General features: G+C 38.5%; 2 protein-coding genes and 3 non-coding genes across 9 annotated transcripts; 3 read left to right on the top strand and 2 right to left on the bottom strand.

Annotated features, from left to right (window-relative positions):
* Nucleotides 1-6,073: 6,073 nt before the first annotated feature.
* TRAPPC11 (trafficking protein particle complex subunit 11) lies at nucleotides 6,074-46,834 on the bottom strand. Of its 3 annotated transcripts, none has more exons than XM_045552440.1 (30): nucleotides 46,715-46,834; nucleotides 43,962-44,186; nucleotides 41,892-42,061; nucleotides 40,817-40,887; nucleotides 39,871-39,985; nucleotides 35,849-35,948; nucleotides 35,415-35,488; nucleotides 33,714-33,810; nucleotides 31,602-31,735; nucleotides 30,820-30,967; nucleotides 28,803-28,896; nucleotides 28,005-28,084; nucleotides 27,829-27,907; nucleotides 27,693-27,747; nucleotides 27,291-27,436; nucleotides 26,676-26,737; nucleotides 26,404-26,536; nucleotides 25,744-25,874; nucleotides 25,484-25,639; nucleotides 23,869-24,056; nucleotides 23,594-23,742; nucleotides 23,294-23,415; nucleotides 22,261-22,380; nucleotides 20,305-20,370; nucleotides 20,041-20,197; nucleotides 15,547-15,658; nucleotides 13,076-13,167; nucleotides 11,564-11,697; nucleotides 9,762-9,929; nucleotides 6,074-7,065 (listed from the first exon to the last, which is right to left on the bottom strand). In XM_045552440.1, the coding sequence occupies exons 2-30, from the start codon at nucleotides 44,163-44,165 to the stop codon at nucleotides 7,021-7,023; spliced, it is 3,402 nt and encodes a 1,133-aa protein (XP_045408396.1). In that variant the 5' UTR covers nucleotides 44,166-44,186; nucleotides 46,715-46,834; the 3' UTR covers nucleotides 6,074-7,020. The 3 variants fall into 3 exon arrangements, with proteins under 3 accessions (XP_045408396.1, XP_045408397.1, XP_045408398.1); XM_045552441.1 differs by lacking the exon at nucleotides 46,715-46,834 and adding an exon at nucleotides 46,487-46,699; XM_045552442.1 differs by lacking the exons at nucleotides 6,074-7,065; nucleotides 9,762-9,929; nucleotides 11,564-11,697; nucleotides 13,076-13,167 and having other exon boundaries at nucleotides 15,550-15,647.
* LOC123639020 lies at nucleotides 12,139-12,245 on the bottom strand. Its single transcript, XR_006735591.1, has one exon. It is a non-coding gene; the product is annotated as a U6 spliceosomal RNA (small nuclear RNA).
* Nucleotides 46,835-47,081: 247 nt separating the features above from the next.
* RWDD4 (RWD domain containing 4) lies at nucleotides 47,082-63,010 on the top strand. 3 transcript variants are annotated; one of them, XM_045552443.1, is made up of 8 exons: nucleotides 47,082-47,334; nucleotides 50,115-50,195; nucleotides 54,365-54,474; nucleotides 54,560-54,707; nucleotides 56,061-56,178; nucleotides 58,366-58,415; nucleotides 58,550-58,552; nucleotides 61,187-63,010. In XM_045552443.1, the coding sequence occupies exons 1-8, from the start codon at nucleotides 47,311-47,313 to the stop codon at nucleotides 61,217-61,219; spliced, it is 567 nt and encodes a 188-aa protein (XP_045408399.1). In that variant the 5' UTR covers nucleotides 47,082-47,310; the 3' UTR covers nucleotides 61,220-63,010. The 3 variants fall into 3 exon arrangements, with proteins under 3 accessions (XP_045408399.1, XP_045408401.1, XP_045408402.1); XM_045552445.1 differs by lacking the exon at nucleotides 58,550-58,552; XM_045552446.1 differs by lacking the exon at nucleotides 47,082-47,334 and having other exon boundaries at nucleotides 50,114-50,195; nucleotides 54,369-54,474.
* Nucleotides 50,838-50,960, top strand: LOC123639075. The gene has a single exon (XR_006735641.1). It is a non-coding gene; the product is annotated as a small nucleolar RNA SNORA77 (small nucleolar RNA).
* Nucleotides 63,011-89,939: 26,929 nt separating the features above from the next.
* On the top strand, nucleotides 89,940-90,039 carry LOC123639091. The gene has a single exon (XR_006735653.1). It is a non-coding gene; the product is annotated as a small nucleolar RNA U13 (small nucleolar RNA).
* Nucleotides 90,040-118,651: the final 28,612 nt, after the last annotated feature.

The raw sequence follows: 118,651 nt of genomic DNA on the forward strand, positions 1-118,651 counted from the left end.
CTAATTAAAAAAGAAAAAGAATCACCAGCCTGAGTAAGAGTGAGCCCCCGTCTCTACAAAAAATAGAAAAATTAGCCGGGCTTGGTGGTGGCGCCTATAGTCCCAGCTACTCAGGAGGCTGAGGCAGAAGGATTGCTTGAGAACAGGAGTTCGAGGTTGCTGTGAGCTATGATGACGCCACTGCACTCTACCAGGGCAACAGAGAGAGATTCTGTCTCCCTAAAAAAAAGAATCAGCTATGTGATTTTAAAAGCTTCATGGACCTCCTACCATCCTATGTTTAAGCAATTCAGTAGTTCATCTTGATCAGAGAATTTCTTATTGTTGCTGTTAAATTTGGCATTTGGAATTCAGTCCTTTGTTGAGACAATGCTTGTTGAATCAAATTATCCCATCCACTGAAGAATGACAGGTTCATAACTTTGGAAAGGAGAGCTTTATTTCTTCTCATAGGGTGCTGTGGCCTGCAGGGTGGCCGTGCCCACAGGCTGGGAAGCAGGGCCTCCAGCCAGAAGCCTGAAACTCCCGCTTGGAAGGAAAGGTAATGGGGACAGGAGTTTATGCAGAGGGGGTGGCTAAATACACACACTTAACAACCTACAGGAGGAGTCATGAATATCTGTGAAAGGAGAAACATGGGCATGAGAAATTGAGCTTCCTGCCACTCCCTGGGATCCATGTTCAGAAAATGGCAGGTCAGCATGAGCCAAGGGTGGAGTTTTCTGCCCTCTGACATTAAAAGGTGAAGCGGGGGACACGAAAACCCTCACCGTGGATGGGTCAGAACCTCTCCATGGCCAGCGGCTCTTATCAGGAAGGGACGCTGGTCAGTGTTGTGCCCAAGCTGCGAAGGGAACCAGCTTGGCTGCTTGTTTCACCCTTGGGGAAGGAAGCCCCGTCATGGCTGGGAACTCAGCTTTAAGGTCCCTGGGCTCCGTTCAGTCAGTTGGGGGACTTAGGATTTTATTTTTATTTCTCACCCCCTAGACCAAATGTTTTCCAAACCACAGTTCCTCAATCTGATGAGCTTTACCAGAAAGAAGACAGTCTTCATCCCCCAATCCTAGAATTGCTCTCCAGCAGCAGTGATGGTCACAGGGGCCAGCATGCTTTCAGTTTTATCCCCCATCCTCCCAATTCTCTCATCACCGAATATGAACTCCTGGGGTGGAAAAAGGAACACCAGCGTCACTCACAGCGGGCAAGTCTGTGTTCAAGCGCTGGCCCTGCAGGGGCCGATGCCAGCAAACCCTTTCATCACCTGGAAAGCTCTCCTTGACCTGTTTATTTTACAAACCTTTATGTGGGCTCCAAAAGCCAGTTCACACGACATTATCTGTTCACGGATGATGGAAATGCATTCCAATACAACAAAAACACAGAATAATTTTATCACGAACACGAAACAAAAACAACTCCAATGTCACTCCTTGAGGAGGCTCAACCTCCCTGCAGCTTCCTCCTCACTCTGTGAAGTTAATCACCTTCCCAGGGGTTCCTTTCTACCTTGTATCTTTTATTATTTTTTTTAACTATGGATAATTTCAGACTTATCCAAAAGGAGAGTGAATAGTATAAGCCCCCAGTCGCGCTTCCCCCATATTTAACAATTATCAACATTTTTCAAATCTTGTGCCATCTAGGTATTTTTTGTTTTCTGGAGTATTTTAAAGTGGATCTCAGACACCCCATCAGTTCACCACTCTTGTACCCACTTCTCTTGCATGTTACATTGTATTGCAGTTTGTTTACAGGGCAGTTCCTCCTAGGGGACCATTGTTCTTCAGGAATAGGGACTCCTTTATGGCTGTAGCAACCAGCACAGAACGTGGCCCACAGTAAGCCCAAGATAAACACTTGGAGTTCAATGTGTAGTTCGGGGCAACACAGTTTACTGTCACATACTTAAGGGAAGGTCTTAATTCATAGAATGCCTAGTGCCTCGGGCATACACATTTAGCAGAAGACTCTTTTATTCAGGACTAAGCACTGCGGCAGGAGAATGGTGGCTGTGTAGTGTCCTGGTTAAGCAGGCAGGCTCTGCAGGCAGTGCCTTGATTTGAATCCCAGCTCTTCTACCACTTGTGGTGTCACTGGGTGTGGCAGCTTGTGCTTTCCAAAGATGGATGCAAAATAGCTCCTGTCCCACACCTTCTAGGATGAGGCCACTTCCCCATCAAGAGGTGGAGTTTATAGTTTCTGTTCCCTCACCTTAAATCTGGGTGGGTTTGTGACCGTAGAGGAAGTGATGTTATGTGAAATTCCAGATAAGGTCAAAAAAGGCAGTGCAGCTTCCACCTTGCTAGTTCCATCCTCACTGGAGCGCTGTGCTGCCAGGTAAGCAGTTCGATGCCCTGAGATGGCCGTGCTGTGAGGAAGCCCAGTGACCACATGCAAAGGTCCTGAGACTAAATGACAAGTGGCGCCTTGGCTACAACTGCGTGACACCGAGCCAGAACTGTTCAACCACGCTGTTCCCAAATTCCTGCTCTGCTGAAACCAAAAAAGATAATGATTGTTGTTTTAAGCCGTTAAGCACTGGGATGATCTGCTTTGCAGCAGTTGATAACCTGAACATGGGGCAAGTTATTTAACCTCTCTGTGCCTCAGTTTCCACATCTTTAAAATGGAAATAATAAGAGTACCTATACCACACTGGGCTTTAATGAGTATCAAATGAGATAAAAATATTCCCATCTGGCACATCTTAGCACTCAATAAATGTTAGCAATTGTCATTTGGAAAAGGTACATAGTTTTGAAATCCCCACCAACCTAACAAAGATAACATTCCTAAGTTTCCATTTGTCATGCATGCTGATACATTTTAGACTAGGATGTGTTATATAAATGGAAAATCAACTTCAAAGTTGCCATGAGTTTTGCATTCTTCAATGGGGAGAAAACAGAATTTTAAAAAATCGCCTGGGGTATAATTTGCATGATGTATGTACCACCCTGAAATGCAGGACTACTTGGCAGTTTTGACTTTGGTTCTACTTCCCCTCTGATAAAACATGCTTCAGAAAGCAGAAACAATAAGGCCTTGGGATCACTTTCTCTTGTTCTCAGGCATAAGTAAATTGAGTGGAAGGGAATGTTTCTCATAAATCTGATCTCTGAGGAGAACCTGAACATAATTAAACTATGAGTTCCTTTTCTTTTTCATGAAAATGGGACTTTGTACTCATTTGGTGAATTTCATGGTGCTCTTCAGTAAGACACATCTGAGAGGGCATTATTTGCTAACATAAAGGGTGATATGGTTTTGGGGCTCACCAAAGGATGGCATGAATATCAGAAATGTTTCCAAACAAACCCCTAAGTGAAGAGTATCTAAGAATATTGGGAATAAAATAAAGTAGGAATTTGTTCTCTTATATGTCTTAATGCACAGGGCCAGTGGTTTTTACTTGGCATTCATTCATAATGCTTTAGCTGGAGAAGATCTGAATTCACATGGCATGAAAAAAGAGGGGACAAGATAAAGCACACATTTCTATTTGGTATCGTATATTCATTCAACAATCTCTGCAAAACTAGTCACTACTAAATAATACAAATTATTAAATAATTACATTAAATAATACAACCCATCTCAAAGTAACTTTTAAACTAGGAGTTGGGACACTCTCGGTGCCTTTTCTGGATTTTAAGGCCAAGAGGGGGAGCTTCAGAAAGGTATTTGCTGGGACTGCCCGGACCCTCCCCATTAAAAGGAGATGCGTTTTTTCCTTAAAAGCACTCGCTCTCTCATCACAATGCCAACGTGGAAATTGGAACTCAGAATTCTTAAGTTATAATTAGGGAGTATCGACTGGAAGACTTTATATTCTGAATGAAGCCACGGAAGAAATGACTGCATTAAAACAGAAATAAAGAATCTTTCCCTCAAATAACATGAAAGACATTTTAAAAAATTCAACGTAGGAGTCATGCTCCATAAACCCCGTGATTCTCAGAAGGATTCAAGGATAAGGAACCCTAGACCTTATGAAGAAAACCGAGCTGACATGATCAAAGTTGCAACTTGAGCTCTAAGAATCACAAAAACACAAAATTAAGTCAATTAAGAATATTTTTCCCCTGCTGTCTTGGTCCATTTTGCATTGCTGTAAAGAAAGGCTGGGTAATTCATAGAGAAAGGTTCATTTGGCTCATGGACTGGCTCTTGGTTCTGAAGACTGTACAGGAAGCATGGTGCCAGCAGCTGCTTCTACTGAGGGCCTCAGGAAGCTTTCGTTCCTGGAGGAAGGAAAGGGGGAGAGCTAGCGTGTCACATGGTGAGAGAGGGAGTCAGAGACAGAGAGACAAGGGGAGAGGTAGAGGGAGGGGAAAAAGGAAAGGAGGAGGGGGGGAGAGAGAGACAGAGAGAGACAGAGAGGAGGGGGTGCCAGGCTCTTTTCAAAAGAATGGCACCAAGCTATTCATGAGGGATCCACCCCCACACCCCAAACACTTCCTACCAGGCCTTACCTCCAACATTGGGAATCAAATTTCAATGTGAGATTTGGAGGGGACAAATCCAAACTATATCACCTCCCAAAGACATTATCATCCTCATCTTCCTCTTGGTAACACTTGGGTTATCAATACACTGGTGCTTACCTTCATGTACCAGAGTCAAACTTTTATACACACCTTCCCACAATTTATAATGCTTGTTTAAAAATTTCATATCCCTGAATAGAGTGAATACATGCAGACAGCAATGCTGAGAGCTAAATGGTAAACAGTACCAAGACAGAAGGCAGATGTTCTCATGAGAGACAGATAGCCGTGGTTGATGGCACAGAGGTGTGGGGAGAAAGACTGTGAAGTCCTTCTTTATACTTATAACCTTAGTGAATCAACAGCTCCTACACACACAAAAAACAAACAAACAAACAACAACAAAAAAAAACAGCTCCTACGACACTATGAGTTTTGATTTTTGAACCCAGGGTAGATTATGATTCCATGTATTTCTGAATTAAATTTTTGAGTTTCAAAATAGGAAAACAGAATATATTCATAGAAGAGTTTACGATACGTTAGAATCCCTGGTTGGAAAAGGATTACTCTATTGCCAACTCTAAGAAAGACCGAGAAAAAACATAGACCTGTTTGTTTGCTTATCTTTACAGTAGCACGCACAATTACAAATCACACTGACATTAATGCTAATAATTTTAAAGTGTATGTCAGTGACCCATTTGTCCATGCACATACTTCACGTCTGACAACGGCAGTACTAACACACGAGATCTTCCTCATGGAGGCACGGCATCAAACCACCTTAGAATTCAAAGGAACATTAAAGGTCTTTGTCCAATAGTTTTCAAACTGCAGGTCATATCTCATTAGTGGGTCATGAAATCAATTTAGCAGGTTTCAGCCAGTGATTTTTTTTAACAAAATAGAGTAGGATACAAAATATAAGAGTATATACAATGTACGATTTCATGACACTTTTGTTTAGTCTTATATATTTGCATATATACATACATGTATGTACACATGCATATACTCATATATGTAGTGCATTACATAAATATCAGCAAATTCTGATAACATGGACCTAACCAACAGATAAGTGAGCATCTTCTCCAGCCTTCCCACAAAAAGTAGTAATACAGATGACACTGGTTGAGCACTAACTTTGGGTCAGGCACTGTTCCCAGCTGTTTTCATATATGACTCTGTTTCATCCTTATACCAGGCTGATGAGATAGGTGCTACTACCACTTACACCTTATATATGAGAAAACTGAGATACACAGCAGGGAAGTAACTTGAAGAGTCACCTCGCCAGAAGCAGCAGGGGTAGGACCGGATCCTAGACAGACTCCAGAGTCAGGCTCCATGGCCTCCACCTGAAAAGCCATGTTGTAACAGGGGACTCACATCCTCCCCAGACAGCCTACTCACTGTCCAAGTCTCACGGAAGTTTAGCAGAGCCAGCTCTAGAACAAAGATATCCAAATTTCCAATCCTTTGCTCTCCACTACATGCAACAGTGTTCTCAGTAAAAGCTGTTGCATGAAGTGGAAATCAAACAAGTTCACAATAAATAAAAGATATATACACGCAAATTTGAAAGAGAACATGTTTATTTACATCACTATTTTCTTTTTACAATGCCTCCACTTTTTAAATAATAAAATTTTCCAGGAAATCAGGTAGTTTTAAATTATTACGATATTTTAACAAAGAAAATTTTCATCCTATGATTTTTATTTACATGGATTTTCAAGAGTTTTAAATAGTCCTTTTAAAACTGCACAACATAACCAAAAGCTCTTTTTCAGACCTTGCATCTTTTCTGAAAACTTTTAGTTTAGGAAATCATGCTTATAATCAGAACCTGGCAGCTCAGATCCTTTCAGATGAAGATCTTATTAACACCTCCAAAAATATGAAGTTGGTCATAAATGATCCACATTTTAGCTGCAAGCTGAACCTTTCTGACACTTTTGATAGTAGGCAAAGATATTTTTGACACCTTAATTAAACTGCTTTGATTAAAACTTTCTGGAAGTTTTCCATATCAGTAATACAACTGCTCACGTTGTGTGTATACTCTGAGCACACACTGAATTTATGAGGATGGATTTATCTCCAGTTCAGCCAACTATGAAAGAGATTCAGGGAATTCACAACTTTACTGGCACAGATATTGGTGTATTTTCCTCTCTTTGTCCGGTCATATTTGAGATCCTTAATTTTCCTCTGATATTGTACACATAAATCACTTTTAATAGAATTTACTATTTATAAAATGACTTCCATCGAATAATAACAATGGTCTGATACCTTTTATGTCACAATGACAGATTTCAAATATTTATTAGAGAAACTATAAGAGAGTATAGATTTTCCTAATATTTTAAGTATGAGTTCCTCTGAAGTTGGTATAATATACATTAAAAAATAGAAAAGATTAACTTTTTACCATGATCCAAGCTACAGTTCACAATGAAACACCTACATGGCTCTTCCCAACTTCTCTGTAAGAACAGCCAAGGGCTGGCCTTGAACATCACGCAGCAGCAATAGAGGTATCATCCATGAGTCGGCCCTGTGGCTTTAAAGTGGGAAAACAAAATTTTTTTTACAAGGTAATAATTACAACAAAAGTTCAGTTAATTGAAAGGATTTTGGAATTCTCGAAACTGTTCTACAAAACCAGAATAAACAAGTATAAACATCAAAGCAAAAATGGTTATTATCCTTCTGTTATCCCACCTTCTTTCTTCACTAGCACCTGGGGACAGCCACAGCACAGCCTGGGCTGTGACACCTGACACCATCCCTCTGACACCATCAGCTGACCTTGCACCTCCACCTACTGAATCCACTTCAGTCTACACTTCTCTTAACCTCACGTACCAGCAGCCACTGGCAATCTGTCACTGATGGCACCTCGTTTATCATTCTTGCTTAACTGATCAAATTTTATGCGCTCTCGCTTGTGCAGGGCCATCCTATATCTCAAACTTAAGTCCACCACAAACCTGAGCTGACAGACCAGCTCATTTGGGGGATTCAAGGTTTCCCAATCTCCTGTTTGAGAAAAGGTGATTCACATTGAACTCCAGAGTATCTAACAATGCACAACAGAAGGATAGAAGCAGCAGATAAAAACAAAAATTGCCATTTCTCTAAGGTCACTGATTGAAAAAATTTAAAACATCACATCAGAAAAGTCAAGGCTATGAATGAATAAAAGGTGTCTATAAAACTGTTTTTAGTTGTAAAGTTTGTGACAGGTTATTAACATCCCAGAGAGTTATCTGGTAGATAAAAGAATAAAACTCTTGCAAATAATTTTATTTTATTACACAGATGTATAATAGCAGACCTTTGTGGGGGAAGCATGAGAAGGGTGGTGAAAATGCAATCAAATAGTGTTACAACTTCACAGTCAAAAGCCATGCTGGGCTTTCTTCCTGGAGGCAGTGGAGGCACCGCTCCTGCTCAGCTTTGCTGCTGCTGTGGCTGTAGTGCGGAGATGGGGTGTGTGTGTGTGTGTGTGTGTGTGTGTGTAAGTCTGTAGTGCGGAGATGGGTGTGTGTGTGTGTGTGTGTGTAAGTCTGTAGTGCGGAGATGGGTGTGTGTGTGTGTGTGTGTGTGTGTGTGTGTGTAAGTCTGTAGTGCAGAGATGGGGGTGTGTGTGTGTGTGTGTGTGTGTGTAAGTCTGTAGTGCGGAGATGGGTGTGTGTGTGTGTGTGTGTGTGTGTGTGTAAGTCTCTGACATTCAAGTCGGGAATGGAATGAGTGAAATAAGTTCCTAGTCTTTATTCTTAACTTATTTTTTTAGTACTAATGGAGGCTGGTTAGCTTTAGAAACAAAATAATGGCTCAAGCTAATTAAATCCTTGTCAAACGTAGCTTTACAAGCAGGGGCAGAAAATGACTACATGTTGCAATTAAAAAACTGAATTCTTTTATTCAAAGGAAGAAAAATGTTGATCCAAACTTGCTCTAGGACAGCACTGTCTACTATGGTAGTCACTAGTCACATTTAGCTACTGAGCAGCTAAAGTGTGGCTAGTGCACCCAAGTAATTTTCAAATTTAATTTTAACTTAAATTTCAATGGTCACATGTGACTAGTGGCTATTATACTGGACAGTACAGCTCTAAAGGTGAATAAAGGTGCACTGGGACATAAAATTTTAGTCAGTGACTGTCCAGTAAGTGGGAAAGGATAATCTCTCAGTCATTGTTCTTAGTGTAATAGGTTAAAATAATTTTTATTGACAAAATTATATATACTTATAGTGTACAACATGATTTTTAAAATATGTATAATATGTATACATTGTGGAATGGCAAAATTTTTAATTATAAGTTTCCCCAACTGATAAAGGAGCTGACTCTGAGGATTCCAGCCAACATTTTTGGCAGCGTTCAGTTAATAGAAGGTGGTACTTGTACTTAGATCACTCCAGTTAAAAAAAGGGCATGTTAGTTATGTTAAAACTTATGAATGTTTATTTTCTGGAACTTTTCCTTATGAATTTAAATAATACCCAGCAGAGGTTTACCTTGATCAAAAATCAAAAGACTGAAGTAGCAGTAGTTGGGATTAAGTTTGGGTTTACTGGGCACTCCAGAGAAAAGACTACAAAGAGATTAATTGATGGAACCAAACCTCTATTTCCCAATATAAGTAACTCTAGCATCTCAAAAAAGCTGATCAGTACAGTTGTGACCAGTTCTGTACGATGGTAAATACTTCCTTCCATGATGATTAAACCAGTCTTCTAAGTTTAGGAATGGCAAACTCAAAAAGTCAAACAGCCAAAAGGACATTCCCCACTCCCCTTCTATCCCCCACCTAGTCATGAGACTGCTCCCCTGCAGAGGACTTAGTATAGTTTTTGATAGAAGAGACTCAAATCCAAGATTACACAGTTAGAATTAGGAAAGTTTAAGGATATCTAAAGTTAATCCATTTTGATTAAAAACTAGTTACAAACTACAATTTGAAAACACACTTTACTAAGCCAAAATAAAAACATGTTTAAGGATACTATAAGAATAAATCATTATTTACATAAGGGAATAAAAATCTCTGAAATCAGACTCTATAAAATAATAGTAACTCTAGAGAAATGAATAGCAATATTGCCAAATTCATAAAATAAAAGTCAAAACCACCACTTGTTAGTCTCAAAATATTGTTCAGTGAAGTTTACATGAAAAAAAAGTCCTCTTTTTTTTTGTTTGTTTTTAAGACACTGAATTTAAAAAGCAGAACATTTCTAGACCTTACCTTTACAAAAATACTGGTAGGTATAAGACGCCTGAGCAGCTGATTTGTGAAGTTGGGAAATCTGAGCAAGTGGATGTTGAGAGACGGCAGCTGCTGGTATCCAGCCATTAGTGGATAGAAATTATATAACATTTCCTGTTCAGTGCCAGGTAGGATACGCAATCGAATCTAAATCATAAAAAGTTGTAAAGAAAGATAATCAAATACACATATGTACAGTATCTGTATGTTGTTACCCTTATTTATGAAAGACTGGATATTTAAATCCTTCTGGTGAAATATTCATTCTATCTATTCCATCTTTCAGACAGATTCCAAAATTGTGGGCTGAATTAGTAGGAGGTTAGGACAAAGCAGATAAGAAATATATAAAAAATATATGCATGATTTCTCTGTTTCTACCAAGATCTACAAACGCAACTTACACCAACACTAGACAGGTTAATATTTTCTGCCTTAGCCCAGGTAAATTTTACATTCACAATGTGTTACAGGATAATTTGTAGGAGAGTGTCTGTTTGTAGACATATGTCAACATAAGACAAACTATTTATTTCCAGTGTTCCTTTTTTTTTGAGATAGGGTCTCGCTCTGTAGCCTGGACTGAAGTCCAGTGGCGTCAGCACAGTTCACTGCAACCTCCAACTCCTGGGCTCAAGTGATCCTCCTGCCTCTCCAGTAGCTGGGACTACAGGAACGTGCCACCACACCCAGCTATCTAGTGTTTTCTTTTAAGGATGTTACCCTTGTGTTAAGGTAAGTAACTTCAGGAAAAAAAAGATGTTTGAAAATCCTTAACAATACTTTAGAAAAGAATACAAAGTGGTAAGATTTTGGCATCTTTGTATTTCCTACCTATTTATATGTCAACACCTGGAAAAGACCAAGATACTCAAGAAAAGCTTTCTCATTTGTAAATGAGAAATGAGTACACATATATACATGTGTCAAGAGTAATATATGCATAGGTGTACCAATACATTATAGCTGGTATCATACTTAATACTGTATATCATAAATATAAAACAGTACAAAGGCATATAGCATATTTTATATATAATTTTACTTTGCATTTACCAACAAACGCAGCACTAAGAATATGCAGAGCACAGTTAAATCAGTCAGGGTAGATACTTCTAGGTGTTACGACATGCTTATTCCTTTAATTATACCCTTGCTAATAAAATAGCACGTACTGAGGTATCTCTGTTATCCCTCTGACGGTGGAGGACAGCACTCTCACCGAAGCACGGTTTTGCCAGAGTATTATGTTTGCTCATTTAAAAACCTGACGAACTTTTCCACCTCTGATTTGACTGCATCAAAAAACCTGGATAATGTATTTTTAAGTATAGATACAAAATTGTATCTAAACATACCAAAGGTAAATAAATTCTATGTATGATAAATATTTCTATGAAATTTCACCAATAGTAGAGAAGAAAAATAGGCTGTTAATATTTACCTAGTCATACCTCTAAGCCTCAAATTAAGAAACACACACATATATGCAAACACACACATCAGTAAGATAGGGAAGATTACTTCAGGAATTCTAACATATCATAATATAGTCCTAGGATTTGTGGACTTTTGTTTTCTAAGGAATAAGAACCTACACGTCTGATCTCCATGATGTTGTACTGAATCTTTAAAAGTGCTTAAAAATTCACGACTATCAAAACAATAGAGAGGACAATCAGCCATAATCAGTTCATTCATAAAATCGAAATATATAACTCTCCATTTCCTGGGCACACTTTTGCGTCTACATAAGCAACACAACAAGATAAAACCTGTACCTGTTTGAGACCTGAGAACATGAAGGCGTCACTGGGCTCCACAGAAATTTCCACATCTTGGACTAAGTTAGTCTTATTCTGTAGGTGATACTTGACAGGTAATGATTCTCTGACACGCCCAAATGATGGCAGATCTGTAGAGAAAGATGACATAATTCTCTTGTTTAAAAAAAATAGCTCACCATTTATGACTTGTTTTTGAAAATAAATTTCATTCTACAGACATAGTATAATTTAAATTAATGGTATTACTGTATTCTTGACAGAAAAGAAAATTATTTGATTGGACAATAGCCATAGGATTGTAATAAAACACGCTAAGAAAATAAGTGTCCTTCTAAAAATGACTGCCCTAGAAAGGGTCTTGGCTATCAGGAACTAAATTATGTTTTAGGAATATTTCTTAAAAATCTATAAAAAATTTCCCAAAACATCTATCATGGTTCCTAAACTAGAATAAGCAAAAGTTATGTTTTAGTGAAACTATAAGTAAAACTTTCATTCATTTAAGTACCCACTCATTTGTTTTTATGTGTTTTTTTTACAGTTCTGCCATTTTATTTTTCCTAGGATACAAAAATATGGAATGCTTCATGAATCTGTATGCCATTCTTATGAAAGGGCAACAACCATCTTCTCTGTATCACTCCAGTTTTAACATATGTGCTGCAGAAGCAAGCACTATGTACTATTTTTTCAAAATTATTATAGACATCACGGTAACCAAACAATTGATAAAGGGAGGTTTCTCTTAATAAAGTATTCCAGTAAAGAAAGAAGGAATGATAGATATTATGTGCATATACCATTAATTGTGAAGTATTCTTGCCAAAAACTTGAACCCAAATCTGATCAAGTCTACAGATAGCGAGCCACTTTATAGCAAGTAAGAAACATTTAAAAATGACACCATGCAATCAGCAAAGCCAGGCTGTGGAAAACTCTATGGGACAAATGACTTGATTTCTTCAGCAAGGAAGAGAGGAGGAGAGGAGGAGAAGGGAGAAGTGGTGCAGAAAGCAGTATTGGAAGAGGTGATGGAGGGGTAACAGTGGAGGGGAAGAGGGGCTGTGGAGGAAGGCAGAGGGAGTCAGCCTACCTATATTATAGATGGATAGTATGAGACTTATCCATCAAATGCAGTGTACAGACCTTCAAATAAACTGAAAAATATTCAGAGTCAAATTTCAACGTTGAAATGTGATATTAAGAAATTACTGATAATTTTTTAAGTCATGATAATGGTACTATGATTATGTTTAAAAAATAGCTATTATTTGTTAAAGAGGCTTGATGAAATATTTATGGCTGAAATGATATCTGGGACTTCTTTCAAAATAAGTGAGAGGAGTGTATAGGAGTAGAGACGAAACAAGACTGGCTGTGATCTACTCTTATAAAAATGTTGGTAATTTTTCATAATAGAAAGTAAAAAACTAAAATCTTAGAAGCTAACATAAATGTTATTATTACTGGATCCTTTTTATCAAGTCAAATTTGAATTCCCACTACCTGCATTCACATGAAGAGGGATATTTTCCACAATCACATGTGGCAGAGTGATGACAGTGCTGATGACGGGGATGTTTTCCATGGCTGAAGCCCTAGGGCAGAAAAGGTCACCTTTTAAACTCCATTTTATGTAAAAAGTTAATACATCAAAAGGCAGGGAACATGTGTATTCATCAACTAATTTCAAAGTTAATAGAAATTATTTATCCATTTACCAAAACTTTATTAATGGAAGTAGTTTTGTGAAGTAAGAGCTTTTAGAGTCCCAATGTCATTTTAAATATTTCCTTTTATGAAATGTTATGTTATAATCCACGGCTACTGTTTGTTACTAGTGGGGGCTGACATTAGGAGGCGTGCCAGACTGTCAATCATGAAGCACACCATTTAATACAGTTCTGATAGCAAGACTTTCGCAGCAAGGGACATAGTGCAGTGATTTACATGACGACATAACTCACTGAGGATGCTTTACAGATGGGCCCCAGACCACTTCAAAGTTACAACTCAATACAAGTACACAGCAGAAACTGAAGAATTAAAAATATCTTACTATCAACAAACATAGTGGTGTTCCAACATTTACAGAGATAAAATAACATTATGCTATTTAAATATTCTCCCCATGTTACAGTTATAGTGGGAACTACAGGGTGGCTGGTAGTCAACTGTCAGGGAAATCTCTTATGAGGAGTCTGCCTCCAGGGCTGGACCAGCTGCCATTATGTGCAAACCATTACCCAGCAAAAGCAATAGGCAGAAGCATCTAGGCCCTCATCAATAATAAATGAATACATCTCTGTAGTGTCACAGTATGATGCAATAATTAAGCAGTTCCTTTAAAATGCTGTCTTAATAAATAGAAACATAAACTAAACATCAATATGGTAAATTCAGGAGTAAAGAAAGATAAATTTTTTATTTATTTCTTAATAAAATTACGTATTTCTCCATTCCAATTTTTAAAGTTTCTGCTTTAATTTTTAATACACTAAAACTCAAATAAAAACTCTTTAGAGTTCTCAATGATTTTTCAAAATGTAAAGATGTCCTGTGACCAAAAAGATAGAGAGCCACTGGCCTGTAGTTTTCATGTTCTGCCTTTGTCAGGTTTAGGTATCAGTGCTCTTCATGAAAAGAACCAAGAAACTATCCTTCTTGCTCTATGCTTTGCAAACAATTAATAACATGAGAATAATAAATGATGATGTAATGTAATTACATATACTAAACAAATAGTCTTTAAAGGTTTGAAGGTAACTTTCTGAATTTCCTTCAGTTATTGAATTTTTAGGTTTAAAAATTTCTCCTTCAGTCAATTTTGGTAATTTACAACCTTTTAGTGATAGCTGTAACATTCACATCTTCCTACTCATTACTTTGAATTGTACAAAACACTCTAATTAAGACCTTCTGATTTCTTTCTTTTTTGGGGGGGGTGGGGAATAGTCTCACTCTGTCACCCTGGCTAGAGTAGAGTGATGTCATCCTAGTTCACCGAAACCTCAAATTCCTGGGCTCAAGCCATCCTCCTGCCTCAGCCTCCAGAGCAGCTGGGATTATAGGCGCATACCATTACATGCAGCTAATTTTTCTATTTTTTGTAGAGATGAGATCTCACTCTTGCTCAGGCTGGCCTTGAATGCCTGAGCTCAAGTAATCCTCCCACCTCGGCCTCCCAGAGTGCTAGGATTATAGGCTCATTTGCAAATAATAAATTTTATTCCCTGTTTCAAAACTTATGAAAATAACTAAGCCATTCTAAGAGAATAATACATGAAATATCATGTATCTACTCTCCTGTGTGAGAAAAAAATGCGAAAATCCAGCTGAATCTTCTGGCAAAGCCCTTTCTGCTTGCACCCCACCCTGCATTCCAGAGGTTAACTACTATCCTGAATTTGACATCTATCATTCCCATGCATTTCTGGACACCTTTCCAAATTATGTATATACGTAGTGCTAAGAAATATATAGTATGTTTTACATGTTTTTCAATGTAATATAAATGCAATTTGTTTATATTCTCATCTTTAGCTTGCTTTGTTCACTATACATTAAGATGTTGATACATGTAGCTCTGGTTCATTCATTTTCACTGATATATAGTACTCCTCTGTATGAATGTGCCACAATTTATCCACTTGCCTATTGATGGGCATTTAGTTTTTTCCAATTTTTTACTATTATAATCAGTGCTGCCATGAACATTCTTATACATATATCCTTTGTGTTCAGATTTAATTTGGCTAAAATTTAATTACCATGTAAGTTATGAATTGTGACAAACACAAATTAAAGTTTAACTTTTTCTTAGTCTGTGTTTTTAACAAATGGTCAGTCATATCCATGTGACTTCTCTTCTGCTCTTCAGAATGACAGAAGCTCTCAACTATTAAGTGACAAGGACAAATAATAAAAGTATAAGAATAAAGACAATGAAGAAAAGATAGGATTGATACAATTTTTACCTCTTCCAGGAGATAATATAATGCCCAGTTGCTACTCCACCTTCAACATTTCCAACAGATGGGCATCGAAGACAAAAGCATTCACTGGCACTCTCTCCCGTCTGTAAGACAACTACAAGGAAGAGTCTTTAGAAGCCCTATGCAACAGTTTCCCCTATGAAAGAGGAGTTCTACATCCAAGTAACATAACAAAGAAGAAATGGCTTATCAGTTATATATTATTTATAGAGACTTAGAAATGAAGCCTTAGAAATGAAGATGTTAAATGACTTTTTCAAGGTTCCCAGAGTCCATTGTTTTTGCTAATCTATCAATATTCCATTCTAATAAAAATCAGTGAGTCATCTGTACACCTGCCAACAAGTCCTATTGAAACTAATGGATGCGAGAAGCTTGGGAAAAGAATATCCTATGGGTATTCTTCTTTTTCCCAATTATTTCATGCTTCCAAAGGAAACATTCTGGGGTAGATAAAAAGAAAAGAGAAAACTTTCGTCACCCTTAAAGTACTCAAAATGTCATTACAGAAAATTCTGGCTTTCTCTGAGTAAATACATATAGATTGAGTGTACCTAATCCAAAAATCTGAAACCCAAAATGTTCCAAAATCCAAACTCTTTGAGTGCAAGCATCATGCTCAAAGATCATGCTCAAGGTCAGATTTCAGATTTTCAGATTAGGGATGCTCAGCCAGTAAGTATAATGCAAATATTCCAAAATGTGAACAATCAGATATCCAAAACACTTCTGGTACGAAGTGTTCTGGATAAGAGATACTCAATCTGTATTACTGATACCACTCACATTGCCTGATGTGGCTACTCACCTTTTTATGCAAAGATGCTTTCTTCTTGCCAATTTCATAGTAAATTTCCTGATGACAAGATAAGTGCTCATCTAAACCAAGTGTTCTCTACCTTTCAGCAGTTTAGAGCCTGCAATGTCTCTTCTTTAAAAGCAAGCAGGCCACAGTGCTTATTTTATGCCAATTTTAGCAAATCTGTGAGTGAAACTTTGAAATAATAAAAAAGTCCCTAAATATCAGGTTATTATTTTTATGGTTTTCTGATGAAAAAGGTTGTGGTAGATTAATGGAGGTCTGATTGTGTACAGAGAATAGCAGTGAGAGGCAAAAAAGCTGAATCAACCTTTACTGTAATTAAGTACTTTGAAGTAATTTTAAGACTAGGACATGATATTGTAGCCCAGTAAATAAAAACTACATCAATTCAAACCTCTTGAAATCAAGCTTTTAAAAACCTGGGCCATTCATTTATCCAAAGTTCTCCTTGATTTTAAGAAGTTAACCAAAATGACCATGACGTTTATTGACAATTAACATTAGGGTCAATTTGTGACACAGAAATGCTACATTGCTGGTTTCAAAGCTGGAGGAAGGAGCCATGAGCTGAGGAACGCAACCAGTTGTTTTTTGGATTTCTAACCTCCAGAACTTCAAGACAACAAATCTGTGTTGTTTTAAGCCACTAACTTTGTGGTCATTTGTTACAGCAACAGGAACTAATACACTGGAGATTCAAACCAGAGATTATTCCTTAATTTAATAAACACTTATTAACCAACTACTATGATGCTAACAATATGGAGATGAAAAAGATACAGTTCTGGCTCTAAAGGAGCACATAGTGTAGTAAGAAAGCCTTTTTTTTTTTTTTTTCTTTTTTGAGAGAGGGTCTCACTTTGTCATCCAGGCTAGATTGCAGTGGCGTAATACCTCATGGCAGCCCCGAACTCCTGGGCTCAAATGATCCTCCTGCCTCAGCCTCCTAAGTAGTTGGGACTACAGGCACACACCACCACACCAGCTAATTTTTAAATTTCTTTTTTGCAGAGACGAGGACTTGCTATGTTACCCAGGCTGGTCTTAAATTCCTGGCCTCAAGTGATCCTCCTGCCTCAGCCTCCTAAAATGTTGGGATTACAGGCTTACACCACCCTGCCTGGCTGGGAGCCATATTTATAGATAATTGCAATATAATAGGATAAGTGCTACAATATAAGTATGTACAAAATACCATGTGACTAAAGGAAGAGTACTTAGCCCTGCTTGGGAGGATCAAGGAGTTAAAGCTTACATGAGCCCTGAAGAGCAAACAAGAGTTCAACAGGTTGAAAAACAGAGAAAGAGTTTTAGACAAAAGTAATAGTATGTTCAAAAGGAGTTGGAGCAATGTTTGATGAATGTAATAAGTTTGCCTTAGTTAAGTCTGGGAAAAAGCAAAAGGGAAGTAGAAATTTTAAAATTTGACTTTACAAGATCAGATTTTTTTCCTACTATACGGAAGCTACATTTTGAAAAATGTACTTTAAAGTAAAATAAGAATTTTTTTTGTATTTGAATTTTTTAATGATTTTTTCCTTATTAATTTTAATTAATGTTTACTGTTATTTATAATTTGAAATGGAAAAAGATGTTTATTAAAGACACTTAGGAAAGTATAGAAAAGTAGAAGATAAATTTTCCTACAGCTGGGAAGGTAAGCTAGAGCCTGACTGGATAAGGTCTAGCATGTCACAAAAGTTTTTTCAGGCATGACACTGAACTTGTCATGCCTCCTTAAAAAAGTATTTTGAGGAATCAAACTCTGGCAGCAATATGAAAGGCAGACTAGGGAGAGAATGGCTGGCAAGGAGGAAAGCAGCTAAGAAGCCATCTCTATAGACCAGGTGTGAAAAGGTGAGGATGGAGAGGACAAGCTGGACTGGAGAGATGTTGCGAGGGCAGAACTTGGTGTCGGGCCGGATGTGGGTCTGCAGAAGGACTGCAGTTTCCCCCTGCAGTTTCTAGCCTGGATTAGGAATACGGTGTGACTCCTTTAACAGGACTAGAAAATACAGGCAGCTTAAAGTTGTGTGGCAGCTGAAGACTTGTACAGAAAGAAAAAGAAAACCAAAGTCAGGATCTTGGAGATGACTAACATTTTCAGTGTAAGAAAATGAATCAGTAAAAATGGACGAATAACCAGCTTTTATTGAGCTGTTAAAAGATGACCATTGAGGTAAGATATTTCATATTATCTCATATACATTATTTTATTATTTCACATGCATCATAGTCTTTAACTCTGCAAAGTGATGAAACAAAATGAACCATCCAAATTAACAAAAGAACAAGTGGTAGGGCTGAGAACTGAATCTAGTTCAGTTTGACTCTAAAGCTCAGGATTATTCCAAATTAGCATGTTAGGAGAAAAGGAAGACAGAAAAACAAAGTAGAAACAGAGACAGTAATGTCCAAAAACACAAGAAAAAAACAAGTTTCAAGGAGAAATGAAAAAGCTTATGAAGGCATTCTGAAAGCAAAATATGCTTTTTATTATTACTTTACAGAATGTAGAACATATTTTTAGCATTTAAATAGAAAGTTTAGGGACATGTTTGATTTTTATCTATTGATCTTACATAAAGATTTGATGCCAAGATCTTGTGCAAAAACCCAATTGTTCTGTGTACTCTTTGATAGCTCAGCTAGTATAGTGAAGGACTGTAGATTGGACAAAAACCCAATTATTCTATCATTCCAAGGGGAAACAGTATCTCCTTTATGATGAGTTTCTAAAACACAGAGACTGCCTGATCGTTTTGGTATCTTCTTGAGAGCCTAGCCTGGTGCCTTATAGTGAAGCATCTGATAAATATTTGTTGATTACTAATTGACAGATACTGAAATATATTGTCAGGGCAGATACTAAAATATATTGTAATTCTGATAATTTCTCATCTAATTTTAAGCTGTATTGCGAATCAACAATGACTGAACACTATCAGTGTTCAGTGTCTGTTCACTGTTACAGTGACTGTGACAGTGAAATAAAGCAGACATAAACAAATAGAGTAAATAAAACAACTCATTTCTATTTGGTTTAAGGAATACATCATGATTTTTTTTCTCACAGTTTTTACCTTATGATAATACAGTTGAATACAATTTTGCTTGGGTTAACATTCAAATTAATTTCTCTTACCTCTAAGAGCTCAGGAAGCATACAAGCCCGAAGTACACTGAACCAGAAAGGTGTTGTTCTGGGTTTGAATCTGTTCTAGAAATTGTTTTAGTTGGGGGATTCAGAAAATTTATCTTCTGCTTTTCTACATTTCCCTATGTTTCTTTAATAAACATCTTTTCCCATTTCAAATTATAAACAGTAAACATTAATTAAAAATTAATAAGAAAAACAATCTTTAAAAAATTCAAATACAAAAATATTTTTACTTTATTTTCAAGTACGTTTTTCAAAATGTAGCTTCCTTACAGTAGAAAAAAATATGATCTTTTAAAATCAGGTATACTCAAGCAAATGGTAAATAATACTAATTCTAACTTAATTCTATATGTATTGCTTTTGTGAGCGTAAGTCTCCAAGTTCCCTCACTTATTAAAAAGTCAACATTGCTTCCTTACATACACATGCACCACACATGCATGCACACAATTCTTTCTGCTGTTTAGGTGGGAATGACCCAAAGTCTCACCTTTGTCTACTTGGGACTCTAGCTGATCCACTGCGGTCATGGAGGGAGCAAGCTGTAGTTCACTGGACACAATAGTGAGGGCCCAAGGTGAGGCACTTAACAGGTCTGTCATCAACAGGAAGGGGATGTCAGCATAAACCCTTTCCAGGTGCTCGAACTGTCACAAATGAACATAAAAGGTCTGTCAGGAATTACATTCATCTATTTTTTTTCAGCCAATTTCTATAACATGAATGATTTCCAATATGCCTCACAAGAACTTACCTTTGTAGAAACAAATTTAATGGCAACATCAAAAGGAAAGACTGTTTCTATTGTTACAGTTTCATCCTGTAAGAAAATTTAAAGGGCACATTCAATGGCTTTTCTAAATCTTTGTATATAAAGTTTTAAAAATAGAAAGCATACAAAACACAATCTACAACTGGTCAATAAATAATTCCAAGTTATAAATTAAGAAGTAAAGGTCTTTCTCTTGGATAATATTTGTGAAAATCTATGTAGAGAGATCTGACTAATACTTCTAGTAAGTTATCTTACGATTTTATAACAATTCACACTGCAAAGTGCTTTCTTATACATTACTGATGTCGGATCTAGTGAAGCAGGCAGGGCAGCCATCGTGCCAGAGTTCCACAAAGCTATTGGTGCCAGGCCTAGAATCTGGGTCTTCCTTTTGTCCAAGTGCTTTACCTCAACTTGACTCAAAATAGCTAAAATAAATATAACCATAATAATAATGATGTAGTATGACAGATACTGTTATAATCCCTATATAAGCATTATGTAATGTCCCTATCACTCAAGGAAACAGGAGCTATTATGATTGCCACTTTAAGATGAGGTCACATAGCTAGAAGTGACAAAGGCACACAAACTAAACTGAAACAGCCCTGGAGCTCTTACTCTCAACCAACATGCTTTAAAAGTCTGTTAGAAAAACAATGGGGTTATTGTATCTCTCAAAACAAATAACCCAGCCTCCTGGTGAGAAACCTTTAAAAAACGTCATGTTGGTTAAAAGCGCAAGCTGTAGTGCCAGATAAATCTGGATTCTAATCCTGGCTGGATATATACTTACTAGCTCTGTGACCTTGTACATACAGCCATGTGACCTTGGGAGTTTTATAGGTTGAGTATCTCTTATCTGAAATGCGGGGACCAGAACTGCTTCAGATTTTGGATATTTTTGGATTATATTTAGGGTTGAGTGTTCCAAATCAACATTCCTCAATGAGCATTTCCTTTGAGTGTTACATTGGCACTCAAAGTTTCAGATTTTGGAGACTTTCAGATTTCAAATTTTTGGATTTGGGATGCTGTACAGTACCTTTAAGTCTCAGATATGAAGTGCTGAGACTGGCACCCTTATCTCCTAATTCACCATCTAGGGCTCTACGCATTCCCCTGGGCTATGTGAAATTTCTGACAGTTCCTTACGTGCCTTTCCCCTTCCCACTTGGGAAATACTGCTAACTTTTTGGGGATGGTTTTCTTTCCCAGTGACTTGTAAACAGCCCACGGCCCAGACTCTGCAGTAATGAAACTACAGATTCTCAGATTGCCAAGCCTTCTCCTCCGCTGGGCTGAGGACCCAATTCCTAAGAAAAAGCTGAGACAACACTGCTACTAGGACCAAGAAGCTATTAAATATCATAGCTTTCCATTAATAAAAAGGATATAAACATTACATGCAATATGGTTAAATCTATTTAAAAACACAGCCCCTCAAAAATCTCCATAAAAAGAAAAGAGACCAATAAAAAATACATCAAAGGGTTGGCAGCTGCCTTTGAGTTGTTGGACTATAACTATAACAATTCCTATTTTCACTCTTATTATGTATACTTACCAAAAACAATTTTGACAAGAATCTTCTCTAATAATAGAAAAAGAAATTTAAAAAGGGAGACCTTTTCCTCCAAAAACTTCTGCATATAAGCCAACTTACAGATTTTGTCTAATGTGTGATTTGCTTGAGATCTCAAACCTGTTGATTCTCCATATGAAAAGCCATGTAAGGCAATTTTCTGTCTAATGTTTGAGCAATGAGTGCTAGCCTAAATATATCTCAACATACAGAATAAAAAAAACCCAACAGATGCTTAATTCAAATTTATAACAGGCTACAATAAACACACAAGCTGCTTATTTTACAGGTAAACTAACAAAAATAGGGGAATACTCCATATATGATGCTTTGTGAAGTAGTTACAATACCTTGTGACACTTGCAAACAATTTCTTTTCCTTCAACGGTTGTATTGATCAGGTAAGAAACATACACGAGAAACATTCTTGAACCCACTGTTCCACAGCGAACATATAACATTTTTTCCAGCTATAACAAAAAAATTGTTATAATTTAATCAATATTATGGAGATTTCTTCTTGATGTTAATATATATTTTAGGATAATGTTCCCCACTTTCTAGAGTTCACTATTCTGACTAAATTCTTTATCACTTTCATAGGATGTTGCAGTGTAGAGCTCATCAAAGCTTCCAACATGGAAGAGGTACCCTGATTTTAATTCTACCACAAAATGAGAGGGGGACCACTGCTACTGCATCTTTTTTCATTATCATTAACTTCCCCAAAATCTTTTGTACTTGGTTTGGAAACAGAAGTTAATTGAGAGATTATTGCACTAAGTTACAAACAACAGTTATTTTATTAGACAACTAATTCTCTTTATGGTCATTTATTCTAAAATCTCTTGTAGAAAAACCGCTTAATACATTTTACACATTTAAATATGTAAAATGTATGTAAAATGTTCATTAGTTAACTTTTTTAGTCCTAGGATATGCTATTAAAATGCTCTGGGCCGGGCGTGGTGGCTCACACCTGTAATCCTAGCACTCTGGGAGGCCGAGGCGGGTGGATTGCTAGAGGTCAGGAGTTCGAGACCAGCCTCAGCAAGAGCGAGACCCCATCTCTACTAAAAATAGAAAGAAATTATCTGGCTAACTAAAATATATATATAGAAAAATATTAGCCGGGCATGGTGGTGCATGCCTGTAGTCCCAGCTACTAGGGAGGCTGAGGCAGTAGGATCACTTAAGCCCAGGAGTTTGAGGTTGCTGTGAGCTAGGCTGATGCCACTCTAGAGTGATGGCACTCACTCTAGCCCGGGCAACACAGCAAGACTCTGTCTCAAAAAAAAAAAATGCTCTGAAACTAACACTCGCTGTATATTTAAAACTTCAAACTAACTGATTTCCTCTCCAATCCCAGTTGACCAAATTCACCTGTTCCCCTGGTCGTAAGTCTCCGATGGGAATGTCAGTGAGTAAAGCCGGGTAGGACTCATCACACAGTTCTGTTCCATGAAGAGTCACATGAGTTTTCTGAGTTAAATTGGCATCCTGTCCTAAAAGCATTAATATTGGTGTTTTAAAATAAAGAAGTCAAATATTATCCTAACAATCAATACTGTATGAAGAGCACTATTTCATACCTTCTTTTAAACAAAGGCCCTATAGTTAACACCATTGATGCTTATTTTATGTTGGGTTAACACTGATCAAACTTAACAAGCAAATGCTTACCTGGTTTTAAGCCAGCAGTGAGCTTCACATCTCTGATTTGGGTCTTTTCATGGGATTGAACAGTCACAACCAAACAATACATTTCATTAGTCAGGGCAGGAGGCTCATGTCGCAGATGTACAGAAATGTTTGGAACTCTGGAAATGATCCTTTGAAAAGAAATCCTAGCTAAGTTACTGATTTTAAAAAATAAATAAATAAATCACTTTAACAAAGTATTTCAAAGAAAAAAGAGGATGACCTTTAACATCATCTGCCAGGCAAAGTACACTCACATTGTGCTTGCCTGAATGATGATGCTGTCCCAGTGAACCTCATTGTCGGGGAGCTTAGGTCGTCTTTTGAAGGATCGAGCTGCCTGTAAAGCTTCTTGGGAGGAAGCAGCATCTCCTCCTCCTCCCTGCCAATTTAAAACCACACATCTTCCCGTCTCATTGCCCAGAGCAAGATCCACTGAAGTAATCTAAAAGAAGATGGTCTGTCAGAAATGCCATCTTATACTTGGTTGTCACCATCCCCTCTTAACAGAATCATGCTGTACTGTGGAGTTCATTTGGAGACCCACAGTGTAACAGAAAGCAGAACACCTGCTGTTAGAGTCTTATTCTGGCTCTGGGTTAACTGTGCTCCGGGTTTCAACTTCTTTACCTTTAAAATAGAGACAACTTGACTTCCTAGCTAAGAGACTGAGTGTACAGTACAGTTACGATTTTAGCAATTTGCTGCATAGTGCCTGATGTAACAGATGCCCAATTAGCAGTTGCTGAATGAAATATTTTGATGACCATGAATACATTTATAACCTAATCTACAATTACACAAATATCCTTCCTGAAAATATTTATAGTACTAGCAATGGAATGCTTTATTAATTGAATAAGTGTTCCTTCCAACTAAATTCATTAACAAAAGGACTCAAAATAGGATTATTAAATATGATTTCTGTCTGATAGGCTTCCTCATGAAAAAAACAAAATATACAATTAAAGATTTAGTCAAAATCATACAGGATTTTAAAAAAACGAATGAGCAAAAAACTCTGGATATAGGTTAATAATAAAATCAACAGGTTCACAGAAATTATTACAGGAACATTGGTAGTATAACCTTATGTACCATCTGTCTTAGCAACGGTCCCAAGTCTAGATTAGCTAACCATTCCCATTCAAGTCATGGAGAACAAGCACTAAACGAATGTTTACTCTGGTGCTAATCACAATTCCAAGCAATTTACATCAACTGATGTAACGCTCATGAAATCCTAAGAAACAGGTACCATTATTATACTATCCCCATTTTACAGATGAATGCACTCAGATACAACAAGCTAGTAAGCTGCAGAGTTGGAATTTAAACCCACATAACCAGGCTCCAGAATTTACTCTCAATAAAAATATTACTTATAACACTTATTTCTAAGAGTCATTTCAATTATCTACGTTAATCTTTTAAAATACAGTTCATTTTTCTTTAAAAATGTACAATCAGCAATGTTTAAATATCAAAAAGATATTTAGTCTGAATTATATATTATACAAAATATATTTGCTATACTATGTAGTATATATTGTTTAAAATTCCTTAACTAATTATGTAGCCATTAAAAAATGAGGAAATGATGTCTAATATAAAGTGAAAAAAGCCAGTTAACAGAGTATTATGTACAATGTACTCCCAAATTTTTTTAACTGAAAAAAATTTTAAACTACAAATCTGCTCACAGAAAAATGTCTGGAAGGAAACCTACCAAACTATTAAGAATGGTTTGTCTTGGGAAGTCCACACGGAAGACTTTAATTTTTCACTTAAACTTCTGTATTAAACTTCTTCTGATATAAATACATTATTTTTACAATTAAAAATATTTTTAATGTAAATTTCATAACTAACCTCAATTTTCTTTCCCACATCTTCAGTTTTTGCAACAAATTTAAATGACAATTTTCTTGTTTTACCAGGAACTAAGCACATCTTTCCTTGAGTCAAATTTTCTAAAACTTCACTTGCTTTGGATGCTTCTTCTATTACACAAAACTGGTTGTATTCCTGAAAGAGAGGTTAGCAAAGGTCATCAAGCTCGTTTTATCCAGTTTAACGCAAGCTACAATAAGATACACACATGGTACAAACATATCGAAAGGTATCATTACCTGATTATTAAAGCTCACACAGAGCTTGGAAAACCTAATGGGATGTGGACAATCAGCCTTCAGATAAACATCAAACTGAACAGGAACATCAACATGAAAGCTTGGGGCATGAAACTTGGCTTTGCATTGTACTAGAAACGAAACAAAAGGGCTGAGTTACACGCTACCAGATATACGAGACCCACACACATTATTCTGTGAACCACCCTCTTCAGAAAAGACACATCTGCATTGTCCATTATTACTGTCTGTCACACTTAAGGCGTTTCAACAGACATAAATGTAGCTCACTTTTAAAAAGAAAATTTAAATAAATTATAGATTTAAAACCACCTTTAATTTTAAAAACATAGACACTCCTGAAACGTAGGTGATAAGATTTTAAAGGAAAAAGAACCATTTTGTTATTAACTTACTTCAAAATACCTGCCTAAATAGTCAAGTGTGTTTCTAATAATACTCGAACTACAAATGAATAAAGTATATTTTAAGACATAAGTCAGGTATTTATGTTGATTATCTTTAGAAGTCACTGAAGAGAAACAAAATCACAGTTTACAAAATGATTATACTTTGAAAATTCTTTCTTGATTTTTATATTTATCATTTTGCACCTATAAGAATGATTTCTCTGAAATACCATAGATGTCGGCTACCTACCAAACGGCACAAAGTCCTGTACTCCTATTGTGAAGATATTGCTGCCAGCCAGAGAAACTCGGTCCGCCCACAGCTTCTGAGCAGTTTTCACAGCTAAGATATCACAGTCAGGTTCTGGATCAGGACTTTCATTCTGCACCAACAGAGTTAAACATTCATTCAATCAGTTAGAGAAAAATAAAACTATACATCCACACACACACGTATGTATAGATGTAGATACAGGTACACATATCCGTACAACACATTTTATATAAACAACTCCACCTTACCATTAAAACATTTATGAGGTTCTTTTCTATCCGAGATTTCTGGTCATCTTTCAAAGTTGAAGCTAATATGAAGAAAGAAGGAAAAAAATCAGGACTGCAAGACAGGCAAGTAAGTTCACTATCCTTACCTAATAAATAAATACATAAATACACACACACACACACACACACACATATATTTTTAAACAAGGTTTCACTATGTCACCCAGGCTGGAGTGCAGTAGCATCATCACAGCTCACTGCAACTTCATGCTCCCAGCTCAAGCAATCCTCCTGCCTAAGCCTCCAGAGTAGCTGGAACTACAGGTGCATACCACCATGCCCCACTAATTTTTCTGTTTTCTGAAGTGATGGGGTCTTACTCTTGCTCAGGCTTGTCTGCAACTCCTGGCCTCAAGGGACCCCCGCGCCTCAGCCTCCCAGAGTTCTACGATTACACCCCCAGGCTTTAAAAATATTTTATAATAAATATCTCTTTTAAGATGACTAAGCACAGTGACTTGCATGTAGTAAAAGTACTGCTAAATATATAAGAGTAAATTATTCAAATTTTAAAAAGTTTAAAGATGCTAAATAATTTTATGGATTGAGATTTGCTGAAAGACACCAAGTTACCTCTTCCAAGGAGTTCTAGGGAATAAGTAATGTAATCTTTCAACTGGGCCATGAGGTAAGAACACTTCAGAGCTGTAGTCAATATAGACGTTAGTAAAGTCCACCATCCTTCACTCCGATAATCACACATCACATAATCCAGCAACCTAAAAGAAGATAAAATGTAAGACATACTGAAATAGCTCCACAAAAAAGAGTTTGAAGAGTTCTAGAAGAAAAAAAAGTGCATTCCTAAAACTTTGAAAAAGATTGTGCCAGCAGATGGCACTTGAAAAAATATTACAGAAATGGAATTTAACAGAAATATAAATATGAAAATAATCCTTCAATATAAATTTCTATTCCAATTTCATTGTAAGGTAATCAGACTACTTGTAAAAATAAATAGTGAACAGGGCTTACTTCAAAGCTTTGGTATAATCCTTTGCATAATAATATTCCTCTCCCATTTGAACCACTATAAAGGAAAAAAGATTTATGTACATAATTTAAAATCACTCAAAGTTGTATAAAATTGTGGCATGTTATGGATACATACTTAGATGGCTTTTCATTCTTGGACACTTATACTTCTTGAATTGTGCAACAGCATTGCTCAGAAGAGTTATTATTATTTCCTGGTAGAAAAGATAAAGAAGGAAACATTTCAATAAAAATAATTTCATATTTTTCTTGAATATTATAAATAATAGTTTATATTGAAAAAAAACTTACAGAGTGAACAACATTTCTCTCCTTCAGCTGAATGGCAAGAATTCCTACCTTCTCTTTTTCAGGATCAGAAAGATCAAAACCTGTATAAGATAAGACGTAACCCATCTTAGATAGCTCATTTAACATAAATCTTCACGTGAACATTGTATGTGTACACTCCTTGAATCCTTTAATATAACATATTTAAGACTCCTAAACATTCTAGAATCTTAAAGGTTCTAAGAGACAGCTTTGTTAACATGGAAATTCTCTTGATCTCTGTTCTGAGGGGAACATTATTAAGCTCAATGTTCTTCTGCTTAGTGGAATCAACCATCTGAAGAGTAATATCAATATCATTCTCTATAAAGAATATACTCTGGAGATAAAAGTAAATAATTTCTTAACACCTAAGGTTCAACTACCCCAGATATTGCTTGAATTAAATTATGTATAAAACATAAAAAAGATGCACAGAAATTGTTTTTAAGGTGATACAACTCAACACTTTTTAAATGTCAAATAGTGTTAAAGTTAACTGGAATTATTAATATTTAAATAGACAACAGTGGCTTATTGTGTTTAAGACAACAGATATCCAAATGTTTTAATCACATCAACATTGTTAATTATAAAGTTACTCTAATATGTAGTGATACAAAGCATTCTAAAAACTAAGAAACTGCAAATCTTAAAAAAAAAATGCACACATTTTTACTTCAACATAATTTCTTAGGCCTAACAGAGCCAATGGAAAAATTATGACAGTTATCTTTGCCTTCTGAGGTTGAGAAAAGGGTGGAGGGAAAAATTATTTACTTAGTATTCCTTGTCGCCATGATCTTTGTCCATAAAAGTCAAGAACGCCTGTTTGTGTTTCTAAGGGATCAGGATTGGGATACATTACAGAAGCCTGTAAATTAAAACACAAACCTAAATAATAGTTTATATAATCCATCACAGATCAACTCTTGCCCCATCTTTGACTGAACAGAAATGTTTTCAGAAATACAAACACCAAACACACATGCAAATATCAAAGTTGTGAATGTTTTAACATAAATTAAATTTTAACAGAAATTAAACTAAAAGTGTTTCACTTAATATTTAAGTAGTCTTAAAAAAATTAAATTTAATAAATCAATCTGATTCTGACAAATGATTTCATAGGAATATGTTCACATTTTCTTTTTTATCTTTGTTATAATAAACCAGTAAAAATATACTACAAATTATGCTTGATATTTATTCCACATGTATAAGTGCTCTTTGTGTAAAAGAAAACAACGTTATACAGCATTTTAAAGAGAAGACACTATTTTCCTTCTTTATGACTTCTGTATTAAGTCCTGGTATTGGGGCAGGGGAGGATATTTTTGGTACCATAATTGAAGCAGACTTATACTGCTTCGTTTTTCTTTGTTATAACTTTTTCCCTCTGAAACCAAAATGTAATACAAGTATATTGTTGAAAAATGTAGAAAATACCCAAAAGGAAAAAGATAAGGATTTTAATTATATATAAACCTACTACCACTATGAAGAATGTATACATTATTCTTCCAGATTCCATGTGCAAAAATTTGGTAGCGATTGGAATAATTTTTCAATCTGCTTTTTTCATTTAAATATATTTTATACATTTCACCCTATCATTGAATAGTCTTCTAAAACATTTTCATGGCTACCTGCTGTTCCATATTTTAACAAATTCCCTATAGTTGGTTCATTTTATTTCTATTTTATAATTAATAAATCTGTGAGAACAACTTTATAAATAAATCTTGGTACTTATCTCTTACAATCTATTATCTGCCTTAATATTACTGAAAATGAAATTTTGGATCAAAAGATATACATAGTTTTAAGGCTTCTCACATTACTATTTGACAGAAATATTATTTTACATTTTAACCAATGATGTGTGTTTATGTCCAGTTCTTTATACCCTTACAAAAGCTAGTTTAAATCACTTTTTAAAAATACTATGTTCAAATTACAATGTCAAACTTAAAAAATACAATACATGGAATAAAGTTATTAATCATACACAAGTAACATGGTAAAAACAACTACATCAACATCTAAGAGGGAAAAATCCTAGCATTTCATGTGCTAATAATAAACAAACCATTTGTTTCTGGAATAGTTTTTTAAATAGTATTATTAATAATATTCACCTATCTTCAGAGAAGAAAACTACAGGTTTTAAGTGAAAATAAACTGGTATAACTACATGAATATAAATGTATTTTTATATACACACATACCCTATGTTCTTACTTTAAAGGTACTTATGGGGAAACTAATATCTAAATGTAATCATCCAAGAGAAAGGCAAAATGAAATGTGAAGTTTAATAAACTATGCAATTAACCTATGCCTCAAACAGATTCTTAAAAGTTTTCCATAGAGGAAAACCCCAAGAAGAGAAAGAAATCAAAAGTTATTCTCTCCAGTGGGTAAAAACAGAGCACATTCCCCTAATCTCTTCTAAACTTCTACAGCAATAATCACTGAAACAATGAATTTATACTGTGACAAGGGCTAAACCGTGGCTTTTATTTTAAAGTAATCTTCTCTTGTCTAAATCATTAACTTATTGTCAAACATAAATTAGATCTTCAAAGAAAAATTTCTGTTCAACTCACAGGCACAAATACTCAGGCTAAAACCAAAAATAATCATAATTCCTGAAACTATAAAAGATAAAAACTGATTATATTCAAAGACTTGGAAAAAATTATCTATACCAATCAGTACTATTAATAGCTTCTTTCAAGAAAATATTAATAAATTTCCCAACTGCTAGATAATATGAAAGCTGGCAACTTACTTCATGGTTACAGAGGGTTTTTGCAAGCTGCTTCCGCTCCTGGGCATAGTACGCAGCCTGCTGGTAATAGAAACCAGGATTCTGAGTCTGAATAGCTGTTAACCCTAACTTAATAGCTTCATCAAATAAATCTCCAAAGGCCTGGAATCTTAAAGAAAAACATTAAGAAATAAAAAAGAATGAATAGAAAAAGCAAAGAAAAAGAAGCTTACTTCTAATAATTATTCATCCTGGGAACCATAACTTCAGCAGACTGTACTAAAATAATGCTATTAATAGTTAATATTTGTCGTAATTTCTTTGTAAATATTAACACACACTAATTCTGTATTTAAGTCATCTCTTCTATGCTAACAAGTCCTTATAAATATGCCAACAAACTAGATCTCAACATAGTTCCCACCACTCCAATACAACCAGGTTTCTGGGAACAATTTTATTTTAGCAATTTTTAAGCATCAGTCTCAAACAGTAAGCTCCATGAAAGCAGGGATTTTGTTCTGCTTACTGCTATATTCTTAAGACCTAGACACATGATAGAAACTCAACAAATATATATTGAATGAAAAAGATGGTACCATGAATTAACTGATTTCCATTAAGGAACTGTACAAACTAATACATACTATTACCAGAAACATACTTAAACTACATCATTAAAAACCTACTTACTAACAGAAAACTTGGTTCAGTTTTAGAACCAAAGCCCATGCTGATTCCATTTCTGCAAATCCCATGTATCATTTTAAAAAAATATTCTAAAAGTACAATTTAAAACATACTGTTTAGACATCCATGCAGCATGCTCAAAAGACAACTCCGCACTTCCAATTTTTTTCTTACACAAGTCAATGTGTTTTCGGAACTGAGCAATCGCATCCAATGGGGTGTTGTGTTGAAAACATAACCTACAGATCTGCAAAATGTAAAATCAATCCCAAACAAAGAAAAAAAATCAAAGTCGAAAAGCATATTCATTTAAAAATAAGTTTGAGAGTAACTTTTAAAAAAGACCATGGAATTTCCCTCACTGAAGTTCTTTGTAATAGACTTTCTTCATCAAAATGATTAAGCTAAAACAAGAGACTATATCCATTTTAGAAATGAAATAAAGTAACTCAGTATTAGGACTGAATTTATTTTATACTTTAGGAAAACTTTTCAAATACATAGAATTTTTTTTTTCTTTTTTTTTTTGAGACATGGTCTCGATCTGTTGCCCAGGCTGGAGTACAGTGGCACAATCATACCTCCCTGTAGCCTTGAACTCCTGGGCTCAAGTTGACTCTCTCGCCTCAGCTTCCCGAGTAACTGGGACTACAGGCGTGCATGACTACATCCAGCTAATTTTTTCAATTTTTTGTAGAGACAGGGTCTTGCTATGTTGCTCAGATTGGTCTTAACTCCTGGCCTCAAGTGATCCTCCTGCCTCAGCTTCCCAAAGTGCTGGGATTATAGGTGTGAGCCACTGTGCCTGGCCTGAATTTTAAAAACTATTCCCAACGAAGAACATAAAGACAGGCTAAAATAAACTATCTCCAATAAGAAAGTGAGAGAAGATAAATTAACTTGCAGTTTTAGATCTGTCAGAAAGCTAAAGATTTTCTGTAGCACAATTAAAGCAATTACACTTCCATATCAAACAAGGATTACAGAAATTCTCAAACTTTTTGTCTGGGATGCTATTTCAAAACAGTAATAACCTATACATATTTGGTAGTATTCCATGGTATCTATAAAAGACACGTATTTGGTGTAAAAGGAAAAAGGAAGAAACAAAGCCTAAATTTACTTCCATATGCTTGTTACAATTTTTTATTTTATTTTTTAAGTACAAAGGAATACATGAAAAGTAAGTCTCCCATCCATCCAATTTCTCTTTCCAGAGGCAACTAGTTTCTAGCATATGCTTCCAGATATATTCTACATACAAGTATGTGTACATTTATATAGAGACTATTGTTTTTATACAAATAGCATCACACTAAATATGCTAATTGCCTTACTTTTTTGACCTAACAATGTATCTTGGATATCATTCCATATTAATATATCGAGCTGCCTCATTCTTAATTGCTGTATAACGTTCCATTGTTTTGAGTTATACTTTATGTAACCAATCACTTAATCCTGGGTTGTTTCCAATCTTTTCCTATTAAAAGATAAGTAAATACCCACATATATGTGACTTTCAAGTGTTAGCATATATGTCAGACAAATTTCCTGAAATGGAATTGCTAGGTCAAAGGGAACATCCACTTTAAATTTATACAGTTATTGCGAAAATATTTTCTACTGAAGTTGTACCAATTTACACTCACACCAGCAGTGAATGAAAGTATCTACTTGCCCACATATCATCAACACAGTGCCAGGCATCTTTAAGATGAATGTGGAAAAATCAAAAGCAAAACAAATAGCCCTCACTTGCTTTCTGAGGGCATCTATTTCTACTACATACAATCTTAAAATAAAATGCTCCAACAATGGATAAAAAAATTCCCTCTAAGGTGAAGAGATATACCTTTTCTTCACTGTACCAATATTAAACCAAGAAAGTTCTAATGTGTTGCATCTTTTACAATTCAATAATCTAGGCAGCTTTCCCTTGCTCTCACTTAAAAACAAATAAAAACCAAAAAACCAATAAACAGAAACCAAAAAAACCCTCTCAACTCTAAATAACTCCAGAACCCATCAACTCAAAAACCAACCATTACAATCAGGCTGCTAGGAACCAAGGCCCTTTTTGAGAAAAAGAATATAAAAGAGGAGAGCATAATTAATCCAATACCAACTTTTCAGAGTAAGAAACTAATTTTGATTTTCAAATTTTAAAAAGATAATTTAATATTTAAAGACAAATTCCCTTTATTTGGAAGTAGAACTATTACCTTGTAGTTTATAAATCCTGCCATAGTCTTAATTTCCAGAATATTAGTTTCATGGGCTCTCAATTCATGTACAAGATTATAGGCGGTCCTGTAATTCCTAATATAAACATGGGGAGTGTGGTTAATTATGATATAATTTAAGAAAAGATTTTTAAGAACAAAATCATTAGAAATAACAGACAATATTTATTTAATATTTCTTAGCATTCAACAGCTCAATGATAGCATATACATATCAATCTCCGATTTCCTGAAAAAGGATCTATTAACTTAATATATGCGGGAGAAATCAATGACTTTTCATGAAAAACAGAACCATCATGTGTACATTGTTCTTCCTTCATTAACATCAATAACCAATAGAAAACAAGTTGAAAAATAAAAGTAAATTGGATAATTGCCCAGAATTACAGCAAAAAATTCACGTTCTGTTTAAAAATAAGTTTTTTTTTTGAGAGACAGGGTCTTGTTCTGTCACGAAAAGTACTATTATAAGTTTCTCAAACAAATGTAAACTGTATTAGCAAAGGTGGTATCAAGACAGAGCATGGGTCAACTACTTTTTTAACCCCAAGTACCTCTACAGGTTAAGAGCATCACTGATCTCAGGTAGAAGCTGGAGAGGAGGGACAAGTGTCCTTAGGGCAGCGAGGGCTGAAGGAGGACGGCGGTGAGAAAGGAGGGTCTGGGAACTGGGCCTACTACCCCTAGGCATGGAAGGGAACAAGAAAATCTCAAAACAGTCTTCTCTATAGAAAAAAGTTTGCTCTTAACTTCCGCAGGTAGACTTATTTCTTTCCAGAATTATTCTGAACAATACTGAAATTTGAGGTTTATAACTATTAATAATACCATCCCTTTAAATGAACTACATTAAAGCCAGTTACAATTATATGAAGTCACTGAGATTCAGAGAACACAATTTAGCACTTAGCACTTCAATAATAATAAAAATAAGATGTTTCTGCAATATTCCTGTGGATAATAGAATTATTTTCATTTACTTCTATTTTTCTCCCCCTCCTCAATCTTAGGCTAAATAGCTGTTTTTTTATACCCTTGTCAAACTGCCACTGTCAATCTTCAAAAATTTAGTGAAAGGTCATGTTAAATTATGGTTGGTAAAAACGAAGGAATAAAAGGTTTACTGCCAACACATCTGCAACTCATCTTCAAGGCTCTATGTATAACAGATCTTTCAAATGGAAAATGATGCTATTAACAGGCATTATAAACTACAAAAAAAAATTAAAAAGAAAATCATAGTTGAAATGAATAAGTGTACTACTGTATAAATTTTAAAAAATCAGTAGTCTGATTTAGATAATATTTAATGTATACTACACTTTGGAAATCAGTCTTTTAACACAAGGGTTTTACTGAGTATACAAATAAGAATACTCAAGAAGATACAGAAGATTTTAATATTATATTTCTTTAGATCATAAAATTTAATTAAATTAGACCAGAAAGCTTTATGACACTATGAAATTTACTTCCAATAATAAAATGAAAAAAATTTTTAAACCCCAAAATAATATAATCCATTCATCTCTGAACTAAAGTAAATATTAAATACCTGAATCTAACATAAGCATTTAAAAATTAATTACAATTTGGTTGAGATTCAGAAATTGCCATTTATGTTATTGTTAACAGAAAGATAAGGAAAATTTAGTTTGAAAACTGTTAAAAACTTACTTTAGAGCATTTTGTGTATCTTGTTTCAACTCACTGAAGAAAGCTATCTTGAACTGATGTCTAACAAATAAAAGCTGAAAAATGGATAGAAAAAAATTACTATTATACATGTTCTATTTAAAATGTGAAAATTATAATAATGTTTATTACAAGGAGACTATAAAAGAATCAAAAACATTCAAAATTAAAATGCAATAATTATTCCAAGAAGCAAGGGTACAGTTAAGAAAGCTATAAAAATCTACCTTTAAGAACTTTAAGGGCAAGGAGTTTAATTTAAAAATAAATTAGTTTTTAAAAGCTTTAAAAAAAACTTTAGAAGAACTGAAGCCATTTGAAACCATCAAGACATTAAAGACATGTAATAACTGCTTCAAAAATAACCAATAAGTAATCTGCTCTTGAGTGCTTCCATTATTGCAAAAAACATGTACCTGGTGTGTTGTTTTATTCAAAAATTCTTTATGAGATTTCACTCTTCTGATCTCAGTGTAGTAATAAGTCTGTGCATGTTCATAAAAGGCATTTTCTAATCTATTACAAAACAAGACAAAACCAACATTCAAATATTAAAGTGATTTTAAACCGAGCTGTTTTCAAGAATCATATTTGTGAGGCCCGACAGTAAAATCCTGACAAAGTCTATTTTATCTTATGATTAAGATGAAAATGTACCCAGTTTCAAAAACATAAATAAATAAATAAATGACAGATCTAGTCAAGCTGTGATGGTGTTAATGAAAAGACCAATTCTTTTAGCAGATATTCAAAAATTATACTTTTACGGTAACACCAAACAATTAAGAAAGCTCTTTTGGGGAAACAGACTTTGAGTTTTCTTTGTTCCTACAACAGAAAATCCAACTCATTCAGTCTTCCCATTTTGTGATTTAACCTAGCTGAATTTTAAATGTACATGCTTTTTTATGATGTTCCTCTGCCCCCAAATAACCGCTACTTCCTTCCCACTAATCTAAACCTCCAAGCACAGATGGAAGGCCTTCCTCTTCCTTAAAGCCTTCCCAGGCCACAACTATCCATTTATTCTCTGAAGACTTGTTCCTATAAGCCTCACAAACTGTATTACAGAATTCACACTTGCAGTGGTCTGTGGTATTTAACATGGATGTTTTTGGTCTCAATAATTAAATTAGATCCTTTATGAAGGTAGGAACTTAATTAACTTGTTTTGAACCAGACAAAATACACACATACACACAATACACACACAGTTATGTATATTTTAATTTATGACTTGACCTTGGCTCAAAATAGAACTTATCCTACCAGATAATTTAGATTGAAAATTTGATTGCAAGCAACTCCCTATTCTAGCTAATTACTAGAAGATACATGATGTTCACTCTTAGCAAAATTCATACAAAGATCACCTGGAGTCCATTTTCTGATAACTGCTGCACTAGCATATCAAGTAAGCACACTTTTTATGATATACAAACATATATATTAGCCACTGCAACTGAATTTTGAGAAGCTAGCATTCACTCCAGGGAACAGAGCTACCAGTTTTCCAATGAAGAACATTCAAGCTTCCAAGCTATAGATGCAGATTAAAGTCTAAAACGAAGAGGCTTTCCTTAATTTTGGAAACTATATAATACACAAAAACATTCACACAACTTCGAGGGACAAAGGGAGGAACTACTGTATACCTGAAAGGAAGTTATAACTGAAGGTAGATCCTTCCCTAAAGGTTGCAAATAAAGAAGTAAAAAGAGTCAAAAGCAGGAGCAGCAGGCCACATGTGGGGGAGTCCTTACATCCTTTTTCCTTTTCGCCTGTAGCCTTTTCAGTAAAGGCAGACAGGGGGAAGAGTCAAATACTGCTTCAATATCATCCCACCCACCAAAATGCTTATAGCAGTTTTGATTTTTAATTTACGGAAAGGCAAAGATCAGAGATCCAAAACCTAACTGCACAGATTAGATACATTTGTAGACGCTGTTCTGTATCTTTAATGAGTTCAAACCCATTGAAACTCTTTATTTAAAATAGTTTTAAACTAATTAAAAAATTGCTTCCTTATTTTCAGGAGCCCTCTTCAAGCATGTTCTCTCTACAGCACAACTTTTCTCTGAGAAGCATGTTTTCTTAACTCATTAAAATGTCACCTTTGTTTTGAAAGGCAAAGTATGTGTGTGGTTTTTTAACATTTGCAAGTTAACATGATACTGATAGCCTACTGTCCTAAGAGGAAAGGCTTGAAAATTCAGAACACTTATCTTTTTATAAAAGAAAAATGCTTAAAATACACCATTAATTGAAATGAACAATGAACCTCTGTAATACAAAAGATTTTCACAATCATTTCCAATGTATTACAGAAGTTTTATAAACATTTTAACATTTTGACACTTTAAGAAATTAATCAAAGCACCGTAGCATGTATATATATCAAAATGCTCTGAAAGCACATGAATAAGGATGCCACCAGTAAGTCTGCTACTTCCTCCCAGATCAAAGAAGATGAAGATTTTCTGATATCCAACTTTTCTTTCTCTTAAGAAAACAGATAACTATGAGGAAAGGGTCTGTCTTCCCTTATTCCCAACAGACTGTCTTATGCACCCCCATTCTGATAGCCATATTCTGGAGGCCATGGACTCAGAGCACTTGCTTTTTACATCAGTCATTCTGACAGTGTACTCTTTATTTAAATGTTTCATTATCTCCAATAAAACCATAAGTGGTCAAGGGCAGAAGTTATATCTGTTTCTCTTGTATCCAGGAAAGCAATGAATTTGAAAGCTAAGGAAAGGAGACAGGATCACTAATGGTTAAGGTAGTATTCTCAATCTCACCACTACTGACATTTTGAAACAGGTAATTCTTTGTTGTATAGGGCTGTCTTGTGCATTGTATGATGTGTAGCAATATCCCTGGGCTCTACATTCTAGATGCCAATATAGTAACCCCCTCAGTCACGGCATAAGTGGCAGAAAAGTCTCCAGGCATTACCAAATATTCCCTGGAGGGTAACACTGCCCCGGGTAAGAGTCACTGGGTAAGGTATAGAATAGAGGACAATAGCTTTCTAAAGAAGGGTACGTGTGAACTAAGTCTTAACAGTTGAGTAAGGGGAGCTGGCAGGTGGGCACTAGGTATGAAAGCATACTGAAAGAAACAGCATTATCAACAGGGAGGTACCGAAGTGCAAAGCAGAAGGACAGTGTTCAAACCTGGAAAGGGAGTCAGAAGCCAGCCATGAGACTGGATGAGCCTCTCTGGAAAGAAAAGCAGTCTGCGTGTGCCACTAGTCAACTACACCTGTTCCCTCTCTTCTCTGTGTTCCCTACAGGTCATATGTTTGCATTTAAAAAACAAAATTCATCATTCTTTTCCTCTGTATTCTGGGCCATTATGCCAATGTTATCCTCAGCATGAATGATTTGACTTTCTCTGCTTCTAGCACGAAGATTTATTTTGCTAATTGCATTTAAGTTTTTTGCAAGTCATCTTTTCATTTGATCCTGTTCCTGTGCATGTTTTCTCTTTCGAAATTTATGCTTCTCTTTCTTAGGAGCCAAGTTATTTATATACCAATAAGAATGGCAGTTAACCTCCTGTAGTAGATCATTTTTTCATTTTCCTTCTGAGAAAGAGAGAGAAACAAATGCAAGAAAAGCAATAAAAAATAAACTAAATTGTTCTTGAGATTAAGAAGGACACTTATGCAGAATGGAAAGGAAAATCATTTTATAATCAAAATCAATGAAAATATTCATATCTAAATACATCCTAGCTAAAACTGTAATACTATAAAACTTCTTTGTAACACTAAATGCCAGAAAACAATGGATAATGGCTACATAATTTTTGAGATAATATTGTATCCTCAGGTAATCTGTCCTTTATCTATGAAGGCGTTATAAAGATATTTAAGATCTGATGAAGCTCAGGACCTTCTTAAAAAATGATTTAAATAGATACATCAACATATCAAGAAGAAAGCAAAAAAGAGGCCAGAAATGGAGACATTCTCATATAAAATGACAAAATGTCATACAAGGACATGTGGCAATTACTGGAAAGTACAATGGAAAAATACATGTTTTTTTAAAAATGAGGTTGACCTAGACACAGCTATGGAAAGGTGTCCATGAGTAAGCAGAAGTTCACTGTGTATTATATGATTACATTTATTTTTTGCATGCTTAGGTGTATGTGTATGGACTACAAAGATACACCTATATTTGTTCTTATATAAAAAGACATTTTTGGAAGGAAATTTAAGAAATTGCTGACAGTGGTTACCTCAAGGATTAGAGAGGATTAAAAAGTTGACAAAAAGGGACTTTTATTTTCACCTTATATCCTCTGTACTATTTGAATTTTTTTCATGAGCATTTTTTTTTAAATAAATGAGTGTAAGCTACCAATTTCTCAATTCCTAATGAATACGCTAAAAAAAATACTTTAAAAGACCTTTATTTACCTTATAATATAGCCCACCAGGTGGTCGGTGTGTGGCAGTACAAACAAAGACTTTCCTGAGAGCTCACATGCATTGCATAAAGCTGCAGCCCTTTCTGAAGCAATGACATCTTCTCCTGTTGATAACCCCCACAAGGATAAAGAAAGAAATTAATGTATTTTTCTAAACAAATATTTCCCCAAGTCTGAAAAATATAATTAGGAATAAAAACTCAAACGACTTTTCACCAGGCCAGTAGGACTCCTGGGCTCCTTGGGAGCTCTGAGGGGTTCATAGAAGTTACACAATATAGACCTTTTTGGAAAACACCGTGGAATTTTTTACTGAGCCAGGAGAAATGCCAACAGATAAACCACATAAGTATTTGAAAACACGTAACTAAAAATGGAAGCAATAATTCACGAAAGTGTTTCCCACAACCATTTAGGATGCTACAAGTTTCAACATAGAAACAAAAACATATGGCCTATGAAAGTCTGGGAAGGCAGAAGGAATAAGTATTTGAAACTAAGACATTTTCCTAGAGGAAATTACAAATCCCATAGCATTTTTCTTTGCTCTATAGCAAATCAATAAAAAAATATTACATAAGGAATAAAACTCAATAAAATAGAGCTCACGTAAGTAAATTACATTTGTTTTTTAAAAAATCAAGCAAATTAACCATTCTTCAATTAAACATGTCCTCTCACATCCCCTACATGAGGAGGTAAGTGAAACTTCGAGAGTAGGACTTAAGAATCTGCATTCTTTAGTATTTTTAATTATTTACAATAAGCATTTTTCATGTATTATTGGTACTTTTTAAAGTTAACACACTATCAGCCCCATAACTGAGTGCATAAAATATTTAAACATTAAAAAAAACTACCTCCTTATAATAATAGGAGGAATAAAGCAATTAATTTTAAAAAACCAAGCAAATAATTAATTAGCCTTTTGATACCTGGGGGCAAAGGGGTTTTCTTCTGAATTAGAACCACTGCAACTTTTGTGTTTCTTCCTTGTAAACTTTGCCTGCAATGGGGGAAACAATAATAAAATTAACTAAATTATTTTTAACTTTAAAAAAAGTATTCATAACTTTACATTAAAACACAAGCTTGAAAATTCAACTGAAAATAAATTTCAACTTAAAAAATTAAGATCAGAGGAAATCTTTTCCTGCATACAAATAACATATATGTCATAATGATTTAAATTCTAAAAGTATAATCTCAGCTCTTCTAATCCTCAAAAATCTGCCTTAAAAGCAAAAGTTTAATATGTACTTTTGTACAGAAGTTATAATACAACTTACTTCTTTTTTTTTTTTTTTTTGAGACAGTGTCTCGCTCTGTTGCCTGGGCTAGAGTGCTGTGGCGTCAGCCTAGCTCACAGCAACCTCAAACTCCCGAGCTCAAGCAATCCTCCTGCCTCAGCCTCCCGAGTAGCTGGGATTACAGGCATGCGCCACCATGCCCAGCTAATTTTTTTTTTCTATATATATTTTTAGTTGGCCAGATAATTTCTTTCTATTTTTAGTAGAGACGAGGTCTCACTCTTGCTCAGGCTGGTCTCGAACTCCTGACCTCGAGCGATCCAACCGCTTCGGCCTCCCAGAGTGCTAGGATTACAGGCGTGAGCCACCGTGCCCAGCCACAACTTACTTCTTTATAGCGATATATTACAGAGTAGTTATCCAAAAGAATTCATTGTGTTGAAACTGAAATAGTGACAAAGCAAAAGTGTTTTATAGGACTAAATAGTAAATTACTATGTCTCCAAAAAAGATTGTAAATATAAGAAAAAACATTTGCAAATCCAGACCAATTTGTCTTCTAAATTTCTTCACATACCCAACATTATATACAGTCAATATTTATGCTCTGTTAGGAACTGAACAAGATTCATCAGAGGTTAGCGATCCCCAAAGTGACCATTATAGTCTAAACAGTCCTCAGCTGCCTTCAAGAAACATTAGTAAGTAACAGACATGTGCAAACTAACATGAGCAACCTGAAAAACAGAGAAGATCATACCTGACTATTTCCACTCTGGTGGCGCACTCGGACTGCTTTTCTTTCCACTGAGGTTCATCCCAGTCCAGTTCATAGAACACAACCACTAGGGCTGGCACCAGATTCAGATGCTTATTCATCCAACCAGTCTTTAAAATCCCTTTAGGAATGTACCATTCGTACGAAGTTCTCTGCAAACATTGGCAAACGGTGAAAAGTTATTTGATAACAACAGCAGCAGAAACCCCGTTATTGAGTGCCAGACACTTTATGTGTATTTGTCTCATTCAATCTATATACCACCCATTTTTCTGATTAGGAAATTGAGACTTACAGAAATTAAACAAGAGCTAGCAAGTGTTGGATGTAGAATCTTGACCCTAGAGTTGCTATACTTCTACTTCCCATTTAAAGAAGAATGACCAAAGCCAAAGAGTTTCCAATGATGTCAAGGCTCTCAGATACCTTGTAAAAAAAGAAGTATCTAGCCTGTTTTCAGGTAAATTCTACTTATATTCTTCACCATTCCAGTTTCTGTTCTTGTAAAACTGCTCAAATAAAATATTATCTAAAATCCAAAATGGCTTTGTTTTGAAGACATATTGCCATAATGGCATTTCACCTCACTTGTGAATGAAGTAAAAAATAAAAGACAATTCTTAAATACAGAAGAGCAGTCACTTGGGTGTCAGCATTAAGCGCCACGTAGCAGAAAGAGGGTGCAGTAGATCTGACTGCTACCCCTGAAGAATGCAGTCAAAACCTCAGATCACTTCCAAATCACCTGCACTGACTCAGACTACGCCAGTTCATGTTGGTCCAATGTCTACTTCAAGTAAGGAGAAAGACAAAGACAATAAGGAAGGCTGACATAAAATAAAGTGGGGACTCAGGAAAGAACCAGGAATAGGAAAATGAAAAGCATCCTGAATTGGAGAATTAAAGGAGAAAAGGGAGCTAGCTGTGCTGGGCCACTTGCCTTTTTTGACACAAACATCACATTAAAGAAAAACAAATGTGTCAGGGCCAGGGCCAGGGGTGCATTACTTGCATGATTTCAGACAGCTTCAGTTTCTAGCACTGGGCATATGAAATGGCATCTCTAGCATATGGGTCTTAAACACATAAGCAAAATAATCAGCTGGTGACCAAATCCACAGGTCCTACCCTTCCAGAGACCAAGGAGGCCTGGCATCTACATGTCTAATAAACACCCAGGGGATGATGACGTAACTAAATGGCCCAGAACACACTGTGTCAGAAACACTGCTCTAGAGAAAAAATAAAGGGGGGCTTGGAGTGAGAGGGTTTGTTTTGATCAATGTCTTGTTACCTAACTTTCAAACCAACTTCATAAGATAATAAATGTCAGTCAACATAGATAAATTGCTTAAAACAGTAACCTTCACATAGTAAGAACCATGAACTACGTAAGCTGCTATTATTAATACTATCATCCTTATAACAACTACTTTTCTAAGATAAATTAATCTCTACTATGTTGTTCACCTTAAAAGTCAGTTTGGAACTTAATACCTTTCCTCATTCCACATTGAATAAACTGTTTTGGTTTACGTACAACTCCCTAAGGACAGAGAACCCATCTTATTTAATTCATTATCACCAGCTTATTACATGGTTCCAGGTATCTAAAACAAAGCAAGTGCTGAAAAGCTATATGTGAAAATGAGCCAAATTAGAAAAAAAAAAAAAAGAGCCAAATTACAAAGACCATGGATTCTATGATATTGGTAATGATGATGGGGGATGTGAGACCTTCCTTTTAGAAGGGACTATGTTAAAATTACGGAGACTTGAGTTTTTTTCCTACCAATGCAAAAAAATCTAGGCTAATAGGATAGAAAGCTTTATAAAGTAACTATTTCTCTGGGGCTTAAAAACAATAACTATTATTAAACATATATGTAGTATATTACATGAAAATGTCTAAGGCTTTCTTTGTACATCACTGTAACCACTGTCTTAATAAACTCTGAGGTTTTCTAACACAGACAATATGTACAAAAAAGAGATACACACACAGATGCACATAGAGAGAGAGGCAAAGAATACATGCAATCATGTCATTACCTTGGGCCTACATTTGGGATACTCATGGTCGCCTGGGAGCACTTTGAAAGAAATTGGTACCCGGTCAGCTCTCCGATTGGCACAAAAAGCATCCCAGACAGCTCGATGGACAGCATTATAAACTACATCCAGGCCCGTAAGAGTAACAAAAGCCATAGGCCGACAACATAATTCCACAGGGAAGTCCCACTGTGTAGGGCTCATATTTAAGGTGTCACAAAAAATCTGAAATACAAATGTTAATGCATTTATAATTAGTTAAAAAAAAAAACCATATCTATTTCTAAGATATGAACCTCCATCATCTAAAAATCATTACAAAAAGGCTTTGGGTGTCTGGAAACTGTCAAGCAAACAGAAGACAGCATAAGGGAAAACCTTAATTCCTCAATTGGAACTATTAAAATATAATAACTATATCAAATTCTTAAAAAAATCTTCACATTAAAATGTTATAGTCAACTTTAAGACAAATCAGTATTTTCTGTAATGCACACAGAAGTTTCAAATGAGCAGACCAAGAAAGCAAGAAGATGATCAAATTAAAATAGGTCCACATGACCTATTTCAACTATAGATAATAAAAGTAAAATAATTGTTGACTTGCATGTCAATAATCGAGAGAACATGTTTCTCTGAGGGGTCCATTTATTATGGACTAGGAATCCAGTATGCTTTGACTTCAGAAAAGCAATTATATAAAAATGTTTATTCAAACGTTTTTTATTTTCTTTTACTTATTTTATATTTTAAAAATAATTTCAGGGCCAGACATGGTGGCTCATGTCTATAATCCTAGCACTTTGGGAGGCCAAGGCAGGAGGATGGCTTGAGCTCGGGAGTGCGAGGCTGCAGTGAGCTATGATCAGGCCACTGCACTCCAACCTGGGTGGCACAGTGTGAACTTGTCTCAAGAAACAAAACAAACAAAACCTAATATTTTCTTTTCTTTTTCTTTTCTGAGACAGAGTCTCACTCTGTCGCCTCAGGTAGAGTGCAGTGGTACTCACTGCAACCTCAAACTCCTGGGATCAAGCGATCTTCCTGCCTCAGGCTCCTGAGTAGCTGGGACTACAGGTGCATGCCATTGTGCCCAGCTGATTTTTCCTATTTTTAGTAGAGACAGGGTCTCACCCTTGCTCAGGCTGGTCTTGAACTACAGACCTCAAGTGATCCTCCCACCTTGGCCTCCCAGAGTGCTAAGATTATTGGCGTGAGCCACTGTGCCCAGCCTAAACCTGGTAATTTCTTTTAAAAGGTAATCTCCACGAGTATACTATACAGAATTCAAATATAATCTTTGTCAAACGTGAGGTGCACTTAGGCTAACACTTGATCCTCAAAACATGGAATATTTTTAACTGAAAGGTTAATTTAGTAAAGACTATTAAGCTTTTGGTGTACTGAGGGACCAATGGGTGTTGAACAAACAATTTGGAAAGCTTGCCAGAAATGATACATGTTTACAACAGCTAGAAGTTTTAGAATTATGTTAACATTTTTAGCACAGGATTAAGTTATGAGGGCAAAGAATTTTATGTTCAGAAAAATATTCTAGTTCTAGAGAATTCGGATTAAAATAAAAAAAGAGATGGTCAAAATACTATATGGGTAACTTTGCTTAATACCAGAGTCCAGACAAGAGCCCATTTCCCTTGATAACCCCAGAGGCTCAAAAGAAATAGCCATGGTCTTTGAATATGGGGTGGAAATAAGGGGAACTTACAATGCTTTAAGTCGGTGCCATCCATCAGAAATACAGCATGAGCCATATGAATAATTTAAAATTTTCTAGCAATCACATTAACAAGTAAAAAGAAATAGGTGGAACTCATTTTAATAATATTCTATTTAATCCAATACAACATGCCCAAAATATATTGACATTAATATAAAAGTTATTGACATATTTTACCTTTTTATGTACTAAGTCTTCCAAATCTGGTGTGTATTTTACACTCATAGCACATCTCAATTCAGACTAGCCTATTTTAAATGCTCAATAGCCACATGTACCTACTGGCTATTGTACTGAAAAGCACAGCTCCAAATTATTCTGTCTCAAAATTACTTCATGAAAATTGTATCAGAAATTCTCGTCACATTCTCTCTTAAAAGTTTTAGCACTTGAAATGATCGTGCTTATTCTGCGGCAAAGGGATGGGAATGGGCAGAACAGTGGTAAAGCAAAGGTGCAGAGATTGAATGGATCTCAATGACTGCCTGGGAAAGAGAAACTTCCAGGTCTCCTGGAAGAAGCCAATGGAGCAACCAACAAAACTATGACACAGATATAGAAGGTCCAGAGATTCGGGGTGTATGACACAAGGCTACTAAGAACCGGATTCAGAGATGTCCAACTATAAAACGATCACAAGAGGAACGACAGTTTGGGGCCGAAATGGTGGGGGGTGGGTGAGCTTGTGTTGAGGATGTGAAGCTACCACCCAACGTAGGAAAAGATACCGTCCCATGGTCGCAGGATTCTGCCGTGCAGCTCCAAAGGGGAAAGGCGGAAAAATAACCTTGCAGCCCTAAAGACAGACGAAGTCTTCCTCCTCTCTTCCCCCCGTCTTAAATCTCGAAGTCCTAGAAATAAATAGGTGCGGCTTTTCTTTGGGGCTGAAAGAAAAATGCCAGGATTGCACCCATCGACGAGCTAGGAAAACGCAGGCCCCCAAACCAGCATTAAGAGCTAGCTCTCTTCCTCGGCGGTCTCGCCTAGCCACATAGGCCTCCGGGCCCGGACTCACCCAGGCCCCACACTCCGGGCCCGCTGCAGCTGTGGCCGGTCGCCGCCAGTCCGGACAGGACGAGGGGAGGCAGACAGGGATACCCTAAACGCCAGCGTCCGTCCCTGCAGACACAACCCCACCGCCTGCTCCAGCAGGTTTGACTTCCCTGTTCCCGCCTCCACTGACACAGGAAGTACTTTCTGGGTCTGAGTGACATAGCTCTAACCCAATCGCTGTCCAGGAACTTTACGCCTCTCCTCAACACGTAAGGAAGGGGCTCCATTTCCTAGAGGAGAAAGAGTTGGGGGCGGGGAGACAAGAAGCCAATAGGAGAAGCTAGAAGGAGGAGGGGGTGGAGCCTCTGCCATTACCCTGCAGCCTCTCCCGAAACCCCAGGGCATCCCACCTGCCGCCGCCTGGGATTCCGGGCCCGCAGCCCACCGCCGGCGGCTGGGCGCAGCCGAGGGCTGGGGCGCCCGGGACTCGCGTCTGTGGGTGTCGCCCCCGCAGCCGCGGCGCGGAAGGGGGACGTCCCGGCCTCGGGGCCACTGCCCTCGCTTTTTCTGCATTGTCGCGAACGCTGTCCGCCTGGGAGGCACCCGGCGACCGGCGTGATGAGTGCCAACGAGGACCAGGAGGTGAGTCCCCGGGCTGAGCGCCCCCCTCCCCGCGCGGGCGCGGTCCCCAGCCCCGAGGGAGGGCGGCTGAGCGGCCGACCTCCGGGTAAGACCTTGTGTCCGAAAGAGCGGCCCGGCACGTGCCCTTTTGCCCCTGGAGCCTTCGGAGCTTGGAGGGGTGCCCCAAGGTGACCAGCGCCTCGCGAGGAGGCGCCAAGCGTGCGTGAACGGGTAGGGGGTCTACCTCTGTCTCCCCAGCCCCGGAATTTTTCATTTTTGCAAACTCGGGAGTCTCCTTATGTTTCCTTAATCACAAGGTGAGCGTCCTTGGCGGACGACCCGGGTGCGCTTGGCTCTCCTTGTATCCTGTGTGTTTGTTTAGCGCTGGTGTACTGAGTTACGCTGATTTGGAATCGAGCACCTTTAAATTTTAAAGTCTGTTGACTAGTGGAGAGAGTATTGATAGTTAAATGTCTCGTGGAAGAAAATGACGCTAGTGTCTTTGGTTTCAGCCCATATCGTTTGATGAAATCATTTATCCATCTGTTACTTGTCCGGTGGGGACGAAATCCTTTTTGAGATATGTGTACCACCTGAATTGTATGGTTTATGCTCAGATATTTTCTTGTGAAATGCCATTTTGCCATTGAATCACGTATTAGAATTCGAGGGGATGCTACAGGTCATCTGTAGGGAAACCTTCTAACTTTGTTATGTGTATAGATGAGGAAAAGGGTCTACAGAGGTAAAGTGATTGTCCCAGGGATGCACAGTTGAGTATGTGATAGAATCAGGACTGGAACCCAAGTCTCCTTGGGTAGTAGGTAAGTAGTTCACTGTTCATTTAGAATATATTGCTTGAATGCCCTTTTGCACGATAAATGGAACAGAACCTCTGGATTGGAAGTTACCTTTAAAGGACCCAAAGTTCAACAAGCTAATTGATAGCCGAATCCCTTCTAAAATATTCTTGCCAGGTGAGTTTCTAAGCTGAGACATTAGTAGTCTGTCTGTCTGCAAAGCAAAGAACATACAGTGTAATGTTTGTCTAAGTTTGACCCATGGAAACATCCCCTTAGAACCATTTGGGTAGTTAGGAAAACAGATGCCTGCATGCCACCCCAGACCTACTGAATCAAATTTCTGTGGTGGGGCCCAGGAATCGCCATTTTAACAAGAAAATTCCATTCGTCTTCCACATGACTGATATTCAGATCTTTGAAGACAGTTTCCTGCCCAGTTTTTCAGAACTCTTCTCAGATGAAATGGTTCCTTTTAAAAAGCTCTTCCTCATATGTCCATTCGTTTTAGTTCCTTCACTATCCTGAAATCCTGTGTCTGAGGACAGATTCTAAGTTTATGTCCTTTTTAAAAGTTCTGGCATCCCATTGTTTCTACAGTTAGATTTACTGTCAAATGAAACCCTTTAAGTATTTTATACAAAGTTTTTAATCCTCCGCTTATTTAGGTGTCTAAGTACAAGTTCTATTTGCCGTGGTAAATTTCATCATTAGTTTGTTTTTTGAGGACTTTTTGGATTTTTACTCTACCACCAGCATTATTCACTATCCCCTCAGGTTATCATCCACAAATTTAATAAACCTGCCTTCTGTTTTTCTTCCTGTCCAAGTCATTAATTAAATTATGAGAAAGGAGCCGCACCCAGTGGCTCATGCTTGTAATCCTAGCACTTTGGGAGGCCTAGGTGGAGAACTTGCTTGAGACCAGGAGTTTGAGACCAGCTTGAGCAAGACCGAGGCCTCCATCTCTACAAAAAGTAGAAAAAGTTTGCCTGGTGTGGTAGCTCATCATGCCTGTAGTGCCAGCTACTTGGGAGGCTGAAGCAAGAGGATCCCTTGAGCTTAGGAGTTTGAAGCTGCAGTGATTGAGCTATGATGATGCCCCTGCACTCCAGTCTGGGCGACAGAGCAATACCCTATGTCACAAAAAAAAGAAAGGATTAAGGACGGAAGGAATTGCATATATTTTGAGTAAAGGTGTTTGTTCCAGCCTAATCTTCTTAGTTATTCTTTAATCCAGTTTGAGTTCCTATATTTTTTTCTATAAAGATAGCAAGAGGAACCTGTGGAGCCTTGCTGGAATCTAAATTGTCCATTTTGGTTTTCATATGTTTGCTAGGTCTTAGGGACTGCTGCTTATTCACCCAGATCCTTATACACTGTTTCTTTAATAATCTATTCTAAAATTTTGCCCATGTAGATTAGATTAAGCTCACCATCTTTAGTTTATAGAATTCATGGCATGCATCTTTTTGAAAACTAAAACGTGCCCAAGTGCAGTCTTTCTTTGCTTCCTTTCTCGGGTATTTGTCTGTGAGCACAATGGTTGAACTTCTTGTTTGTACTACCACAGTATTCTAAGAAATATTTGCAGGCAAGGATTACTGGTTATATTTTCCCATGCAGTCCTTTCTCCCGTCTTTAGTAGATCCTTGTCATCCTTTTTCTCTGGAGTTGCTTTAAACTGAATCTTATTTTCCTCTCTGGTAGGTAGGAGAAAATATGGTCTTCTTGACAGGATTGATTTGATAATTAAATAAGATAATAAAATGTAAAATGCATAGCAGTGTCTGGCACATAGTTTTAAAATGAGTATTATTAAATAGTAGTAGTATTGTGACATGTTGGTACCTGCACATGTATTATTAATATAAGCACCTAAGGCCATATAAGTTAGCCAGATTTTACATAGTTGAGTGGGCTTGAATGGGAAAGTAAAAACTCTCTATTTGTAATTCATTTATACCACTAAATGAAACTCATTTGATTGTTTTCTTTCAGATGGAACTAGAAGCATTACGTTCTATTTACGAAGGAGACGAAAGTTTCCGGGAGTTAAGTCCAGTTTCATTTCAATATAGGGTAAGACGGCATGAATAGGAGCACTTGCCTCCATGCTAGAAAGGACTACAGGTTGCTAAAAATGCTTATTTTGTTTCTTAAACTTCGTTGTTTAAATTTATTATGTCTTTGTATTTTCTGAAGTATTTAAATGGAAACCCCTGCCATCAATCATTTTTAACATGTGAAAACTTAATTCAGAAACTTTAAAAACAAAGATAAGCTTGTTCTTATTGTAACAGAATAGTAAAATATTAGAAATGGAAGAAACTTTAAAAATTGTATAATTTTATCCTTAAAGGTAACTTCTCAGCTTAGTCATAGTTTCCTAAGCTTCCACAGCTGATGTTGATAAATATTAGGATTAAAATCCAGATTATCTATTCCAAGCCTAGTATTCTTCTTACTTCCCTATGATACGGTCAAGAAAAGTTGGTGTTTTCTTAATTCTGGATTCTAAATATGTGTAGACATTTTTTATGTATGTGAAACATAGATTTTTCTTTAAAACTTGGTCTTTAAGATAAAATAGTATTAGTATTTTATTTTGTAAATAATATAAACCATCTATTAAAATGATTATAAATATTAGTGGAATAGGAAAGTTTCTTTTGTAAAAGATTTACAGTTATTAATGTTGTCACCATTTAAAATAAATTATTTGCAGACTCACTCTGCACCCAGCCGCAGCCCCAGGCAGTGCCTTTTCTGTCTGTCAGAGAAATATTCCGGGTGCTGTGGCTGCCTCACCTGTCAAGGGCAGTGCAGATCTCTGGGGACATGGGGAAAAGATAATAAGATAAGATAATAAAAAATATAAAATGAAATAAATATAAAAAATAAATAAAAATCCTTACACATGGTTTATTGTAGACTGTCACAAGAAATAAATTCTTTATAATCACTTCCTTTGGATACTCTCCTCCCTGCTCAGCTTTCCTCAGTTCCCTTTCAAGCTTAGCAATCCTGACACCATCGCCATGTATATAATAATCAGGGGATTTTTTAGGGCCAAAGTTATGATGGAGTTAAGTTCTAGATGTTTCTGTTTGAATCCAACTGCCACCCCAGACTTGCCCTGCCACTGCCACGCTCTTCATTAGCAATAGGGAGATTGAGAATCCCCTATACTTTCCTAATTCTCTCTGTTACCAACAGCAGTTATTTATCGAGTGCAGTATGCAGAACACTGGACATGTATGTGTGCTGTACCATGGACACTCCGATGTGACCCATAGGATGGATTTAAGAGGAATGAGACATGAGATTAGGAGACAGTGTGTTTGCAGTCACAGGACCTGGGGTAGAGTTCTGCCTGTGTTCTAAGTCAGATCCCTCAGTTCTTGCATAGAATAGTTCAGTAGCCTCCCAAAGGACTTCCCCAGTTTAGTTCTTTCTTTAGCTTCCTCCTTACACTTCCACCATTAGTCCTCCAACAGAACTGTTAATAATAGTTGGCTCTCTGAACACCTAAGTAGTCATCCCATTCTCTTGTTTAAAAAGGTTTCTCCACAGTTTCCTCTTGCCTATGGACTGAATTCCTCAGCTTGACACTCAAAGTCCTTCTGTTTGTTTCTAACTGTCCTCCAAACTTTCCCACTCACCAGCATCCCTTAGACATAATGGATTGTTAAATTTCCCCTGCATTTTATTTTTAGTACTATGCCTTTGGACACATTGTTTGCTCTTTCCCTCACCTCTCATACATTATCTATCCTGCTGCTGCTTTAAGGCCTAACTCAAGCCTCCTCTGTACATATTTGGACCATGTCTCCTATCTCCGACTTTGAAGCAGAATTAACCTTTCCTCATTTCTTTGTGCTTTGTTCTCATTTGAACTGTTTTTCATGCTGCAATTTAGTGAGTCATCTAAACATCTGCCTCCCTTGAAGATAGGAATGGGATGTCTCTATCTTTCTATCTTCAGTACCTAGCACCGTGTGAGGCATATGACAATTTGTTCCTAAATGCACCACGAGTAAGGACTTAGTGATTGCATCAAGCAAGTAACTATTATCACTTTTTAATTACCTCTGTATTTAAAACACAAGCATAAGCCAGTTATATCCATTATGCAGGTAATCAGCTTATCCAGGTATATCAACAGATCCCTAAGTTTATTTGATGTGATTTCTGAGCCTTGCCTCATGTTGGTAAGAGTGTGATTGAGGGTGAAAGGATGGGGATGAAAAGTCAGTGGTCAGAAAATAAAGGTGAATCAAGTAATAATTTGGGTGAAAAATTTTTTAATCTTATTGCTGTTTAAAAACATATTTTTAAAGTAGTATATATACTAAAAATAATACAGTAGAGATTAGCATAATCCAGAGTAAGGATGAGATGCTAATTCATAAAGCATTCCATAGTTTTATTATAAAATCATTTTGCAACCACCACTGTAATAATTGGTTCAGTCAAGGACTATTAATGAATGCTAAAATTTTTAGATGAAGGGTTGTTGAGAAACAAGGTATTCACACAGTTTTGTAGTGTTACTCCACAGATGACTTCTTTTTTTTTTTTTTTTTTTTTTTTAAGACAGAGTCTCACTCTGTTGCCCGGGCTAGAGTGAGCGCCGTGGCGTCAGCCTAGCTCACAGCAACCTCAAACTCCTGGGCTTAAGCGATCCTACTGCCTCAGCCTCCCGAGTAGCTGGGACTACAGGCATGCGCCACCATGCCCGGCTAATTTTTTCTATATATATTTTTAGCTGTCCAAATCATTTCTTTCTATTTTTGGTAGAGAGGGGGTCTCACTCTTGCTGAGGCTGGTCTCGAACTCCTGACCTCGAGCGATCCACCCGCCTCGGCCTCCCAGAGTGCTAGGATTACAGGCGTGAGCCACCGCGCCCGGCCCACAGATGACTTCTTAATTATAAAATGAAAAGGTTTACATTGAAGAGATCTGGGGAATATCACCTTAATCAAGTGATCAAGCTTAGTGTAGCCAATGATGATTCCAGAAGATCTTGTCTGTCTCCTTATATGATGCTATGAGAATGGACCACATCACCTATGCAGTTTCCTAACCAAAAATGTTTAATTTGAATCTGAATATAGGAAACAATCGGTCTACATCTGAGGACGTTATGTAAGAAAACTGGGCTGGATTTATTTTGTCACAAAAGATATTTAAAAAGCAGGGGAAAAGGCTGGGGACTGTTCTTTTATAAATTAAAGCAGAATAAAGAAACATGACAGCTAAATGCAATCCATAAACCTTGAATAGATTATGGATTTGTGGGGTTGGGGGTGATGTCCGTTAAAGGACACTTCAGATACAATTGGTGAATTTTTAATATGGTTTATGTATGAGGTAATATTTTGGTATCAATGTTGAATTTCTTGGGTGTGATAATGGTCTTGTGGTTATAAAGGAGAATGTCCTTTTCTTAGGATGCTTTATCCGTAAATATATTAGAACATTTCATTACTTTCAAATGGTTCAACAAAAACCAAAGGAAAAAATCACATCAGGGGAGTACGGGTGGATTCTCTGGTGAACAGGGGGAACGATAAAGTAAATGTAGCAAAAGGTATTTGGTGAATCAGGAAAGTGTCAATGTGTGTTCATTGTACTATTTCAGTTTTTCTTTAAGATTAAAGTTTTTTTAAAAAATTGGGGTAGCAAAAGAAACAAAAGACAGCTTATTCACGAGTTGCTGTTCAGCAGAAGGCATTCCTTTTCTTTATCAGTTGTCTTTCCCTTTTTTCTCTCAGTTTTACATTTCCTTTTCTGGTCTCTTGGGATTGTGCCTCTTGTAATTTAGCAGTTGGATAACTTAGAATAAAGATGAGGTGTTTCAAGTTTGTGGATTATTATTTTTGTCTACTCCTTTCCTGTTTCCCATAGTTAATGTCTTCTGTTCATTCTCAGAACACTGGAGCAAACACACAAAAAAATATAAGACATAGACTTGGTACTAGAAAAGTTCGTGGGCTGGTTGGAGAGACAGGCCATGGGCTTAAACTAAATCTGTTAAGATAAACTAGGATTAAATTAAAACTCAGGCTCTCTTTATACTCCCCTCATCCCCTCTCAGTCTTAGCCTGTACCCCTGGACTTTTCAAAATATTATGTTTCTGATCTGAGCATGAGTATTGCAAAGAATTCATCTTTTTGAAGATCATAATTTACTTCTCTGTCTTTTTATCACCTTTCACAAGCCTAAGATTTCCCCTTTTCTTCAGATAGGTGAAAATGGTGATCCCAAAGCCTTCTTAATAGAGATTTCCTGGACAGAAACATATCCCCAAACACCTCCAATTATATCTATGAACGCTTTTTTTAACAACACCATGTGAGTAGTGTTTTGTTTTCATTGTTTTTTGACTTTACTCTCTATTTTACTTTTCTCTGAGCAATATATTTGTTGTGCATTGTAGATCATCAGCTGTAAAGCAGAGTATATTAGCCAAGTTGCAAGAAGCAGTAGAAGTTAATCTTGGAACCGCTATGACCTATACATTATTTGAATATGCCAAGGACAATAAAGAGCAGTTCATGGAGAATCACCATCCCATTAATTCTGCAGTGAGTATGTGATTATTTTTTGCTAGATTCTTTTGTTGTTTTGGTTTTGCTCTGCTAGTAATTAATTTTTACTAGTTAAAATTTTTCAAAATTGGAAGGAGACTTTGTGTTAGATTTAAAATGAGAGTTACATCCAAATTAAATAAGAACAATGAATTTTAGATTTCTCCTATTTAACCTAGAAGATGAAATAATATTCTCTAGATTTTTACCCTTTATCAAAGACTAGGATACATCTTATGCCCACTAAAACTGAGATTTTATAGAACCTAGTATTCTTAAAATTTACTTAATCTCTTCATAAAGCTTAGATAGCTAAAGAATTTCTTAGGTAGTGTTAAAATATGTATGAAATAGCTTTCTCTGTGAGGTTTATTTTGCGGTAGTCTTGCTACAGTTTAATTTGAAGGTGTTGCGGCATAAGGAGACTTTATTGATTAGAAAAAATTGTTTTATTTATAGAATAATTTTAGGAAATATTCATCTTTCATGACCTCAGGCATACGTATAAGACCGCTTCGCACCACGTTATGCACTAAAAGACTTTCAGTGGTCAGTATTAGTTTAGTTTTGTCTTGTGAACCAAAGAATAAGCTTTTTGGTAGCAAAGTCCATGTCTTCGACTTGAGTGGCTCTGGCTTTCACATTCCCAATAGGACACAGAAGAACCCTGAGAGGCAACTGGAGGAACAGTAGAGGGGTAGCTAAGATCTTGGATTGTGGGCCAGACTGCCTGGGTTCAAATCCTCACTGCACCACTTACTGTGTTACTTTGGGCAAGTTTCTTAATCTCTCTCTGCTCAGTCCTCATGTGTAAAATGGGGGTCATAATGGTATCTACTTCATAAGATTGTGGCAAGGATAAAATGAGTGATATATGTAAAACATTGGCAGCAATGCTTAGACCTAGGAGTAAGCATTTTAAATTTTAGTTATGCACAAACCCTGTCTACACAAACCTAAATGTTTTAAAAATATTCTTCAGGGAACCAGAATGTTCTAGGTAGGTCCATGTGATTTTTCTAAAGACATGTTTAAATTTCCAAATAATAGGAAGTTAACTGAATTGTAAAACTACCTTGGAACCTCAGATCTTCAGCATAATGCTAGTAATGAGATCTCCCTCCCCAGGGTTTTGGTTATAATAGTTGCACTAATATGTCCTTCGATGTGAACTTTTACAAGAGTGAAACCAATAATGTGTTAAGGGCACCTGATTTAATAAATGAGTAATAATAATATAGGATTCTTTTGTAAGTCTAAAAATTATCAATCCATTTCAGGTAGCTGTTATATATTTAGTGTTATTTAGTAAGTTTTAAGGCATGAGTCTAAGAATTATTTTTTTTATAGGCATCAATGAGCAATATGATCTCAGCTGAAACTTCTAATACAGCCTCATCAAATAAGAAAAAAGACAAAAAAGAACAACTTTCAAAAGCCCAGAAGCGTAAGCTGGCAGATAAAACAGGTTTGTGTTATTTTTTTTCTTTTACAACCCAGATAAATGGACTACTTTTTAGTATGATATGGGTGCTTAATAAATATATCTAGATTCAGAAGGTTAATTCTCTATTTTTTAAACATTTGGATCAGAGACCTCTTGGGTCACAGATATGTACTGAAAATATTTACTGCTGTTTCATCATAAGAGATAACCATTGAAAAGAATGTAACTGAGTGACAAAGTAACTATAAATGAGTCTTGAGATTGAGATACATTAGTATACAAATAGTATACAAAAATGTGTGTCCTACTTACGTGCTCTGACACATTTGGGATTTTCCTATTTGTTTACTTCTGTGGCAGGCATGTGTTATTAAAAATTCTTTGTAACACAGTTTTCATTTGAAATGAAGCTTGGTATACCATTAGGTCTTAGCATAGGAAAATAATGTTTTGTTTGTATTTAACTTACTTATACAACAATAAGATTTAAGAATATTTAAAAAAAGATTTAAGAATAGAATTCCCGTATATCCTAAACCAGAGTCCTTTAGAAGAGAATTATAAACTTCAGTTCATATCAATAATAATATTTGACCTATTTTCTTTATTTAACCTGAAAATTTGCAAATTGATAATCAGTAAACTTTTTCACAGTTAGGGGAAATGAGGACATTATCGTGTGTATGTGCACATTTATACTTAGGTATATATGCATGCGCTGCTGGTACAAGGTAGCTGCCCTTTATTGAGAAGAACTGACCCTTTTATTTTGGTGAGGGAGTTTAAAATGCCCTTTCTTTCATAAAGGAATGGTAGCTTTTTGGTGGTTTATGTTTTGTAGATTGTCTGTTTGTGGCAGAATAAAAAGATAGCAATCCTGTGTTGATCCCTAAACTATATTTTTGAAATTGTAATGGTTTGTGAAATAAAAAATCTAGGAATCCGTTATACCTAATGTCAGAGCAGCATTAAAGTGTAAACAACTGAAGCAATAAATCATTAGCCATAATAGTCTGTTCACTAGAATTTTTGTTAATCTCTTTTTTGGAATGATGTAGCTTCTATGGCAGTTACCTGTTGCTTTTATACATAATGACCTATGATCATTCCCTTTCATTAATATCTCCCCTACCTCCATCTCCTTGATGAGGCCTGCCTAAAATCATTACCTTCCTATAATGACAGTCTAGGAGTTTGTGACTTGGAGCTTTCATTCCAAATAAAACTGTAATGAGACAGTCATGGCACTGTTGGTAAGTTTTAGTTAACCAAAATCGGTGATCTGCCTCTGTGCCAGTAACCAGTGGGATGTGATTCTTACTGGCATGAAAGAAAACAGAACCATTAGCATCTAAAATTGAGCTCCAGTAATGTTATTTCTCGCCTATAAGAATCATGGAGTTAATTTCTGTTTCCCTAGCTGTAAAACTCATATAACATACTTGGTTTGAGTGCAAATTTTGAAGGTTTCGTAAAATGAGACCTAAATGGCATATATCAAGCCACTTTAAATTGAAGAATTTTTAAATAGTATTTATTTATGAAACTATTCTTTAAATTTGAGTATTCTATTAAAAGACTAAAATCACTTTGCAAACTATGAATTCGTATATAAATTCTTATGAGCTTTTGTTCTAGCACTCCCAACAGGTAAAGGCCTTTTTAAAGAATGTTAGATTAAATAATGAATATTTCATCAGAGTACAACAACTAATACATAGGTTAGCCAGGCCTCCTCTTAGTCTTGAAACCAAGCCAAACATTTTTTTATAAGGCCTGGCTTCCTGGTGTGAAACACTAACTCATGAAACAGTGAACTAACACAGCTGCTTACTTAAATAAGCAGTGACCTTATATAAAATAGTAGAATTGTGCAAATGCCTGAAACTGATAACTTGATTAGCTCCTATTCCTGGCATTACCAACCCACCTCCATATTTTTTTCTTGATATCAGGTTTTGTCTTGAATGGAAATACCATAAATGTAGAAAGGGAATATACTTAAAATACTTTGTAAGTGTCCCCAGGTTAGACTGGTGCTTTCAGGTTACAATGATGATAAACGATTTTTCCAACTTAGTGATGTGTGATTTAAATTTTTAATTTATTTGTTATATATAATAGTATATAAAATCTTATTAGAGCCATAATTAATTTTAAACTAGCTGATTGGTCTTAGAAATAAAGTTGCTAATTTTTATCCTGTAGATCACAAAGGAGAACTTCCTCGAGGTTGGAACTGGGTTGATGTTGTAAAGGTATGTAATGTTTATATTTTAGTCTTTAAAATTGTTATAATTATTACCGTCAAATAATGAAATTTATATTTTCTGCTTCCCCCCTCACAACCTTTGGAATTTCCTGGGATGTCTGTTACCTTTTTTACATTCAGCATGTAAGTATTTTTTAAATATCCTTCACATTCTTTTCTTTTAGGTTTTCTTTTTTTAAACATGGAAAATCTGCAAAAGTTTTAACTACCATATAGTATGACTCTTTATGTAAGTACATCTTAAGAATGCAAACACTTAAATATGGCTCTAAATTATCAATAATGTGGAAACTGAAAAGCCACACATAGAAAGGAATGCTTTAATTTCTTAAAAGTTTTTGTGGTTTGTTTTGTTTTGTTTTGTTTTGTTTTAGGACAGATCTTAAATGTAGTTGCCAAAAAAGATTTTCCATTTTGGTTAAAAATTCTTTACTTTACATTTGGGATTTTTCTGCCTACTTCCCTCAGATTTTTCTTGCATTAGCTGTAGTTTTAAAACTGATGAATAACCCAGTAAATTCTCTTTGTAGGACTTCATGAAATAAGTTTTTTGTGCCAGTTGGTGCCACAACTGCTATGACAAGTGTTTATTAATAATATGATCCAAGGGTAAAGATTAGGATCTTAATGGAGACCCACAAATATGGGCAATTTATAGAGTATTCTGAAAGTTTGTTTTAAAGTCTGCTGTTTGGTCCATGGAATGCATTTTCTGTAGAAACTCTTTAAAATAATCTTTGTGCCTTAGAATCTAGTACAAAAATATTATGGGAGAGTAGGGAGCCCATGAGCTGCAGTTAGAATAAGGAAACATAGTATTTCTTCCTTCCTGGGTAGGAGGCTGAGCCTGTACAAGATGTCTGTATGGGTGGAACTTCTCTGGCATTCTCACATTTACCTGGCCCTCTGTGTTGATGCTTGGTGGAAACTTCGTGTGTCCTAGATGTGCTTGCATGCAGCCTATCAGCTAAATCCCTTCCCTCCCGAAAGTGCTCTGTGCTCCGGGATGAGCTGTTTTCTCTGTCAGAGTGTGGTTTCTCTGGTGCAGCAGCTCTCTGCTGAGAGTGAGACGAAAATAATCTGATTTATGTAAAGGTGGTGACAGTGCTTCTCCTTCCCTAGTTCCAGAAGTTTTTGTTTATTTTTAAGAGAGTCCCTGTTTTTTTGTTTTGTTTTGTTTTTTTGATCTGTCTCGCTACGTGTCCCCCTGGCTAAAATGAGATGGCGTCAGCCCAGCTCACAGCAACCTCAAACTCCTGGGCTCAAGCAATCCTCCTGCCTCAGCCTCCCAAGTAGCTGGTACTACAGGTGTGAGCCACCATGCCCAGCCTGAGTCCCTGTTAATATAAATAGAATTCCAACTTACCAAAAAAAAAAAAAAAAATTCAAATTCACATAATGCAATATTCTTGGGAGATGTGAGAAAGTATTAAAGGAGGTTTTTACCTAGACATAGTTTGGTCTCAGAATTCGTTACCCTAAGCCAGTGGTTTCCAAGTGTGGTCTTTGGACCCCTGGGAGGTCCCTGAGTATCATATAATACTAAGAAATTGTTTGCCTTTTTTATTCATTTTCTCATGAATTTTTTCTGGCATTTTCCAGAGACTGCGTGATGTGTGATGATGCCATAAGTCATACTCTATTAAAGCACAAAGAGAATGTGTGTTTGTACGTTCTTGTGTTTTCCAGAATTTTTTAAGTTAGTAGGTTTAGGATCTAAGTATGTGCATTATTAACCCAGACTGTACTTCCGCTGTGCTCTTGTTAGCTGTCTTCCATTATACCTGCTTTATAGTAAAAGCAGATTTGTGAAAATCCAGCTGTCTTCTACTGAGCTAGATAATAAAGAGACTTGCAAAAATGTAAAACCAGCACCACTCTTCTCATTGTTTTGTTTTAGAAAATAGTTATTTTTCCTTAAAAAAATACTATTGGGTTATCATATAATGGCTGTATTGCTATTTTTACATAAATTAAATTTCTCAGTTTTAATTTCTAATGTAGTAGTTAAAACCCACATTAAAAAATTAAAATGTTCTTAGGGTCCTCATTTTTTATTAGTATAAAGAGGTCCTTGGGCTGAAGTGCTTGAAAACCACTACCCTTAGTAGTTTCTGCTTTTCACAGCTTTGCATATTCTCTGGAATTCTTAAAAGTTATTATTGGGTGCAGTGGGGGTTTCTCAGTGGCTGGGGTACTATTCTGATCAGAATTCCCTTTGCATTGTTTGAGACCTTTATCTACCCTCCCCCCACCCCATTTGCCAACTCCTGCCAAAGATTTTGTGCAGAAAAAAATTATAATTTAATATTTTTATCATTTTTTAAAATTATAAGAACTTGACATCTGGTTAAGATGGTAAATCTTATGTTAAGTATTTTTTACCACAATTTTAAAATTTTTTTAAAAAATTTATTGTCTGATAGAAAACAAAAAATAGAAGAATGTCATTCATTTTATAAATGGCATCTTTAATTTGTATATTCTTGGTTCCAGCTTATTTCTTCGAAAATTTCAAGGATTTTTTTCCTTCTTATTCTTTTGATATTATATTTTTGTTGAGTTCATATTTTTAAACCTGTTTGAAGCTGCTGAGGCTGAATTTGAAAAGTAGCTGCATGTGATAAAAGCTATAGCTAGATGGTTTAAGTTATTTGATCTTTGTTGCCTATTGTTTAATTTTGATACTGAGTGGAAATAATGAATCAAATAATATCACTTAAACTTGTTGAGTATTTCTTTTCTCTTTTTTTGTAGTTAAGCAAAACTGGCTCTAAAGATGACGAATAGTGCTTGGAATTTGAGACAAGGAAAGAAGATTCTTTTAAAAGCAAACTGGGTTCACAGTCTTTCATTACTATTTTATGGTATTGAGGTGGCTTTTTATAAAACAATTTTTTGTATGTTTCTTACATTAAAGATGTGAGCTGAAAGTTCATGAAGAGATCTGGTTGTATTAAATTATTTTCACAAACTTGCCTTAATAAAAGGTGAAAATGTTACTGTTTAGTATACTTTATAAAGCCTGTTGAGCTTTAAAAGTGGACAAATATGGGGAAAAATAATCAGTGTTAATTTATATTATCTTATTCTAATGGATGTGATATTTTTTAAAGGAGTATGAAGCCCTTTTCAAACTGTCATCCCAGTGGAGTCGAATATTAACTGAACAGTTATTCCATAGCATGATCCATTTTAATAGGCCTCTCATCTTAAGCAAAGTCTTCATCTCTTCTTTTGCTTAATTACTGAACCATAAATTGCTTCAGAGAAATTTAAATACCAGTATTTCAACTTTATACATGACACTCTTTGTAGTTCCTTTTTATTTTTCAAGAGTGAACAGCTTCCCTTTAATAAATTGATATCTATTTATACTTTTCTCTTGATTTGGGTCAAGATGTTTGATCATGAGAGCTTTCAATGGTATGTGGAATAGGAGAATATAAAATCTGCCAGAAACTTTAGAAAAGCATTTGATTAAGGAGTGCTGGCTCTTATTTACATTCTCTTTGATGCATACACCAGGATGGGAGTAAAAGATGCCTTAATATTTAATTTTTATATTGTTGGAAACAGTGATTTTAATAAATTCCTATTTATCTGCTACTGTGTGTTTTTAGTTGTTGGACAACTGAGGTCTTCTAAATGCTTCAACAGAAAACCACCTCTCAAGTCTTATTTCTTTTTGGAGTGTCATTTTCAAGTGTGAAAATATATCTCAATCTGAGCATCTTTTTAATAATGTACATGGAAGTCTTCCAAATGCTGGACTGTTACAGTGCTTGATTTTGTAATCATTAATAGAAGAAAATGTTTGTATAGTTTTACCAAGAAAAGTTACTGGTGTTTATGGTTTACAGTGATTTTGTATATGCTCCCCAGCTTTAAGAACACTTAGAACTACTGCTGTATCTGAAAGAGTAGATTGTTAGTTCCTCAAGGTATACCTGTGCAGCTTGGGTCTGAGTTTTTAAAGAATAATTAACTTTTAAAGAGGTTATCTTAGCATTAGAGCAGCTTGACTTGTATCCATGGTTTTTACTGGTTAACTTTAGCTTTGGTTAAATTGTTTGAATTATAAAGTAAGTATAATTACAGTGAAGGAGTTTAGTCTCATTTTCAAAAGCTGAATCATTTTATTTTTTGAATTAGAGCAAAATATGTTAAAATTCAGGACCACTGGAATATACCAACTTTGGTTACAGGATTGTGTATGTGTAGTTTTTATTGTTGTGTTGATTTGTCTGCTTATTTTTTTAAGAAACATCTACTAGTGGAAGAAAATGTTTTGTTCTGAAGATTCTGAAATTGTTCAGGCTTATCTTGGCTCATGGATTGCAAAGAATAATGCTAGTTATATGCCAATGAACTATTTTTACTCTTTTTATATGAAATGTACGAATTTCTAGGGGTGACGGTGAGAGTGGTGCCTCTAATTACCTTATATAAAACACTTGAACAGTCTCATCGATATTGCCATCACTGTTTAATACTCTCAGTATATTTTCTCAATGTCTGTTTACTTAAAATTGTGTAGAGAGACATAATTAATAAGCAATAAAGTCTGAATTACAATGATTTTTCTGCACATTTTATTTCAAATCACTTCAGAGACAGTTGTTGATTTTATAAATCAGCATAGCCTTACTATGGTGTGAGATGTCCCCTTCTACTAGAAACTATTCAAAATGTTGGATTAAAAAATGTTTTTCAAGTGAGCTCACAAGAAGGTAAGGAATACCCAGAGTCTAAAAAATCAGATGACAGTTTGGAACTTGCAAGTTATGGGCAGCTTTGGTTTTCACAACTTCAAAGGCCCAGAGATAAGAGGTGAAGTCCAAGAGCAGCCCAGAGTAGAGAGTCTGTCTGTCTGTCTTTCTCACGCACCCCCCCCCCACACACACACACCCAGGCACCCTGAGCACACGTGATGCTGAAACCCATCTCCCATTGGGGGCCCTGAGGAAAAGTTCCTGTCTTGAACTTTGGTTTTGGATGGAGGAGCAAAATACAAGTATGCTCATGTGTGTGTCTACACATACTCTCCTGACAATTCATACAAGTTACCTCACACTTGGATTGCAGCCCAAATTCCTCCCCATATGGGTAATTAAGAAAACAGAAAACCCTAAGCCAATATTTTAGTTTAAATTATTTGGTACCCATAGTATCAACTGGGTAGGGTCTCTAGGCAACTGTTAGAAACAAACACAAATCTGCTCTGGAAGAACCCATCTTCAACCCACAGCTACAAAGAAGTCCCACATGCAGAATTCATGGCATGTGCGCGCCTGCAGTCAAAAATCCTACAATACACAGAAGCAAGGCATGAACACCTTCCAGGAAAAAACCTTAGGGGAATAAGAGCCATGAGGATTTGTGGATATTACACAGACTTATGTATTTTAAATAAAGAAATAAAAGGAAATTGAGTAAGAAGAAACTATTAAAAATCATCAAGTAGGTTTAAAAAAAAAACTTCTAAAAATGAAAAATAAAATAATTGAAATTAAGGTGACAGGTGAAGACAAGTATTATTTGCAGTGTACTTTGGCAAATCTGAAGTGTATAAATATCCTGTGGAACTAAATCAGTACCAAACCTGCATTTTCTAGTTTCACTCTTTGATTGCAGCATTAGAATCTTAGTCATTCAACATCATTTCTTCACGGGCCAAAACATTTTAGATCAGTTGTTCAACGCCTAACCCTAGACTTTGTTTTGTTTTACAGATGGGGTCTTGCTATGTTGCCCAGGCTGGTGTGCAGTGGTATAATTACAGCTCAGTGTAGCCTCCAACTCCTGGGCTCAAGCGATCCTCCTGCCTTTCCTCCCAGGTAGCTGGGACTACAGGCACATGTCAGCCCGTCTAGCTAGGATCCTGTTTCAAAAGAGAACAATTAGGATTTGGCCAGTGTTTCCAGAGGGCTGTCTTTGGTAGCTTTAAAAATATTAAATGTAAAAATCATGCTATGTAATAACAATAGAGACTTTCTTTTTTTACCAATGAACATTCGAGTAAAAACAGAACAAGAGGAATTATCTGACACTTTATGATTCAGAATTTCAGTGTTTTCAATTATGTGACAAAATGATAAGGAAGTAAAGTGTGATCTAGAATGTGCTTTAAATTTGTGATCCATTACTGAGGAAATTAATTGAGGGTCTTTACCAGCTTTCTCAATGGAATGCGAGAGAATAGAATAGAACAGAAGATACTAGTGTGCACTACCTGTTGTTAGAGTATGTTTGTTTCTTGTGAAAACTTGTTTTTTGGGTGTTTAGGTATGGGTACTGAGTCACTGTAAAATTTATGGAAGTGAGCAGTGGTGAAAAAAGTTTGAAAGCCACTGATGAGAGCATACAAAAGATGGAATAACTTTGGTATGAAGACTTCATTTTTAAAAACACAAAATGTGTCTTTCAAAGTCCTTAGGACTTTTATCATTGACTTTGCATTATTCCTAAAGACCAGTGAAGTCAAGCTACATTGCACAGCGTAAGGAGAGGAACAATGGTTTGATTTAGAGTGGGATCTTTAATGACTTTGTAAATTTGTAATAATGAAAAACTCTTGCATGATAATTTTTTCTTATATGAAGAGCTGAGAACATTTTAAGAGGCAATGCCCTGAATAAATAAATAATTTTAATAGCTATAATTTCTCACTGATAAGAACCAAAAATTTAAAAATTAATTCAGTTTTCTCACCATTTCTAGAGGAACAATCATTTGCTTGCTAAGTTTCCTGTATAAATCTAGTTTGCAAACTGTAGTAACAGGTCGGTAGTAGTGATAAAGTAGGCAGGAAACATTCCCACCTCTGCCCATTTCCCGTTTGTTACTGCTGGCATCTGGGAAGTTTTAAGTGACCTTGCATGTTTTGTTGTAGCCTTCTGGAGCTATATATATCCTTTTCTGTCCTTTTCTACAAATATTTGCCTGTAATCCTGGCACTTTGGGAGGCCAGAGGCGGGAGGATCGCTGGAGGCCAGGCATTCGAGACCAGCCTAAGCAAGAGCAGCCTCTACAAAAAATAGAAATTAGCCAGGTAGGGTGGTGAGCAGGAGGATTGCTTGAGCCCAGGAGTTTGAGATTGCACTGAGCTATGATGATGCCACTGCACTCTAGCCTGGGTGACAGAGCAAGACCCTGTATCAAAAAAAGAAGAAAGAATGCAATTTAGAAAAGGAGAAAACTGTCCAGAGAAGGGAGTGCAGATTAAAAGCATTTTGTTTCATAATTAGGTGATTAGAAATTAACCTCAAAACTTTAATATTATGACAATATTTAGAGTACAAAAAGAGATCAGGGGAAGGGTTTTCATTTAATGTGGATGGGGTGTCCACTTAGGGAGTTACAAGAGTCTGAGCCTTACTGTGTGTAGACTGAAGATTTTCCTCCTAAGTGCTCTGACACTTCATTTTTCTGCTCTTGCTGCAAGGTGAAGCTGAAGGACAGGGATTTGTTTTTACAGGGGGCAGTCGGAATTCTGAGTCACTTGCAGTTTATCCCATATGTGAAGGAACATACCACGTTTTGGACCCCTGTGACCTAGGAAAGATTTCCATCTCTGGTCTACTTCAGTGGAAGCAAACACTTTTATTTCCACATTTTTTCACTGTCTTTTGTATTCCTAAAATCATCCTTTTTTCAAATATCCACCCAATAGTATGATTTTTTTTTAAAACATGGAAGTGAAAGAAAAACTGTTGAAACCTTTTCCTCCTTTTTCTGTTCTTCTGTTTTCTGAAGATCACTAAATCTACGATTTGTCACTCTGCCATCTCGCTTGATAAATGCTGGATACACTAAGCATTCTTTACCTTCTAGGGGCAGCTCACAGACTAAATTTGAAATTGATGGATGTTATTTTGTTTAAAATCCTCATGATAACTGAGAAATCATGCAGTTTTGGTTATAAGGATGTCCATCCATCTGCTAAAAGAGAGTTTAACTCCCACTGCATGCTGACAAATACCATCTGTTAAGTTTTCCCGTTAGTTTCTATATGTCTTTCATATGTCAGTGTTTTAAGAATTCTTACTAAGTTTTTATTTTTATCAAAGTCATACATGTAGATAGTTTCAGAAATCACATAGTTGCACAAGGCTTTTAATGTAAAAAGATCATTTTCCCTACCATACCTGTCCCATCCGCGGTCCCTCCCCACACAGGTAACTCCTCCAGCTTTTCAGCTTGAACTGGGCGGTGGCCCTGGTCTGGGTCCGGGTCTCCTACCGCGTGTGTTCCTCCTCCCCTGTTACTCCCCACCAGCTCCTGCCTTCTGGCCTTTGTTCTGCTGTTTCCTCTGCCTGGGACACTCCCCAAGATAATCATCGGCCCTTTGCTCTGAGTCTGTTTCTTACTGAGTGAGGGTTTTGAGCAGAGGAATATGGTGGTCTCATTTCTGTATTGAGAATAGACAAGCAAGAGGGAAGGTGGGAGACTAGTCAGGAAGCTGTGGACGAAGTGGGTGAGGAATGACCACAGGTTGGCAGGGCTGGGAGGTGGGTATGGGTGGTAAGCACTCCGTGTCCGGGCGCATGGTGAAGGAAGCCTGACAGCGCCTGCTAATGGAGCAGATGAAGGATGGGGAGCTAGGGGCATCAAGGGCGACTCCAAAGTTTTTGGCTTGAGCAACTGAAAAAATCAACTGATAAAGATATTAATTCTCCTTAAATTATCCTATCAATGTAAGGTAATCCCAGTGAAATTGCAACTGGATTTTTAAAAGGAAGAGAAGCTGATTCAAAAGTGCTTAAGGACAACTATAAGCATACCAGGACAGCCAGGAAAATGTTGAAAAGTTGTGAAGTAAGATTAGTTCTGCCAGTTGGTAAAACATATTTCAAGCAACAAGAATTAAAGTGATGTGGTGCTGACACCTGCTCAGATCAATGAAATAGAATAGAGCCCAGAAATAGACCTAAATATGTATACAAGAACTTAATAGATATCTTTGTAGAAAATATAATTTCTTCAATATATGGCATAGGACAACCGGATAGCCACCTGGGGAAAACAGTGAAAGGAATTGTTTTGCCCTTAATGTCATAGGAACTTCAGAGAAATGAAAAAAGCTTTCAGAAGAAAATGGAGATTTGTAAAATACATAGTTGTGGGATGAGACAACCTTCCTTACGTATGCACAAAACTCTGAAGCCACAAAAAAAAAGATGCTGTTTGATGACATAAAAGTGAAAAAATTTGCATAAAAGGAAAAAGTACTTTTAATATACATAAGAAAGCTCTTAAAAATTAAGAAAAAGGACAACTTAATAAAAAATAAGCAAAGTATGTGACAGTTTCAGAAAAGGAAATATAAATGGCTGTTAAACAGAAAGACACACACTCTCATAATAGAAATTAAAACTGCAATGAGATTCCATTTTTCTCCTGAATAGTTTGATGACACTGTTTTTGAAGGTGTGAGGAAACAGGTTCCCTCTCACTCTGTCACCCAGACTAGGGTGCAGTGGCTCGATCATAGTTCACTGCAACCTCAAACTCCTGGGCTCAAGTGATCCTCCTGCTTCAGCCTCCTGAGTAGCTGGGACTACAGATGTGTGCCACCACCCCTGGCTAATTTTTGTTTTTTGAGATGGGATCTTGCTATATTGCCCAGGTTCATCTCAAACTCCTGGCCTCAACTGATCCTCCTGTCTCAGCCTCCCAAAATGCTGGGATTACAGGTGTGAGCCACCTTGCCCAGTTTGGGTGTAACAATGCACCTTTATGAAGGGCAATTCAGGAATGTCTATCAAAATTACAAAGGCCTTTGTTCCAGAAATTCAACTTCTAGGAATTGTTTCCACATCTGTCCTCTCCTATGTGGGAAGTGGTCCACATACAAGGATAATGAATGTTTTGTATCATTACTTGCCCATAATTATCGGTTAGTACCTTTAGGTATTCCCTGGGTGAAAGACACCAGATTAGATATGGGATCAAAAAGAACATTTGAATCAGAGTAAGATAGATGCCACATTATTTGTGTGACTTTAAGAAAATGACATCTCTCAGCCTTAGCTACCTCAACTATAAAATGGAGACGCGTTGGGAGAAACAGTCCCCCTGGGCCCCGAGGACCCTGCATGTCCGTGCTGAGTATGCCAAACTGCAGGGCCACCGTCCTCTGACCTGTAGCGGCTGGTGTAGTCACAAAGGCAACCACTGTTCGCCCCACAGGGAAGGAGACTGGCTTGTCGCCACTTGCTGTCAAAGGTGCTGAGCCCTTGGGCCACATACAGAGCTGCCATCTGGCCCATCTCATGGGACTTGGGGTCAGGGAAACTGGCCCTACCATGCTGAGCTGCTGTCATTTGCTGCGCTGAGAGCAATGGAGTATCTCACACTGGGCCACCGAGTCTCCTCCACTGCCAGCATAGAGTCAGCCTGCTTGCTTGCTTTGTCCTCTCTTTGCAGTCTTGTTACTTCTCGCCATTCTCTGTGTGGTTGGGGTTCTCCCCTTGACGGGAATAACAGTGCCCTAAATTACAAGGTTGCTGGGAAGATTAGAGAAAATGTTTATAAAGAGCCTAATACTATAACGGCCATGAGAGTAGGCAGTACATGGTAGATATTATTTTTTCTAAGTGAATATCTCTGCCACCTTTGTTCTAATCAGATGTCCTTGAATATCAATATCAAATGGTGTCCAGTTTATAAAATCTTGGCTATCATTCTACTACATAAATAATTAAAACAGAGAAAAATACATTTTCTAAACCTGTGTTTTTCAAGCTGGTTCACAACCCATTAGTGGATAGAAATTCAATGTAGTAGGTTCTTAGCAACATCTTTTTTAATGAACAGAACAGATTAGAATATGTTGATCAGAATGCAATACATGTTCCAAGAGTAGATACTGTTTGTAAAACATTTTTGGCTTGTTTGAGAATGAATATGTTTATGTAAGTACTGGGTTGTGATATGAAATCTACTGTGAGTTCTATTTTAAAAACCTGAAAGCCTCTTTTCTAAATCCCAAGTTGCTGCTTGACTTTAACGTTTATGAGGGTTTCAATGGAATCAGATCAAATGATCTTGTATTCAGCCAGCACAGCGCTTAGACTGGACCAAGGGTGGCAGAAAGACAGTGTGGCAAATGCTACCAGTCGGCTAGTCGGAGTGCCCAGAGCCCTTTGTCCCTGGCACCAACATTTAACAGGGTAAGAGTCCTGGAGAATTCAGTCTGAGATTGGAAACAACAATATTAACGACACAAAACTGCCAGCTTACATTATCAGCACATGAACTCTTTAAAATCCTATTTTGTTCAGCATAGAGCAAAATCATGCCTTTTACTGAAGCCTCCTGCTGGTTAATAAGCTGCAGAATTTGTTGTACACTATTCCCCGCTTGAGCTGTGCCTCTGAGTCACTCTCACCGCGTCACCCTTTAGAGCAGGACACCTACTTTACTACTGCGTTGAGTCAGTGGTTAAAAGCAAAAATACACTCCATTTCTGCACCCGTGTGGTGATCCTTTATGCAAAAGGACAAATGTCATTCTGAAGCAGTCGAGAATCAGCTTAAAATTTCCTCATCTTTCCAGTGTCCACCTTTAAATCATTTTCCTTTTCCACATTCAGTGATTTTATTTATTATTGAAAGAAATGCTCAGTGACAGTAGGGAAAGCCTGTCCGGCGTCTCCGCCTAGACAGTGGGCCCAGGGCTGGCTGCCAAGCAAACACTTGACCCCATGTCTAAGTCTGGCTCCAGGAACTTGCCCCCCTTCCTGAGACCACTGGGCTGGGCAGCTTCCTTAGCAATTTTCTTAACTCCCCTCCCTGGTGGGAACCATCCTTTTTTGATCTGCATTGACTGACTCAACAGAATTTGGTTTTGTCAAGGATTTACAATTTAGATCAGGAATAAACAATCTATGGGCACTTATGTAAAAGATTTGGGTGAGTAGTCATCAACTCAAACCTTGCAGCACTACCACAGACAGCGGTCCTGAAACTGCAAAGCGTGGGGACTCCATTTCCCACCTCTCATCTGGTCACCTGCTCCGGTTCCACAGACCTCAGAGTCCACCTGCTACTGTGAGACCCCGAAGTTCCCACTTCATGTGCCCAGTCCCTCACCTGCCTCTGTCACCCATATCCTAAGTTCCACATCCCCTTTCCCCGTGAGAGTGCATGTGATTAATGCCTCTCTATGTTTGGAGGAAAACTACTTTCTCTAAATAGCTCATCTTCCCACCAGCACAGCCAGCATCCCGGCCGCGGTGTACCCGTATTCACTGCTATGCCGCAGTGCACAGTGTAAAATGCCTCTGCTCTTACCCAGGCCCACCTCTGCACTTGGGTTCTACATCCCATTGCCTCTAAGGGTCTCAAAGACTTCTGCAGTGACTCTTTCTCTCTTGCATCATCAGTTTTTATCTGCTGGGTCATTCCCTTCAGCAAGCAAGCATGCTCTAGTATCTCCTCTTGATAACAAAACTGAGAACCTGAAAGCCCTTCTTCATCTCCCACCGGCCCCAGCTTCCTGCCCGGTCCTTCTGCTTACCTGCACGGCAAAGCTCCTCCTTCATACCTGCCCGGCCTCCCTAATCTCCACGCGGGGCAGACACGAGTGTTATTCCCGTTTCACAGCGGATCCGTTCATTCTAGATCACCTCTGACTTGCCCAGGCTGACGTGGCCCTTCCATTACTCACTTTTACAAACTGCTGGCATTTTCGTGCCTCTGAACACCTGTCATCTCAGTTCACTGGGTGCTCCCTGCACAGTGCTGACAAGTAGGTGCCTTCCTTGAGTCGAAAAGGACACAGCGGCTTACACAGTTGGACCTGGACCCAATAGAAGACTGTGCTGTCCTGGGAAGGCTGGAATACTCCCCTCCCCGCTTCTGGATGTCCACTGAAGGTCAAGGGCTGTGAAAGCCTCTAAGGGTCCACATCAGGTCTGGCTTCTTTAAAGTAAGTTCATTTTTTGTTTTGTGTTCCTTGGGAGATCCCTACAACTTGGCATTCGGCAGTCAGAGCAGATGGCCTTTATCTCAGCAAATGTTTCTGGCTGACGAGTTACAGGAGACAGGCCTCACAAATAGCATCAGCCTGTGCCGAAAGGGGGAGGAAGACATAGCCGGGGAGGTCTCAAGGAGTTGCAAAGCAGCTGGCTCTGCTTCCTCACCCTGTGCACAGTTGGTGCTGCCTTGGCCGCCCCCTCAACCCGAAATACTCAGCCTGCTCCTCTGTTCCTTCACCTCCCTCAGCATACGGCTCGAGACCAGCGTCCCCCTAGAAGCTTTGCTCTCCCTGAACCCTGAACACAAACACAGTCAATGTATTATCCTTCCTCCAAGCCACCATAACCCTAAGGACACGAAAAATGTGAGATTACAAACAAATGGAAGTGCAGAAATGCAACACTCATGTGCTGTTGTAACGTTTGGTCTAGCCCTACTAAGAGCTAGCAGCATGCAATGGGAGCCGGCAGGACACTGAGAAAGATGCTCTTGCTTTTTGGCTTAAAGCCAAGAGGCTGAGGCCGGGCACGGTGGCTCATGCTTGTAATCTAGCTCTCTGTGAGGCTGAGGCGGGAGGATCCCATGAAGTCAGGAGTTTGAGACCTGCTTGGGCAAGAGTGAGACCCCGTCTCTACTAAAAACAGAAAAAATTAGCCGGGCGTGATGGTAGGTGCCTGTAGTCCCAGTTACTTGGGAGACTGAGACAGGATCCCTTGAGCCCAGGAGTCTGAGGTTGCTGTGAGCTAGGCTGACGCCACGGCACTCACTCTAGCCCAGGCAACAGAGCGAGACTTTGTCTCAAAAAACAAACAAACAACAACAAAAAATTCGCCAAACTTTTGAAGACCCAAAACACTTCTAATATCAAACACTGAAATACATGTGAGCTATACATTTAGGAAAGATTGACCAAAACAAGCAAAATAAGTATTTTCCCGCTTATTCCAGTCCAGGGTCAGGGTGGCCGGAGTCTGTCCCGCAGCTCAGGGCCCAGCTGGGCACCAGCCCCCCAGGAGCCATCCTGTCGCAGGTGCTCACACCCACACCCACTGACCCGCGCCCGCAGACACGTGCTGGTGCACCTGACCGCAGGGCTTTGGGACATGGGAGGAGCCCGGAGCGCCCAGTGAGGACAATGTGCCAAGTCCACACAGGCCTGGCCAGGAATTTTTTTTTTTTCCTCATCAAAGTTATCATGAAACAACATTGAAGAAAACAAGGTAGAGAATGAAAAGTACAGAGAACACAGTCTGGAATCTAGAGATGTTCAGTGCATGCCCTCCTTGGGCCACAGAGGATTGTGGCAGATGAAACATAAACAAACAAACAGACAAAAAAGGCGACGGGACTAGGGATATATAGGAAGCATAGAACCAATGGAGTGCACAGAACACAGAATCTTTTACAGGGTCCTACATAGTTACTAGAGTTCGCTAGGAATTTAGCTCTGCGCTTTCTGGAGATCAAAGTTAAAAGAAATAATTACACACTTTCAATAGGTAAAAAGGGAAGTTAGTTATACAGTCTTTGGGAAAAATCAAATAACTAAAAACTAGCTTTAAACTGCAAGAATCTGCCCATATGAAGTTTCACAATGGGGATGGAAGGAGGTTTAAACCTCCCCTAACAAGTACTGTGATGGATTTCATAAGGTTATTTCTTTTATTAATTTTTGAAACAATTTCAAACCTACAAAAAATCGCAAAAATAGTACAAGGAAGTCCCTTATACTCTTCACCTGGGTTTACCAAATGTTACACTTGTCATATTTTATCTTATATTTACTTTATCATCCTCCCTCTAGCACTCTCTGTCTCTCTCCCAATCTCTCTCTCTCTCTGTCTTTTCCAGTACACACACACACACACACACACACACACACACACACATATATATGCAGTAGTCCTCCCTAGCAATGATTTTATTTCTGTGGTGACTCAAGTCAACCACGGTCTGAAAATAGGTAAATACAGTACGATATTTGGAGAGAGAAAGAGCGTGAGCGTGTGCGAGAACACACAGTCACATAACTTGTATTACAGTACATTGTTATAACTATTCTACTTCATTATTGTTGTTAATCTTTTACTGTCCCCAATTTCTAAATTAAACTTTATCATAGGCATGTTTGTATAGGAAAAAACATAGCCTATACAGGCTGTGGTACTCTTTGTGGTTTCAGGCATCCCCTGGGGGTCTTGGAAGGTTTCCCTGGGGGATAAAGGGGGAGTACTGACTGTGTCCACGTTTCTGAACCATTTGAGAGATAGTTGGAGATATTACACCCCTTTACTCTGTCCAATTTTAGTGTATATGCTGCCGAAGCGAGCACAGGCCCCTTTATTCCTGAAGACTTCAGTGGGAATTTCCTAAAAACAAGGACGTTCTCTTATGTAACCACAATACAATGATCAAAATCAGGAAATTAACACTGATAAACAGTAGTATTTTCTAATACACAGACCTTTTCAGATTTTACCATTTTTCTCAAATACCCTTATGTCAAAAGAAAAAAATGGTTTTTTTGCTTGAGGCTCTTATCTAGGATCAAACTTGCTCTTTGTTATCATCTCTTTGGTCTTTAACCTGAACACTTCCTTAGTCTTTCTTTGTCCCGCAAGACCTTGACCTTTGGAACAGTATAGGCCAGATATTTTGTAGAATGTTCTGCAGTTTTGGTTTGTTCATTGTTTTATCATTAAATTCAGGTTACATGTTTTTGGCAGGAATATGTCGGAAGCGGTATTGTGTCCTCAGCGTAGGCCATCAGAAGGTACAGGATGTCTACCCTTCCCACTACTGGCCACCTTAACTTTCAACACGTGGTTAAGGTAGTGTCAGTGAGATTTCTCACTTGTAAAAGATACTATTTTTCACCTTTATAATTAACAAATATTTCATAAGGAGATACTTTGATATTATGTAAATATTTTGTTTCATATACAGCCCACCAGTTTCTTTCTTTCTGTTTTTTTGTTTTTTTGTTTTGAAACAGAGTGTCGCTCTGTCCCCTGGGCTAGAATGCAGTGGCATCATCACAGCTCACAGCAACCTCCAATTCCTGGGCTCAAAAGCAATCCTCCTGCCTCAGCCTCCTGAGTAGCTGGGACTACAGGTGTGTGCCACCACACCCAGCTAATTTTTTCTGTTTTTAGTAGTGACAGGGTCTCACTCTTGCTCAGGCTGGTCTCAAATTCCTGACCTCAAGCGATCCTCCCACCTTGGCCTCCCAGAGTGCTAGGATTACAGGCATGAGCCACTGTGCCTGGCCAAAGATTGTTTCTTTTTAAAAACTAAATCTATTACTTACCAGGTCCAAATCAGTTTGTATCCTTTCCCTCTCCTTAAGAGTTTTTCAGTTTTTTTTTTTTTTTTTTTTTTGTCATTGTTTTTTAAATGACCTATGTTGCTGAAACAGCAGAGGGAGCTAAAATTAATAAACTGACGGTTGCTGCCATTATCTTCAATGCTTCTAAGGCACAAATATTTGAAAAGCAGGCACATGAGTTTTCCACTCCACTAACAACATGGTTTGAACACAGAGTAGGAGTGCAGTCCTTACCCGGGAGATAAGAGGGTCATAGTACTTAAAATCGGGTGATAAGACTGAAATATAGCTTTTACGTGTTGAGAAAGCCTGACTCATCCAAGATCACATTCCAGAGAAGCCTTGAGGGAGCAGCAATTCTTACTGCTAGGCTTGCAAATCCACATACTAAATTTCAATTCTCTGGGAAAGAAGTTAGGCCCAGAGTCCTCTGTAGAGTGAAACGTCACCTCCGATAGATGCAGGCTTCCTTGGAAGTGGTCAGCTTGGGAAGAGAGTTCACAGCAGATCTCTTTTAACTCCAACATATCATGTAATATAATCACTGATATATCTGGGATTAAATCTACCTTTCTATCTGTCTCATCTGCTTTATATATTTTTGTGTCCGTTAATGCTATGTGTTAACTTGACTGGGCCACAGGGTGTCCAGATATTTGCCCAAACATTATTCTGGGTATTTCTGCAAGAGTGTTTTTGGGAAGATAATAACATGTTAATTAGTAGAATAAAGCAGATTGCCCTCCATAATGCCGGTGGGCCTCGTCCAATCAGTTGAAGGTCTGAATAGAATAAGAAGACTGAGCATTCCACAAGTAAGGGAGAATTCTCCAGTTAACTGCCTCCAGATTTCATCAGCACCATCAGCTCTCCTGGGTCTCCAGGCTGCTGGCCCTCAGGCCGGAACTGCACCAGCAGCTCTCTCAGGACTTGAGCCTACTGGCCCACACTGCAGATATGGGCTTCCCAAACTCTCTAATCAGATGAGCCATTTCCTTATAATACATTTCTTTTATAATACATGTACATCCTACAGGTTCTGTTTTTCTGGAGAACCCTGACTACAGCAATCTGCTTTATCTGGGGGGAATACGATTCAAGACCTCCACTGGACGCCTGAAACCACAGATAGTGCCAAATCCTATATAGATGCACTGTATTTTTTCAATGCATTCATACATATGGTAAATTTTAATGTATAAATTAGGCACAGTAAGAGATTAACAGTAATAATAAAATCAAATAATTATAACAATATATTATAATAAAAGTTATCTGAGCTGGGCGTGGTGGCTCACGCCTATAATCCCATCACTTTGGGAGGCTGAGGTGGGAGGATTGCTTGAGGCCAAGAGTTTGAGACCAGGCTGGGCAACATAGTGAGACCTCATCTCTACAAAAAAATTTTAAAATATTAGTCAGGCATGGTGGTGAGCACCTGTAGTCCCAGCCACTCAGGAGGCTGTGGTTGGAGGATCACTTGAGTCCAGGAATTTGAAGTTACAGTGAGCTATGATTGACAGCCTGAGTGACAGAGCAAGATCTTATCTCAAAACAAAAAAAAGTTATGTGAATATGGTCTTTCTCTCTCAAAATATCTTACTGTACTGTACTCACCCTTCTTCTTGTGATGATGAGAGATACATGATGAGATAAAGTGAAGTGATGACACAGGCATTATGATTTCTCCTTTGGCTACTGTTGACCTTAAACACAAGTGCTACAATACTGAGACAGTGGATCTGAGAGTGAGACAGCTACTAAGTGACTAAAAGGCAGGTAGCACATATGGCGTGGGTACACTGGACAAAGGGATGATTCACATCCCAGACAGGAGGACTGAGTGGGATGGTGTGAGATTTCATCACATTACTCAGAATGGTGTACAATTTAAAATTTATGAATTGTTTATTTGAAATTTTCCATTTGATTTTTTTTGACCATGATTGACCACAGGTAACTAAAACTATGGAAGCAAAACAGTGGATTTGGTGAGGGAGGCTCTTGTAATATCATTTTTTCCTCTCCTTTCATAGTTCATCATTTCTACCCATCTCTCTCTCTAAAAACAGTTTGTTTCTATTATTTTAATGATTACCCAAGAAATTAAAATATGTATGCTTAAATGATCAAAAACTAAAGTTTGCTGAATGTTTGCCCTCTCCCAGATGGTACATTTTAATGCTTTAAATTTTATTTGTCCCCTGTCTGCTTATATTATTGTTGTGTGTGTTTTTTTAATCATATGCTGTTATTGTTTTTTTAACTTCTCAAGCTGTTATTACTGTTCCAAGGAGTCCTTGTGTTAGAGCCGGTTCCCCTCAGCCCCGGGAACAGAAAGACAGAGTCACTGAGGCTGCAAAGGCAAAGGAGTTTTATTTTGACTAGCTCGAGCTAGGGTCCAAGTCCCAGAGCACCAACGCAGTGGTCTCTTTACGAACCAGGACCCCGCCCTGGGGTAAAAACAAAGCTTTTATACTTTTTTTTTTTTTTTTGCTGGAGTCTGTTGCTAGTTATTTTTGATAAGAGACTCTTTCCCAAGAGATTCCCTCCCAGGAGATTCTCTCCCCAAGGACACTCGCCCTGCACAGCCGGCCTCCCTATCAGGAAGCCACCTGCAGTGCGGGTTTTTTCTTTTTTTTTTTTAACTGCATTTGAGCATGGTTTTAGCTCTTTATCGTAATCAAGCAATAAGCAAGCAAGCTTTGTGTACAGAAGCGGAATTTGGCTGTTAGCTAAGAGCAAAAAACAAGTCACCATCAAACAAACTAAAATATTGTTTTAGTCCTACTCTACACTTGTTCATTTAGATTTCCCCACAGTGGTAGGAAAGCTAATGTCCCTCCTTTGCAACACACGGTATAATGGCTCTTTCCCACCCTCTTGAAGTTAGACGTGATTGCGTGACTTGCTTTGGCATGTGAAATGGGAGTGCTCGTGACCTGTGTCATCCTCAGCAGAAGCCCTTAAGGACCACTCTGTATTTTGCTGTTTCCTTTCCTCTCCTGGCGACCAGCATCATTCCAGGTGGAGGGAACGTTCCGGAGGGAGGAGGCTCGGCATAGGAAGCGAAGCCTCCAGCAAGCACACCGTGCACACGTGGCACGAGCGGGTCCTGTGTTTTGCTACACTGCCGTGTTATGTTATGGCCTATCCTGACTGAGGAACCCACTTTTCAAAACCACTTTCTTTGCTCTTCATTCCATCTTACATTTCAGCCCTTCCCTCTGCCTTTACTTTGCTTCCTCTTAAAATATAGGCTTTTAAATCTCCTATGGTGTGGATCTGCTGACGGTGAGCTCTCTCAGTTTTTGTTTGAAGATAATTTTATTTGCTCTTCACATTTAGAAATATTTTCACTAGGTATAGAACTCAACGTCGGCAGTTATTTTCTTTTGGCAAATGAAGACATCATTCCATCATCGTCTGCTGTCTGTTGCTGCTGAAAAGTCAGCTGTCATTAAACCACTTCTTTAAAGGCAATCTGTCTTTTTCCTCCTCTGAACTCTTCCTATGCATCTTTGGTATTCTTCATTTTCACTATAATATATCTGGGGGGTGGACTTCTTTTTTATTATCTTACTTGAGGTGTTTGGGGCTTCATAAGATGTGGCTTAGGGTCTTTAATCAGTTCTCGAAATTCCCGGTGCTGTCCTGTGGACTCAGGCCCGGCTGCAGGGCCTGTGCTCTTGGCCCCTGTGCTGTGTCACACGGTAAAATAATCTGCTCAGCTTCCCTCTGGATAGGCCTGGTATATAAAGGTGAGTTTGAAATTATGTTCCATGACATTCACTTTAAGCAAGAAGTTAACTATGTGAAAAATTTTAGAGGGATTTCCTTCCAAATCAATAAAAATTAACATTTCAGAGCTTAAAATAAGCTTCAGATATTTGGAGAATTGTGTTCACGACTTCATTCCCTGATTACAATACTGAATAACTAAGATGCTGCTATCTGCATATTAGTTTTACTAGTCTACTTGCTAGTTCATGCCCCTATCTCATTCCAAAAGGAACTTAGCCAAAGTCACACAGTGAGTCTCTGGCGGAGTAGGTGCTAGATCCTCAGTGTTTTGATTTTCCATTTACTGATCCAGATGCTGAACCAATCCAAGAGCATCCGTGAGCCTTTTTTCCTACTATATCTGAGCGAGGTCTCAATCAGCATTCTTTACCCGTGCCACAGCTGCTAATACAGAAGGTGGCAGTGCATTCACTCTTATTAATATGTTGGAAATATTTGCTTCCCGACAGCTGTCATTTTGCATAACTGTGAATACAAACCATAGACACCATCTGGGATGTCAGGGCAAAGGGGAGTGTGGCTGCTTGAAATTCCCTTCCAATTTAATTTCACAGTTTTTAAAAGCCTTGTTTTTCTTTCATGATAATCATAGGGAAAATAATTAACAATTATCCTCTGAATGATAAAATTACTACAAATTAAGAAACAGTTATGAATATAATTTACAAATAATTATGTGACAGGAACATGAGAAATGCAGAACTAATGAAACAAAATTAATTAAAGCAACTGAGAGATAATTTTGCTTCGTATTTAGTTGTTTGGGTCCTGTAAGGAGAGACTGTCCCAAGATGACTTACAACACCTGGAATTATAATGCAGAAGGATACCGGAAGAGCATGCTCACAAAGATGTGTGGTGTGTTGGGTTGCACTGCCAGCAGCACAGGGCTCTAGGTCTCATTAGGACATGAAGAAAAATAGCATTATCCCAACACAAAGTGTTCAAGACAATTGACATGAATTGAATATGAAGCATAGGGGAGAATATGATAAGCCTAGACCAGTATTTCCTTACTGGGTGTTGATGTCAGCCAAAATGGCAAACTAAGGACCTCTAAATATTCTTTCTTCCATAAAAAGCAAAGAGAAAATGTCAAAAATGGTCACAATCAACTTTTTTCACAACTCTGGAAATTAACTAAAAGCTTGCAGCAATCCAGAGAATATTTATTCAAGAAAAATGGCTGAATCTTGGTAACAACGACTGGCTTTATGGCACTTTAACTTGTTCTATTCCCACTCCCTTCTCTCTAGGTCTGTGTTAGCTTGAAAACCAACAGCCTCCGAATCACAGTGGAAACCAGCAGCCCAGCCACCAGACAGGGCAAAATGGGTTAGAGTTCTTCAAGGCCTTATTCCTAGAGAATTGTCATTATTCCACCTGCTAAGTGCTTCCCCTGCGAGACCTTACTTGCAAAATTGTCTCTATTTGATCTGACTCTGAGCTCACCTGGTAGCAAAGCCCATGTCTGGGGACATTTGTCAAAAACATTTAAAAGCAAGTTTTTAGCTTTGCAGCTGCCTGAGGTGGTAGATAACAATTGGGGCAAATAATAGATTAACCAAAATATTTAAAAGGTAAAGCTAGAAAATGAGATACCCATGGGGCTTTGAAAAGCTCCTACATATTCCTGCAAATCTAGAAGGCCACACACACGTAGGGTTGTGTGCATGCACAGGGTTGTACACGTGCTCAGTAAAGACCTGAGAAGGCCCTAAGCTCTTGCCTCTGGGTGGCCCTGCAGGTCTGTGCAATGAGGAAGTGAAGGCTCAGACAGAGTTGTCAGCACCTGTCTGACTACTGAAGGTTTGCCCAACATTCACAAATGGCCCACTGACACACTGACAGGCGTATTTGTTTCCAGGTGTTTAAGACAATCTCTCTCTAATCGTTAGCTGACCACCAAGCTGAGAAAGAATTTCAGTAGCCACACTGAAATACAGACTTTACAGAATCAGTTCAGGAAAGTTGCTAAATAAATAAACAATAACAACAATAAAAAGAAACACAATAGCAGTAATAACAAACTCTGAGGTATGGAGAGAATCGATTTCCTGAGTTGGCATATTATAATGATTTCAAATGCACAGTTTTCAACAAAAAATTATGAGACATTCTGTCTTAATCTATGTTGTCATTTTCTGTTGCTAAAACAGAATATCTAAGAGTCGGTGATTTACGATGAAAAGAAATTTATTTGGCTTACAGTTCTGGAGGCTGGAAAGTTCAAGATCTTGGCACCAGTATCTGGAGGGGACCTTCATGCTGCATCATTCCATGGCAGAAGTTGGAAGGGCAAGAGAGGATGAGAGAGCAAGAAGGGGTCAAATTCACTTTTACATGATTTTTAATATTTTCCAAAATGTCATCAACAAGTATGTATTGCCTTTATCCTATGATAAATAAATTTAAAGTAAACAAAAAATTCAATTTTATAACGAACCCACTCTTGTGATTACTAACTCACTCCCATAATAATGACATTAATCTATTCGTGAAGGCAGAGCCCTCATGACCTAATCACCTCTTAACGCTGTTGCACTGGGAATTAAGCTTTCAACATGTGAACTTTGAGGGACACATCCAAATAATAGCACATGCCAAGAAATAAGAAAGCATAGCCCATGTGTATGAAGGAAGCAATCGATAGAAACTGTCCCTCAGGAATCCCATATGTTTAACTCACTAAATAAAGACTGTAAGTCAGCTATTTAAAATATGCCTCAAAAAACTAAAGGAAGCCATGTCTAAAGAACTAAGGGAAAATATGAGAGCACTATCTCAAGAAATAGAGAATATTAATAAAGAGAAATTATATAAAAAAGAACCAAATACAAATTCTGTAGTTGAAAATTATAACAACTAAAATTAAAAAGTCACTAGATTGTCTCAACAGCAAATTTGAGGATTCAGCAAAACTAACATTCAAAAATGAAGGAGATATAAAACATTCCTGATTTTAAAAACTGAGCAAATTCATCACTAGCAAGTGTACCCTACACAAAACACTAAAGGGAGTCCTTCAGGCTGTAATTAAAGGACACTAGATAGTAACTTGAATATACACAAAGAAGTTAAGTGTACCAGTAAAGGTAACTACGTACGTAAATGTAAATGACAGTATAAACATATTTTTGTTTGTAACTCTTTTTTCTCCTATATGACTTAAAAAACAACTGCACAAAGCAATAATTATAAATTTGTGTTGATGGACAAAACATGTATAAAGATGTCATGTATATGACAACAAGAGCACAAAGGAGAAGGGAATGAAGGGAGCTATAAAGTTTTTGTATATGATTGCAATTAAGTCGGTATAATCCAAACTGGATTCTTATAAATTAAGATGTTAATTGTAATCCTCAGGGTAATCACTAAGAAAACAACTCAAAAAAATATATAGGAGAGAAATAAGTAAAATGATACAATACGAAATATCTAACACAAAAGAAGTCAGTAATGGAGGAATAGAGATACAAAAAAGACATAAGACATATGGAAAACAAACAGCAAAATTGTAGATACAAATACAATTACCTTACCAGTAATTACACTAGATATAATGAATTAAACCCTTGAATTAAAAGGCAGAGTTGGGCAGAATGGCTAAAGCAGTGTTTCCCAGCACTCATCAACTAACTTGTAAATACCCTCTAATATAGAGTTTGAAACCTTGATGGCACGTTAGAATCATCTGGAAGACTTAAACTTCACTTAAATTCCCAGAACCAATTAAAACAGAATCTCTGGGGGTGGGACCCACGTGTTAGTATTTTTAAAGCCTCTCAGGTATTTCCAATGTGCAGCCAAATTTGAAGACCACAGATATAACCTGTGTTTCCCTGGGCCACACTAGCTTGGAGGGCACAGTGAAGTCACAGTGTCAGAATCAGAACAGTGGCCCCTGACTTTCCATATGTGTCACTGTGTTGCCAAGCACTTCTCCCAGGTTCAGGAAGGTTGTGGAGTGTGTTTCCACGTGGTTGTTTCATGTTGTCAGTCTTTTTCCTGTATCACTAGCACTCCTAGAATAGGTCTTTGTCTTCCTCAACCACAAAACTTCCTCCCTATCCACCTTTAATATCTTGCAGTGGTGCAATCATAGCTCACTGTAGCCTTGAACCCCTGTGCTCAAGCCTCCCAAGTAGCTGGGAGTACAGGTGCATGCCACCATGCCCAGCTCATTTTTTAAAAATTTTTGCAGAGATGGAGTCTTGCTATGTTGCTCAGGCTGGTCTTGAACTCCTGGCCTCAAGCAATCCTCCTGCCTTGGCCTCCCAAAGTGCTGGGATTACAGTCATACACCACCCCACCCAGCCTTGAAGGACATTTTGATTGCTTGAGCAGTTATGGATACAGTCGGTATAAAGATTCATGTGCAGGTTTTTCTGTGAACATACGTTTCAACTCATTTGGGTATGTACCAAGGAGCTCGATGTGACTTGTGGATCCTATGGTAATAGTATGTTTCATTTTGTAAGGAACTACCAAACTATCTTCCAAAGTGGCTGCACCATTTCCATTCCTACCAGCAATGAATGAGAATTCCTGTTGCTCCACATCCTTGCCAGCAATTGGTGTTAACGATGTTTTAAATTTTTGCCATTCTGGTAAGTGTGTTATGGTATCTCATTGCTTTAATTTGCAATTCCCTAATGACATACGATGTTGATCATATTTTCATATGCTTATTTTGCCATCTGTATAACTTTTCTGGTGACATCTACTTAGGTCTTTTGCCCATTTTTGCCCACCCTTTTTTTCTTCTCTTTTCAGACTATTTGTCTGATTTTGGTTCTTACATGCTGGCATCTCTTTCATAGAGCGGCTGATCAGGCAGTCAATTATTTATTTACTTTCTAAATATTATTATATCAGTAAAGTCCATTTATTGTGGATTTATGAAAACAATTATAAAGAAGAAAATAAAATTACCCATAATACCATCAAGTGGATAAGAGAGAATAGTTTCATAAATAAACAGTATTTTACTGAATCCAGATAGTATTTTACAGAATCTGATTTTAGATGGATCCTAATTTCAAAATGTAAAAAATGTATACATTAGAATCAGTGAAATATGGTATATGTATGTACATAATTGGAATCACAAAATTCCATAAGAAAGCCCCAATTCCAAAAAAATACAAATTTTTTATATTCCCACTATTTTTTCTGAGCATTAGCTTATTACATATATTTTTTAAAAATATGTTTAGTGACTGCGTTTCTTACATTATAATAATTTAACATTTGTGTTTTTTCCATGTTTTCCCTATTTTAAATTATACTGAAATGAATGTTATTACATATAAATCTTATGTAATCCTGAATTATTTCTTTAGGATAGATTCTAGAACTGCAGACACTAAATCAAAGGGTATACATTTTTAAAGTGTTCTTCATACTATCTTCAAATTGTTTTTCAGGAAACGTCCTTCAATTCATATTCCCATTGGCTATATATAAAACTCCAGTCGAAACTATATAATTCCCACACTTTAATATTTTTTCTTTCTTTCTTTTTCTCCTTTCTCCCTCCCTGTATTTCTCCCTCTCTCTCACCCTCTCTTCCTTCCTTTCCTTTAAAATAAAGCTCCCTTTTAATTAGGCTTTATTTTTTTAGAACAGTTTTAGGTTCACAGTATGTATGTAGCTTTTTTTTCAGATTGGCTTCTTTCATTTAGTCATGTGCATTTAAGCTTCCTCCATGTCTCTTCATGGCTTGATGGCTCATTTATTCTTAGCACTGAATAATATTCCATTGTCATAATTTTATATAACATAATAAATAATACTTTAAATGTGATAACTTGATTTAACATAATATTTTTTAGCTTGCTTTTATTTTCTTTATTTAGTCTTTATATCTTTTCCTTTATTTATTAGGTAGATCATCAAAATTTCCACTATTAGTAACTTCATTTTTAATTGATATAATTAAAAGCAACATCAGTCACTCTTAGCACAAATGCAAGTTCACAAATAAATTTTGGTCGTTTTTAATTTTAAGAAGGACAAAACTGTTTCTAGAGCTATGAGTATTTGTGAACTGTGACAGCATTGGGAAACTTTTCTGATAAATTATTTTGAAACATAAATTTTAGCAAATCTAGAAATAATTCTCACAGAATGAATTTTCTAAAAAAGATTTAACTCTTCATATAAATCCGAATTTTATTTTAAATGTAAATTTACACACTGGCATTTTAAGGTTTTTTTCTGGCATTTCTTCTAACTTGTAGAGGTTGTTTGGAATTGTCTTCATGATTTTTATATAATTTAAAACACTTGTTTATGCATTTTATAATTGCATCTTCAATTACAAGGAAAATTTAATTTTAAAATTGTCCTCCTCATTAATAACTAATTCATTTGAAGCTTCTTACAAAAATGGTGTTCTTTTCTGTTGAATGCAATGACCTTTAAATTTAATTTCTAAGCCTGTGGATATTTGCTTTGTAATGTTCCAGTAATTTAAAAAACCAGAGATTCCACACTCTGAACATTCTGTAATAATAGCTTCCTGATATGCTTTATTGCAATGCCCATGTGTATGCTTTTCTTTTGTAACAATTTACTGACAAAGTTTACTGCCTGATCACCCGTGGTTCCTGTCCCGACACTCAGGCCCGAGGGTTGACATTTGTGCAGACGCTGCAGGGATGGGCTCTGGAGACAGAGCCAAACTGCCTCTCACCGGGTACTGATGCTGCCTCCTCGCTAGGAAGCCTGTCCTTTTTATCGTGACTTCAGCCATTGCCACTCCCACCAGCACGGCTGCCACTGTCGTCATCACCAATCAAGGACCAGGTCCTGAACAGCCGCCTGGCCATTGCTCAGTGCCCGGGCCCCTGGCGTATTCCACTGGTCACAGGCATGTTCCATTGTCCCCATCAGATGTCACTTACAAAACACAAATTCAAGGATAAAATTAGGAATTTCGAGATGGTACAACAGAGCATTAAACCAAACATGATGCTAAGTGAAAGAAGCCAGTTACAAAAGACCACATGTGATTCCATTCACATGAAACCGAGTTCCACACCTGCGAAGCCAGCCCCGGCTTCCACTTGCCCATTTCCCAAGTTGGTGCCACCTCCCACCAATAGCACCGAGGGCTTCTGGGAGATAGCAAACGTCTTTTACCCTGTGCGCCCCCAACCAGTGTCACCCAAGGCAGTCACCACACCTCCTCCATAGGTTCCTCTATGTGTTAGGAAGTCCTCCAGGGGGGGCTATGACTATCTCCTCTATGGGCTTCTGAGATTATTGCTCCACAAAGCCAACGGGCCCTTCCAATGCAATGGACCCTTCCGATTAATATGCTCTCTTGCTTCCCATCAGTATGCTGCCTGTTTTGCCAGATAAAAGGCTGACATCCTTGCATGAATGGTACCACCCTTCTCTCTCCACCCATACTCTCCCCTTTCTCCCTGCTGGTGGCAGTGTCTGGAAGGTTAAGGTGCAGACAACTTCAAAGAGATCACATTCTAGCAATGGAATGTGTACAGTCTAAAAAGTGCAAAAGAAGACATGTTCGGATTATGCGTCGTTCGTTTTTAAGCTGCAACATTCCAAACAGAATAGTAAGCCTGGCCAGAAAACAAATCATCGTTCAAATTTTCCTGCATGTTCTGGGTAGAATTTGAATCTGTAGTCGTCTTCAATGAAGCCCAGTAACAACCTTGGAGAGAGTCGTTAGAAGCCAGTGTTCATGGGCATGCGAGTGGTGATGCAGCATCCTGAGTAAAGATGCAATCGGTGTTAAATAAATGGTGTCAGGGAACTGCAGAGACAAGATCTGTAATCTTTCAATACGCACACATTCTGAAGAGCCATAGCATTTGAGTACTAACAGTACTGCTACCTTTCTCTCAGGATGGGAGATGCAAAAGTAGTCAGGAAGAAAGTATTTGACAGGCTGGGCTCGATGGGTCTTGCCTGTAATCCTAGCACTCTGGGAGGCCGTGGCAGGAAGATTGCTTGAGCTCAGGAGTTCGAGACCAGCCAGAGCAAAAGTGAGACCCTGTCTCTACTAAAAATAGAAAAATTAGCCGGATGTTTCATTGTGCACCTGCAGTGCCAGCTACTCGGGAGGCTGAGGCAGGAGGATCCCTTGAGCCCAGGAGCTGGAGGTTGCTTCGAGCTACAATGACACCACAGCACACTACCCAGGGCAACAGAGCTAGACTCTGTCCCAAAAAATAAATGGCATTTGACAAGAAAAAACTCTAAGAAATGATTCCCAAACAAAAGGAGATGGTGCTTGGACACTAAGAAGAATTTTTACATGCACTGATTGGACAAGAGACACATACTTTAATCTCTCTTTTCTAGCCATTCTTCTAAATCTTCATCAATAATTCACTATATAGATTTGGTTGTTTATATAGACAAGGTACTTGCAAAAAATATTTTTGCAGAACTCACAGGTAGTAGGAGTAACTCTAATGTCCCCCATGAACTCATAAACTTCTTGATGTGTCTGTGTTATATACTATGTATCCCTAGTACCTTGTTGAATTGAACTGACTGTTCTATACATAATGAAAACTGGTGAAATCCATGAGTCTGTCTAGATGATTGTGTTGTACAAAAATTATTTGAAAATAATTGGGACTTGGAAATTATTTTGTAAAATAGAGATTTCTATATTGGTTTTTGACATAAGCCACATTGGAATCATTAAGCTTTTCTCAGATTCCGTTAATAGTTTACAGCTGCCATGCTTAGGCACTTTTACATACATTATTTCAATTCACCATTCTGACAATCATTACACCAACTGCATTTACAGCAGAGTAAACAGACATCACGTCTGGGTGTTACATTAGCAGAGCAAGCATGAAAACATGGCACTTGAGTTTCTAGAGCATTCGTGGCCTGCGTCGGAGAGCTGCAGTGTTCCCTCCACCCCCACTCCTCTCTTGCCTCTACATTTTGTGCTACAATGTTTTATTATAAATCCTTCCCATTAGTCTGACCAGCTGACTGGTTGTAACTGCTTTGAAATTGCCATTTCTTTCACACAACAATTGACACTGTTCACCTGCGGATTATAATGGTGGCTATTCAGCTGCTTCTGTGCTGCTATAGCTATTAATAGTAGTGTAAGTGCGGATCTTCAGGCAATGAAACAACATTTGTGACAATGGTTACTGGCAGGTAAGCTACACGTCTCTGTAAAAATTGGTTGAGATTATGCTTGCAAATGAGTCCCAGCTGTCCTTTATAGACAGCGATTCATCACTTCTGGAAGACTCTCCATCTCTCTGCAGCCTTAGACTCCATGCAAATATCTCCTCACCACAGTCAGAGCTGGGCACCATTTGAAAAGCTTGAATGGAGAGGGTGGATTTAGTTTGGGGTGGTCTGGAAGTTCCTGGCTATTTAGGACATCCGTTGTTCAAGCATCGTCAGGTAAATGCTGCGTTGTTGACTTTGCTGAGGCATCACTCTTAAGAGCACCCTCATCCCGCTGTGTGGGTAGGGCGTGAAGACTGTGGGATGAGTAGTGTGTGCAAATGTCAGAGGAAAGTCTCTACTAATCCAGAAAAGCCTGAACAAAACACTGCCCATTTTATAATTCATGTCCTATATTATAATTCATACCCAGACTTCTAGGTAAATTATATTTCAACTAGGATTTAAAAATTATTGCAGAGCATAAATAGCAGACAGCCAAAGTAAATTCCATGATTATATATGAGCCGCTATTTTTTGTTTATTTCAATATTATTTGTCAAAAAAAGAAATGAAGTACTGATGTGTGCTGCAACATAGGTGGACCCTGAAAACATTATGCTAAGTGAAATAAGACAATCACAAAAGACTATATATCATATGATCCATTTCTACAAAAAGTCCAGAATAGGCAAATCTATATGGACAGAAAGTGGTTGCTGGTTGCACAATCTGGCGAATGTATGAAAAAGAAACATTGAAGTATACACTTTAAATGGGTAGATTATATGATATGTGAATTATATCTCCATAAAGCTATACATATTTTTATATTGGGGTTTAAAAGTATTAATGCTGGACTACAAATCATAATTTGATCTAAAACTCCGAAAATTCTCAGTTCATAACTGGGTCATTTAGATCAATAACTTTAGGTTAAGGCTATGTACACAGTACCGAACATGATCATTAAAAAGGGCAAAGTTATAAATAGTCTGGTTCTCATGCTCCTGCCGCTCTGTAACATGACTACTGCTCTTCTCGGACATCTGTCAAATTCTGAAGCAAGGATCTAAAGAAAGCTATTACGACACTGGGGGAGGTGACACTGTAGTGTGATGTGACGTGCTCCCAGAAACCGGAGCTTATAAATCAAGCTGAAACTTGGTGAATCTGCAAGACTTATGGCTCACATAAAAATATGCTAACACAACTGTAAATTGATATGCCACCAACTCAAGCTCTGTCTTCTGCCACAACACTGCTGAAACTGTTAGGCACAGACTTTTGGGAGAATGAATGCAGGGTGTTAAACTTAAGTAGAGTCTCTATGGCTTGACACAGCCCTCTCCGAGGCAGCACGAGACGGTCTCCAGCCAGCTTGCAGAAGAGATGGGGAACAGGCTCTCCAACACGTCTCCAGTCAAAACAGTGTAAAGAATTTGAGAAAGTTAACTCACAGAGTCCATAATAAAGCTGTGGGGATTTGGGGCCCTAAATTTAACTTCATTTAGCCCTTTGGAACAAGAACAAAGTACCTATTTACCTTTACTTACGAAAGCACAACCTGGCTTTGAAATCTTGGGAGCAGGGTCTTAAAAAGTCACAGATTGAGAATATGGCTTCACAAATGTCTTTCTATCTCTCTTTTCTATTTTGTTTCTTGTGTGTTTCTACTGGTAATTGTAGCAGTTGAAATTGCTTCTTGAAATATGTCTTTCAGGAATCTCCATTTTCTGGGCAAATTTTGCCTCCTAATCATAGGTCAATCAGGCATGAGCTCTGTGAGTGGTTCAGAGCCAACATCCTCCATGGGTTGTTTTTTTTTTTTTTCTATTTTGCATTTCTGGCTCCCTTTGGGGGTCTCCTCTCTCTAGAGTGCCTTTGTTTCTCATCATGCTGCCGGCCTCCCTGGATGGCCCCCCCCCAGTCTTGCACACATCAGCTCTGCCTAAACCAGAAAGGGCCTCCCTGGAACCTTCTGCCTATTTCTAGTATTTTCAGCAATGACCTAAGGTTTATCTTTGTTCATGCAATCCCTCTGCATTTTGAATTCATGCTATTTGATAGTCTGCATTTCAAATTCTTACTTTCCGTAGTTTAAAATGTTATGATCTTACGCTGTCGATCACTAGATTGAGTTATTTAGTAGGACAGTCTGCTTTCTTTATATGTTATCTCCGACTAGGAATTTAAGTGAGCTGTTTTTCACAGGTTCATGTGATGATAAGATTCTCATGCTAATGTGTGAGGTGTGCCTCCCTCAAACCTTGTTACTACATCGGCACTTTACCCTTCTGATGTGAAAAAAAAGAAGTCTTTACTAATTATCACTTAGACTGCACACTGAAGTATTTATAAGACACATGTTGTCTGAGATTTGCCAAAGTGCTCAGAAAGAGTTATATTGGGGAAATAGATGACATAAGATTGGGAAAATCTTGACAGTTGTTGAAACTGCATGATGGGCATATGGGAACTCATTATACTATTCTCTTTACTGCTATATATGTTTGAAGGATTTTGTAATAACAAGTTAATTTGAAAAAATAACGAACTTTCCTCCAAGGATAGACCCAACTTAAGGCCTGGAGAGAGTTTCCTGGCCATTGCATGTGGGGGCTGGGGAGGTGGGACTCAAATGGAGCCTGGCAGTCTTCTTGAGCTGAAGAAACAATTGGGAGTTCAAAATGATTAGGATGGCTAGAATCTGGAGGTCAGAGTATCAAAGAAGAGAGAACTATATGGAGAGGAAAGAGTCGTACAGAGATAGAGAAAGTGTCTCTTATGATCTGCAAAGTGTTCCCCTCAAGCCTTCCGCTGAATAATGAACAGTATATGGGTATAAGAGAATTATCTATAGCTGAGGAAAGAACCACTGAAAAGGAAGAAGCAGAACAATTCTCAACGTTCACACATGGCAGGGCGTATTTTATGCTCCCCAGCCAGAGTGGAGAAACCTTGTAACACGCAGAGCACAGGGAAGAGCACTCAGCACACGCAGCAGGCATTGCTTCCGCGACTGGGCCACATTAGCTTACATCAGGCTACTTTATTTCCACCTAGAAAGTGTAAATGATCAAACTGTTTCTAAGTAACGTAATTGCAGCCCAGAACAAAGCTCAAGAATATTTCAAGAAATGCAGAAATGTCTAGCATGTAGCAAGGTGAAACTTATAATATCTAGCACCCAATAAAAAATAACTAGGTATGAAAAACAAATAAAAACATGACCCATAATGAGCAGAAAAATTAATATAAATAGACCCAGAAATGAGACACATGATAGAATTAGTGGACAAGGACATTAAGAGAGTAATTGTAACTAAAGAAAGTAGAGAAAAGCATGATCATGTCAAAAAGAGACATGGGAAATATAAAAAAGACCCAATTAAAATTTTTAGAAATGAAAAATTAATAGCCAAAATTAAAAATACACTTGCTGAGATTAACAGCAGATGAGATTACCAGTGCACTTACCCAAATCTAGATGGCACAGCCTACTACACACCTGGGCTAGATGGTATGGCTCCTCGGCCACAGACTCGTACAGCGTGTGACTGTGCTGAATACTGTCGCCAACTGTAAGAGAACACTAAGTATTTGTGTATCTAAGCAAATCTAAACGTAGAAAAGGTACAGTACAAAAGATAAAAATGGCACACTTGTATAGGACACTTACCATGAATGGAGTTTGCAGGACTGGAACTTGCTCTGGGTGAGTCGGGGAGTGGTGAGTGACTGTGAAGGCCAAGGGCACTGCTGTAGACTTTATAAACACTGGACACTTCGGCCACACTAAATTCATACATAAAATTTTCTTTCTTCCATAGTAAATTAACCTTAGCTTACTGTAACTTTTTTACTTTATAAAGTTTTTATATTTTTAAAAAATTTTGACCCTTTTGTAATAACACAGCTTAAAACACACATTATACAGCTGTACAAAAATATTTCATTTCTTTATTTCCTTATCCTATGAGCCTTTTTCTATTTAAAGTTTTATCTTTACTTTTTAAACTTTGTTGTAAAAAACCAAGGCATAACTACACAGATTAGCCTAGGCCTCCACGTCAGAGTCAGAATCATCAATATCCCTGTCTTCCACTGGCACATCTTGTCCCACTGGAAGGTCTTCAGGGGCAATAACGTGCATGGAGCTGTCATATCCTGTGATAACAGTGCCTTCTGGAATATTTCCTGCAGGGCCTGCCTGAGGTTGCTTTACAGGGCACTTTCCATTTTAAATAAGTATAAGGAGTACACTCTAAAATAATAATGAAAAATATAGTATAGTAAATATATATACAGCAGTAACATAGTTGATTCTTATCAAGTATTATGTACAGTACATAATTGTATGTGCTATACTTTTATACGACTGACAGTGCAGTGGGTTTGTTTACACCAGCATCACCACAAACATGTGAGCAAGGCATTACACTAGCACATTACGATGGCTACAACATCACTAAGCTGTAAGAATTTTTTCGGTTCCATTATAATCTTACAGGACCCCTGACATATATGTGGTTTGACATTGGCAAAAAAGTCTATATGGCACCTGCCTGTGCATTATTTTTTGCATTGCTTTGAGGAGGTAATTTGACCCTCATTCACTGATTTAACTATGACAGGAACTCATGATTCTACAAGTCACCAAACATTAAAGTAAAACAAAATCTCCTCCAACTAAATGGAAGGCAAAGTATGGAAAAACTCGCAGAGATCAAGCCATGAAAGAGACATGTCGTGGCCAAGAGCCCAGGAAATACCAGCTACATAGCCAAATGGGGACAAGAGAAATGTAGTTTTAACCCCTGGGATCTTAAAATCAAAATGTTTTTCGTTCGCAAACAGCATCACATGCTACAGAGAAGCCTTTCATGAAAGGAGGAGTCAGTCAATGTGACAAACTTCATTGTTGTCTTATCTTAAGAAATTGCTACAGCCACCCCAACCGTTAGCAGCCACCACCCTGGTCAGTCAGCAGCCATCAACAAGGCAAGACCCTCCGTCAGCAAAAAAGTCTGACTAGCTGAAGGCTCAGATGATTGCATTTTTTAGCAATAAAAGTATTTTAAAATTAAAAAAAAGTTGTTTTTTTTTTCACTGTTGATCCCCTAGTCTTGCTGCTTTTGACCATGACATTTTCTGCTCAAGGCTAGAACTATAATTTTAGTTGAGTATAATGAATGGCCTTTTGCCTCCTGCACGCACAGGCCCTGGAATTAATCCCATTCCCCTAGTGAGAAGCTACAGGACTTGCAGCATGTCCAGTAACCTCTTTTGCAACTGACTTCCCATGCCAGGGTAGGCTGTAATCAGAAGCCAGTCACTGGTTCTAATGCTACTAACACACAATTGCTCACTTGGGCAATGTTCGAGGGAGATGGTTAAGCTACACAGAAGAACTGACACTGGTGTGGATGAGATCAAGTGTTCTAACTGAAATATCTGAGCAAGGAATTGGTGCTAAGAGACTCTACGCCAGCTTCCAGGTCCATGCTGTCTAATAGGAACACGTGAACCACAAATACAATTTAAATTTTTTTTCATAGCCACGTTTGGAAAAGTAAAAAACAGATTAAAATTAATTCAGTAATATATTCTATTTAATCCAACATATCCAAATGTTACTTCTGCATGTAATCAATATAAAAAGTGCTAGTATTTTATCTTTTATAATAAGTCTTCAAAATCTCGTGTATATTTGATACTTTCAGCACATCTCAGTTTAGATGAGCCACATTACAAGTGCTCAACAGTCACATGGGGCTACTGGCCACCATATATGACAGCATAGTTCCAAATGATCGATGGTGGAATTGTATAAATATATATAAGAAAACCTTTGGCAATATCCAAGTGCAAATTAAATATTTTATTTATTTATTTATTTATTTATTTTTATATTAAGGGGGTACAAGTGTTTTTGTTACATGGATAGCTTTTATAATGCTTTGGTCTGGGCTATAAGTGTGCCCATCAACAAAATGTATTCATTATACCCGTTAGGTAGGTCTTTACCGCTCCCCCTTGTCCCCTCCCTCCTTCTTCATTTCCAACAATTTTTATTTCTTTCTGTGCCCATGTGTGCCCATCAATTAGTTCCAAATTATTAGAGAGTACACGTGGTGTTTGTTTTTCCATTCTTGAGATACTTCACTTAGGATAATGGTCTCCAGTTCTATCCATATTGCTGCAAAAGACATTATTTCTTCCTTTTTATGGCTGAGCAGTACTCCATGGTGTACATCTACCACATTTTGTTAATCCACTCATGAATTGAGTGGATTGCAATTGTGAATTGTGCTGCAATAATGAATTAAATATTTTTATCAGCAGGGAAAATATATTAATATCTTACATGTCAGCTCTGTCTTGTGGATGGTGAGGTGGAATGGGGAACTCTGGTTAGCATTAGCTCCTGACATGAGTGAGCTAAGCCTTCTCCTTGCAGGTCTGAGAATGGTGCATTAGATATAAATAACCATAGGAATGTGGAAACTTGTTAATACAGGCTTAGAAATGTGGGTCCTGGTGAATATATAATTTGTAAGTCTTGAGAGGAGAAAGAATTACTAATAGCTAGGAAATTATTAAGAACGAACCAGACCAAAGCTATTCCCTAAGTTTTGTGATTTAATAACATTTACAGAGCCGAAACTCCAGGTGAGAGCCAAGCTCTGGGAAGTTACATGCCCAGATTTACCCTCACAAGGGCCAGTTCACTCTTGCTCTCTTAGTTATATTAAATTCATCACCGTCCCTTCCTCCCACTGCGCTCTCACTCCCACCATATCGGCACCACCTGTGTGTATACCATAGTCCCCAGCAAGGATGTTCTATGGGCTGTGCTCACATAACTAGAAATCTGTTCACTGGGGTTTAGGAAAAGACATCTACTCCTCTTGCAAGAACAGGGGATACCATGTTAGACGTTGCCTGACAGTGCGAGAAGACCACGCAGTTCCAAGATCAGGTCACAAAAGTATGTGTGCCAATTAAATTAAACCTAATCAAATTGCTATGGGTGCTCCTCTGAGTTTCACACTATGAAAACTCTAAGCAGGCCGGGCACAGTGGCTCACGCCTGTAATCCTGGCACTCTGAGAGGCCAAGGCGGGCGGATTGTTTGAGCTCAGGAGTTCGAGACCAGCCTGAGCAAGAGCAAGACCTCGTCTCTACTAAAAATAGAAAGAAATTATATGGACAGCAAAAAATATATATAGAAAAAAATTAGCCAGGCATGGTGGCGCATGCCTGTAGTCCCAGCTGCTTGGGAGGCTGAGGCAGTAGGATCACTTGAGCCCAGGAGTTTGAGGTTGCTGTGAGCTAGGCTGATGCCACGGCACTCTAGCCTGGGCAATAGAGCAAGACTGTCTCAAAAAAAAACAAAAACAAAAAAAAACCCCATGTTAAAGAGTTTGAACTTTATCCTGAGAGCCCTGTGGTATCATTGAAGGGTTTTAAGCATGGAGAGATTTGCATTTGAGAAGTATTTCAGAAAGTTGAAACTGGCAAAATTGAATAGCAATGATCCTCCAAGTGCAATATAAGCAACACATGAACATGAAATATGCAAAACAGAATTTAAAGAGTGGGGAGAAAGTAATAGATCTACTTTTCCTAAAAAAAAAAGCATTAAGTTTTACTAAAATGCAGTTATGTAGTTTTCAGCATAAAATTTTATGTATAATGTATAAATAAATATATGTTGGGAATAAGTACTTAAAAAATTTGTACCAGTAGGGATGTGCAGTCAAGCACATTTGCAGAGCACAGATATAAAAGATGAACTGGAAGAACCCCCGGGGATGCTGTTCCTCCTCAGTGCCTGGTTGGTAGGCTCGATCCCAACTCCGGGAGAAGGCTCCATCCACGGCCTTGTTCACAGCTAAGGCTACAGCAGGAGCCACCAGGCTCTGCAGGCCCAAAGATGTAGAGACTACGGGTAAGACTTTCTTGGCCACCCCATTCCAACTCTGCCCCAGCAGAGTACTTTCCAGAAAATGGAGGAACCCAGGTGATCCGAGATAGAAAGAGCAGAAAGATGAAGTCCCGGCAGGACCCAGGGAGGGAGGCTGGCAGGGCCCTTTGGCTGACAGCCTCAAGGTTGAGGGAGCCTCACATTTTGGCTTCCGTTCAATGACAAGTTTGTGCAGAGGAACAGGATGAGGCCTTTTTACAAATGCAGAGTTTGACCTTGAGCTATATCGTTTTTCTATGAGCCTGTTGCCATGGTTACGAGTGGCCTTGGGTGCTAGTGAAGAGCCCAGGCTGTACTGCTGGAAGAGAGAGTTTTTCATGTTTAAACTACTCCTACACATTCGGTGGCCTCTCTCCAAGAGAGCACTTTGAGATATGAAAGGACTGTGTGTGCTACATGTAGATGGTGATTGCAGTGCTTAATGAGGGACCTTTGAAAACACATATTTCCTCGTTTGACCCTGCTTTGTGTAAGGTTTTCGTCTGAAATATTTTTATTTAGTATTTACTTTCCTCTTAGCTTTACATCTAGTTTATATAAAATAGGATTTGCAATCAATTTTTGTTTATTGGTGCATATTCTTTTTAAAAATCTGTTCTGTGTATTATTTTCAGGCTATTTTAATCTTTTATAATCCTCATCACTTGCCATTGAATAATTAATTATCGGCAATTGCACACTGAATTGTTTTTTAAATGTCAGCCCTACTCAGGATATAAGTTAAGTAAAAAGTAACCAGTGAATACTCTAAGAATTTAGGTATTGCAGGTTTATAAATTTTCATTTTATTTATAATATAAAGTCATTAAGCAACCCTTTTATTGTTGTCCCACGGTTCATTATTAGAACCCGTGGAAATCCATGAGCACTGGTACTAGTTAAATATGAGAGTAGAAGAGAGGGGGAACCCCCAAAATTCAAGTGCTACCTAGTTTCATTGAAGATCCTTAGAAGTTGTTTAGACTAGAGTGTGACTGTGTAGGAAAATCCAAGCAGGAGAATTGTGTTGTGCTGAGTTTGGAAGGTGAAGAGCAGCAGTATTGGAGACAACACCTAGGGGCCTGCTTGTGCACCTGCATGGTAGGTCCGTTCACTGAGACAGGGAGCCGTGGGAGAGGCCCAGCTTCCAGCAGGAAGACCACAAACTTAGCCTTGGACTTGTTCAGCCTGAGAAACTTCTGAGACCGTTCAAGCGGCAAAGTAGACAAGACCTAGAGTTGAGAATAGAAGTCTGGGCTAGTGACGTCAATTTGGGCGTCATCGTACAGAGGGTGATTGGGGCAGGGCCTGTAATCCTTGCACTCTGGGAGGCTGAGGCCGGAGGATCGCCTGAGGCCAGGAGTTCCGGATCAGATAGTGAGTGAAGCTAATGGCAGAGCTGAGTTGTATAGAGATCTAGAAACCTCAGGAAGAGTATAGAACAAGAGCAGAGCTTAGGACAAAGCATTAAGGAATCTTGATATTTAACCGCCAAAGGATGACGGTTTTGAGAAGGAAAGTAAGTCGATATTGTGCTGGATGCTGTTTAGAGATCGGGTGAAGTGAGCGTGCAGTGATGCTGAGAGCACTGGGGACCCTGACACAAACCGCACAGGCATTGACGGGAGGGGATGGAGCGATGAGAAGTGAGGAAGCAGAAATCCAAAGTCTGTACATCTCTTTCAATTTGATTATAAAGGAGAGGAGAGAGAGGTGGTGGTTGCTGGAGGGAGTGAAAACCAGGGCATAGGTTTGGTTTGGTTTGGTTTGGTCTGAGGACAGGAGAGACGGGAGCAGGCTGAGGAAAGGATCCAGGTGAAAGGGAGAGGCTGACGGCACAGAAGATAAAGAGACAACTGCAGGGGTGGTGGGAGTGGAGACCTGCAGGTCAGGAAGAGAAAACACCTCCTACAGTCGACAGAAAGTAGCAGAGGCTGGGTGCAGATGCCAGGTAACTAACTTCCAGGAAGTTGAGAGAGTTCTTGCCTGATGGCTCCAATTTACTGTAAGAAGCTAAGGCTGAGAAGGGCGGTAAAAGGATTAGAGGTTTGAAGAACGTGGGAAAGTTCAGAACATTCAATAGAGAGAGAAAGAGAGCGAACCAGAGAAACGTATTAGGACTTCCAGGCAGTGCTGAGAGTCCGCTGGAGGTCGGTGATTATTCATTTATAAATGTCCCTTTTCACAGCCCTAACGGAAAGACTGCCAAAAGCTTATTAAATAATGTTGTGTCTTTTTTGATACTTACTTTTAGTATGGATATCACAGCAATTTTTCTACATACATCTATATTTTTCATCTATATTTTTCTTTCATTACTCTTGAGGATCTTATCTCTCGTCTCACCTGCCTCCCCTCCTTCCCCTCATTTCCTCCTTCATCTTCTCTCTCTTCCTACCCCACTCACTGGACAAACTCCTAATTCAGGTTTCTGTTTAAATACTATTTACTCTAGAAAGATTTCCTGAACCTCATCATTTCTTCCAGACTCAAAATTTTACTTTCTTTAAGCACCAAGAAATGCCAAGAAATCCATGTCACATTTTATTGTACCTATCTGCTTGAAAGCTCAGATGATTTACAATATAGCTGTGTCATAATGACTAACAATTGCTGTCTTTTCTATGCATGTGGTTGTGTCTTTTCCCACAAACATGATAGCTCCTTTAAGAAGAACTCTTGCCTGCCTCATTCATCCTGGCTGCTCAGGACCTGGGAGGGGATCCAGCACGGCAAAGATGAGCAAATGTGATGAATGCTCAGTGGAGCCAAAGAAAGAAATATTTGGGCCATGCTTGGGTTAGGTAGGCTTCAAGAGTGGAATAGCGCGTTGCTGTGGCCCGGATTGGAAGTGATAGAGGGAATGCATTTGAGAGAGTCTCACTGGGAAAGTGAAGCCCAAGAGGAAAGTGAAGACAAGCTAAGAAATAGACTGTCAGGCTCAGTCTACTTTGCTTAATGCTATATATTCCTAAGCACAGTGGTTGGATGTATGACCAAAAGAAGTCCCCACGAAGACCACAGCTTTTTGGAACTTAGCAAATAAGATTTGGTCAATGTTCCAGATTTGATCAGACTTAGGGAAAATGCTGACAAGACATTGAATTATATTCATCAAAATTCCAATTTATTTTATTCTGTAAGAAATATAACAGACACATGGGCTCAGAGTTCACGTAGACCTACCTTATTTTCTCTGTGGATTAGGAAGCCAAATCACAGGATGTTTCTTGATGAGCATAGATTCAGAGAGAAGGAAGTTATAATTCAATGTTTAATAACATGGGCTTTAATTGCCCAATTCCTTCATTTTTGTAGTTGGTGGTACACCTGCCAGGTGGAGGCCCTGCATCCTGTCCACAAAGGCACCACCAGCACTAGCCTGTCAGACTGCTGTTTTGGGTTCTTTTTTGCTCACAACTCCCCATATTATAGTGACACTTTATTTAGATAAACCAACATCTTCTATTATATCATTAGATTCCTTAACCAGCCTGAGAGTTTTTAAGGAGATTGGCCCGTCTCTATAGTGATCACCCAGAAATCTTGGAACTTCTCCAAAAGCAACCACATTTCCTTCATTTCCAAGTCCTGAGGAGTCACCTGCCTCAAGTAACATTTCCCACTTGAGCATGCTGAGACCGAACCAGAGATCGCTAGAGCTAGAGACGGCATTAGGTAATTTGCTGGGTCATTGACTTGTTTGAAATTGAGGGCTTCTAGGCAATGATGTTTGAAAAGAGAAGACATGTTGAGTCTAGGAGAAAAGACAAGAATGAGAATAGCTTTTGAGAGCTCAACAGCGGCAAGGTGGCTTAGACTGCTTAATAGAAAGAGACCGAGGGCAAAGTGCCAACACTTAGAAGCTAGAGCACAGTCGTTTAAAAATGAAAATTCTGTGCTTTGTTATACGTGTAAATACCTTGTCATTTGTGTCTTCTATAATTATTTTCTTCTCATTCTGCCTTGATGTACACAAATTCTTGTAAACACTGAACAGCCTCTTAATGGTATTAATGACAAACAACCGCTGTCTTTTCTATGCATGTATTTATTGTACCTTCTCCCACTAAAGTGACAGCTCCTTTAGGGAAAGAATCTTGCCTCCCTCAAGATTAAATCGTGGTAGCTCCTTGTAAAAATCTTTTGCAGTATTATCTTGGAACACTATGCTCTTGTCTCTTGATAAGAGAGGCCATATGTTTCTGAAGTTTCCATCCAAGACTCATCCTGCCTTAGCTGTTTAGTCTACCAAGATCAGCTTGTCTCATGGTTTAATACTGGATAGAGGTTTATCTCCTGAAGAATTGGTGATTTTTAAAAAATGTCAGTTAACAAGCTACACAAATCATCATCCTTCCCTGTCTGCCATGAAGCCAGAGCTAAATGTTGGGCTCAGCTACAGCCCCGGGCACAGGAATCTCTGACATTACATATTCAGGCCACACATACTTGTATGTCTGTCCCTTCCATACTATAAAATCATAGACGTGTGTGAACAATGATGTTATTCATGCTGCTTGGTTTTGTCCCACAATGAGCTCCAAGAAGATTCCAATCCACAACTGGTTTGTCTTCCTCAGTCTCTTACAGAGGTTCATTAACAACAGTCCCATCCATTCATCTAAGTCAGCACACAGGAGAAGGTATGGTAATTGATACTGTGCTTTCTATTTCTATTAAAAAATAAACCATGTAATTTGTTTACAACTACAATTATACATACTTTTTTAAGATATGAAGAACAATGCTAGTGGTTACTGAAAAACACCTTGGTTGGATGCCATTCTAGCATCTTGTGCAAGATGTATATGCATATATACAATTATGTTACATTCCAAAGGACAGACAAGTTCACCTCAGAAAGGCAAATCTTCAACCATTCTGGAGACTATACGATTATCTCCCTCTTTCATTACATGGTCTTTAATAAACTATCCACATTTTAATCATTCTTCTGTGGCTTTAATGGCAAATTCCTAGATTTTTCTTGAGTAGGCTGGCTTTTTAAAAAAATGCATGAATTTTAAAACAAAATTAACCCTGCATGTAGTACATATCGATTAAGCAAAGGTTTCTTCACAGACTAAGGTGAAATTTGTTTTTAAAAATATTTATTTCAATAGATTTAGGGGGTACAAATGGTTTTTTGTCATGTGGATGAATCGTGGCAAAGTCAGGGCTTTTACTGTACCCGTTACCCTTATAGTGTACATGGTACCAGACTGGAAATTTTTCATCTCATACCCACCTTCCACCCTACCCTGGGGTTGAAATCTTTTGGTGTCCAAGAGGTTTTTTGTGGCGGCCAATTGCACTGATCATCATAACAGTGATGTATTTTGGCACTTATTAAGTACCTACTGTTTCCCCTAGGCCTGATTAGGCTTAGAGATAGAGCAAAACAAAAAGTGATTGAATACAATTTCCTTGTCTTTGAGGTATTGTAATCTGTAGTGGCTGAGCAGATATGACCTATTTACCTGAAGAAAAAAATTTTCAAGGCAAAGAAAAAGATTAATTATGGAGGTTTGATGTTTAGTTAGTCTTGGAAGGTTTTGTGGACTTCAAGTTTCATCTTAAAAGAAAGGTAGGATTTAGATGAAGGAAAATAAGGAAAGAATTCTTGTTCTAGGAGAAGACAAGCATAAACAGAGCTCACATAAAGGAAATCAGTAGTGAATTGTGGGTGTCGGTGTGAGTGTGGGGTGTGTTCACACCCAGAGGTGGGGTGGGAGGACTCCTTGGATGGCGATTGGAAAGGAACGCGGACTCTCCTAAGGAAGCATTGGCGGAGGGCTGACCCCGGAACTGGGAAGTCGGGGGTTAATCTCTCAATGTGATACACACTAGGAGCCATGGTGATCTCTTCATCAGAGCAGGGAGACAATGCAAACGAGCTTCAGAAAGGATCCTGTTGAGCAGATAAGGGGCTTTGTAATTACAAGAGGGGAATAGGATATGAAGGTTTTCATCAGCATCAGGCGCTATCTGAGCAGCAGAAAATCTCTAACTTCTCTACAAAATGAACAGCAGAAAGCAGAAGAAAAGAGCATTAAATGATCATTTTGAGTCCAACAGAGAATAGTAACAAAAGACTAAAGTTTCGTGGCATAATAGGCCTTAATAAGCATTATTATTGTGGTTATTGTTATTTTCATCATCGTTATAAGATTATTTTGGATTATGCTTTAATAGAAATAGAAAGCAAGGCAATCTTGTATTTGTTGTGTACAAGCTAGGTTAGAATTGTATTTCTTTTCCTCTTCACAATAACCCTGAGATATAGATATTAATCTCTATTTTTAATTTTTTTTTATAATTGGAGATATAAGGCTGAAAATGGCTAAGAATCACACAGCTAGTAAGTGGTAGAGCCTAGATTTGGACCCAGATCTGTCAGGCTCCAAAATCTGAATCAGGAATCAAAAGACCTGCCTGGAGCTAGAAGAGCAAATACATGATTGAAAACTGATTCCTACTCTCAACATATCAAAAGAAAAGAGTCAGGGAGAAGGGAGAATGTTCAACAGTGGAGCACAGAAAAGGGGAGGGTCTGCAAGGCAGAATTGGGAGGGGACTTAGCTCTAAGCAGCAGAAAGACTGGTGACTCTGACTGACACACGTGGTCAAGTGGTTTTCTTTTAACACGGGTAGTGCTCTGGCTTTACAAGGCTGGGATGCTAGTTCCTTTATCTTTCCACATTTACCCAGAGATTTCATCATTGGCTTTCCGGAGACCTTGTTAGAGGGGAATACATGCTCTCTGTACTGGACAAAAACGGGGAAGGAAGCGTTCGGCACTAGAAGGGAGACTGCAGTTCATATACTAAAGCACTGATGATCTTGCTTACACACTGGCATCTTGTGAATTGTATTATTAGCATGAGCCATTTTCTCCAGGTATCTAATCAGTATGTCACACCAATAACATGAAGTTTCTGGATGTGCATAATTAAGGCAAGAGAATATCCTAAAAGGAAATGCCACCATGAGGCCTTGGATGGCCAGAAGCCCTCCTCCTGGTGACACCACTCCTTTAAAAGTTTGCCAAAGTCGGGGGCATGGAGGCATCCACTTAACTTAGCAGTTTAGCTCCCTCCCTGAGGAGGTGGGGGACAGGACATCAGACCAGGGGCAGCCATCCCGGAAGGAAGAGGTCTGGCTGGCAGGAAGCTGTAATTCAGAATGTGGACCTAGGCAAGAGGAAACACCTACCTCCCTCTTGGTCTCCAGAAGCCCTCGCCAGATAGCTGCCGATCACATTGCAGGTGGACTGCTGCCTACAAAACGCAGAGGAGGACATATTTTATAAGCGAATAATGAAGCTCTATGTGGTTATGTGCTTTTATTATTTCTTTAAACCTTGATCAGAATCTTATAAAAATACTCTAGTCTTATTGTAGCTGCGCTATAATGGCTTCAAGAACATAAAAGAAAGAGTATAATCCTTCCCTGCTTCAAGACAGTGAGGAAACAATTAGGGGAGATCACTTTTGTAGAGATTCTCCCTCAGTTGCCAACAATGAAAAATGAAGCTTTATTTTATTAAGGTAGGCAGATATCTTCTTAAACAGATAGGTTGTTTGAGATGCCTCAGCTACATCATTCAGGATGTCTACTAGGAAATACCATCTCACACCTGCCCTCAGCCAAAAAGAAGTAAAGCACTCACACTCCTTAATTTATCTTGCCCCAGTTCCAAATACTGACACGCTTGTAGTAAATGGATTGTCAAATGAGTCTCCAGCCATCTGGACAAGGGTGTTCCTAGCTTGTTAAAAGAACCCTTATCTAACATTGCTGCAAGAAAAAGACACCCCACCCTAATACTAGCTTTTTAAAAAAACTTTTTAATTGTGGTAAAATAAAACTTAGCATTTAACTATTTTTAAGTGTGCAGTTCAGTGGTATCGAGTACACACATTCACACTGTTGTGCAGCCGTCTCCAGCATCCATCTCCAGAGCTCCTTTCGTTTTGCAAAACCAAACCTCTGTGCCCATGAAACAGTAACTCCCCACTCCACCCATCTACTTCCTGTCTCTGCGAGTCGGACTACTCTATGTACCTCATATAAGTGGAATCATGCAGTATTTGTCTTTTTGTGACCGGCTTATTTCACTTGGCATGATGTCACACATGTTGTAGCATGTGTCAGAATTTCCTTCCTTTTTAAGGATGGATATAGTCCATTGAATTGCGTATACCACAATTTGTTTGTCCATTCATCTGTTGACAGACACTTGGGTTGTGTCCACCTTTTGGCTGTCGTGAGTAATGCTGCTATGACCGTGGGTGCAGGTGTCTACCTTTTTGCTGTTACCTATACTTAATTTTTTCTACATTGTATTTGGCACATGGAAAGAATATATGTCATGCCCGACATATGTATTGTTTACTACCTTTCCCTCCCAAGTAAAATGCAGATGTTTTGAGGTCAGGAATTCTGCTTTGTTCACAGCTGTATCCTCAAAGCTCAGAGCCGAGTTTGGCAGATGGCATGTGCTCGATACACATTTTGCTGAATGAATGGAGAAATGGACTGACAGCCTCAGCTCGGCCAGTTTCTGTACTGAGTGCTATTCTGTTCTGTTGCTTACCTTATTGCTAGGTGGAGGAAGGGTTTTAAACAAAATTTAAAGTTAGTGATTATAGTACTTGTCATGCACTGGTAACAGACATTCAATAACTGCAAAATAAATAATGTTTAGCCTTTTGCCATGTTCTCTAGTCTCTGGAAAGGGGGGAAAAGGGAAAAACAACAGAAAGAGGAATAGAAAGGAGAGAAAAAAATCCAAAATTACATTTAACGCCCAGCTCTTGTATCAAATCAATTTTGGAATGAGGCGAGAATATAAACAAGTGAACAAAATAATTACATTTCATATTAACAACTTACATTCTTATCTCCAGAAGATAATCTGAACCAATGTTTTTGGTTTATCTCTTGGTTCTAAAACACAATATTATTGAAATTGAGGCTGTGGATAATACCAATGTTGGAAAAGGTGAGAATCAATCCAAGACTACAATAACAAAAGTAGCATGTTAAGCCTTGTATCAACAGTCCTTCAAATTACAGTCGTGCCTCAATATCTGTGGGAGATTGGTTCTAGGACCCCTGAGAATACCAAAATCCTTGAATGCTCAAGTCCTATATAGAAAATAGCGCAGTATTTGCATGTAACCTATGTACATCCTCCCATATAGTTTATTTATTATTTTTTTTTAGAAACAAGATTTGGCTGTATTGCCCAGGCTAGATGTGCAATGGTGCAATCATAGCTCACTGTAACCTCGAACTCCTGGGCTCAGCCCAGGCCTCCCTCAGCCACCCAAGTAGCTAGGACTACAGGCAAGTGCCACCAGGCCCAGCTAGTTTATCATTATTATTATTATTATTATTATTTTTACAGACAAGTTCTCATTATGTTGCCCAGGCTAGTCTCGAACTCCTGGTCTCAACTGATCCTCCCACCTTGGCCTCCCAAAGTGGGATTACACATGTGAGCCACTGCACCTGGCCTTTCCCATATACTTTCAATCGTGTCAAGATTACATATAATACTGAATACAATGTAAATGCCATATAAATAGTTGTTACATTGTGTTTTTAGTTTGTACTATTTTTTATTGTTATTTTTTACTGCTTTTTCTTTCTGAATATTTATGATCTGTAGTTAGTTGAATCCATGGATACAGATGGCTGACTGTACTGACAAAACCCAGTGGAAAATCCCTAAAAGATTTTATAGTTTGTTTGCAATTGTTCACTCCTCCTCTCTATAAAAGATCAGACATCCCTCCCTCCCAAGGAGAGGCTCCCCTGTAGCCTCAACAAGAGAAGCATACCCCAAGTCAACACACACAGAGAAGAGATTGTCTCATAACAGTCAAAAATGGAAACCCCTTTTCCTCGCCACACCAATCCTGCTGCTTTTTCTGGGTTCTCCGTTCACTGAAGCTAGAAACAGACAGTCATTCTGCTCTCCTGTCTTGCTACTTCCCACCTCCCCACATCTGATTAGTCACTTCATCCTCCTATGACACTGCTTTCTGAATAGCTCTCAAGTTAGTCCGTTTCTCTCCATCCACAACTCCACTTCCTCGTCGCCTACCGTGATAATTTCTAATCCAAAGTACCTTCTGTCTCCATCTCTCCCATTCCAGACCCGCCACCACACTGTCCACAGTGATTTCCCAAAGTCCAAGTCTGCTCACATCAATTCCCTGCTCAAAAGCTTCCACTGGTCCCCGCTCTCTGCGAGACCAGTCCTAAGCCCCTCACAAACGGGTGTCAACTTGTCTTACCTCTTCCACCCGCCTCAAAGCATCTTACCCTTTAGCCTTCAGAACAGCTATAGGTTTCCCAGAAAACGCAGACTTTGCAGCTCTCTGAACTTGTTCCAATGGTTCCCTCTGCCTGAAACTTCTTCCCGTCTTTCACCCGGCAAATTCTTAGTCTCCTTCACCATCCGTCAGACGTTGCTGTGCGTGTGTTTTCAAATGTGAAGTTTCGCTGCCTGCCCTGGACAGTCCGCAGCTTCCTCCTTTGACTCCAGAGCACTTTAAATGGAATTCTAATAGCTTCTTTCATATTTTACAGAAATTATTTGCTTTCAATTCTGCCATTCCTCTTCTTCCCCAGACCGAAAGCTTCTCAAGAGAGAAGACTATCCTTGTATCTTCATCATTAAGCACAAGACTTACACATAATAGAAGCTCAAGAGCTTTATTCATTAACTCATTAATTAAAAATAACCGTTTCATATCTGCTGCTATCCACACTGTGGGCTGGGTGCCGGGGCTGTAGCAGTGATAATGACAGACACAATCCCCGCCCTCTGGGGACTTGAATGATGAATGAATTTACTAAACGTCCTTCAGCTTTGCCCAGCCTTTACCCAAAGAACTCAAATTAGTTGATACTTGTATTGTGCTATCAGGTCTTTCTTAAAACACCAACGCTGCCAGTGACTGTGTTAATTAGGAAGGATAAGTATTGCTGCATTGCAAGTTCAAAGACGTTAAATCCCGATCTCTGCCTTCCAGAGGCATGCAGTCCACTTAGAGAGAAAAAACCAACACATGGAACAATTAGGAAACAATCTAGACGCATAGTTCAGTGCTAATTGTTTGGGACAGACTGCATACTTTCAGAAGGAGGATAATTAAGTCAGCCATAGAATGAGTGCACGATGTATAACATATTCTGTGCACACCATCAGTGCGTTTAGCACAGCAGCAAAGTAACTTTTGATACAGAAAACAAGGCTTTGCTCCTCATCTGTGGAATCTGATCTGTGGAAAAGCTGGACCTATTCATCTGCTTGGAAAGTGAAAGGGGCTACTCACTCTCAAGATGCTACGTAAAAAGAAACAGAAAAAAATGCCCACCAAAACCTGGATTTCTGACATCTCTTCCACAGAGCATGGAGTCCCCACAGATAGAAAGAGCTGGAATTCTATGCATTCACTTATTACAAGGAGAAGAACTGAAGGACAGTTAGTGGAGAAGGTCATCTAGAGTCCCAGAGTCCTCACTGCTCCCAAGGGGGTCTTGTCAAGGCCAGTAAGAGAGAACCAGTCATAGTCTGGGTATTTGTGTTCACATATGAATATATTTTTCCCTTTGAATAGTCCTTTCTCAAACACCCTTATTCTCTCTGGCCCCAACCCCTTATAAAGCAGCGAGCTTCTTTGTGGCTTTGACAGCAACAAACATGGCCCTGAGCTGCCTCTCCGTGGCCACCTTCCCGAGGGGCCAGCTGGTTCTTCTTGTGGCCCTGGGAGGGGGGCTGGGGAGAGAAGGCAGAAGGCTGAATTCCAGATTCTCAAAGCTGTTAACAACAAATCCAGCCTCTTGGGAAGCGCTTAAGATATCCAAAGGTTTACCCAATTAGCCCAATCTATATCAGAGTAAATCCTCTTCACCCTTGGCCTTCATACCGAACTTCCCACCCTGAGTTTCTAACTCAGGACAAACTGACCCTGAGCAGCAAGAGAGAACACAGGGGCCAGTTGTTGCCTAAATATATTAACTACATTTGTTAGACTATTAGACTTCGGGCAACAAGAAGCAGAAATATTAGATGTGATTTCCTGGGCTTGAAGATTCTATATTAAATGGCTTCCAGGGGCTCTGGACAGACCCTCCCTTAACAAGAACTCACCCCCAAGTCCCTTCCACACTGCTGTGAGCAACCGCAGTCGAGAGCTTCGGGGAGAGACAGGCAGGCAGGCCACAGGCAGGCCACGGTTACCATGAGAACGTGCCCTCCTCGGTCTCAGAGATTTTGTGTGTTTACGTTGTTAACTCGATACGGCCTTAGCAGGGTTGGCCCAGGTTCAACACTTGAAATGAATGTACTGAAAGGTTCTGTAGAGGTCGGGGGTGGGGAAGAACCCAAGACTGTGTCTCAGCCCAGCAGGCTCTGCAGGGATGAAACAACACGCGGGGCCCGCTGACACCACGATCTGGGGCTGGTTTCGAGGAGTTGGTACGCTCCATTTGTTAGAACTAACGACTTGTAGCTGTGGACGGAAAAGCCTGACTTGGTTTTTATTCTTCCCTTAAATAAACACTATTTTTCTTCTCTGCTTCTAATAATACAATGACTCTATGGGCATTTGGAACATGACTTTTTTCTTCTTACAGTACAGCATCTAGAATCTTCTTTTAAAATCTTCTTCCAAAAGGGAAAAAAATTTTTTTTCCATTTGAAGGAAGCATTAATATTTTCCATATGTGTTGGCTCTTGAGGGTGGAATTAATATTCAGATTCAGATTCAGCCCATGTGGGTTGGCAAGTGCAGGCCCGTAGCTCACAGACAAGCTGCAGCCGTGCGTGTCTTAGCTGCTCAGCAAATCCACCACCCTCCCGGGTGTGAGAGGCTGGCAGGGCTCGCCGGGCCGAGCTCTGAAATCAAGCCCTCAGCCTGGCTCTGAGATGAGATTTCATGGGCAACGCCGGCCGAGGCAGCTCCTCTGTTAGAAAGGTCAAGAGATACTTTTTCACTTTGCGGGCATAGACATTCATGGCATGTCCCAGCTGGAAAGGGCCACAGAGATCACCACGTGTGGGCTCATGTTGGCAGGTGAGAGAACTGGCGCTCACCGCAGCACCGGGATCCACCCGGGTCTGGCCAGCTCCAAGGGCAGGAACTGTTGCCCTCAGTCCCGGGGCTCCCGATTCTATGCCCAGGACCACGTGCGCATTCAGGTCTGTAAAACGTTTCCCATTTGGGGAAAAAAATATTAAAAATGTGCATATATAATTCCAGGAAACGTAAATAAATAAGATTTAATTTTTCTGGCTTTCTTTATAAAAATTAGTTCTTTTTGAGTAGGTAGTACATAAATACAAGTTCAAAATATATAAAAAGGTATACAGTAAAATAAATCTCCCCCCGTTCCTGACCCTTGGTTGCCTTCCCAAGAGGCAGGCAATGATGCTAGTTTCTTGTGTATCCTTTCAGACAAATCCTAAAAGACAATCTTTAAAATCTTTAAAAATTATTTAAAATGCATTGTTGCCACTTTTTCCTTGTGATCATAAGCCCCTGCATGCACACTGTGACTGAATAATACATAGTGGTTGCCCAGGTAATTTCTCACGAAGGCTAAACTGAGATAACCCAAGAGGATTTGCAGGTTGGTGGGGGAAAGCACGTTGCCGCCTGATTGCTGCATTCATTCAATATTTTGTCTCTAATATCTGTATTTTCTTTCTAAAATTTCCATGTCCACAAACTAATGAACAAACAGCTCACCGCATGGCTATTCAGAATTGGTGGTTTTCAATGACCAGCTGCCTGGATGGAGAATAATCAACAGAAAGCCCGTTCTTTATTTTTGAGAGACAAAAGTTTGCAACCTTGCCTTTTCACATAATTCTCCACTATCTGTGATCAAAAATCAAGACCCATAAAGAACTAAAGGAAGAAAGCAAGGAAAAAACCATGTTGCATCTTTGTCTGAGATTTCTCTGATGTTTATGCCCCGCATACTCCCCAAACCAATCCCATTGCTCCAGGTCAAGCCCCCTTTCTTTGCTGGGACTATTCAAATAGAGTCCTGTTGGTTATCCCTGCATAATCTGGTCACTGTGGCTAGTGGGCGAGCGGGAGGGGCTATAAGGCACAGTCAGAGGTAACTGGGACCACACAATAATGAGCTTAGGTTTCATTGTACTGACACTGACAAGGAGTTGCTATTGCAAGACTTGAAGTAGAGGATTTACCTTGACATCAACTCATTTTTATTCTTGAACAACTCGGGCTTGAGTGGCACAGGTCCACTTCCGTGTAGAAGGGGTGAAGACCTTTATGATGATCCACTTCCACTTAATCAAGAGTAAACCTATTTTGTCTGCCTTATGGTTTTCTTCATGACATTTTGCTTTTTTGTACCTTACTTTATTGTGAGAGTACAGTATATAATACACATACAAAAAATATGTCAGTCAACTGTTTACATTATTGGTAAGGCTTCCAGTTTTGGGGGAGTCAAAAGTTATGTGTGGATTTTCAACTTCATGAAGGGTCAGCACCCCTAACCCCCAAACATTCAAGGGTCAACTGTATATGTATATTTATACACACATACATACCTATAAGAGATTTATTTTACTTTACTTTATTTTATTTTTTGAGACGTGGTCTCACTCTGTCACCTGGGCTGGAGGGCTGTGGCATCAGCCTAGCTCACAGCCACCTTAAACTCCTGGACTCAAGGAATCTTTCTGCCTCAGCCTCCTGAGTAGCTGGGACTACAGGTGTGCACCAGTTTTTTGTAGAGATGGGGTGTTGCTCTTGCTCAGGCTGGTCTTGAACTCCTGGCCTCAAGAGATCCTCCCACCTCAGCCTCCAAGAGTGCTAGAATTACAGGTGTGAACCACTGTGCCCGGCCGACATACCTATAACATATATGTAAATCATTCAGGATGCCACATGGACATGACTAGGGAACAAGAGGCTTTGCAGTAGTTTAGCTGAGAGACGATGGAGGCTGGATGATGACCGGAGTGGTGGAGATGGAGGGAAGTGGATAGATTTGTAGCATGTCTTGAAAGTACAGGAGATAGAACTTATTGTTGGGTTGGATACAAGTAGGCATGAAGAAAAGAGAAATTAAAAATAATTTCTAAATATCTGGCCTCTGTTACTGGATGAATGCAGTTCTATCCTGAATTGGGATGGATTTGGGGGAAAACAGAATTTAAGAGGGGCGCATGGAGAAATCAGGGGTTGAGCGTGGGCCATCTCAATTCTTAGATACTGAGTAGACATACTGATGTCCTTCCTGCCGCATGGCTCCTCCTCCTCAGCCTTCTCTGCTGGTCCTTCTCATGGCCCCAGCTCCTTTGCTGGACCAGTAACCTATCCACACGCGCTCCCTTGGAGACTTCCTCTAACCTCACAGCTTTATAGGCTGCACTACTGTTGTCTCCCCCATTCTAATCTCCAGGCCAGCCAGACCTCTACCCTGAAATCCAGGCCCACATATCCAACTGCCTATGCAACATCTCTGTCTAACAGACAACTCAAACTTTCCTTCCAAATTAGGATTTGCCAGATAAAATAAAGGATGCCCAGTTAAATTAGAATAACAGTGAATATTTTAAAATTTAAATATAAGCAATGTTACATGGGATGTACTTATCCCAAAGTATTTGTTGTTTAGCTGAAATTCAAATTTAACAGGACTGCCTGCATTTCTATTTGCTAACTGTTTCAACCTTACTCGAAAGCATGTTCAACCCACCATCTTCTCCCTCCTAATTGGTAGCAACTTCATCCTTCCAATTGCTCAGGCCAAGGATACTTGAGTCGTCCTTCACTCTTCTCTTTTTTTTTTTCACATCCCGTATTTAATCTGTCAGCAAATCCTATTGGCTTGACCTCCTCAATGTATGTATGATCTGAAACTTTTACCATCTTCACCACTACCACTCTGGGCCAAGACACCATCGCCATTTAAATTGCTAAAAAAGCCTCCCGCGCTCATCTTTGTCCCTTAGAGTCTGTTCTCAACAAAGCAAACAAAGGAAGCCTCTAAAAAGTAAGTCACTCTTCTGCTTCAAACTGTCGGTAGGTCTTCATCTCAGTCCGTGTAAAAGCCAAAGTGCTCGCTGTGGCTGAGCGGGCTCCACGGGGTGTGCCCCTCCCTGCGTTTCTTCCTTGACCTTCTCTCCTACACTCTGCCCTCGTTCACTGTGCCGCGGCTCTGCTGGCCTCCTCCCTGGTCCCCAATGCACAAAGGCACACCTGCCACGGCTACTTTACACTCACTATACCTCCTGCCTCAATTGTTAGTTCCCCAAGACAGCCCAAGTCTTTCCTCAAATGTCCCTTCTCAGTAAGACATTCTGTCACCGTCCTATTTCAAATTGCAACACCCTCTCTTCCATCCTGACACCCGCTACCTGTCTCTCCTGCTTTACTTTTCTCTAAGTACTTTCCAGCTTCTAAGATACCATCTAATTTACTTATTTTTGTCTATTTTTAAACGATGTAGCTATCCTCCAAACCTAGAGTAGTATCTGGCATTTATTTACAGGTGATCAATATATATCAGTGGAATTAATCTATCAATGTATTAATCAAGCCAGGAATTGGTTATGCAAATCTGGAGTTCCTGGGAGATGTCAGGGCTGGAGACGTAGATTTGGAGTCATTGGGACATGGAGGTATGAAAGCCATGGGATTGGTGAGGTCACCAGGAGAGTATGCAGATAGACACGAGATGGGGACCCTGGACGGCTAGAAATCAAAGGGAGAAGGAAGAACACACAAAGAAGAATGAGAAGTGGCATCCGATAAGGTACAGGGGGAACCAGAAGAGCCTGGTGTCAAGAAATAGGAGAAAAAAATGTTTCAAGACGGAGGAGAGTGGTGATCTGAAAGGCATGCTGCCAAGGGATGCAAAATGCCACTGTGGAACTCGGCAGCTTAAAGGCCACTGGCAACATTGACAACAGCAGCTCTGTGGGGTGTGGGGGGGGATGGAAGCTGGTCTGCAGGGAGATGACAAGAGGTGCTTTGCCAGCCGAGCTGCAGAGAATGGCAGGATGGCTGGGGACAGGGAGAAGGGAGGGCTGAATCCTCAAGGGTGAGGGGTGCAGCTGTCTGTAAGGATCAGGTGCTGTGAGACCAGTTGGCTACTGAGAAGAATGGCGCAGCAGAGATAAAGAAAGTGACGAGGCAGGGAGGAGAGAGGGACGCTTGAAGAAGCAAGTCTTTAACGAGGTCAGAGGTGGGATTGGGACACAAGGGGAATGGCTGGCTCCAGACAAGGGCAAACAGGAGGGAGGACAGAGAGGGGGGGCTAAAGGCACAGATAGTGTGAAGATGAGGGTGCTCCCAAGCCTTTCTCTGAGGATGTGTGGGCTGTCCACCTCCCTCTGCACCCCCTCAGGACTGACATGATGCAAAGAGAAGACCGACCCACGGAGGGCTTATTTAATTGAAGGTACTGGAGGTACTCATGCTTCTGCCCATGGGCGGAGGCGCTTCAGAGGAAAGTTACTGACAGTTTCCAGCAAACTCCTGCTAGGATGAGGCTGTTTGGTTTTCTCCAGCTGAGTGATTGCTGGTTTCCTCATTAAACAAAGTTCCATAGCAAAGATTCCCAGTTTCCCGATAGGCTTAGGGTCAGGAACTGGGCAACCCCTGCAGAATCACCCTGAATGAGTCTCCGGGCCCAGCTAAGAAGAACACCGGGTGTCCAACAGCAGATTCCTCACCCCGAAGTGGAAGGGTAAGCCCTTGATCTGGCTGAGGGGAATATCTGCCACTTGCAAGTATCTTTCACAGCCTTCACAGATCAACAGGTTTCTGAGCTAGAAACCCCAGACAAAGACATGCCAGCAGCAGGCTGGAAAGCAGGATGGAGCTTGTTGTAGAGCATTCTTTGTAACAATACTATACTATTTCCTAAAGGTTTCAAACCACATCTTGTAACATTTCCCAAAATGATGAACTTAGCAATCACACTTTTTATGTAACAAAGAGCAACACGCAAACCATAACCATACATTAGTTCTTCTTATCATCCCTGCTTCCAGTGAGAGAGCTCCTGGACTCCACGGAATGAACGTGTCTGTGCAGGAGGGGTCTCGGCGTCCTGTGGTTGGTGTCTGTGCAGTGCTGAGCCACTTGTGTAGTCCACTGTGGATGAGCTCTTATGCAAAGACACACACATAAAGTCTGTGGCAAGATGTGACTATGCTGGGAAAGGACAGAGCTATCTTTCTTTCTGGAAACCGATCCCAGATACCCAAAGGAACTTTTTGGGTTTTGTTTTATAAACTTTTCTCTTCCAACTTTTTATTACAATTTTTTTTTTTTTTGAAACGGGGTCTTGCTCTGTCTCCCAGGCTGGAGTGCAGTGGCATCAACACAGCTCACTACAACCTCAAACTCCTGGGCTCAAGTGGTCCTCCTGCCTCAACCTCCCAAGTAGCTGGGACTACAGGTGGGCACCCCATGCCCAGCTAACATTTTTGTTTCTATTTTCAGTTGCCTGGCTATTTTTTTCTATTTTTAGTAGAAACACGGTCTCATTCCTGCTCAGGCTGGTCTCGAACTCCTGACCTCAAGTGATCCTCCCGCCTCAGCCTCCCAGAGTGCTAGGACTACAGGCATGTGCCACCGCGCCCGGACTAGTATTTTGTGATGGTTGACTGACCATTTAGTGCCTCTATAACAGGTTTGTGCTATGTTCCATTCTTTAAGGAATTAAGCACTATTAAAGTTAATTTTCCATTTCTCCAAATGTTGCTTCTTGCTTTGGAACCAAAAGCATTCTTGGGATTCTCTCCATGTGAACTAAATGCATCAGCTTTTAGAGAAAGAACACAATAGCCAAATTCTCCCATGACACCCCGACAAGTAGATCCCCTACCAGAATTACTCAGTGTCGCTTAGTAACATGTTGAAGCACTTAGTCCACTCAACATCTTCATTCTAAGAAAACAGGCCTAGTGAGAAGGGATGATATGCTTAAAGACCCAAGACACTGGATTGGATTAACAAAAGTTTCATGACAGTCATTCAGAAAATATTTATTAAGGACATATCATGTGCCAGCACTACTCCAGGCACTGAAAATACAGTTGGGAAAAAAAAAAAAACAGTTCCTGCTCTCAAGGAGCTTACATTTTAGTGGGAGGAGACAGTCAAATGACCAGATGTTATGAAGAAAAATAAAAAATGAAGGTAGGGATGACATGTCATCGGGACACTTTCTCTTTTCATTGGGATCTTCTCCTTTTTACTTGAATTATATCTTTGCAAATTATCTCGAATTTACTCAAATTCAAGATTTGTTTGGATTAACATACTTTAGCCAGACTAACAATATTAAAATTCTCTGAGGAGGTTAACTTCAGATAACCATCCTTTAGTGAGAATTTCATAGATTACGGTCATCCTCCTAACTCAGATGGAGTTAGAGAAAAGTTTTGGTGGGTCGGAGGAATGTCGGGCATTCTAGCATAAAATAGATGCTGAGGAGTAGCTACATGATAGGTGGAGCAAGGGAAATGGAACTCTGAGCCGGCCAGGCACGGTGGCTCACGCCTGTAATCCTAGCACTCTGGGAGGCCAAGGTGGGAGGATCGCTTGAGGTCAGGAGTTCGAGACCAGCCTGAGCAACAGCGAGACCCCGTCTCTACTTTTAAATAAAAATAAAATAAAATAAATAAAATAAAATAAAAAAAGAAAATGGAACTCTGAGATGAGAGCACTGTAGGCCCAGGGAAGAGCAAGTGCAAAGGCCCGTGGCTGATGTGGCTGGAACAGGGTGAGCAAAAGGAGAGTGCGAGAAGTCAGAGCTCAGAGCCAGATTAAGTGGGGCCTTTTAGGTCAACATAAGCACTTTGGATTTTACTATAAGATGAGAAGCCATTGTAGGACATTAGGCGGAGGACAGACGGATTTGGCTGAATCTCTTCAGCTGCTTAGTGGACAATAAACCTCAGGGCAAAGGTGGAAGCAGGAAGACTGACCGACCTAGGAGGCCATGGCAATGGTCTTGGCAGTGGCCTTCATGAGCAAGGAGAAGCCGAGCGGTAGGCTGCTGAATACAGCGTGAAGGCCAAACTGACAGAATTTTCAGACAAATTGGTTCTGGAGTGTAAGAGGGAAAAAAAGACGTCAAAGATGACTCCAAGATTTTTGGCCTGAGCAACTAAAAGCTGGAATTTTCATTTACCATAAAAGGGAAGACAAGAAAAGAGTGGGTTCATAACTAGGAGGGAATATGAGAATCGGGAGTGAACGTTGTCAAGTGTGAGACGCGTGGAGGGCGGGGGAGTGTGCGCGTCTGGACCTGAGGGCTGGGCTGCTGATTTGCATGTGGGAGCCAGCAGAGTCTAGAAGGTGTTGAAGCCACCAGACAGGATAAGATTTCCTCGAGAATGACTGTAGATGACAAAGACTTTTGAAGCCTTAGCCTAGGACAGTCCAGTATTTGGAGGACAGGAGGAAGGGGCAGATTCAGCCAAGCAGATGGAGAAGGAACAGTCTGTGAGGTTGGAGGAGATTCTAGAGCAAGTGCACTTTGTACCCTGGAGGATAAGTGGAAAAGCATTTTAAGAAAGAGTGATCATTTGTGTCAAAATCTAGCAAGAAAAGATAATGACAAAGACTCAGCAATTGAATTAAATAATATAAAGGTAGTTAAGTGCCAGAGACAAAGCCATTCTGGAAAGAATGGAAGGAGAGAAAGTAGAGACAAAAATAGACAACCCTTTTGAGGAATCTCTCCACAAGGGTGAACACATACAAAAAATGGGACATTAGGTAGCAGGGGATGTGAGACTATTGTTATCATTGTTTTCCTCTCCTGTTTTTAAGATTAGCGATTTAACGACATTGGCTAAGCAATTCTGACTTTCCAGTAAATGCATTTCACAGAAACAAATTATATTAATTACTTTGAAATAACAATGAGAATCTCCAAGGAAAACAGTTTAGTTGCTCTTTACAGGTTCTGGAGCCAAAGAAGCATCATAACATGAAATTCTAATAAACTTCAGAGACCACTGGGAGCAGAGGATTATTGCCTAGAGGTCACTTCTCACAACATCTACCTGCCCCACATGGTAATGATACAGTGTGGCTTGAATTCAGACCCTCATTATCACTTGCCTTTTGTAGTCCGTGCTTTCCCAGAAAGGGATGTAAAACTAACAGTGGTCCCTTCTGGAGTTGCTCTGATAAAATATGAAGGTTACAGTCCATGTGTGCCTATGAATCTAGGCCAATTCTACCAATCAAGAAGCTGAACAAATTAAATTATTTTCAAGGTTGAGCTAGCAGGCTACATAACCCAATTGTATATGACACACAATTCTTATTTGAACAGTATTGTTATTTGTTGCATCGGATTTGTTTAGGAAGGCTTTAAACATGTATACTTCCTCCATTCAATTGAGCATTACTGTCTAACCAGTAGAAAGAAGGTGGAGGTCCTTATGCCTGACTGATATTTTTCAATAATGGTCCAAATGGCTTCAAGACCATAGTCCTGGGGATATAGGAAAGTAAGGAGCTGCAACATAACTCCCCCTATGATATATCTGAATATGATCTATCCTTTCATGGTATTGTTTAGGGTAATATTCTCCAACTGTTTGAAAAGACTGTATTTCCTCAGAATATTAATGGGTAGTATAGGGGGAAATGTGGCAATATTTCTCAGAACCTCTAATATGTCTACCTTCTAAATCCCCAAGGGGGGGATAGCATATGCAAAGTATCCCAACTTTCTTGGGCAGGTTAGCATCCTGGTATCTATGGAACACTTTGGGAAACTAGTCTGGAGCATAATCTCACCCAAGCCAGAGGATGTTGCCTAGTTACCACAGAAATGCTTTTCTATGTGGCATGGTTTTGCAAGTTATTTTTCACACTCTGCTTAAATTATCTTTGAATTGTTTTACCAATGTCAAAAGTCAGGATGTGGCAGGTATAAATGGGAAAAAACATCAAGGAAACAAAATGACACTCAGTTTATGCCTGGGGATTATTGACAAATGATTGTGTACTGTAAAATTCCTTTTCACAGCATAATATTTGCCTCCCTTGCCTCCTCGGTAAGATAGACCTCGGTGGAACATAATAAGTAAAACAAAGATAAAGTATCCAGTAAACAAACAAACCCAGTAAAACATCTGCTTTCATCCTGGATATGAAAGTAGTGTAAAAATCTGCCTTTACCTACTATTTGCAACTCACTGGATTGGCCACTTGTTGAAATATTTAAGCAGGTACCACAAACTCTTTCATGCATAAAGTACTTTTTTTCAAAAGTGCTTTACGAAGATCCTAAACCAACTCTTGTTAGCTTAAAAGGATAAACACTCTTGCTTTGAGACCTTCAAATGACATGAAAGTGATATAAACATTTTTTAATCCCTCAATTCCAGCTAAGTAGGCATTTAATCTACTACTGGAAAGAGAAATCTAATTAATTTAAAACAAATTTTAATACGGTGAAGACTTAAATAGAAAGAAAATACTTTAGATGCCTCTAGCTTTTTTCCCTCTCTTAACTAGCCATAGGGAAGTTTTCTCATTTTTCACTGTGCACCTAGAAAAGTGCTGGATCGTCAATTCCTTCGAATTGCACCTTAGCCAGAATTATCCAGAAGTAACATTAAACTGATGTAGACCTAGAAAATATCCTATGCAATACTCAGATACCATAAATTCAAAGCCAAAGCTACTACAAAGTTTTCATTGTCAGAACTGGAGAACTTTTCTTAATCTGTGAGAATTACTTTTTTCAAATTGATGGGAAATGAATGTAACCAAAAAGCAAAATGTGTTCTAAAGATCACAGAAGAACATTTCTGAAATTTAGGGGGATGTTATCACATCTCAAGAAGGCACAAAAAAAGCAATGAAAGTTCGTCTTACAAGCTTGGAATT

This window comes from Lemur catta, chromosome 5 (genome assembly GCF_020740605.2).
Source record: "Lemur catta isolate mLemCat1 chromosome 5, mLemCat1.pri, whole genome shotgun sequence".
Lineage (NCBI taxonomy): Eukaryota > Metazoa > Chordata > Mammalia > Primates > Lemuridae > Lemur > Lemur catta.

Bases quoted from the DNA above. Each gene is read 5' to 3' on its own strand.
- RWDD4 (XM_045552443.1), top strand. From the start codon at position 47,311: ATGAGTGCCAACGAGGACCAGGAG. The intron at 54,475-54,559 runs GTGAGTAGTGTT...TGTGCATTGTAG, and splicing joins GCTTTTTTTAACAACACCAT to ATCATCAGCTGTAAAGCAGA. The intron at 54,708-56,060 runs GTGAGTATGTGA...TTTTTTTTATAG, and splicing joins ACCATCCCATTAATTCTGCA to GCATCAATGAGCAATATGAT.
- TRAPPC11 (XM_045552440.1), bottom strand. From the start codon at position 44,165: ATGAGCCCTACACAGTGGGACTTCCCTGTGGAATTATGTTGTCGGCCT. The intron at 28,897-30,819 runs GTAAGTTGCCAG...TTTAATTTACAG, and splicing joins AAACCCTCTGTAACCATGAA to GCTTCTGTAATGTATCCCAA. The intron at 13,168-15,546 runs GTAAAAATTGTA...TTTCTGCCCTAG, and splicing joins TATATTATCTCCTGGAAGAG to GGCTTCAGCCATGGAAAACA.